We start from the raw sequence: 126,543 nt of genomic DNA, 5'->3' as shown, positions 1-126,543 counted from the left end.
AGAGCTTCTCTTTAACTCCATAATCCAATGTCCAGCCATCTCCTAAATATCTCACAGGCTCCACCAACTCAGCTTATCTAAAAATCTAACTCATCGATGATACCTGCCCCAACCCACTCTTCCTTCAGTTGAATGTACCTTCTACCTCTCGAATCCATCTGCCTCCCTGCATCTCCACTTCTACAAGGACACACCGGTGATTATAAGACTGTTGCAACTGCCTTATGTGCAGTTGCAGTTGCAGCTGTGCTGTCTTCAGAACGACTTCTTCAAAGGAGGCGATAGGTGTTAATCAAGGACTCATATTAATAAATGGCAAACTATAACATCTATCAGCATTATGAATAAAATGTCCTATTGCTATCTGAAGGAGTTGGGTTCTGAAAAAGAAAGCATAAGGAATAGACGGAAGAGTGTTGCAGGCAGAGGGAATAGCCTTGCAAAATTCACATATACACACACACACACACACACACACACCCCCCTTTTAAAAGCTTTCACTTACCCTCAATCTTGTTTAGAAATTATCTCGATCTAATAATCATTCCATTAAGAAGCTCTTTACTAATTGGCTGATAGAAGGAAAGAGCTGACATTTTCATTATCAGACACCTTAAGGCTTTTGTTGTTTATATGTTTTTAATTTTAATACTCTCACATTGTATGAGATAAATGTCATTATTGCCCCCATTTTATTTATTTATTTATTTGTTTATTTATTTTTGGCTGAGTTGGGTCTTTGTTGCTGTACGTGGGCTTTCTGTAGTTGTGGCCAGCGGGGGCTACTCTTTGTTGTGGTGCGCGGGCTTCTCATTGCAGTGGCTTCCCTTGTTGCAGAGCACCGGCTGTAAGTGTACAGGCTTCAGTAGTTGTGGCATGTGGGCTCAGTAGTTGTGGCTCGTGGGCTCTAGAGCACAGGCTCAGTAGTTGTGGTGCACGGGCTTAGCTGCTCCACAGCTTGTGGGATCTTCCCGGACCAGGGCTCGAACCCGTGTCCCCTGCATTGGCAGGAAGATTCTTAACCACTGCACCACCAGGGAAGCCCTATGTCTTCATTCTTAAATCTACCAATAATGGCTTGTTGGTAATTCCATTTATTATCACCACAATCTCCAATACAGCATGTTTGTTTATTTGATTGATTGATTACCTATCCCCTTGTATCTCTATACCCCACCCCCCTTCTCTACCTTCCCATACACAACCATTTACATGAAATATATATACAAAATATTAACTAAATATGTTGATACAATATGTATTGCTGTTTTATGTGCATGTATTTGAATGTACGTAAATGGTAATATACATCTCATTGTTTCTGTGCTGTATCTCATCCTATTTTAAGGATCTCATTCATGTGTACATTGAATCCATTGCTTTTTGTTGCTGCCTGATACCCCACTGAACACCCAGACTGTTCCCAGCTCTCTAACACCACAGAATTACTGCAATAACCATTATGGACTTGTGCGAGAAATTCTTGGGGAAATAGACCCAGGGGTGGATATTGCTGAGAAAGAGCATGTGTGTATACATAATCCAGCTAATCAGTGCCCAGCTGATCTCCACGATGAGGGCACCAGTCTGAGGGGTGGGTTCAGGAGCAGAAGGCCCCGTGTGACTCATGGCTTCTCTACTTGTTAGCTGTGTGACCCAAGAATGCTACATAACATCTCTTAGCCCCATTTTCTCATTTATAAAGCATGAACAATTTACAGTGCCTAGCTCATAAAGTTACTGTGAGAATTAAAGGAAGTAATGACAAAGTGCTTACCACAGTATGTGGTATGTGGTCATCATTTTCTTCCTACCCAGTAAGAGATTTCTGACTTTCCAGGAGACCCTGAATCGTCACACTGGAAGGTCAGTAAAGCCCATCCTCCTAACTGCACAGAGGAAGAATGGAGAGATCAAGTTTCATGCCGGAGGAGGTTGCATGTTATCAGAGGAGGGAACTGAATGCAGCTTTCCGGGTCCCCAGGCCAGTGCTCCTTCCCCTGTACCAGAATGTCCACAGTGGTGCTGGGATTCCCCTCGGGCAAAAATGAGTAATAACTAGAAAATGAAACCTGCCCTGCGTTGGCATCTGCTCACACCTGGTACTCTATGGAACTGATGTACTTCCACTCAGTATGTCACGAGCTCCTGGGAATTCTTTCCAGTTGTGGTGGTGGATTTGTACTCACTTCCTCTCACACACTGTCTGAGAGCCACACTGATCTGCAGCCCTGGAGCCTGGAGGAGGTGCCTGCATCACGTGGTGTCAGCCCATTCTCAAACCCAGCAAAACCAGTGTTGTTCCTGATAATTTTGTAAGGTAGGGAACAGCCATGGAGGTACACCACTGAGACAGTCCTTCTAGAAGGAACCAGCTATCTGTCTGGAAGGAGTGCAGTTGGCTGACAGCCTCCAGCTGCAGTGCTTTCAAGCATCTGTCTCAGCTCTGGATCCCAGTCAACAATCATACAAAAAACCCTAACCGATGACTGAGCACAGTGGAAGAACCAGGACGTGGCCATTTCTTCACCATGTGGGATGCCTATGATGGGCAACCTTTGCCCCAGAGCTCTCCATGGGGTTGGCCAAGACTTTGTCAGGTTTGCAGCGCAGTCTGAGGCTCTCCTTGTCCAATCCTGCTTCCTCACCCTGTTACCTTTCTCAGGTTTTACCCTCCAATAAAGAAAATACTACACATATTCACACAGTTGTCCTCATTACCGTGTGAAACTCTGACTCTAGGAACTGCATTGCTGGGCTCTTCAATGATGCCTTATGCATGAATTCATGGCTTTTGAACTGTGCACTGAGGCAAAGGCAGCATCTTCATCAACCAAAAACCACAGGGATATTTAAAACAATTGCAAGTACTAGCCTATGTTGCCTATTGTGTAATGTAATCCAATGTTTGCCAGATAGTAAACATTTATTCTACACAAGCTCATTCTGCTTGGATGAGTTTCCTTTGTTGTTCTATCAATATATTAAATTTTTTAATATATGTCTTTTCTGGGAATGAAGAAACTGAAGATCAAAGAAGGTGTCAGTGTGTCAACATAAATCACTTTAATGTAACCTTCAGATTTTGTTTAAAGTGCCAGAAATGTAACGTATTATCACAAGCTCATTTCACATAATTCTTAATCTATAAATATAAATGGAAATGGGTTTTAAGCAATGGGCCTTAACCAGAGGCGATTTTGCCTCCCAAGGGACTTCTGGCAATATCTGGAGAGGTTTTTGGTTATCACAACCAGGCAGGGGTTGGGAGCCACTACTGGTTTCTAGTGGAGAGGACAGGAATGCTGCTAAATATCCTGCAATGTAGAAGTCAGCACCCATAACAAAGAATTATATGGCCCAAAATGTTGAGAAACCTTGGTTTAAAATTATAGACTTCCGGGTAAGATGGCGGAAGAGTAAGACGCGGAGATCAACTTCCTCCCCACGGATACACCAGAAATACAGCTACACGTGGAACAACTCCTACAGAACACCTACTGAACGCTGGCAGAAGACCCCAGACCTCCCAAAAGGCAAGAAACTCCCCACATACCTGGGTAGGGCAAAGCGGAGAGATTCCCGCACAGAGGATCGGTGCCGAGCGGCACTCACCAGCCCGAGAGGCATGTCTGCTCACCCGCCGGGGCGCGCAGCGCTGGAAGCTGAGGCTCGGGCTTCGGTCAGAGAGCAGGGAGAGGACTGGGGCTGGCGGCGAGAACTCAGCCTGAAGGGGGCTAATGTGCCACAGCTAGCCGGGAGGGAGTCCGGGAAAACTCTGGAGCTGCCGAAGAGGCAAGAGACTTTTTCTTCCCTCTTGGTTTCCTGGTGCGCGAGGAGAGGGGATTAAGAGCGCTGCTTAAAGGAGCCCTACAGACGGGCGCGAGTCGCGGCTGAAGGCGCGGAGCCCAGTTACGGGCGTGGGACGCTGGGGCTGCTGCTGCCGCCGCCAAGAAGCCTGTGTGCGAGCGCAGGTCACTGTCCACACCGCCATTCCGGGAGCCTGTGCAGCCCGCCACTGCCGGGGTCCCGGGATCCAGGGACGGCTTCCCTGGGAGAATGCACGGCGCGCCTCGGGCTGGTGCAACGTCACGCAGAACTCTGCCGCTGCAGGCTCGCCCCGCACTCCGTGCCCCTCCCTCCCCCCCGGCCTGAGTGAGCCAGAGTCCCCGAAGAGGCTGCTCCTTTAACCCTGTCCTGTCTGAGCGAAGAACAGACGCCCTCTGGCGACCTACACGCAGAGGCGGGGCCAAATCCAAAGCTGAGACCCGGGAGCTGTGAGAACAAAGAAGAGAAAGGGAAACCTCGCCCAGCAGCCTCAGAAGCAGCGGATTAAAGCTCCACAATCAACTTGATGTACCCTGCATCTGTGGAATACATGAATAGACAACACATCATCCCAAATTGAGGAGCCAGGAGTCAGTGCTGTGCCTCTGAGGTGGGAGAGCCAACTTCAGGACACTGGTCCACAAGAGACCTCCCAGCTCCACATAATATCAAACGGCGAAAATCTTCCAGAGATCTCCATCTCAACACCAGCACCCAGCTTCACTCAACGACCAGCAAGCTACAGTGCTGGACACCCTATGCCAAACAACTAGCAAGACAGGAACACAATGCCACCCGTTAGCAGAGAGGTGGCCTAAAATCATAAAAAGTCCGCAGACACCCCAAAACACACCACCAGACGTGGACCTGCCCACCAGAAAGACAAGATCCAGCCTCATCCACCAGAACACAGGCACTAGTCCCCTCCACCAGGAAGCCTACACAACCCACTAACCCAACCTTAGCCACTGGGGACAGACACCAAAAACAACGGGAACTACGAACCTGCAGCCTGCAAAAAGGAGACCCCAAACACAGTAACATAAGCAAAATGAGAAGACAGAAAAACACACAGCAGGAGAAGGAGCAAGATAAAACCCCACCAGACCTAACAAATGAAGAGGTAATAGGCAGTCTACCTGAAAAAGAATTCAGATTAATGATGGTAAAGATGATCCAAGATTCTATTTCCAAGATCCAAAATCTTGGAAATAGAATAGACAAAATGCAAGAAACAGTTAACAAGGACCTAGAAGAACTAAAGATGAATCAAGCATCGATTAAAAACACAATAAATGAAATAAAAAATACTCTAGATGGGATCAATAGCAGAATAACTGAGGCAGAAGAACGGGTAAGTGAGGTGGAAGATAAAATAGTGGAAATAACTGCTGCAGAACAAAATAAAGAAAAAAGAATGAAAAGAATAGAGGACAGTCTCAGAGACCTCTGGGACAACATTAAACGCACCAACATTCGAATTATAGGGGTCCCAGAAGAAGAAGAGAAAAAGAAAGGGACGGAGAAAATATTTGAAGAGATTATAGTTGAAAACTTCCCTAATATGGGAAAGGAAATAGTTAATCAAGTCCAGGAGGCACAGAGAGTCCCATAGAGAATAAATCCAAGGAGAAATACGCCAAGACACATATTAATCAAACTGTCAAAAAGTAAACACAAAGAAATCATATTAAAAGCAGCAAGGGAAAAACAACAAATAACACACAAGGGAATCCCCATCAGGATAACAGCTGATCTCTCAGCAGAAACTCTACAAGCCAGAAGGGAGTGGCAGGACATAATTAAAGTGATGAAGGAGAAAAACCTGCAACCAAGATTACTCTACCCAGCAAGGATCTCATTCGGATTTGATGGAGAAATTAAAACGTTTACAGACAAGCAAAAGCTGAGAGAGTTCAGCACCACCAAACCAGCTTTACAACAAATGCTAAAGGAACTTCTCTAGGCAAGAAACACAACAGAAGGAAAAGACCTACAATAACGAACCCAAAACAATTAAGAAAATGGGAATAGGAACATACATATCGATAATTACCTTAAATGTAAATACACTAAATGCTCCCACCAAAAGACACAGATGGGCTGAATGGATACAAAAACAAGACCCATATATATGCTGTCTACAAGAGACCCACTTCAGACCTAGAGACACATACAGACTGAAAGTAAGGGGATGGAAAAAGATATTCCATGCAAATGGAAACCAAAAGAAAGCTGGAGTAGCAATTCTCATATCAGACAAAATAGACTTTAAAATAAAGACTACTAGAAGAGACAAAGAAGGACACTACATAATGATCAAGGGATCGATCCAAGAAGAAGATCTAACAATTGTAAATATTTATGCACCCAACACAGGAGCACCTCAATACATAAGGCAAATACTAACAGCCATAAAAGGAGAAATCGACAGTAACACAATCATAGTAGGGGACTTTAACACCCCACTTTCACCAATGGACAGATCATCCAAAATGAAAATCAATAAGGAAACACAAGCTTTAAATGATACATTAAACAAGATGGACTTAATTGATATTTATAGGACATTCCATCCAAAAACAACAGAATACACATTTTTCTCAAGTGCTCATGGAACATTCTCCAGGATAGATCATATCTTGGGTCACAAATCAAGCCTTGGTAAATTTAAGAAAATTGAAATTGTATCAAGTATCTTTTCCGACCACAATGCTATAAGACTAGATATCAATTACAGGAAAAGAGCTGTAAAAAATACAAACACATGGAGGCTAAACAATACACTACTTAATAACGAAGGGATCACTGAAGAAATCAAAGAGGAAATTAAAAAATACCTAGAAACAAATGACAATGGAGACACGACGACCCAAAACCTATGGGATGCAGCAAAAGCAGTTCTAAGAGGGAAGTTTATAGCAATACAATCCCACCTTAAGAAACAGGAAACATCTCGAATAAACAACCTAACCTTGCACCTAAAGCAATTAGAGAAAGAAGAACAAAAACATCCCAAAGTTAGCAGAAGGAAAGAAATCCTAAAGATCAGATCAGAAATAAATGAAAAACAAATGAAGGAAACGATAGCAAAGATCAATAAAACTAAAAGCTGGTTCTTTGAGAAGATAAACAAAATTGATAAACCATTAGCCAGACTCATCAAGAAAAAAAGGGAGAAGACTCAAATCAATAGAATTAGAAATGAAAAAGGAGAAGTAACAACGGACACTGCAGAAATACAAAAGATCATGAGAGATTACTACAAGCAACTCTATGCCAATAAAATGGACAACCTGGAAGAAATGGACAAATTCTTAGAAAGGCACAACCTGCCAAGACTGAATCAGGAAGAAATAGAAAATATGAACAGACCAATCACAAGCACTGAAATTGAAACTGTGATAAAAAATCTTCCAACAAAGAAAAGCCCAGGACCAGATGGCTTCACAGGTGAATTCTATCAAGCATTTAGAGAAGAGCTAACACCTATCCTTCTCAAACTCTTCCAAATTATAGCAGAGGGAGGAACACTCCCAAACTCATTCTACGAGGCCACCATCACCTTGATACCACAACCAGACAAGGATGTCACAAAGAAAGAAAACTACAGGCCAATATCACTGATGAACATAGATGCAAAAATCCTCAACAAAATACTAGCAAACAGAATCCAACAGTACATTGAAAGGATCATACACCATGATCAAGTGGGGTTTATTCCAGGAATGCAAGGATTCTTCAGTATATGCAAATCAATCAATGTGATACACCATATTAACACATTGAAGGAGAAAAACCATATGATCATCTCAATAGATGCAGAGAAAGCTTTCGACAAAATTCAACACCCATTTATGATAAAAACCCTGCAGAAAGTAGGCATAGAGGGAACTTTCCTCAACATAATAAAGGCCATATATGACAAACCCACAGCCAGCATCGTCCTCAATGGTGAAAAACTGAAACCATTTCCACTAAGATCAGGAACAAGACAAGGTTGCCCACTCTCACCACTCTTATTCAACCTAGTTTTGGAAGTTTTAGCCACAGCAATCAGAGAAGAAAAGGAAATAAAAGGAATCCAAATTGGAAAAGAAGAAGTAAAGCTGTCACTGTTTGCAGATGACATGATACTATACATAGAGAATCCTAAAGATGCTACCAGAAAACTACTAGAGCTAATCAATGAATTTGGTAAAGTAGCAGGATACAAAATTAATGCACAGAAATCTCTGGCATTCCTATATACTAATGATGAAAAATCTGAAAGTGAAATCAAGGAAACACTCCCATTTACCATTGCAACAAAAAGAAGAAAATATCTAGGAATAAACCTACCTAAGGAGACAAAAGACCTGTATGCAGAAAATTATAAGACACTGATGAAAGAAATTAAAGATGATACAAATAGATGGAGCGATGTACCATGTTCTTGGATTGGAAGAATCAACATTGTGAAAATGACTCTACTACCCAAAGCAATCTACAGATTCAATGCAATCCCTATCGAACAACCACTGGCATTTTTCACAGAACTAGAACAAAAAATTTCACAATTTGTATGGAAACACAAAAGACCCCGAATAGCCAAAGCAATCTTGAGAACGAAAAACGGAGCTGGAGGAATCAGGCTCCCTGACTTCAGACTATACTACAAAGCTACAGTAATCAAGACAGTATGGTACTGGCACAAAAACAGAAAAATAGATCAATGGAACAGGATAGAAAGCCCAGAGATAAACCCACGGACATATGGTCACCTTATCTTTGATAAAGGAGGCAGGAATGTACAGTGGAGAAAGGACAGCCTCTTCAATAAGTGGTGCTGGGAAAATTGGATAGGGACATGTAAAAGTATGAGATTAGATCACTCCCTAACACCATACACAAAAATAAGCTCAAAATGGATTAAAGACCTAAATGTAAGGCCAGACACTATCAAACTCTTAGAGGAAAACATAGGCAGAACACTCTATGACATAAATCACAGCAAGATCCTTTTTGACCCACCTCCTAGAGAAATGGAAATAAAGACAAAAATAAACACATGGGACCTAATGAAACTTAAAAGCTTTTGCAAAGCAAAGGAAACCATAAACAAGACCAAAAGACAACCCTCAGAATGGGAGAAAATATTTGCAAATGAAGCAACTGACAAAGGATTAATCTCCAAAATTTATAAGCAGCTCATGCAGCTCAATAATAAAAAAACAAACAACCCAATCCAAAAATGGGCAGAAGATCTAAATAGACATTTCTCCACAGAAGATATACAGACTGCCAACAAACACATGAAAGGATGCTCAACATCTTTACTCATTAGAGAAATGCAAATCAAAACTACAATGAGATATCATCTCACACCAGTCAGAATGGCCATCATCAAAAAATCTACAAACAATAAATGCTGGAGAGGGTGTGGAAAAAAGGGAACCCTCTTGCACTGCTGGTGGGAATGTGAATTGGTACAGCCACTATGGAGAACGGTATGGAGGTTCCTTAAAAAACTACAAATAGAACTACCATATGACCCAGCAATCCCACTACTGGGCATATACCCTGAGAAAACCATAATTCAAAAAGAGACATGTACCAAAATGTTCATAGCAGCCCTATTTACAATAGCCCAGAGATGGAAACAACCTAAGTGTCCAACATTGGATGAATGGGTAAAGAAGATGTGGCACATATATACAATGGAATATTACTCAGCCATAAAAAGAAACGAAATTGAGCTATTTGTAATGAGGTGGATGGACCTAGAGTCTGTCATACAGAGTGAAGTAAGTCAGAAAGAGAAAGACAAATACTGTATGCTGACACATATATATGGAATTTAAGGGAAAAAAATGTCATGAAGAACATAGGGGTAAGACAGGAATAAAGACACAGACCTACCAGAGAATGGACTTGAGGATATGGGGAGGGGGAAGGGTAAGCTGTGACAAAGTGAAAGAGCGGCATGGACATATATACACTACCAAACGTAAGGTAGATAGCTAGTGGGAAGCAGCCGCATAGCACAGGGAGATCAACTCGGTGCTTTGTGACCGCCTGGAGGGGTGGGATAGGGAGGGTGGGAGGGAGACGCAAAAGGGAGGGGATATGGGAACATATGTATATGTATAACTGATTAAATTTGTTATAAAGCAAAAAATAAATAACTAAATGAAAGAAAGAAAATAAATAAATAAATAAAATTATAGAAAAAGTGTTCAATGTCCTGATTGTTTTTTTGAAAGCAAAATATTCTTCCCATAATCACACAGTGATTTTCTTCTTCGTTGTACTAAACAATGTCTCTCTATTTCCTTAGAAAAAGTAATCTGGAACACTGAATAAAATAAATAGCTAGAGGTCACTTGTCCCTTATACAAGGAAGTGGTGTTTTCAAGCATATTATCCAAATATCTTATGAGAGAGACATGCAGGAAATACATTAGAGATCACCCGAGCTCTATAACTGTCACCAAATTCTTAGAGTTTTTCCATTCATTCATAATTCCTTCTGTTACATTGGTGAAGTTTTTCAGGTTAGAGCATACTCTACTTTTGAGCATTCATTGACCATCTTATTAGTCAATGTATAACACACATCGTTTGATTTTTTTAACATATTAAGTTCACTTGAAATATCCTGGTCGTATTAGGTAAAGCCCAGTATTTAGGAGAACACCTATTTCTATTAACGTATGTAGCTATGTGGTTAAAAAAACAAAACAAAACAAAAAACCCTGCACGTTTAGAATAACAAATTTAAACTGGCCATTTGAAAGCCAAGAACATAGTATTAAGTTTAGACAGTACCAGTACATAAATTAATGCCTTAATTTTCTCATGGGGAAAGAATTTAAAAAAAAAACAAAAACAAAAAACACCTAATTTGGGGCTTTATTTGATGGTCAAAGTGCGCCCCCTCCCGAACAGAAAGGAGAAATAACGTTGATTTCCATTTAAAGTTACAGGGCTCTTGAATTGCATTACACTACAAGCATCTCTTTCTAGCTCATCTAAAAAGCTGAGTGTAAACCCTACATTTTATTTGACTCAAAAAAATGTGAGGATGAATTGTGGCTTGCGCATTAGAAAGGCTCCATTGTGAAATATCACCCAGAAAATCTCTAAACTGTATTAGCAGTACGAAAATGACAGCTACCATTTATTCTAAACATAACTCAGCTTTAACAAGTTATATGTATTTTTCTATCTAGTCTCCTCGCTTTAATGATACGTGATTCTCTAACAGGAAGAGTCAATTATCCTTTCAGACAGTGGTCACAAACAATCCTAGAAATTTAAGTTCTCAAAAGTGACGGTAGGGCTGCGCCCTGGTGGCTCAGTGGTTGAAAGTCCGCCTGCCGATGCAGGGGACACGGGTTCCTGCCCCGGTCCGGGAAGATCCCACATGCCGCGGAGCGGCTGGGCCCGTGAGCCATGGCCGCTGAGCCTGCGCGTCCGGAGTCTGTGCTCCGCAAAGGGAGAGGCCACGACAGTGAGAGGCCCGCGTAACGCAAAGAAAGAAAGAAAGAAAAAAATAGTGGCGGTAAATTGCCAGCAGACAAAAAATAATTTGAATTAATTAAACGGGGATCAAGGAGTCTAAGAGTAAGAAAAGTTCTTCACCTCTCAACGTTACCCTCCTGACCCAGAACCCCGTTGTTCATAAATATCCTCCTACTTTGCAGATGCCAAGATGCTGGTCGGAATAGTGCTCACCCCCAGGGCATCATTCACCTAAAGCATATCTTTGTAGCTCCACTAAATGCCTGTCAAACGTTGCCGGGTGCACTTGTGTGTGTGTGTCTGTCTGTCTCTGAGTGTGTTAGTGCGTGAATGTGTAAGCGTCAGCGCCCGCGCGCGCCTTGGTCTCGGCCGCGCTAATGTTGAACACCGGCCGGAGGCTCCGGGAAGCAGGTGCCGCGGGACAGGCGCTCTTACCTGGGCTCTGGCGAGGAGGCAGCCGCCGATCAGCAGCCACCCCCAGAGGTGGGGCCTGGCCATACCCAAGCCAGCCCGAGCGAGGAACAGGGACACTCTTCCCGAAGCCCGGGGAAAGCTTCACACTCGCAACTTGGCCGGCGCGAGGCAAACTTGTGGCCGGGAGCGCGGCGCAGCTGGGGTGTCGGTCTCGAGGCCACTAGTCGGGGATGCCCGGGGCCAGGCTGTCCGAGCCCCGTACGTTTCGGTCTCCGTCCTGCCGCACGGAGGCTCGCGCCTTGGTTGCTACTTCCGGGGAGAGCTGCTCGAGTCCCGGCCTTGACTCGCGGCCCCAGCGCCCAGTGGATCCGTGCGCGTCCCGAGTGGCTGCAGGGGCGGCGGGGAGGCGCTCGCGCTCCTCTTCCGAGTCTCTCTGTCCCGCAGCCCGGGGGACCCGAGGGCGACAGATCCAGAGCGCTGCTGCCGCCACCCTCGACTCACATCATCTCTTCCTCCCTCCACTCTGTCCCAGGTTCCAACGCCCTGTCTCTAGGGACGCCCTGGGTCGTCGGGGAGTGTCCGAAAGTTCCCTCCTGTCCAGACGCGCGCTGACCACTAGCCACCGCGACCTGGACAGCGTGGTTAAAGGTTTCCGAGGCCAGGAGCATTCTCCATCCAGGGCTCTGGGCTCAGCAGTCTCTACAGCGCTGAAGTTCTCTGATTGCCTTTCTCCTAACCACTGTAATAATACTGTGCGTGCGTGCGTCTGTTTGTGAGTGAAAGAGAGAGAGAGAGAGAGAGAGAGAGAGAGAGAGAGAGAGAGAGAGAGAAAGAGAGATTTTGCTCCAGCAGAAATCTCTGGGTCGAAACATTTGGGGATCGCTTTATATTTTGGATCCATGCATTAAAAAAAGACAACTATTTAATATTCTTTTCCAGTTTTGTGTGTGTGAACGCCTTCGTTTGACACAAAGTCTTTTTCTTTATTTTTCTTACAGGCATAATCATCAAGGTGCCAGAGACCTTGCTTCACAGACATTAAGTTGAAGAATATACAGTCTCCGAGGATCTGATACAGTTGGGAAGGAATGAGTCCCATAGATGAAACACAAAAATTCCCTCACCTCCTCTTCACAGTGAGGATTTGACATTTGTCACCATTGGCTTTCATTTGAGTGCCAAAGTGAAAACTGGGTTTGTTTTTAAAACAGATAACTAATGACTGGCCAGGTCTAAAACACTAGAAATAGATGACTTTTATTTCTAATTCTGTGTCTCTGAAAAAGTTCACTCCTATCTCTATTTTTATTGTTTATAGTACAGATATTTATTATAAACAATTTCATGCGCTTTTTGAAAGTAGCAAGATCTAAATAAGGGGTCCTCAACCCCGGGGCTGCGGACCGATAGGGGTCAGCGGCCTGTTAGGAACCTGGCGGCACAGCAGGAGGTGAGCAGCCGGTGAGTGATGGAAGCTTCATCTGCCGCTCCCCATTGCTCGCATTATATGCATTTCCTTTCATTTCAATAGTGCTTTAAACAGGAAATACAAATAAATGTATCTTCTCTGTTCACTTTTCTTGGAAACTCAACGGAAAAGATATATTTAAAAATTCTTAGTCACATTTTTTATTATAATACATATTCGAAGAGAAAATTTTGCAAATGCATAAAGTCACAAGGAGGAAAATAAAATCCAACCAAATTTCTTTACCTAATCTTTTGTCTACTCATAATTAGTTTGAATTAAGATTGGCCTTGTACTGTACATACCATTTTTTAATAGATCTTTACTGGAGTATAATTGTTTCACAATACTGTGTTAGTTTCTGTTGAACAACAAAACGAATCAGCCATATGCATACACGTCACCATATCTCCTCCCTCTTGCGTCTGCCTCCCACCCGCCCTATCCCACCCCTCTAGGTGGTCACAAAGCACCGAGCTGATCTCCCTGTGCTATGAGGCTGCTTCCCACTAGCTATCTGTTTTACCTCTGGTAGTGTATATGTGTCAATGCCACTCTCTCACTTTGTCCCAGTTTACCCTTCCCCCTTCCCGTGTCCTCAAGTCCATTCTCTACGTCTGCGTCTTTATACCTGTCCTGCCCCTAGGTTCTTCAGAACCTTTTTTTTTTTAGATTCCATATATATGTGTTAGCATACGGTATTTGTTTTTCTCTTTCTGACTTACTTCACTCTCTCTGACAGACTCTAGGTCCATCCACCTCACTACAAATAACTCAATTTCGTTTCTTTTTATGGCTGAGTAATATTCCATTGTATATATGTGCTACATCTTCTTTATCCATTCATCTGTCGATGGACATTTAGGTTGGTTCCATGTCCTGGCTATTGTAAACAGTGCTGCAGTGAACACTGTGGTACATGACTCTTTCTGAATTACAGGTTTCTCAGGGTATACGCCCAGTAGTGGGATTGCTGGGTCATATGGTAATGCTATTTTTAGTTTTTTAAGGAACCTCCATACTGTCCTCCATAGTCGCTGTGTCAATTTACATTCCCACCAACAGTGCAAGAGGGTTCCCTTTTCTCCACACCCTCTCCAGCATTTATTGTTTGTAGATTTTTTGATAATGGCCATTCTGACTGGTGTGAGGTGATACCTCATTGTAGATTTGATTTGCATTTCTCTAATGATTAGTGATGTTGAGCATCCTTTCATGTGTTTTTTTGGTAATCTGTATATCTTCTTTGGAGAAATGTCTATTTAGATCTTCTGCCCAATTTTGGATTGGGTTGTTTGTTTTTCTGATATTGAGCTGCATGAGCTGCTTGTATATTTTGGAGACTAATCCCTTGTCAGTTGCTTCATTTGCAAATATTTTCTCCTATTCTGAGGGTTGTCTTTTCATCTTGTTTATGGTTTCCTTTGCTGTGCAAAAGCTTTGAAGTTTCATTAGGTCCCATATGTTTATCTCTGTTTTTATTTCCATTTCTCTAGGAGGTGGGTCAAAAAGGATCTTGCTGTGATTTATGTCATAGAGTGTTCTGCCTATGTTTTCCTCTAAGAGTTTTATAGTGTCCGGCCTTACATTTAGGTTTTTAATCCATTTTGAGTTTATTTTCGTGTATGGTGTTAGGGAGTGTTCTAATTTCATTCTTTTACATGTAGCTGTCCAGTTTTCCCAGCACCACTTACTGAAGAGGCTGTCTTTTCTCCATTGTATATTCTTGCCTCCTTTATCAAATATAAGGTGACCATATGTGTGTGCGTTTATCTCTGGGCTTTATATCCTGTTCCATTTATCTATATTTCTGTTTTTGTGCCAGTACCATACTGTCTTGATTACTGTGCCTTTGTGGTATAGTTTGAAGTCAGGGAGCCTGATTCCTCCAACTTTGTTTTGCATTCTCAAGATTGCTTTGGCTATTTAAGGTCTTTTGTGTTTCCATAAGAATTATAAAAATTTTTGTTCTAATTCTATGAAGAATGCCATTGGTAGCTTGATAGGGATTGCATTGAATCTGTAGATGGCTTTGGGTAGTATAGTCATTTTCAAAGTATCGATTCTTCCAATCCAGGAACATGGTATATTTATCCATCTGTTTATGTCATCTTTGATTTCTTTCATCAGTGTTTTATAGTTTTCTGAGTACAAGTCTTTCGCCTCCTTAAGCAAGTTTATTCCTAGGTAATGTATTCTTTTTGTTGCAGTGGTAAATGGGAGTGTTTTCTTAATTTCTCTTTCTGATTTTTCATTGTAGATGTATAGGAATGCCAGAGATTTCTGTGCATTAATTTTGTATCCTGCAACCTTACCAAATTCATTGATTAGTTCTAGTAGCTTTCTGGTGGCATCTTTAGGATTTTCTATATAGTATCATGTCATTGGCAGTGACAGTTTTACTTCTTATTTTCCAATTTGTATTCCTTTTATATCTTTTTCTTCTCTGATTGCTGTGGCTAGGACTTCCAAAACTATGTTGAATAAGAGTGGATAGAGTGGGCACCCTTGTCTTGTTCCTGATCTCAGTGGAAATCCTTTAGGTTTTTCACCATTAAGTATGATGCTTGCTGTGGGTTTGTCATATATGACCTTTATTATGTTGAGGTAAGTTCCCTCTCTGCCCATTTTCTGGAGAGCTTTTATCATGAACGGGTGCTCAATTTTGTCAAAAGCTTTTCTGCATCTATTGAGATGATCATATGGTTTTTATTCCTTAATTTGTTAATGTGGTGTATCACACTGATTGATTTGTGTATATTGAAGAATCTTTGCATCCCTGAGATAAACCCTGCTTGAACATGGTGTATGATCCATTTAATGTGCTGTTGGATTCTGTCTGCTAGTATTTTGTTCAGGATTTTTGCATCTATGTTCATCAATGATATTGGTCTATATTTTCTTTTTCTGTGATATCTTTTTCTGGTTTTGACATCAGGGTGATGGTGGCTTCATAGAATGAATTTGGGAGTGTTTCTCCCTCTGCAATTTTTTGGAAGAGTTTGAGAAGTATGGGTGTTAGCTCTTCTCTAAATGTTTGATAGAATTCACCTGTGAAGCATCTGGTCCTGGACTTCTGTTTGTTGGAAGATTTTAAATTATGGTTTCAATTTCATCAGTTGTGTTAGGTCTGTTTATATTTTCTAATTCTTCCTGGTTCAGGAAGAATTGTACCTTTCCAAGAAAATTGTACCTTTCCAAGAATTTCTCCATTTCTTCGTGGTTGTCTATTTTATTGGTATATAGTTGTTTGTAGTAGTCTCTTATAATCCTTTGTATTTCTGAAGTGTCAGTTGTGATTTCTCCTTTTCCATTTCTAATTTTATTGATTTGAGTCCTCTCCCTTTTTTTCTTGATGAGTCTGGCTAAGGGTTTATGAATTGTGTTTACCTTCTGAAAGAACCAACTTTTAGTTTTGTTGATCTCTGTTATTGTTTTCTTCATTTCTATTTCATTTATTTCTGCTCTGATCTTTATGATTTCTGCTCTGATCTTTATGATTTCTTTCCTTCTACTGACTTTGGGTTTTCTTTGTTCTTCTTTCTCTAGCTGTGTTAAGTTAAGGTTAGATTGCTTATTTGAGATTTTTCTTGTTTCTTGAGGTGAGATTGAATTGCTATAAACTTCCCTCTTAGAACTGCTTTTGCTGCATCCCATAGGTTTTAGGTCATTGTGTTTTCATTGTCATTTTTTTCTATATTTTTTTTATTTCTTCTTTGATTTCTTCAGTTATCTCTTGGCTAAAATTTTCTGAGTCTTGATTTGTGACCCAAGATGTGATCTATCCTGGATAGTGTTCCAGGAGCACTTGAGAAGAAAGTGTATTCTGCCACTTTTGGGTGAAATGTTCTATAAATATCAATTAAATCTATCTGGTCTATTGTGCCATTTAAAACTTGTGCTTCCTTACTTATTTTCTGTTTGGATGATCTGTCCATTGATGTAAGTGGGGTGTTAAAGTCTCCTACTATTATTGTGTTACTGTCGATTTCTCCTTTCATGGTTGTTAGCATTTGCCTTACGTATTGAGGTGCTCCTCTTTTGGGTGCAATAAACATATATAATTTTTGTATCTTCTTCTTGGATTGATCCTTTGATTATCATGTAGTGTTCCTCCTTATCTCTTGTAACAGTCTTTATGTTAAAGTCTATTTTATCTGATATGAGTATTGCTACTCCAGCTTTCTTTTGATTTCCATTTTCATGGAATACCTTTTTCCATCCCTTCACTTTCAGTCTGTATGTGTCCCTAAGTCTGAAGAGGGTCTCTTGTAGACAGCATATATATGGGTCTTGTTTTTGTATCCATTCAGCCAGTCTGTGTCTTTTGGTTGGGTCATTTAATCCATTTACATTTAAGGTTATTAACGATATGTATATTCCTATTACCATTTTCTTAATTGTTTTGGGTTTGTTTTTGTGGGCCTTTTTCATCTCTTGTGTTTCCCACCTAGAGAAGTTTCTTTAGCATTTGTTGTAAAGCTGGTTTGGTGGTGCTGAATTCTCTTAGCTTTTGCTTGTCTGAAAAGCTTTTGAGTTCCCCATCGAATCTGAATGATCCTTGCTAGGTACAGTAATCTTGATTGTAGGTTTTTTCTCTCTCATCATTTTAAGTATATCCTGCCACTCCCTTCTGGTCTGCAGAGTTTCAGCTGAAAAATCAGCAGGTAACCTTATGGGGATTCCTTTGTATGTTATTTTTTAGTTTTCCCTTGCTTCTTTTAATATTTTTTCTTTGAATTTAATTTTTGTTAGTTTGATTAATATGTATCTTGGTGTGTTTTTCCTAGGGTTTATCCTGTATTGGACTCTCTGTGCTTCCTGGACTTAGGTGACTATTTCCTTTCCCATGTTAGGGAATTTTCAACTATAATCTCTTCAAGTATTTTCTTAGACCCTTTCTTTTTCTCTTCTTCCTGTGGGACCCCTATAACTTGAATGTTGGTGCATTTAGTGTTGTTCCAGCGGTCTCTGAGATTGTCTTCAATTCGTTTCATTCTTTATTCTGCTCCTCAGCAGTTATTTCCACCATTTTATCTTCCACCTCACTTATTCATTCTTCTGCCTCAGTTATACTGTTATTGATTCCATCTAGTGTATTTTTCATTTCTGTTATTGTGTTGTTCATCTCTGTTTGTTTGTTCTTTAGTTCTTCTAGATCTTTGTTAAACATTTCTTGTATTTTCTCAATCTGTGCCTCTATTCTATTTCCATGATTCTGGATCATCTTTACTATCATTACTCTGTATTTTTTTCAGGTAAATTGCCTATTTCCTCTTCATTTATTTGGTCTTGTAGGTTACCTTACTCCTTCATCTGTGACATATTTTTACCCTGTCTCATTTTTTTTTTTTTTTATGAGTGGGATTTTCTTCCTGCCTTACTGGTTGTTTGGCTTGAGGCTTCCAACACTGGAGTTTGTAGACTGTTGGGTAGAGTTGGCTCTTGGTGCTGAGATGAGGAACTCCATTAGACCTCACTCCAATGCATATTCCCTGGGGTCTGAGGTTCTCTGTCTAAGGCTCCAGCAGTTCAGACTCAGAGCTCCCACCACAGGAGCTTCAGCCCGACCCCCAGCCCATGAACCAAGTTCCTGCAGCTACATGGGGCTGCAAAAAAAAAAAAAAAGAGAGAGAGAGAACAATAACAAAGTAAAAAATAAAATTAGACTAGGAAACTAACATGTGTTAGAAAGAATATAAAAATAAAAATATAGATGAATCAACAAATGGAAGGTACATCAGTACCACAATAGTAAAAAAGAGGAGGAGGGAAAAGGAAAAAAACGGCGGGGGAGGCCTCAGCTGTGGAGGGCAGTGCCTAAGTAAGGGCATGTTTTGGGTGGTGGGAGGGCCTATGCTTAGGACCCACAGAGCTGGAAAATGCCCTGGGGGCTGGGGGGAGGGGTATTTAGGCTCAAGGAACAGAAGGGGCCCAGGCATGCCCCCCAACCCTGGTCTCAAAAGACAGGGGACCTCACCTGGGAGCCCAGCAGGCTTCCTGGGCTCAAGTGGGCAGGGAAAATGCCCTCCACTCCTCTCCTGCTCCTCCCAGAGGGCACCTCCCACCTACCCCTCCTGATCTCCCTGGCCTCCCTCCTATACCCCCAGGACCAATGCTGCCAGGGAGGAGGGGTGGCCTTGGAGGGCAGGGGACTGGCCTGGGAGCTCAGCAGGCTCCCCGTGCTGGAGTGGGCAGGGCAAACGCCCTCTGCTCCTCTCCAGCTTTTCCTAGAGAGTCCCTCCCACCTGCCTCTCCTGATATCCCCAGCCTCAGTGGCGCCAATCCTGTCTGACCTCTACTTCTCCTCCCCCTTCTGTCGCCCCACATCCTACCTGTTCAATTTGGGGTTCCTCCCATCTCCTTGGGCATCAGAGTCCCCCACCAGCAGCCAGGAGGTGCCCTAGTTGTGGGGAGATGCTAACTCCGCATCTTTCCACACCGCTATCTTGAATCCCTGTACATAACATTTTTTAAAGCATGAAAAACAGACTCAATAAGAATGTTCAGTTGGGTGGCTTTTGTTATTTAATTTTCTATACTTTCTGTGTATTATATGATAAAGCATTCTGGAAACAAAAAGTTATTAAATATTCTAGAAACAAAAAAACAACTGGGATGACTATCCTTGAACATGTATTTTTATGCAAATCATTGAATATTGTCTTAAATTTTTAAATCAAAACTTTTGTAAAAAGAAATGCTCAAATTTAAGGCTTATTGTAGATATTTATAAACTGAACTTGTTTATAGTCATTGTGAAGCATTTCCTTACTCTTGCTTTCACTTGTATCATTTTTTTAGAATCTTGTCTGTTTCGCAAAGATGACACCTCCTTATTTTTTTCTATATAAATTTATTTATTTATTTATTTTTGTCTGTGTTGGGTCTTTGTTGCTGCATGCGGGCTTTCTCTAGTTGCAGTGAGTGGGGGCTGCTGTTTGTTGCGGTGCACAGGCTTCTCATTTTTGTGGCTTCTCTTGTTGCGGAGCATGGGCTCTAGGTGCATGGGCTTCAGTAGTTGTGGCACGCAGGCTCAGTAGTTGTGGTTCATGGGCTCTAGAGTGCAGGCTCAGTAGTTGTGGCACATGGGCTTAGTTGCACCACAGCATGTGAGATCTCCCCGACCAGGGCTCGAACCCATGTCCCCTGCATTGGTAGGTGGATTCTTAACCACTGCACCACCAGGGAATTCCTGAAGTGTCCTTATTGTTTTAATTTCATTTTTTAGTTTATTAATAAGGTTGACTATTGCATACATTTATTGGCCAATTGTGTCACTTCTTTTCAAAACTTATTCTTGCCTCTTGAGGGAAGAAATGAAGTGGCACACAGCTTGAAGGCAGAAAGCCTGGGTTTGAATTCTATCTCTGCCACTTCCTAGCTGCATAACCCTGGGGAAATTACATAATGTCCTTTTTCTTAATCTCCTCAATTGTAAAATGGAGAAAATAAGAGTACCTCCCTCAAAAGTTTGTTAGAAAAGTTAAGTGAGTTAACAAACATAAGCACTAAGAACATATCTGGTTCAGTGGAAATGCTCAATAAATGTTAGCTATTGTAATTAGTATTGTTTTATTTACTATTATTATTATTAATGATTTTAGTCTTGTGACCATAGTGTGTGAATGGGCAAAGGACTGTGGTGAGTTTGAGTGATTCTTATTTATGTAGAAAAGTATTATCTCTATTTAGAATATTAAGTCTTTTTCTGTTATAAATACCAAAATATCTTTTCAATTTTGTTTCTGGCTTAATTTAAAACGTCTTAATCAGTGCAGAAGTTTTTTTTTAACTTTTATGGATCTAAATCTATCAATCTTTTATAGTTTCTTTCTTAGTTTTTAAGCCAAGAAAGAAATTGCATTCTAAAAATTAGAACATCTTTTCATCAGATATTTTCCTAACTGTTTTTTTTACTATTTCGCAAGTTCACATTTAACATTTTAAAGTACTGACTTTTTAAAAATGGTGATTTAACCATTTTCCCAAGTACCTAACCAGTTAACACAGCATCATTTATTAAAGAGTCCATCCATTTAATGAGGAAGGTATTTTGAAGAAAGGTGGAGAATGAACTTTGCTGATGGCTCTAAAATTACAACTTCGGCTCCACATAAGGCCACTATGCTAGAAGACATTTAGAAATTATAGCAAGGTTTGATAGAGCATCTGTCCATTTTATCCAGGGTGGAATCCCATTCATCAAATCCAGATGTCAAAAGCCCCTACCAAACAGTTGGCAATGTTTTTTCTGAGTATCTGACTGTTAGATTTGGAGAGCTGTAAGACATTAGCCCTCTGAAGGCCCAGTCTTGAAGGCTTTCTGGCTGGAACTCAGGAAGCAGGGAGATAGCAGCAGGAAAAAGCCCGGCCATTTAAACACAGTTATTGGTCAGTTACCCCAGAAGAGAAAATGTGCTCCACAAGGAAAGGGCTTCTGTCTGGACCCCAGAATGATGTTCAGTGGTTCATATGCAAGTGGTTTCCTGTGTGTTTCATCTGGGAAGGTTGTTATTAGTAATAACCACTCGCCTTACAATGTTTGTGTGAGAATTAAACGAGATAATGACAACGTCAAAGAAAGTTTTACCAGTTGCACAGAATTACACAAATGATAGTAAGTTTGGTATTTACAGAATACTTTCATGTACACTGTCACACTCAACTTGTAATTGTTAATATGCAAAGCCTATTATAAAATACTTAGTAATTAATTGGTAGCTTAAGAGAAAATAATGAAAAGGAAGCAACAGCAAATCTTAAAATTTTCCTACTGAGAATTAAAGAAAACAACTAATTAATTCAGAGCCTACCTTAGTCAAGATAAAGCCAAAGAAAATTAAGAATTTGAACACTTATGTGCCTGGCACCATTCCACTTCCTCTCTGTTTTCTTTTAATTTCTTTTAATTTTATTGACGTATAGTTGATTTACAGTGTTGTGTTAATTTCTGCTGTACAGTAAAGTGACTTAGTTATATATAGGTATTCTTTTTCATATTTTTTTCCATTATGGTTTATCACAGGGTATTTAATATAGTTCCTTGTGCTGTACAGTAAGACCTTGTTGTTTATCTGTCCTATATATAGTAGTTTGCATCTGCTAATCCAAAACTCCCAGTCCTTCCCTCCCCAACACCCTCCCCCTTGGCAACAACAAGTCTGTTCTCTATACCTGTGAGTCTGTTTTTGCTTCATAGATATGTTGATTTATGTCATATTTTAGATTCCACAGATAAGAGATATCAGAATGGCCATCATTAAAGTCTACAAATAACAAATGCTGGAGAGAGTGTGGAGAAAAGAGAACCCTCTTACACTGTTCGTGGGAATATAAATTTGTGCAGCCACTATGGAAAAACAGTATGGATTTTTCTCAAAAAACTAAGAATAGAGTTGCTATATGATCCAGCAATCCTACTGCTGCGTATATATCCAGACAAAACCCTAATTTGAAAAGATATATGCACCCCTATGTTCATAGCAGCACTATTTACAATAGCCAAGACATAGAAACAACCTAAATGTTCATTGACAGAGGAGTGGATAAAGAAGATGTGGTACGGGCTTCCCTGGTGGCACAGTGGTTGAGAGTCCACCTGCCGATGCAGGGGACATGGGTTCATGCCCCAGTCCAGGAAGATCCCACATGCCGCAGAGCGGCTGGGCCCATGAGCCATGGCCAGTGAGCCTGCACATCCAGAGCCTGTGCCACAAGGGGAGAGGCCACAGCAGTGAGAGGCCCACATACCATAAAAAAAAAGAAGAGGTAGTACATATATATAATGGAATATTACTCAGCCATCAAAAAGAATGAAATAATGCCCTTTGCAGCAACATGCGTGGACCTAGAGATTATCATACTAAGCAAAGTAAGCCAGAAAGAGACAGACAAATACCACTTCCACTCTGTTAAATCTACATTTGCCCTGGCTTGTTAAATACCCAATATTTTTCTTTCATTTCTTGAATAATTAGATGAGAATGTCTTTCCCAATAGCTAACTAACGGCTCAACTCAACCTTCCCTCCAAGACTTCTGCCCTCTGTTCCCTCTTTGTATTCTCTATCTATAGAGGTTTTAAAACTTGTCTCCAAAATTCTTTGAAACTCTTCGCTTCTTGGGGGGAGTGGGGGATGGTCTCTGTCTCCTCCCCTTGATTCTGTGACTGCTCAACCTATAAAATACAGTGGAAGTAAACCCTAGCTTTAAGAAACTGGCAGCTTCCACTTCTAAGGACTCAATTCACTCATGGAATTTAGCCTCCATGCTCTGTGGAAGTCCAAGAAGCCCACAGAGAAACTCACATGGAGACAACTAAGGATCTTAGCTCTCAACCCTAACTGATATTCCAGGCAACAACCAATGCCAAGGCAGCCATATGAGTGAGCCATGTTAGAAATGGATCCTCTAGCCCAAGCTGAGCTTCCTCAGCTAATGCTGTGGGGAGCAGAGATGAGCCCTGCCCAAGTTACAGATTTCTAAGCTAATGAATGGTTATAGTTACTTTAAGTCATTACGTTTTGGGTTGGCAGGTTATGCCGTAGTCATAACCGAACACTACCATGCCACCTAACTGCTACTCCTGTGGCCTTGCGAGCTCACCTACCAAAGTTTATATGGAAGGCAAAAGACCCAGAATAGCCTACACAATATTGAAGGAGGAAAAAAGCTGGAGGACTGATGCTATCTGACTTTAAAACTTACTAAAAAGCTATAGTAATCAAGACAGTGTGGTAATGGTGAAAGAACAGGCAAATATATCAACGGAACAGAATAGAGAGCCAAGAAACAGACCCACGTAAATACAGTCAACTGATCTTTGACAAAGGAGTAAAGGCAATACAATAGAGCAGAGACAGTGTCTTCAACAAATGATGCTGAAACAATGAGACATCCACACACAGAAAAAAATGAATCTAGACACAGGCTTTACACCCTTTACAAAAATTAACCCAAAATGGATTACAGGCCTAAATGTAAAATGCAAAACTATAGAACTCCTAGAAGATAACATACGAGAAAACCTGATGACCTTGGGTATGGTGATATATTTTTAGATATAACACCAAACATCCATGAAAGAAATAATTGGTAAGCTGGACTTTATTAAAATTTAAAAACTCTTCTCTGCAAAAGGCAATATCAAGAAAATTAGAAGAGGGAAAAAATATTTCAAAAGACACATTTGATGCAGGACTGTTATTCAAAATATACAAAGAAGTCTTAAAACTCAGCAATAAAGAACAAACAACCCAATTTAAAAATGGACCTTGACAGTTACCTCACAATGGCAAATAAGCATATACGAGATGCTCCACAGCGTCATTGAGGAAATGCAAATTAAAGGAACAATGAGATGCCACTACATACCTCTAGAATGGCCAAAATCTGGAACACAAAATTGAAGCCATGCATGTGTGGGGGTAGGAGGTATAAGAGAAATCTCCATACCTTTTTCTCAAGTTTGTTGTATACCTAAAACTACTCTTTAAAAAATTAAATCTTGAAAAAAATCTTATCTAGCTGATGGCATAGGATATGAGAATAATTTGGTTCCATTGTTAGTTCAGTTGTGACCAGAATTCAATCCTGACCAAGTGTTGACTGGACAGGTGACTTCCTCTATCCTTTTAACTTTATTTTTGCCTTTCCAAAATCTACTGGCTTTCTCAGAGTTGACTCATTCTTCTGTCCAGAATTTATAAGAACTATGATTCTTCTTGAGAAATTACACAGAATATTGGAATTTGAAAAACCTTTCAACTTCTTCCCAATACTTAAATTGTCCCTACAAATCTAAAGATATATTTCCTCAATAAGATTAATTCAAGTGATGAAAATCTTACTAATTCAGTAGGTAGTGAGATTTACACAGAAAACAACTGATTGGACTAGCCAATACCATGGATTAAATGGCTACAGCTGGCTGACTATAACAATAACTCATATTTTATAGTGTTGTATAAAATTTTTACAAACTTTACAAATTCCCTTCAAAAATTCATACCTTGCAAAAATATTTGTGTCAGCAAAATATCCTGGTCCTTCAAACAAGCAAATAGTTAGGTAAACTAAGGGACCCATTTTAATGATGGTACCCATTTAGATGAGGAAACTGCAACTCGAAAGAAGCTAAGTGACTTGCAGAAGAATACACAGCAGCAAGTAAGAACTTAAACTTTGGTCTTCTGTTTTCACATTTATCACTTTTCCTACTACCCTATCCTACCTTTATATGACGCAACATTTGCATTCATATAGAACTTCACAGATCTACTAAGTGCCTTCTCCTTCATTTTCTCATTTCTCCCACAAAGATAATTTCCTAGTAGAATCACATTTTTAAAGATATTCTTCTTAAACTGCAGGATTAGTCACATCTCAGACAGTATGACATATTTCTGACTGATTTATTTTGAGTCTTTCAACACAGGGAGCCATATGCTCCCAAGAATGTACCAAATAACACTAACAAGAGAAATTTAACCTAGATAAGAAAAGGAATGATCCTTTAACTTGGGGATGGATTAGGAAAGAACATTGAAAATTTCAAACTAGTTATTCCTCTATTTCTTTTTTTAAAAAAGGTGCAAGAACCCTTGAAAAAGATAATTTGGCTAAGAATTTTAAGACTTAGGGAGCATAACAGTTTGTTAGCAGTTTATACTCAGTACTTTCTAGACACAGAAGCTCACTGTAAGAAGTAAGTGTTGATAAAAACAAAGAAGGAGAACATATTGTTTGTGTCCTAAAGAATTTATATGACAAAGCAAAATATCAACATAGACAAAATAAGGTATTATAAAAGTAGCTACAGGCTGTGGAGTGAGGGAATTATCACTCTGAGGTTTAAAAGGCTGAGGTTACTTTAAAGGTTCTAGGAGGTGGGAAGATATGCAAAGCTCCTTAGGTGATATGATGGGTGGAGAAGGTGTTTTATGTGTTTTGTGTGGCATGAGCTTACCAAGAAGCTGGATGTACTACATATTATATATTATAATTTTCTAATCTGTATAAGAAACCACAAAGAAAACTGCCCTGATGGTAAGAATTGGAAGGTGAGAAGCAGCAGGGGCTGGGAGTCCCTCCTTCTGGGCTAAGATATGGAATGTGGAATGGCATGGCAGCCAGTCATACACCACTGGAAAGTTGAGGCATGAAAATGTCTTTATAGGAAAAGCATTCTGTTTGCTCCGTGTAGAGCAGTGAGGAGTAGCCAGGGTATTGTGTAAGAGGTCCACGTGCAATAATAACAACACACCAAGCACTGTCTTAAGTACTAGAGCTTCAGACAGAACAATCTCGTCCTGTCTCTGATGTGGTCCCAAGAGGGAGCAGCGGACGCAGTGGAAGCCCACTGCACTCTGTGTGGGTGAGAGAAGATTTCTAGGGGAAACATGGGAACTGAGCGGCTACATGTGAGTCAACACAGGGGAGGGACGCTGAAGAGGACATTCAAGGCAGGGAGCAAAGTCTGCTCAAAGGGAAGGAGATCGGGGAGAGTGTGATGGAACATCAGTGTGAGAAGGAAGGGGAGGTGCAGCTGCAAGTCCTGAGGATGAAAATGAGAAGCAGGAAAATACAGAAGAAAGGGCAGAGCTGAGAGAAAACTTGAAAGAAAATATTAACAGGACTTGGTCACCGACTGGCACTGGAAGATAAAAGGGATGATGGGGTTTTAAAAAGTTCCAAGTTTTGCAAGTCTTGGGAACGTAAAGAATGGGAATAGTGTTGGCTGCAATGGAAAGGCAGGAAGGGTACTGTTTTGAGAGGGAAGAGAAGCTAATCTTGACTTTCCTCGTATTAAATTTCAGGTAATATTAGAACATAGAGGTGGCAGGTGGGGAAGAATTTGGGGATTGAAGAGAACGTGAAATTGGAGAGTGGGGCTAAGATGAGCGCTAGAGCCAGATCTAGGAACCGTCCAGATACAGGTGGAAGCCGAGACCACCTGTGCAGGAATTACTTGAAGAAACTCAAAGTAATGAGAATATAAATTATTTTCTCATAGAACCTGTACACACACATCTAATATATAGAGTATAGCATAATCCTGTTTTATGCCTCCTTCAGACGTTTGGAGTATAATTAACAAATGAGCAGGATGTTGGTAAACTAGCTCTACTGACTCTCATGTATCAATATCCAGTTGGTTTCTAATATGGAACTATGAGGTCAACACTTGTCAAACATTTATTAAGATGCACTATGAAATGTGCGTTTATTCTCCCCACAAAACTTTTTTGCTTGTACGGAAAAGTTCAAGAGATACAAATACCTGTGTAGACGTCAAATATCTTTTGATAAAATACTATCTTGATTAGTTGAATTATAACACACATACACTGTATTTCCAATAAGACATAAATAGGCTTTAGAAATTAAAGAAACTTAATCGAGCCGTTATATATTGAACTCTAGCTGACCTGATTTGAAAAATGTTTAAAGTTAAGTTATTGTCTCATTTTTTCAGATATAATAATTTTCCCTAAATTAAAATAAATCAATGGGATCTGTATAAAAAGTTATAGATAATGTAATAAACCTAATACCAAAGTAACCACTAACATAAGTTATTCTGAACCATCCGTTAGTGACCTGGGTAATGCTATTTTTACTAGGTCTCCCCTGCTATGCGGTTGCTTCCCACTAGCTATCTACTTTACATTTGGTAGTGTATATATGTCCATGCCACTCACAGTTTTTTAGAATCAGGAAAAAATCTTTCTTCAAGGATCTTAAAATTTTGCTCATTGATAGCCTGCAATAAAACATCAGTGTTTGGCGCACTGTGTTAGAGGTAATAGCAGAGCCAGTTTAACCGTGATTCACGACTTCCCCTTCTGGGTCATGTACAGCCTAGACTTGGCAAGAAGGTGCTATTCCAGGTCTACATACCCACAGCAACCTGCAAACTGACAGGAGCTAAATCCTACTTGTACGCTAGAAATTAAAAGGTGCCTTTCATTATCAGTCCTCCAGTGCTTCTGTTATCTTTTGACATTTATAAGTGTTAATAAACTGCCATGGTTTCTGCAAATACAACTGGCAGTAATCCACAATTGATTGAGTTAATTAAGCAGAACAGTTGTCAAGAGCTAAAAATAATGTGAAGGAAGAATTTTAATGAAACAGTGCATAATGCTATAGAGCTGCACAAAAGAGTGTAGACAGTTTATTTGCAAATTTTCCCTAATAAACCACGTGTGTGTGTGTGTGCTTGTTTTTAATGTATCATTCTATAAAGTATAACATATTCCTAACATTCAGCATAATGGAAAATAAATTTTTAGAAATTCAGCCTTTTCCAATAGTTTGACTGTATAATACTTTCTGATGTTTAAATTCTGATATAATGAAAGCATCTTCTCATGATGAATGCCCATTTATTATTAATCATAATCTTTTTAAAATTTATTTATTTAGTTAGTTATTTTTGGCTGCATTGGGTCTTCATTGCTATGTGCAGGCTTTCTCTAGCTGCGGCAAGTGGGGGACTACTCTTCATTGCAGTGTACCTGCTTCTCATTGTGGTGACTTCTCTTGTTGCAGAGCACAGGCTCTAAGTGTGTGAGCTTCAGTAGTTGTGGCACGCAGGCTCAGTAGTTGTGGCTCCAGGGCTCTAGAGCGCATGCTCAGTAGTTGTGCCACACAGGCTTAGTTGCTCCACGGCATGTGGGATCTTCCCGGACCAGGGCTCAAACCCATGTCCCCTGCATTGGCAGGTGGATTCTTAACCACTGCGCCACCAGGGAAGTCCATAATCATAATCTTTTGATTCTAAGATGAAGGGGGCAAAGATGTTGATGCTAAGGTTACTTTATTCAATTCAACATATTCATTAAATGTTCAAATATTCTTTTTTTTTTTTTTTTTTGGCTGTACGCAGGCCTTGTTGTGGCCTCCCCCATTGTGGAGCACAGGCTCTGGACGCGCAGGCTCAGTGGCCATGGCTCACGGGCCCAGCCGCTCCACAGCATGTGGGATCTTCCCGGACCGGGGCACGAACCTGTGTCCCCTGCATCGGCAGGCGGATTCCCAACCACTGCGCCACCAGGGAAGCCCTCAAATATTCTTTCATTGCTTTCTTATTATGTGTGTGCTATGCTGCAAGGAACCTGGGCTACAGGATATTCATTGCTTACATCCATGAGTTCTTACCAGGTATTAGACCCTGGGTGAGTAGAATGATAACCAAGAAGAAGCAGAGTTTCAGGGATTTGGGCAGTGAATTGGTGTGTGTCGTATCCTAATAGTTTGGCCATCATCTTTGACAGTTTTCTTTCTAAAGTCATGTTTATTTCACCACTTCTACTTTGTCTATTCCAGAGCAGTTACTCTTACTTGATATTTCAAATCACACAATCCGTAAACATGTATTTCATGCAAAGATAGAGGATTTCAGGAGTTACAATAGCTAGATGCCAACACAGTAGGTAGATAGATAAATATGACCTAACAGTTTACCCCAAGTCTTTTTTTTTTTTTTTTTTTTTTTTGCTGTACGTGGGCCTCTCACTGTTGTGGCGTCTCCTGTTGCAGAGCACAGCCTCCGGACGCTCAGGCTCAGCGGCCATGGCTTACGGGCCCAGCCGCTCCACGGCATGTGGGATCTTCCCAGACCGGGGCACGAACGCACGTCCCCTGTATCGGCAGGCGGACTCAACCACTACGCCACCAGGGAAGCCCTACCCCAAGTCTTGATGGAATGGGACCCATGAGTGGACACAACAGAAGAAAAAGATTTCATGGCAGTGTTGAGGGATGGCATGAAATGTTACCCAAGATGAGACCTTCCTGAAAGTATGTGTGAAATTCTAACTTTAGTGGTGTTAGGTCCAATGCAATTGGTCTTAAGCTGTTGCAAGTTCATCCTGACTTCATCTACTACTATATAGCCTATCTCCCCAAGGGCTTTGTGAACTGGCTTTGAGTGCGAGAGCCCTGCACCCAAATCCAGGTTCTGTCAGTGCCAGAATCATCTGTGATCCTAGAATAAGTTATTTAATCCTTAAGCACCAGTTTCCTGCTTTTTGTAAAGCAAAGCAGAGGAGAACGATACCTATATCAGAGATTTGTGGCAATGATGGAATCCGTGACTGAGACGGATGTGGTCACTCCCCTTCAGAGAACAGTCAAGTAAAAAGATTACAATACCTCGAAGTATACTAGTATGATGGTAGAATAAAAAAGCAAAATCTCCCAATGTCATTTTGACTCAGTCATTTTCATTATGGAAAATGATCTAATTGCAAAGAACAGAGTCACACTTTTAAAAGGGGATAAAATTCTAATATGATTAAGTGGCTCTCATTTCTGAAGCCCCTGGCATTTTTCCTATAGGAATCAAAGCAGTGGAGTCAGGAGCTCCAGCGATTGGGAAGGCAGGGACAGAGAATGTACTGGAGGGAGACTTTTAGGAGGGTGCATAGTGTTGTAAGTCAGGAATTGCCTGTTGGATTAACGTTTTAACTTAAAATTCTACCAATTATTAATTAGGTTTTAAATATAGAATATAAATTCTTGAAATTTTTACCTTACCTGTTATGGGCTGAATGTTTGTGTACCCCCAAAATTCATATGTTGAAGTCCTAACCCCCAATGTGATGGTATTTGGAGGTGGAGTTTGGAGCTCTCTTTCTGCTATGTGAGGGTACTGCAGGAGCCCTAACCTTGAACTTCCCAGCCTCCAGAACTGTGAGAAATAAACGTCTGTTATGTAAGCAACCCAGCCTATGGTATTTTGTTACAGCAGCCTGAACTAAAACATTATACAAATAAATTGTTGTGCTTCTTAGCAGGTTCTCTTTTTCTGTGACTCTCTCTGCTTGTCTCTCTCTACCTCTCTCACTAATTATTGATTGATGGCAGTTTGCCAAGTGCTCAGAGCTTCACAAGTATCAATTTATTTAAGCCTCACAACTCATTATTGTATTGATGTAGATACAGTCCAGATGTATATATAATATAGATGTAATTATCCAGCTGTCTGTATCTATGTCAATACTGTATCTACAGCCATCTGTAGCATCTGGGTGTATCTACATTTAAATCCATGGATCACAACACAGACACAATGTGTTACGCATACACAATGTATACACACATTCATGTGAGTTATATGAGCACAACTCATCAGGGATTAACCTGTGATGTCCAGAAGATGAATATGATGAAGGATATAAGTCTAAATCTCACTTTCTCTTAAATAAGGTAACCGGGACACCGTCTTTGCCAGATATATGAAACAAATGAAAGATTTGATGATTCAGATCTTTTCAAGGATTCTGTATTTGAAGAGACATAGTAAAATCAAGAGTGGAGAACAGTACATAGTAAAATCAAGAGTGGAGAACAGTAATCTAGCTACTTAAAATGATTACTAACAGAACATGGTAGAAATGAATGCCCAGATATCTGGGTCTCTGAGTCAGTGTAGGCGTGGTGAGTTTTTTCATATGTGTGTTTCAGGAGGGAAGAGCTGCTTGGTTTAATATGAAAAAAACTTATTTTTCTTACAGAAGAACTTTTTTCTCAGTTTAACTCTATTGTCCTGGTAGTTGGTAATTTTGGCAGTAAGTTATCTGTCAAATTTGTTTCTTTATCTTCTGGGTCTAGGTCTTCATAGGTCTTTTACTATGAAGTTGGGAGAAGTCACATCAAGGCTGAAAGCCTGATTCCATTTCAAATCCAGAGCCCTACAAATAAATTTGACCCTGGAGATTGATTGGTAATATGTGGTTGAAAATTAGAGAATGATCCACTGCAAAAAAGACTACAGCCCAGGAGAGAATTGCAGTGTTTCCCGATCTTTACATTACTCTGACACCTCTCAACCTCACCAGGGTTTCTTCCAGTGACCACAGAGCTTTATGTAGCAAAGCCTAGAAGTGGAAATGCTGGGTCAAAACATAAAAATATTTTTAAAGTTTCTATTATGTGCATCAATTTGTGCTCCCAAAATATGTGTTGATTTGCAACCCTATCCATAAAATTTACACAACAATTTTAAAAGTATTAATTTGAGAAGCAAAATCGCATTTTAGCTTACATTTCTTTGAATATTAGTGAGGGAACATTTTTGACGTGTTTATTAACCACTTTTACTGCTTGTTTTTTAAATGACCTGTTCATGTCCTTTACCTAACAAGCCATCTGAAAATAATCATAGCACATGTCCAAATAAAGAACATGGTTTCTTGGAACAGATTGTTTCTCTGTATTTTTTAAAGAAAGGTACTAAATGAAAACATTATTATCACTATCAGGTTAACAATTGTAACTTGGAGAATGACAAGTATACATAAAATTTCTCTATCCAATATTTTAAAGGAAAGGCTTTTATTTCTTTTCTAAGAAGGGAGTGCAGGATGGGATGATTCCCTGAGTCTGAGCACAAAATTGATAGTGAACTGTTTTCACTGTGGATCATTCCCACCATCCCTCACACCCAGACTTTAAGTTCAGCTATTAGCAATCGACATGTTCCCCATTCATTACTTCAACCAAATGTTGTATTTCTAGATTGTTTTCCTGGGACCGTTTACAGTCTAGAAGAAATTTAGATAAAGAAGCCAAAAATAACCACATTTTTCTATGCTGCACAATATGGCCAGAATATATGAAATTTTAGAGAGTCGTTAGTGTTGTCACTGAATATTGTCTGAGTTTCACAAGGACATTTCAACATTTAAGCAATTCTACCTTTTGCAACAATTCTACCAGGAAGTTTAAGGAATTCCTTACATCTTCTAAAGTGCCTTGGGGTCCATGACAATGTTATTATTTCTCCTTGGCCATATATATCGCTCCCCTTGTAAACCTCTGCCTTGTAGCTATACAAGAGCAGTTAAGCAGAGATGCCCGATTGTTGGAGGAGGTCATCAAGAGGACATGACCGACACCTGACATATAATCTGCACCTGGACAATCGGAGGCTCCCCACCCTCTCCCCTGTCCTTGGAATGTACATTCTGCCCACCATTCCCATAGCCGGAGCCATTTTCAAGGATGCAACCTTGAGAGAGCAATGTGTTATTGAGACCATCTGGACACTGAACTCAGATAAAACCTCTATATCAACTTTTAAGATTCTGGCAGGCAGGTGCAGAGATCTACTTCTTGTGGCCGCCCAAGACAAGCTTCATATGTAAGTTCCTTTGCTAATTAAACCGGCCACCTACCAATCTTTGGTCTCTCGTTGCCCTCCATGTCCAGGGGCCAGTTTCAGATTTCACCCAGGGAGCACCTAAGGTTCTGAAGCAACACAGATACACCCTTACTTCATATCCATGATCTTTAAAAAAATTTCTGCCCAAAGTTTAAGAATCAATTGGTATATGCTGTACAAATAATAAAAGGAAAATCATCCTTGCTGTATATCCAAATTACACTTAACAAGAAAGAAAAATATTTAGCACCTTACAATCTCTAACTACTTCCCCTGGAGTAGTTTTCTCACTGATGAATTTCTAGAGAACATAGCAGTGTGACTGTCAAACAGTCTTGGCCCAGAAATTGAGGGTTTGGGCCAGCCCTAGATCTACCCATTAGTGTGAAAAAGAAAGTAAACTGGTTAGTGCCCAGGTGCAGTTCTTAGGCAGACTAGACTAATCATAATGATAAATCAGAGCCCCAGGTCTCCCAAGGGGACAGTAATGGGAAGTCAGAGCAAGGAACTTAGAGTGGAATCAATGCTGAAGGCCCAGCTTTATGATCCAGGGCACACTAACAGCACAGAATGAACCTCAGAGAATAACAGAGCAGACTGGTCAATGCTGGGCTGATAAACCCCAGGATGAGTTGGCAGCTGGGGGTGACCTGTATGGCCAACCAGAGATCCATAAGTACAGAGTAATATCAAAATTTCCTTGAAATAGCTTAAGTTCTTCCTGCCTCTGTCTGATGGTTCAGTAACTAGAGCAGAAAAGGGCCTAAAGCCTGAAGACTGCCTCTAAAGGTGAGGGGTTCAGGAGATCAGACTCAACAGTGATATGGGATGGGCAGTTTTCCAAGCCAAGTTTCCCATGTATCTGCTCCATCCACACTCTCCGTGTATTACCTGGACAATTCCTACATTGATGGGGAAGCTTTTTGATTCTCTAAGCTGGTGGATATATAGCATCCAAAGAGCTAGCCTATTTCTTAATTTAAAAATCAAGTATGGTAAAACCATTTTGGAAAACAGTTGGGCATTTTCTTATCATCTTAAACATATGCTTATCATAGAACCTAGCAATTCTACGACTATGTATTTAGTTAATAAGGTAGCTACTATCACCCCCATTTTATAAACAAGCTTCCATGAAGGGTAAGTGATTTGCCCAAAGTCACAGAGTTAATGAGTGATGGGAGCTGAAATTGATATTTAGGGGCATGTCCCCTCTACCAAACCTGGCATTCCATTATACATGGCACCTCCTCAAAAAAAAAAAAAGAAAGAAAGAAAGAAAGATTTTTATTCCAAGTTTGGTTTAGGAAAAATGTAGTCAAAAAATGAAACACTTTTTAAAAAATAACTCATTATTAAGAAAACTATTTTTCTGAATATTTCCATCATAGTGATTTTAATAATACCATTCACATGTTTCTTGTTTTATTAAAATATATGAATATTTAGGGCTTTCCTGGTGGCGCAGTGGTTGAGAGTCTGCCTGCCGATGCAGGGGACACGGGTTTGTGCCCCGGTTCGGGAAGATCCCACAGGCCGTGGGACGGCTGGGCCCGTGAGCCATGGCCGCTGAGCCTGTGCGTCCAGAGCCTGTGCTCCACAACGGGAGAGGCCACGGCAGTGAGAGGCCCACATACCACACCAAATATATATATATATATAGAGAGAGAGAGAGAGAATATTTAATATGTCCAATCAATTGTTTATGGTGCTGACTTCATAAAAATGGGGCCTGTAGGATTATTACTAAAAATAGTTTGCTAGAGTTTTTATGGAAATCAATTTCTCATTTCAAGGCTGATTTGGGAAAGAATGAAACATGCCCACTTGGTTAAATGTCATGAGTTCAACAAGACTATTATTTTCCTGGAAAACAATTTTACATTCATTTCCAATTTGTTTACTAGCATAGAATATAGGTCTGTAGAACTTATCTTTAGTAATTTCTCTATTCTCTGGATATAAACATAAACCTGATTAGAGAATAAAGAAATTACTAAAGATACGTTCTATGGATCTATAATATTATGCAGCAAACAAAATGGAAATGAATATAAAATTTGTTTTTCTGGGGAAAAAACAAAACGATTATACACTTTGATTAATATACATAGGCCAGAATTTTACCTCTAATGTAAGATGGAACCACACAGGGCTTGTGAGGGCTGGCAGTGTATCAGAATAAAATAATGACTGCACCAAAAAAACTTTTTTATATCCTTTGTAGTAACAACTAGTTAGACTCCAAAGAGCATAGCTGAGAGGTACTGTAAGGTACCTCTGAGAGCTGTAAGGTACTGCTGGCAATACTCCTGTTTGAGAGGAAGTAGCTATTATTGAATTTTATTGAAACAGAAATAATTTTTCACCAGAATAAAGGTTATTCTTTATATGTGAGTTATTATTTTCAGTAAGTGAAGATCTGCCAGTGAAATGAGTCATAAAAGAAAACTAACAAACAAACAAAGAAAAACTCCAAAATTTATAGAATCATAGGTCAGGCTCTGTTTAGAACTTCCATGATCTTAATTTAGCAATAAGTGCTTGCCTGTGAATTCAGGCTTAAATTAAATTCATAGGAGCCTAATACAAATCCAGCAACAATCCTTAAATAATTTGGCTACTTTCTTGCCTTCCTGTATTTTTCCACGTCCTTATGAAATTCTTGAGCTTTCATGAAGAGGCCATTATATTTCCTGCATGTATACTTATAGTTTTTTACTAGTTATAACATTTATTCATATGAAAGGTCTGGGTTAATCATTTAAAAATATTTGTTAAATGCTTTTAAAAATACAGAGCGGTAGGAACTGGGAGAAAACCCATATTGTCAGGTGCCCTGTAAATTCAGTGCCACCTGGAAACTCTTGAATGGCCCACTGAGTTGGCTTGATAACTTAATTAAATTAAACCAAAACAGATCTGAATTCTGTTAAGAGCTCAAGCCAGTCTTAGGCACTAAGGAAGGATACCAGCGCTGCCTATGAGACCAAACATGTCTGAATAACAGTTTTTCCCCCATTTGAGTCTGAATTCCTGGTTTTATGTGTACAGACAGCCCATTTAAAAAAAAGGGGGGGGGGAAGCACATGTTCTCAAGACCCTGAGGAAAGGGGAGGCATTAGGTGCTGAAGACAATCATCTGTCAAATGTACCTTAGACACTTGAAAGAGGCATTTTCCATTACAGGGGTGGGAATGGGAGCACATAATAAGGAAAGATGGAAGGGGGACTGGGAACCGCAGAGAATAGAGCTCGTATATGTGAATATGGCCAAGGCATGTGCTAAATATTATGAATGAAGAAATAAAATGCTATGTCATTGAGTGGAACCTAGATTTTAGTTGATTCAGATTTCTTTTTTCTTATTCTTACTTAATTGCCTGTGTGGGCTGGGGAGCAAGTCCAAAAATAATAGCGAAACCCTGTGGGTCCTCTTACGAATCAATTTACAGATTGTAAATGAGCTTCTGCTGATCAATTCTTGTGGTAACATGAAATTTCGACTTCAGAAAAGGACAAATTTTACAATCATATTTAATCTTCAATCAAACAAAACCTATCTGATGAAAATCACATATTTGGAGTGCTAATTTTATTTGTATGTACAAAATATGTTAAAATATAACAGCAGATATTTGGATTTAAATAAGAACTAGTCTAAAATAATATGGATAATAAAATTTCTTCTCAAGCTTGCCTGGTTGGTTTTCTTTTTAGAAAATGTCTAAAATGTTTCTTTTTAGAAAATGTCTAATTTTTTAGAAAATTTCTTTTTCTTTTTAGAGTGCTCATTTACATTAAAAAGCATAGTATTTCAAGTTATGCCATTTAACACTATATTATTTTGGCAAAAATGCAAGCATTACTGACTAAAAAACATAAAACAACATGGTGAATTTGTCATGCTGCTACAATGTGTGATAAGGCAATGGAGGTATTAATAATTCCTTTTAGAATTATTAGCACCTAATAATTAGGCGTTAGACTCTCACAGCTGTAAGGAGCCGGCTACTCCCAGGTCACCCAACAGGGATTTGTTACATATGCGCAGGAAAAAAGTGGGAAACCCTCGGACCTCTTTGGGCTTCATGGAGAGATAGAAAAGTCATTCTTATTCACGAGGAAGTGTCAACTCTCACAACTCAAAGGTGTGTGGGAGACATGAACGTCTAGTTATCCCATCAGAAGCCAGCTCTCTCTAACTCCTTCTACGGAGCCCACAACACTCACGACTCAGCTTCCCTCTTAGTTTCTCCCTCTGACGTCCCATCCCGGCTGACACACACAGTCCCAGGTTCTACTGCCTTCCCCGGGACATCAAAACGACCAAGAGAGAGAATTTGGCTGGATCCATTAGGCACTATCCAACATGGAGCATCTCTATTGGACTGAGTCCTCAAATAAGATCACCTCATTGGCTGGTGGGCTCTATGCTTCTAACCTATGTGGCGAGTTGCTTTGGGCGTAAAGAAGGGTTCGATCCATCAGTAAGGGTCATGAAAACCAAGTCACATGACAAAAAACTGAAGAAACTACAGCTAAAAATAGTAGCACTCTGTCCCTAGAGTGCCGTGGCCTTGTCTCCAGTTCAACTATGCAAAGAACTGTTACCGAGGACACAAAAGTGAGTAAGGAGAGGTCCCTGCCTTCCTAGAGCAGTTTCAAACTATTAATATGTTTTTAGGGTGGGATTTCATGTTGATCATTTTCCCTGTGAATTAGAGTATACATACACGCAAGAATTTGGGGAAATGTTGCAAAATCAAACAAGAATTGAGAACCAAAATAACATGAAGCAAAATAGCCATGGGTTGATTTATTCCAGGGAAACCCTCTATTCACTCAGTGGTTTATTACCACCAGGATAGAGCGTAAAGTGTTGCTGATATAGTATGAAGAATAGCACATGCCATGTTGCTGAGAAGTAGCAGACAAAAATCCCACTCCTCTGGCAGCCAGACTGAATGTGCCAGATAGCATCTTCCCACCTTGGATTAAGGCAGTGAGTATCCACCTTCCAACATAACCAAAGAGCTTGGATTTCTCAGTTATCTCATGCAGTTTCTCCAGTGTCACCGATAATTATATTCACTTCTTATGGACAGAAGGAAAGCACAATCCTCTTAAAGTAAGACAAATCCTTGTCATTTCCACCTCTGAGCATTTATAGATGAACACAGAAAAGAAACAACAGGAGCCCTGTGCAGTAGAGATAAGATCAGTCAAAATGTAGAATTTACTAAAGGAATCATTTCCAGAATGCTGAGGTGTACACTTCTGGAAGCAGCTTGAACTGCATTCCCCTAAGGAGTAGCTCTTCAGTGATATCATGTTGTCGTTTGGCCCTTTAAGTGATATTACTGGAGGGGATGATGACTGTCAGTCTGGGGGGCTGCAGCTGCCAGGGTTTTTCCTGGATGAAGTGGCAAGTTAGCAGCAGAAATGACAATCAAATTCTATGTGGAAAAATCTAGAAGAAGCTACCAAGTTCTGCTGCCAATAAGCTAAAGGGCAATTAATTATATCTAGACATTCTTGAGCAATCTCGATGTGCGGCAGCACTTTCAAGATGAGAAGCTAAAAAGCAAAGATGGTGGCAACACCAGGAGTCTGGCTCAGGTGTTGTATCTCCCTGGAGTGTGCTCTGTCCAGGAGATGACATATATCTGTGGATAGGGTCACAAATATGCTCAAGGCATATTTTCCCATACTGAGCTAATTAAAAATTTCTCTTCCTAAAAAAAAAAAATTTCTCTTCCTGGTATGCTATTGTCTATTCTAATTTGTTGCAGAAACAGGACTTCAATTAGGAGAAGAGACTGGATTTTTAAAAAAAACATTTTTAAAACAGTAATGAATAGAGAACTACCTTTTACTTTGGACAGAGAAAACATTGTATCAATGATCCAACACAGCATTTAGATAAAATCGTTATAAAATTTCATCTGACTTGACCTTCTGCTTCTGGGCAAGGTGAGGTAATAGGGACCAGATTTACCCTCCTGCTTGAAACAATCAAGAAAACCAGGCAAAATATACAAAACAGCAGCTTTTGAGACAGCAGCAGATATTAGCCAATAAAGGACAGTAATCCTGGAGAGAGAGGTAACAAGTCAGGTGAGCCCTGTTTGTCCCCAGTTATGCCTGGAAGGATCCCGTTCTACTCCCTGGGGTCGGGAGACAGAGCTGAGAATCCAGGGAGACCAAGACCCTGAGTTTGAAGGGCAGAATACTAGAGAGGAGAGAGCTGCAGAGAGAGAGAGCCTCAGAGATCTGCAGAGGATGGGTATCCAGCAGGGCACTGATCTGACATACATGAAGAAACTACCCAAGGCCAGGGAGAGAGCCATCAGAAATGGCTCTGCAGTCATCCCTCATTATCTGTGAGGAATTGGTTCCCGGCCCCCCACAGATACCAAAAGCCACAGTTGCTCAAGTCCCTTGCAGTTGGCCATCCATATCCACAGATGCAGAACCCAACTGTGTATCTTCATTTCACTTGCTTAGCTTCAAAATGTAGAGCAATTTGTTCTTTGGATTGGGGAAAGAAAAAATATTTTAATAGGACAGTAAGAACAAAAAAGACCTTCTAACTTAATCTCACTAAAATCAACATCTCTAAGGTAGGGCTCTTCCTATCCACTGTGGAATCACTCATTTTGTTGTTTTTGTTTTGTTTGTTGGTTACAGAAGAATAGCAAAGATAGTATAGTTTCCATCTACTCCTATTTCTGTACCCTGTTTCTCCTGTACCCTGTTTCTCCTACTATTGATGTCTTACATTTAGTAAAGTACAATTGTCACAATTAATGAATCAATGTTGAAACATTATTATTAATTCAAGTCCACATTTTATTGAGATTTCTCTAGTTTTTCCTAACACCCTTTTTCTGATAGTCACTCATTTTTACAGCCTTGACTCTACTATTTCAGGGATGCATGGACAACAAATGTATCAAGCACGTGCTCTGTCAAATGAAAAGCTTTTAGTGTTACCATCATCTGAAAAAAGAATTACACTCAGGGCTTCCCTGGTGGCGCAGTGGTTGAGAGTCTGCCTGCCAATACAGGGGACACGGGTTCGTGCCCCGGTCCGGGAAGATCCCACATGCCGGGGAGCAGCTGGGCCCGTGAGCCATTGCTGCTGAGTCTGCGCGTCTGGAGCCTGTGCTCTGCAATGGGAGAGGCCACAGCAGTGGAAGGCCCACATACCACACACAAAAAAAAAAATTATACTCAGTAAAAAATATTAAACTATTTCCAACTTAAACCTCCATATGAAAACTATATATTCTAAGATTTAACGCACTCTTGTAAAAGAATAACTTAGGACTCTGGCAAAGATTTGGGGGACTTGGGTTCCCCGAGTCCCACTGGTCCCTCTAACGGCTTCATACTGCTCTGCCAAGCAGATCTGTAAATCTTAAGATCAAGTAGTGATACTTCAGAGCCCTCCACTGGCCACTGCTCACTACTGCAACCTCGTTTTGGTCCATTCTTGACCCTAGCAATCTCCCTGAAAATATCTTCCTCCACCAACGTGAGCGAGGTCAGCTTTTATGGCACCTTGCTAAAAGCCACATAAGTGCAAACAATGTCTTAAAGGTGAAAATTTATACAGTTAAAAGTTTACACCCCGCCACACATATTGTGGCAAATTTGAAAAATTTTTGAGTAACAGTCAGCAAACAACAACCAATCAGGGCCAAATTCAAGACACCTAACTCCAAAGATGCATTAAAGGACACTGACTACAGTAAAATTATCTTTTCATAAATTTTATTTTCAATTTAACAAATCAGGAGAAGATATAAAGTTTAAAAAATTTCTTAATTAAAAAAATTTTTAACTTCTTTCAGTAAGGTGAAGACATCAGAAGAAATTCCTAGGGCAGCAACTGGTGATTTGCTCATATATCTCACTCATGACTATCAGTTTCAAATCACTTTACTTTGATCTCTGCCTCATCCTTCTTCTCTTTTGTTTTGGCCTAAGACATCAGTATACATGTTCTGGAACAAAAATTTTCTTCGGGGGCATAAATTGTTAACAAGAATGAAATCATACCAAGTATCTTTACCAACCACAATGGAATGAAATGACAAATCAATAACAGTAGGAAAACTAGAAATTTCACAAATATGTGAAAATTAAACAACACATTCTTGACCAACCAAAAGATCAAAGAAGAAATCACAAGAGATTAGAAAAAAATCTCAAGATAAGTGAAAATGTAAACACAACATACCAAAACTTAAGGGATGCAGTGAAAGAAGAACTAAGAGGGAAGTTCACAGGTGTAAATATGTACATTAAAAAAGAAAGATCTCAAATCAATAACCTAACTTTATACCTCAAGGAACTAGAAAAAGGAGAACAAACTAAACCCAAAGTTAGCAGATGGAATGAAATAATAAAGATTAGAGCAGAGATAAACAAAATAGAGAATAGAAACACAATAGGAAAAAATATCCAAGAAACTAACAGTTGGTTTTTTGGAAAGATCAACAAAATTAACAATCCCTTAGCTAGATTAACTAAGAAAAAAAAAGACTCAAATGAGTAAAATCACAAATGAAAGATGGAACATTACAACTGATGCCACAGAAATAAAAAGGATCATAAGAGAATACTACAAACAACTATAGGCCAACAAATTGGATAACCTGGAAGAAATGGATAAATTCCTAGAAACATACAACCTACCAAGACTGAATCATGAAGAAATAGAAAGTCTGAACAGACCTATAACTAGTAAGTAATTGAAAACCTCCCAACAAAGAAAAATCAGGACCAGATGGCTTAACTGGTGAATTCTACCAAACGTTTAAAGAATAATTAATGCCAATCCCACCAAAAAATTGAAGAGATGGAAATACTCCCAAACTCATTTTATGAAGGCAGCATTACCCTGATCTCAAAGCCAGAGAAAGACACTACAAGAAAAGAAAATTATAGGCCAATATTCCTAACATATAGATGCAAAAATCCACAGCAAGGGCTTCCCTGGTGGCACAGTGGTTGAGAGTCCACCTGCCGATGCAGGGGACATGGGTTCGTGGCCCGGTCCGGAAGGGTCCCACATGCCGTGGAGCAGCTAGGCCCGTGAGCCATGGCCGCTGAGCCTGCGTGTCCGGAGCCTGTGCTCTGCAACGGGAGAGGCCACAACAGTGAGAGGCCCGCATACCGCAAAAAAAAAAAAAAAAATTCCACAACAAAATACTAGCAAACTGAATTCAACAGCATATTAAAAGGATCAGACAACCATGATGAAGTGGGATTTATCCCTGGGATGCAAGGATGGTTCAACATATGAAAATCAATCAGTGTAATATACCACATTAACTGAAGGACAAAAAACACTTGATCATCTCAATCAATGCAGAAAAAGCACCTGACAATAGTGAATACAGCTTCATGATAAAAATACTCAATAAACTGGGAGTACATGAAAACTATTTCAACGTAATAAAGGTCATATATGAAAAGTCCACAGCTAACATCAGTCTCAATGGTGAAAACAGAGCTTTTGCTCTAAAGACAGGAACAAGGCAAGAATACCCACACTTGTCACTTCCATTCAAAATAGTATTAGAAGTCCTAGCCAGAACAATTAGGCAAGAAAACGAAAGGCACAAAAATTGAAAAGAAAGAAGTAAAATGATCTGTTTGCAAATGAAATGTATACAAAAAACCTTAAAGAGTACACACAAAAAGCTTAGAAGTAATAAATTCAGCAAAGTTGCAGATACAGAATCAACACAGAAAAATCAGTTGTGTTTCTATACACTAATAATGAACAATCCAAAAAGAAAATTAACAAAACAATTCAATTTATAATAGCATCAAAAAGAATAAAATACTTAGGAATAAACCTAACCAAAAGGTGAAAGACTTGTACTCTGAAAACTACAAAACATTGCTGAAAGAAATTAAAGAGCAAAAATGGAAAAGCATCTTGTGTTCATGAATTGGAAAATTTAATATTGTTAATATGTCCATATTACTCAACACAATCTACAGACTAAACACAGTCCCTATCAAAATGCCAAAGGCATTTTTTGCAGAGATAGAAAAATTCACCCTAAAACACCTCTAGAATCTCAAAGGACCCAAAATAGCCAAAACAATTTTGGAAAAGAAAAATGAAGTTGGAGAGAGATCTCACACGTCCTTATTTTAAAACATACTACAAAGCTATAATAATCAAAATAACATGGTACTGGCATAAAGATAGATACATAGACCAATGGGATAGAATAGAGAGTTCAGAAATAAACCCTTGTTTATACAGTCAAATGATCTTTGATAAGGACCACTCGATTGGGAAAGGACAGTATCTTTACCAAATGGTGTTAGGAAAACTGGATATCCAAGTGCCAAAGAATGAAGTTGGACCCTTGGTTTACACCACATACAAAAATTAGCTAAAGACCTAAATGTAAGACCTAAAACTATAAAATTCCTAGAAGAAAACAGGGGAAAAGTTTCAAGATATGAGATTTGGCATGATTTCTGGATATGACACCAAAAGCACAGGCAACAAAAATAAAAGTAGACCAATGGCACTACATCAAACTTAAAAACGTTTGTGCATCAGAGGATACAATCAATAGAATCAAAAGGCAACCAATGGGGCTTCCCTGGTGGCGCAGTGGTTGAGAGTCCACCTGCCGATGCAGGGGACACGGGTTCATGCCCCAGTCTGGGAAGATCCCACATGCCGCGGAGCAGCTAGGCCCATGAGCCATGGCTGCTGAGCTTGCGCATCCGGAACCTGTGCTCCGCAACGGGAGAGGCCACAACATTGAGAGGCCTGTGTACCGGAAAAAAAAAAAAAGGCAACCAATGGAATGAGAGAAAATATCAGCAAATCATATACCTGATAAGGTGTTAATATCAAGAATATATAAAGAACTCCTACAATTCAACAACAAAAAAATCAAGTAACCCGATTAAAAAGTGGCCAAAACATTTGGACATTTCTCCAAAGATAATACTTAAATGACCAAAAAGCATATGAAAATACACTCAACATCACTAGACATCAGAGAAATGCAAATCAATACCACAATATTATGTCACGCTCATCAGGATGCCTACCATCAAAATAAATAAATAAATAGATAAGCATTAGAGAGGATGTGGAGAAATTGGAACACTTGTGCACTGTTGATGGGATTGTAAAATAGTGCTACTGTGGGAAACAGTATGAAGTTTCCTCAAAACGTTAAAAAATAGAACCACCATATGATCCAGTAATCCCACTTCTCTGTATTTACCCAAAAGAATTTTTAAAGGAATTTGAAGACATATTTGCACTACCATGTTCATAGAAGCATTATTCATAATAGCCAGGATGTGGAAGTAATCTAAATGTCCATTGATGAATAAAAGAAAATGTAGCAACGTACACACAATGGAATACATTTCAACCTTTAAAAAAAGTAAGGAAATGCTACAACATGGATGAACGTTGAGGACATTATGCTAAGTGACAAAAGCCAGTTACAAAAAGACAAATACTGCATGATTTCACTTATAAGGACAAATCTAAAGTAGTCAAATTCATGGTAATGGAAAGTAGACTGTGGTGGTTACCACGAGCTCGGGTGAGGGGGAAAAAAGAGTTAATGGGTATACTTTCAGTGTTTGCCAGAAGAAAAAGTTCTGGAGATGTATTGTGCAATGTAACACTTCTGAAGTACATGCTTAAAAACAATTAAGATGATAATTTTTAATTTCTTTTCTGTAATTAAAAAAAATAGGTTTAGGGACTTCCCTGGTGGCACAGTGGTTAAGAATCCACCTGCCAATGCAGGGGACGTTCAAGCCCTGGTTCAGGAGATCCCACATGCCACGGAGCAACTAAGCCCGTGCGCCACAACTACTGAGCCCGCATGCCACAACTACTGAGCCCGTGCACCTAGAGCCCACGATCCGCAACGAGAAGCCACCGCAATGAGAAGCCTGAGCAGCCCACCTGCCGCAACTAGAGAAAGCCCGCGTGCAGCAACGAAGACCCAACACAGCCAAAAATAAATAAATAAAATTTAAAAAATAGTCTCTTTTAGCGTTAACCCAGGAATTTTATAAGTAATTAATTTCTGACACAAGAGACGTCAAGATAGTGGGGACAGAAAACTGGTACTATATACGCCTTTTCCACCACTGTTGGGGGTTGAGAGGGAGCAGAGACAGGCCGCCTGGGCATCCCTGGGCACAGAGGCCATCCCCTCTGTCCAGCGGTTCTCACTTTCGCCCTGTGAGTCTGGGCACGGTGAGTGGGAGTCACTGTGCTTACAGCTGCGGGTTGCAGCACATTGGATCCACTTCAGGGATCCTGTGAAGGGTGGGAACAACTAATAGTGAAGGCTGCCCTGCAGGTGGACTCAGCCATTCCCCGATGGGCAAGGCCAAGCTTTCTAGAGCGCCCCATAAGGAAAGCAGAAACACAGAATTGAAGAGAGGCGGGAGGACAGAAAAGGCCAGGCCCATACTGAGCAAAGTGAACCCAAGGATTTAGCACCCGCTTTCTGAGACCTAAAGAGGAAGGTTATTTACTGGAGAAAGACTTCACTTCTCCTGTCGGAAGGGGGAGAGAATGAACAGAAGACAACACTGCTGGGCCAGGGGCACCAACTCCATCTCCTCTTAATTTCCTCAAGCAGATTCAAAACCAAGTGAAGTTGATTCTCAGTTTATTGTAAGTCCTCTTTTTACAGTATAAGTCTCCAAAAGGTCAAGGCAGTTTTATCTCATAAATAACATGTCAATCATATAAAACAGCTAGAACCAAAGTAGAGAAATATATACAATATAATACATTAAGTATTTTCAATATTGTTAATTGAATTTTTCATATTAAATTAAAAGAGGCTATTCTGATTTACAATGTCATTTCTCTAGTTAAAATTAAACCTGTCAAAGACGTAATATACATTTTTTACAAAACAAGCAGAGCAGCATTAATAAAACTGCTCATGATTGTAATTTTTATTTTTCTAAAATACAACTGCACCCGTGTTACAAAAACAAACAAAAAAGGCATTGCACTAGATGGTTTGAATACTGCTTAAGTCAGTATGTTAACACTTGAGGAATAATGAATGGCCTGATCTATTTCACCACCAGGCTCATTCGCAAGGGTTTTCACTCTGCCAGCTAAGCAAACTTTCTATACAGGTAGATTACTTTCCTCAGCAGTTTTATACAAGCCCACGACACTAATGGGTAAAAAGCCAAGGAGAAGCTGATGCCACAAAAAACAATACAACCCTACTATTTACAATACCCAATAAAGGCCAAAGCTAGAAAACCACTCACTGCTGGATCAAGGAAAAAATTATAAGTAGGACATTCTGTAGGAAAATTTGAATATCTATAAATTTAAAATATTCAATAGACTACAAAAGGGCTTGCAACAGCTTATTCCCCTTATTTTTCTTAGGCTTGGGTAAGAAAAAAGCGAATTTTTTAATTTTTAAATAAAGTTTTGATGGCATCAAAACACTTCACATTTATAAATAAGATTTTTATACAATGCAACATGTTCACATAGCTTTCTTGTGCTATCAATTATTCTCAGAATTCATGTTTTTATTCTAAAGAAGAAAGTATTAAGATTTCTTCCTCGTTCTTAACTTATCATCATCAAGGTTCTCCAGGCCTCAAGAGGGAATTCAAGAGAGGTAAACAGCCATTCAGTGCCTGACACTGAGTACACAGTATTTGAAAAGCCTTATGTATCTGGTAGTGGCCTAAACAAGAGCAGCAAGAGGCCGGATACCTAGTTCTACCACTCAAAACAAATTAAACTGTATATGTCCCCTTCATTAAGACAGTTTTAAAAGGACAGATCACCCTTGCAAGGCAACAAATATTGTTTCAGATTATATCATATTGGAATTTTTTTTAGCCACAAAATTACCTAAGCAGCAGCAGTACTTTAAAAAAAAATCGGTTCTTCAAGTCATGGGCAAGGAAAACAAAATCAACATGACACATTATTGTCAAGAGCTATTCCAATGGAGCATTCAAGCTATACACGTGGTACTGAGACTGAAACAACGTGATCACAGCTGCGGGAAGACATCTGCCCCTGGAAGTGCTCCTGACTGGGGTGAGGGAAATGGACAGGATAAATAACCCTAAGTCTCCTGACAGAGAAAATAAACAGATGAAAAATATGTTTGTATTCAATATGAGATGCAAAATCCATGTTCCTGACACATGAGAAGTGAATAATGTTCCACATCTTTCAGCCCTGTACAACTCCTTTACTGGCCTTTGATGTCAAAACTAAAATCGTCATTGTTCTGTACGTTTTCAAAAGGCACATCACATGTTAAAAAAGAAAAAAGTGCTTATCATCAGATCAGCAGTGAGTCCTTGGTCAGTTTGTTTCTAGTACAGAACAAACCATGTTTCTAATAAGCACCAATCACCAAACTAATGCTTTTGTTTTCTCGAGCAAACTTTCCAAAATGTTCCTATTTTACATACTTTGTCTCTGTAATTGGAATGTAACCAGATTTCTTTCTTATGTGAAAGTTGCAATAGAAACGTGCTACTATAGGAAGCCTGAAAAGAGTGGAATCCTTAAAACTTTACAAACCCCAAATTATCCTTATTACGGGAAAGAAACCAAGAGAAAATATTCGGGGTTGTGTTATTTCCTCAAAGACAGTTTAGTATACTTCTGATCACTTTTTAAATAAACAAAAACTCTAGTAAACAATAAGTTTCTCACTAAGAATATCTTAACTGTTAACATTTCTCAAGGGTCAGAACTGGCCTAGAAACTGGTACAGAAAGTTAGAAAACAGGGATGTCCATACTGGAAACTTCTTAATTTTATAGATGCCACATAAATTGCTAGTTATATTGAAAAGGATACTTTACCTTTATAAAAAATAAAGCAAGTGCTTCCCTCACCCAATTTATTGGATCAGGCCTAATTTATTTTTATATTAAAAAAAAAACCCTTCATTAATAATTATCCCTTTGGGGATTTAGTCACTGTAGACTAATTTACTAATGTTTCCCTGAAAGTGGGAGAAAAACCTAGAGTGTGAGCATGTGTAGACAAGTGCAGTTCAGCATATTACTTGAACAAAAGCTGTAAACAAGCTTAAAAAAACAGCTCCAGAAAAAAGGCTTAAAGTTAATGGCTGTAGCCTCCTGTCACCCACAGACAAGTAGAGACAGAACTTGAAAAATATCAAACACACTTGAAAACAGGGCAAGATACAGAACATGACAGGATTCTCAATTTAAGTCAAATTCCTCAGTAAAACAAGAATAGATTGCATCAATCTGTTTGTTTAACTGGCCACTAATAAAATAATTCAGAATTTTTTTAAGGTTTCAGAAATTCTGATAAGAGATAACATTAAATTGTTACAAAAGAAACACAAAACAAATTCACCAGCTCTACAAATGCTTTCTAGGTAAAGAATCTGTCCAATATGATGCTGGGAGAGTCATAATCTATGAGACACTGTTTTCTCAACAGGATTGTTAGCAAATATGACAACCCATTTTTTCACCCTATCTCATCTCTTAACCATACATTTGTCCTCAGCCCTTTGAAATGTGCCTAGATTTCAGCTTAAGTGAACAAAATGTTCATGCAATGTCCCAGCCTATGGATAGCTCATTTGTAGGTATCAAAAACCAAAGTGCAAATCCATGGAGTTTTAACCCTTCAGGCCTCCACAGCTGCAGAACTGAAAGGGCTTTCCATACAGTGGTGAATGTGATGAAGGAATAAAATATGTAGCTTATTTTTGGTCCTTGGTTCCAGGCCCCTTTTCTTCCTGGTCCATTTCAAAATATGTGCTTTGTTTCAGCAGTTCAGACCCAAGCCTGTCCAGTGGTCTGGTACCATCAGGAAATACTTGTCCATTGCTTCACAAAATCTGGTCCTATACAACTCTGGAGAGACCACCGTTGGCATTTTACCTAGGATTATTAAAGAGAAGAGGGAAAAGGAAGCTGTTACATAATTGATAAGACAACTGACTTCAACGGCTATGTTCTTTCACGTAAACAGACATAAAATGCCATGGTCTGTAAACAAACACACCACGGCGGGCTCAGAAAGGAGGGAGGGTGTTCACTGTGCCACATGACATGGGACAGGTCGTTCTTGGCAGGAGTTTTTTTTTTTTTTTTTTTTAAAAGACGCTCTTGCTTAGAGATGAGAGATGTCTAAAAGCACAAATGGCGCTGGCAGCTCTCAGAGAACTTAGAGGATTTCAAGTGTTAATTCAGGACAACCTCCTGTTCAGAACTTCTGGCCTTTTTAACTTATCATTTTGAGAACCTCTGGCATCTTAACACAAATTTAAAACCCCATATTTCGCCACCTAAACAATTCCCATTATTATTTGATCACCTTGGAAATGATGATAAAATCAAAGATAACCACTTATGTTTTAGATTTTTTTTTTAAGTATCCATTTAGTATATGTTAACTGATGAGGAAGATAATGAGAACAGTTTAAAGAGTAAACAGAACAAAAATTCTGCTCACCTTGTCCTCCTAAAATTCCTGTTGATTTCACAACCATCTCAAGCTTTTTGTCCCATGTAAATGTTCGGATATAATCTGTTGCAGGGGGCGAGATTAGCAGTAAAGGTTCTCTTAATAAATATAAGCAGATGACAACCATAATTACCATTACTATTACTTCTACAATAGTTACTGAGTGCTGGCAATACTGCAGGTGCGGACAATATGCCAGGGACTGTCCTAAGGGTTTTTACCATATTAATTCATTTAATCCTCATAAAAACCTCATAGGGCTTCATCTTCAAGTGACTATTTTTTTTTTTTTTTTTTTTGCGATACGCGGGCCTCTCACTGTTGTGGCCTCTCCCGTTGCGGAGCACAGGCTCCGGATGCGCAGGTTCAGCGGCCATGGCTCATGGGCCCAGCCGCTCCACGGCATGTGGGACCTTCCCGGACCGGGGCACAAACCCGTGTCCCCTGCATCAGCAGGTGGACTCTCAACCACTGCACCAGCAGGGAAGACCTCAAGTGACTTTTGAATACAGATATTTTTGGTAAAAATAATGAAAATGGAAATGAGTAACCTGAATAAAAGGTACCAGAACAGAAAAACTATTATTTTTAAAATTTCAAATGAAAGTTTGTGAAATTATTCAATAAACTATTACTAGACCAGATAGTCTTCAAATTTTACTCTGGCTTCAATCATGAACTATACATAAGGCATACTCATCAACTTACCTATAATTCCAACTACCAGCTCATTGCTGGTATCATCTCGCCCAACCAGCAAAGAATAATCTATAATGAGGTGGCTAGAAAGGAAGTGGGAGTCGCTACGGATTGAGGCTCTCAGCACAGCTTTGGAATGAGAACGGATATACAGAGGGTTGTCTCGAACCATCTTTAAGAGATTTTCATCCAGCAGGACTACATCACAACTCTCTTTCCCGGTATCGGTTTTTACATTTCGATTCCTAAGTGAACCCTTCAAATCAAAAACCTAGCAGAAAGAAAACTCTCTGTCATTTATGTGTGAGTTGTTACAAATGGTTAATTAAGTTAAAAAGGCAGAAAGCTTCCTTGTAGCCACTACTGTTATAAACACTTTAAAATTTAATTTTAAAACCTAATTAACTTATATAAGTCACTAAATGCATACACTGTAATTGTATAATACATAAAACACATGGTGATGTAATTGTATCATATGAAATTAATAGCTAGGTACTCATTTATTGAAATATTTCAGAAATATACTGACCCATTTAATCAACTCTAAGAAACATTAACAAGTAACTCCAAAAATATATTGTTGAATCATAAAGCAGTTTAAAAAACAGATGCAAACATTCAGAGGAAACTTTAAGTATTGATACCAAAACTGCAATTACTTAGGACACTGTAGAAGCAACAGCATATCTCTAGGAATTTCTGGGCATTAGGAAAAGCAACGCACTCAAAGGTCAGGGCCTTGGGTACTAGACCAGTGTGACCTGAAGTGTTATTCGACAGACCACTGCTAGACAGGCTTTCCTGGCTCATGATGACAGAGAGGCTAGTGCCAGAATGTAAATCAATTACATCATTAAACCCACAATTTAGTATAGCAGATGCTTCTGCCATAGCAAGACATTCTCGATGAAGAAAGCAGTGCATTAAATTACATTCTATTGATTAGTACAAGCTCTTATCTCACCACGGACTGGAAACGGTTCAAGGACCAGCACATTGACGAGTACTATTCTAGAATCTAGACCAACCTGAGTTCTAGGCATAGCTGTGTGACTTTGATAAAGTACTCAATGTCTCTGAGCCTCAGTTTCTTCATGTTTAAAACTGTTATGTTGCATCTGCCTTCTTTTTCTATAATTCTGTGTTTCTAGGATGTTGGATATGTTAAATTTTAGGATCAGTCCACAATATTCCTCTTTATTCCTTCCTACAGGGTTCAATAACTCAAAAGTTAAATTTTGCCTAGTAACTAAAGTTTAATATTTACTATCAAATATCATGTTACTCTCTGATTCATTATGTTCAGGAACCAGAAATACAAAGGGTAAATGCTAGCTAAATGCTCTGCATAGTCCAGTATCCTTACCTGTGCCATCTTTCTCCCATAGAAAAGATTTTCCATGACAAGGAGATCTAGCTTCTTCTCAGTGTTGTTCTGGGAATTCTTATAACCAATTCTGTAAACTCCAAGAATCTTGGCCAATGCAGTGGGCCTCTAATCAAGAAAAAAGGAAACTCTTATCAAAAAGGACTACTTATGAATATTATGCTTAGTGAAATAAGTCAGTGAAAGATAAATACTGTATGATATCACTTATATGTGGAATCTAAAAGTAATACAAATGAATGTACATGCAAAACAGAAACAGACTTAGATATAGAAAACAAGCTTGTGGTTACCAAAAGGGAAAGGGAATGGGGGAGGGACAAATTTTTTGAATGAGATTAATAAACTACTCTGTATCAAACAGATAAGCAATAAGGATATATTATTTACACAGGGAATTATAGCCATTATCTTGTAACAACTTACAATGAAGTATAATCTGCAAAAATACCAAATCACTATGCTGTACACTTGAAACTGATATTGTAAATCAACTATACTTCAATTTTTCAAAAGGATTATTTATAATTTAATACCAATATCTGGATTATTCATGTATCACCCAAACATGATTTTCTATTAATATGATCAGTCAGAGGACCTTAAAACAACTCAAACCTTTGAATCTATGCAGCAAGTAAAGCAGCAATGCCAACAAAATTATTAGATCTTTAACATTCTCCCAAAGGGTAATCGTTTTCAATTTCTCAAACTCACAAATTTTATTATGACATAATTTCTCCAATAATAGGCAATAAACCCATAAATGGAAAAAAAAATCTATGTGACTCTTTCATACTCACGGGAGGGTCACTGCTTCATGACAAGTGGGTAATCTCTGTCTATATATATATGTAGGAAAAAGAGTTTGAAATCCCTGCATTCTACCACGCCTCAATAGCATAGCAGAGATCTAGTCATGTTCTGTTCACATATTACCACGGAGAAAACTGCCATTAGGACTCTCAGGATGTGAAAAAGCCCAGTAAACTTACAGATCAAGGTTTGGGTTTCTACCTTTTGTTGAACGGCATTTGTAATATAATTGAAGTAGTGTGGTGCAAAGTCAAGGAAAGACTGGACTTCCAGACGAGGCATTTGCTTCAAAATGAATCTATCATCTAAAAGGCAAACATTTCATGTTTATTCAATTGCAGTATTTACTGAGGTATTCCAAAATAAATCATTCTAAAAATCCCAAATGATTTGTTTGCTTCACATTTTTAAGGGATATTTTCTGACACCACTGACAAGATTTTTATCAGAACACAGTTCTCAAGTAATTGAAGGTTCGGAAGGGCTTCTGAGGATTTATATAGTCAAGAAACCTCTACTTTCGACAGTACCACACCTGAAGTCATAGCTAAATGATCTATTTTTTTTTAACTACCAAGTAAAATGTTATAAATTCCTTCGTTGAATCCAATAAGTAACAGTTATGAAAGTTCTTATCTAGCACATGTTTCCTGATGCATTTTCTCAAATAATTTTGCTTTCAGTGAGTATGAAAAATGGAATGTGAAATAAAAATGGTCATGATCTTCTGTAAAACTTTGTAGGTTAAGAACTTGGCCTTCTGGTTTTCAGGTCAAATGTTTCTATTTTTATCTTTCTCTCATGAGCTCTGAGGTACCTTTTGAGTCTTCTAGAAGTTCTCTGTTATTATTTACATTTGGAAACCTCAGGACTAGAAAGAATTTAGTAAGGATTTGATCAATATTTGTCTCTCATTACACACCATACACCATATATTCTTTTAAATATGCTTCTTTCATCCTCTCAAGCATAAAAAGAAAAACATGTTTGCAAAAAGACAGTATCGTATTACCTCAGTTCAAGGGATTCATAAATTATCCGACGGAAAAAGATGGATACCGCTCAATTAGAAAATGATTAAAAAGACTTACCTTCAGTCGCGTAAAAGGCAGCTCCTGATTTGCCTCCTCGGGCCTGCCACGGAGAAGAGTGAGAAAGGGAACGAATGAAATCTTCTTCGCTGCTGCCCAGAATCACTTCTCGCATCTTATGAAACTCTCCCGCATAGTAGAGCCGACAGTAAAACTTGGCGTTGGCATCGGAAAATTCTATAAACAGAAGTGTTTTTTTAAAAAAAAAAGCTCCTCTGGATCAGAAATACCTTTTCCTTTTCCTTCTTGCTCACTCCCCACCCCCACCAAATGCAATCATTTACGTTTCTCCACGATAGCATTTTTCACATTAAGTCTACTACATCCCTGTTTATCACAATTCAGTTAAAGTTATCTTCAGGAAGGATTAAAGAGCATCTTATGACCACCCTTCATATTTCTAGAAAACTCAAACAGAAAATAAGACCCATTTCTAATTTTATGCTGGTTACTGTATTTTCATCATTGTACTTTTACATCTTAAATGTTTCTATAGTGTTATAATGCTGAATAATAAATTTTTGGCACTCACATGTACACACACAATTCTAGATGCCTTATTAAGGCTCTGTGGCTCCAGATTACACAAAAAGTAATTATTTAAACATCAGACATTGCATTAAATTATAATTTATAAACTAAATTATAATTTTAATTAAATTTATAAATTTCCTTCTAAATTAAATAATGTATATTTTATAAACTAAATTTAGACTAAACAAATGTTCATCAGTACACAGACTTAATATTCATTTCAAGAAGTAGAATATTTATCTAGTGAGAAGCTGGAAGCTTCAAATAATGGAGTTTGCTCAATTATAGTCCTGGTCCCCAAACCAAAGGTATTTATCTCATACTTACGGAGCTCCACATGAGGATTTGTGAGTTGTTTCTTCTGTGTATCTCCTCCATCTACTTCATCTAAAAGATTTAACATCATTAGTAAAGCCAAAGTTTTAGATAGTTATCAGGTCATTTTGTCTGTTCTTTTCCCCCTGATATAATACTAAAAACAAGTCAATTCATGATATCCTAGTCAAGTCACTCTCAAGCAAGCATCATGTATACAATTAACTGTATAAATTACAATAAAAATCTATGTACCTTTTGAAAGATCAGTTTTTAGATTAAAAATCAGAGAATTCAGATTGAAGAATAATTTTTCTTATAGTTAAGTAATCTCTATGATAGCAATAAAATAACTCAGCTCTAACATCACAACTTTCTGTGGCTTCTTTACCAGAGTTTATGACCAGTTTTCCCTGTGTATGGAATAATGCTTCCCCAATAGTCTGAGATGCTTTCTTTATCATATACTAAGATATATGTACAATATAGAAAATATACTAGTCTCTACTTCAGAGCTATTTTTTTTATTTGACTGATTTGTCTGGCAAACCTACTGCCAGATCCACTCTAATTATTGCAGAGTTGTGATACATTTTAATATCTAGAAGAACAAGTCATCCACTAAGTTTCACATTTCAAAATTATTTTTTTCAAAGCACCAATGCCTTCCAAGGATCACAGCCCAATAGCAGCCTATAGAATACTTAACGCATATCTTAATTACTGATGAAAACTTACCATGCAGTTCCTATTTTTTAAACTAATAATTCATGATCTAACCCAGGGGTTGCCAAACTATTCCTGTAAAGGGCCAGGTGGTAAGTATTTTACTCAGTTGCAACTACTCCACTTGCCAATATAATGCAAAAACAGCCAGACAGTAAGTAAATGAAAGGGTGTGCCTGTGTTCCAACACAACTTTATTAACAAAGACAGGTCAGCATAGTTTGCCAACTCCTGGTCTAATAACCCTGTATTCAAACACAATCAGGTAGATATATTTTTTAAATATCCAAATGAAGGTGGGTATCAACAGCTTCCACTTTACAGAGACTGGAAAAGAAAGGAAACGTCTGAGGGGGCAGTGGGATGAAAACATTTGAATATATACTGTGAGCTACATAGTGAGACAGACATTTTACATGTAAAATGTCACTTAGTCCTCAGTAAACCCAGTAAACCTTGGAAGACACTGCTTTTCCAGTTTACGAGTACAGAAAGTAAGGATTTCTGATTCCACCACACAGTAAGTGACAGCAATGACATCTGAAACCAGTTGGATCCTCCAAGCACCATGCTTTTCCCACTCTACCCCCACCAAGGTGTGAGAAGAGAGGGAATGCCCTGGTCTCAGCAATAGAAGCATCTACTTCAAGCTATAAGGAACATAACCAACTAAAATAAGTAAATTGAAACCTAGAATAAGCACATTTGGTCTCCTTTAACACACCTTGAGGCTCAATGCCTTGATTCTCCGTTCCCTCCTTGCCCGTCTGCCCAACCTGGTAGTAAGCACTATCTGCTCCACGTAAGGTCTCTCTCTTCTGGGAAGAGAGATCAGGGCTTTTCCCTGCTGTCCCTCGGAAGAAGGACAACATTCCAGAAGCCTTTTTGGCTAAAAATAAGAGGTAACATATTAAGTACAGGTCACTGCAGGTAGAAAAATAAAAATTTTCAACTCATTCCTTTGTTAGCAGTAACCATTATATGAGAGTAATAAATATGAGTAACACTGATAGTTTTATTTGCACAGATTATTATTCCACATGTTTTATGGGATCTTTAGGGGGCAGTCAAGCACTCTTATTGTCAGAAACATAAAAGAAGAGCAATGTTCAGATAGCTATATACCAAAATGTGAGAAATTATACAGAAGGCCTTTTAAAAATATCTTTCCAAGGCTGTCAGAATATCTTAAGCAACAAGATTAAGTTAGGGCTGGGTTCTTACAGTATCACAGTATAGTTAATTCAACTAATACAAAACAGTATTCCAAGCTACAATGCGTCAAAGTTAAAGGTTTTTATATCATGTGTCTTCCTACATTTCAACAGAGCAAAACATACAATTTTAGTTTTAGCATTTTTCAAAAATAAGTAGTACAGGATGACCAAAAATATCACTAAAGCTTGCTCTATACTTTTATTCTTAGTTTTGAGCTTCATCATATCACTAATACATATGATCCTAATCTTGTACATTTACCATTAACAAAACCCACATCAAATGTCGATCATGAAGTGCTTACTTAGGGCAGCAGACACCATTATGGCCTCCTTAATATCCAATCCCACTTTGTTCCTTGCTAACAGAACTCCAGTTTTGTTTGAGGCAGCAATGTGTAGAGTCCCAGGAAATGAATCATGATTTATGTAAGCCAACCAGGACAATGCTGCTTACCACTTTCTCAGTCTCCTTTGCAGGAAAGGGTGGCCATGAGACTCACTTCTAACCAATGAGATTGAAGGGGGAAGGGAATTTCCCAATAAAAGAGAACAGTTGCACCTTGTACCTCCCTTCCTTCTGCCTCAAATGCAGAGATTAAATGGGACATTTTTGACCATAAGTAAAACTTAAGAGAATCAAAGAGAAACTACCCCTATGTTGTCATGACAATGCTGAGTAGCTGAACCAATGCTAGCAACTGTCTACCTGCAGTTGCTATCTTAGAAAAATAAACTGTCATTCAAGACCCAATAGTCACTTGAGTTTTCTGCTACTTGTAGTGAATATTCCTGACGGACAAAGTCAAAGAGATCCAAGTTCAAATCCCAGCTCCCCATTACTTGTGTAACCTTCAGCAAATTGCATTATCTAAGTCTTAACTTACTTTCTGAAAAATGGAGATATGTCAAATAACTCTTATGGGGTTATTATGGGAATTAAAGGAGACAATACATGAAAAGTTCTTTTCACAATGCCAACAATGCTACAAAAACAAACAAACATGCAAAAACTGCTGTTATATTTCTTCAGTTATATGCTTTAAACTGAAAGCCCTAGCCAGGAAGGCAGATTCCGCTTCTTTTTGCATAGACCTATGAGTTTCTAGGAGTTTCAAATTCAATAAACTTAAGGTAAGAATCAAAGAAAAGTGAAATATGTACAAAAGAAGATATACAAAAAATTTTACATCCATACTGTATTTCAAAGACCAGAAGTAATATATCCTTGCCAGATGGCATTTCTTATTTAATGAGTTTTCTTCTTCAAACCACAATTACAAACAAAACTAGGAATTACTTCTCCATTTGTAATCTTACTTGGTTGTGGTTCTACTTCTGCTGTACGGTTTGTCTGTCCTCCACTGATCTCAGGTAATCTAATAGGGCTGCTACTCTTTGGTCTGCTGTCTAAAGTACTAAAATGAAAAACAAAAGAAAAGTTGGTTTTATATGATTCAGACACAAAATAGCAAGTACTCTAATTCCTGTATTAATCTACCCCCCACCTAACCCCACCCACAATATCAGAAATCTGATTCATAATTTATATAAACACAGGGTTAGCATGGAAGAAAAAGGCTTGAAATGTCTACTGGGCTTAAGAAAAAGCAAAATGATAAAGCTATAAAAGCGTATGGAAAAATATATGAAAGTATAGGCCCTTATAATATTTTTCACAAGTCTATCAGAGCTATATTAGCATCCATAAGTCCAACAATTATGACAAGTTCTGTCTCAAATGTCTAAAATACTGAACACACTTAAAGAACTGGTTTGGTGGGAGGCTGTTTTATTTTTTAACTGTTAAGATCTTTAATTATTATGGAAAATTCATAAATACTTTACTAATTTCAGAGGTACTATTTTTTAAATGAAAATGATAAAGAGAACTTAAAATGTTAAAAGCTTAAATCTGTAATACACAATGAACTTCTATGACAAATTATCAGAAAATTGTATCCTAAGAGACTTAAGGTCTTTTGCTATACCTGAATTTTGTTCTATCAACTACTGGCTAAAGGATGAGTGCCACTGACTATATTCTAGAAACTTTTATATTGACAATAAGCTAAAATAAAATTGGAGGAGGAGCACCTAGAAAATGATGACGTAGCTCAATGAAAATAGATTTTACTCAATCGCAGATCACCTGTTTGTTGAAAGCCCTTCTTCAGCACTGTTCCGCAGGGTCACTTTGGACAATTCCTCTAAGGCATTCCGGTATTCTTTACAACTTAGGGTAGAAATAGGTTGAAAATGTTAAACATTATGGTCTTCTTTTAAAGTAAATCATATGCTTTAGAATAAGCTTTGCATTGTAGAAACACAATCATTGTAAGCATCCATAATTAAACAAACACGAGTTAACTAACAAGTTATCAAGTACAAGCTTCATGACGAAGGTCAATGTCTTCGCAAGAAATAATACAAAATATGACCCAACACACCAACCAGGCTCAATATCCTAAACTATGATTGTCAAGGCCTCCACACTAACATTTAGATCAAATGCCTTCAGGGGTTGAACAGCTAACTGAAAAACATGAAACTTCGCTGTTTAGTATAATAGGAAAGGAACTTAGAGTACTTTTCAACTTAAAGGTACTGAACTTTAAGAAAAAGCATATTTTTTTAGTTTGCATTGGCCAAAAACATCCAACTCTTGGACTAGCAGTCTGGAAGCCCTGATTTAGATAAATCAGATGTTAGGGAACAAGGGAAGCATCTTAGCATGTATTATTTTTCCAAGACATTAGAAAAAGGTGACCTCAACTAGAAAACTTGCTTCCTCATAGTACAAAATATATGTTTTTCTTGGCTGACTTTCTTGCCTTTCTTATCTATTAATGTAGTATGTCTAACCAATAAAAGGAGAAGCAAATACTATCTTCATAAACGTCAAAAGGCAAAGATAAAAAATTTATCATATGGAATCTTCTAAAGGAAAAAAATTCCTCATTATCCAAATAGTAACTCTAAACTACATAAATGCTGAAGCCTATAAATCTATCTTGTTTACCCCTGTATACCCAGTACCTAGTATACCACACACTGCAGACATTCAAATATTTGTTGATAAATGGACAACTTGTAACCAATATTAAAAATAAAATTTTAATTTCCATGTCTTCCAAGAGGAAAAAAAAAGTTTTTTATTAAACATCTTAGATTCTACTTAAACTAGGTTCTACCACTGCCAAGGTACCATTAAGGTTAAAAAGCTTTATTCTTTTAGACATGATATATAAGTATTTTTAAAGAGGGGTCCTTCTTTAAGACACATGATAACTGTGGGCATGTAAATGGGTTAAGGCATAGAAGCAGCATTACTCTAAGTAAGGAAACTTTACCTGCTATGTGTGGGAAGCAGGAAGGAAATGAATGAAGAATACAAAAGAGACATTCAGATGATATAAGGCAGATATGTTCCAAGTATTATGTCAATAAATAAAGCAAAGGAAAGGATACAATGGATTCATATTATAATACAGAGAATGGTTAAAGGATATTAAGGATTAGTAAATAACTTGCCTAGTTAATTTAATTATTAGGAGCTTAAGAATCATCCTGTTATTATTTGGGTAAAGAGTACATTATCAGATACAAAAAGAATAAGCTGTCACACCCAAAGAATATATTCTTTTACTTATATTTAATATTTTACATTTACTTATATTTTGCTCTACTCTGTGTAAAAGAACTCAAAATACAGTGATTAATAAATATACATAAAATATAAAGATACAACCATAGGTGAAAAAGCCCCATGAATAATACCTGAGAGCAAAAGCAATGATGGAGCTGGGCTCCTTCTCACAGACGGCAATGGGCACTCGTTCATGTTCATACATTAAGTAGTGTTTATCTGGGTCACTGTTCAAAATTTTTAAATATATAAATCAGAACAAAATTAGCAGAAAATCACATATACAAACCATTAGCACTATTACAAGTAAATCTCAGGACAATTTTAAGTTAACTAAATAATGCACAATTACAAGAATATAATTAAGCCAAAATGTATGCAGAACTTGAACAAACACCCAAGGAAAATACATCAACAGAAAGTTTTTGAAGACAACTGAAAATTATCAGAATTGTTTTTCAAATCAGAGCGTTCTGGAATCATCACCCCAAACAAAGCTTTCCACACTGGCAGTGTAGAAAGCCAGCCTATGTTTTTCCCCACTCTGAGTGAGTCCAGTACAAACAAGATCACATGAAAACTTGTATAGCCATTGCAATTCATCATCACTATTAAAAAAGCATCATGTCCCAGTAGATTACTGGGTCAGTAATATCCTCATATACAATCAGCAATATGTTTTTATGATTATGAGATCAATAGATGTAGCAGTATACCTTAATAACATATATATATATATATATAAGCAATTCTTTTCAGAATCAGTACTCTTAAGCATTAAGTAATATTAGTTAATGCTTTTTTTGGGGTGGGGCGGTTGCGGGCCTCTCACTGCTGTGGCCTCTCCCGTTGCGGAGCACAGGCTCCGAACGCACAGGCTCAGCGGCCATGGCTCACGGGACCAGCTGCTCCGCGGCATGTGGGATCTTCCCAGACCGGGGCACGAACCCGTGTCCCCTGCATCGTCAGGCGGACTCTCAACCACTGCGCCACCAGGGAAGCCCAGTTAACGCTTTTTTAATCCACTCATTTACTATATAATGATTACATGTTCTACAAATTATAACAAAAGACATCTCTTTTACTATGATGAAGTATAATTTTGGATTGAGAAATATATACAGTTAAATAAACATATTTAAATATGTAGAGAGTGTATCTATAGAGAGATTTTTTAAATGAAGTAAAAATAAAACCACCCAACAGCCACTGGCTTTTATAATACTTACAAAGGAAACGGAATAGGGTTATAGCTGTTCCCTGGAAGCAAATTTGCAAAGATGGCTTTCATGGTTGATTTTTCCTTCACCTGGCTGTCTGCGGATCCCAGCAAATGTCCATCAAATACATCTAGAATGAAAAATATTCTACTTTTATGTTAATATTCAGAAAGAGTAAAAGAAAGTATAAAGCGTTAACTATATTTCATTTCCTTTTTGGAACAGACATGTGCACACCGTAATTACCAATTATGGTGTAAAATTTTTGATCTAGGAATAATGACTATCAAACAGGAAGCAATAGTGAAGCATACATAGCACTGACCCCAAGTGGCTCATTTTTTTTTTTACATTTCAACATGTTTGAAGTTGAGATCATCCTGCAACCGATGGCCTCTTACCATCACAGGGCCAGGCGGCAGCCATGACGTAATTACTGGCCGAGCATGCGTGAACTCAGTCACAGCTGTTCCTGTTGCCACTTCAACTCAGTTATGCACACTGTGGCTATTACATCTGAGTTTAATTGCAATTTAAAAGATATTTCTAAAGTTTACGCTACAATTAAGTAGTTGGTGCTTAAACAGAAAGCAAGGAAAGAAAAAAGATATAAATTTGTTATTAGTGAAACAAATATTTTTTGTTAGACAAATGGCTGCAATTTCTCTTTCTTTCTTACAAGGCAAAAATCACGTGCTTTAATGAGACTTAAGAAAGTAATACCCCCAGAAAGTAGATGAAGCTGAATAACATTTTGTTACTGAGATATTTACATGTCAAGCAGTGCAACTGAAGAAGGGATATAGTAAAAAGCTACATCTGAAAGAGCCCTTTCAATAGTAAAAACTTTAAATCCTAAGGGCTAAGAAAGCATTGTGTCACAGCACTCAGAGTGTTTGTCTCTATTGGATGAAGTGCAGTAAAAGTGACTTGACCTGTACCTTCGGAACTGCTGGTGGTATCAAGTTCTGGGGGCCCTCCCACGGCCTGCTCTGGCACGCCTTCGGGAGGAGTGGGCAGCTGGAGGTGGGGGGAACTGGTGGAGCTCTGACTGGACAGGGTAGCTAAGAAGCGGTCCTCTAAAGAAAAACAGAGTGCAAATGAGTCACTTTAAAACATTATGTCCATTTCTATCTAACAGCAATGTTTTTAAAATGCCAACTCCTATTTCTGCTTCATAAACCAAAGAATTTTAGCTTCTTAAAAGTTACATAGGGGCTTCCCTGGTGGCGCAGTGGTTGAGAGTCCGCCTGCCGATGCAGGGGACACGGGTTCGTGCCCCGGTCTGGGAGGATCCCACATGCCGCGGAGCGGCTGGGCCCGTGAGCCATGGCTGTTGAGCCCACGCGTCCGGAGCCTGTGCTCCGCAACGGGAGAGGCCATGACAGTGAGAGGCCCGCATACCGCAAAAAAATAAATAAATAAATAAAATAAAATAAAGTTACATAGGCTATTTCAGTGCGTATTTTAGAAATGGATACAAAAATCCAGACAGGTTATATGACTTGACCCCAATCAGATCTTAGTGACAGCACTGTGACTGGTAACCAACCAATTCCGGCTCCTATGCCATATTCTTTGCACTAGACCATAATGCCTACCTAAATATTAGTTCATTCAATTTAACAGAGAATGCAATTATGACACTACTGGGGGGAAAAATCACGTGCTTATTCTCAGGGGGGAAATTCAGTTACTTATGATAGAAAAATGCCAAGAATTCTGAGTTGAGCTCTTGTTCTACAAAGATAGTCTAAGTAAATTTCCCTACCAATTTTCTAGGATAGCACCTAGAAAAGTTATTCTATGAAAATACTGAGGAAAAATTAAGTCTGGAAAAGATTTTAGTGATATAAAAATATAAATTAAACTTTATAAGATTTTTTTCCATGAAACTTGGCAGTTGACTTTATAACAATCAAGACAGAAATTCAGTTTCCTTTTGTCTTTTTGTTCTTTCCCTAAAAGCAATCTTCTCTATTTATCATGTATTTCTATATCCTAACTTATCTTATGCAATGTACTTTATGATAATCTTAAACTTAGAATGCTACAAACGTTTTACAGGAAGGAAAAAAAAGTCTATGTCCAATTGCATCAGAAAAAAATTCTCAATATTTAGTAGTTAAAAACAACTTATAGACTAAGAAATGTCTTAAATTCAATGACAGGTGATCACCAGACTCAAGGACCAACCTTTTTCCCCATTTTGAAGTCCTGGAGAAGCATTCCGTGGAGATGCATCCATTGCACTTATCTGTAGAGAACAAAATACTTTGTTCTTAAGGAAACATTAAATTTAAAAATTTAAATTTAAAAAAAAATTTTTTTAACCCAATGAATCTTAACCATTTTGGCCTCAAGACCCTTTCAACCTCTTAAGAATCATTAAGACACTCAGATAGCTTTTGTTTATGTGGGTTATATCTTCCAATTTTTCCTTATTAGAAAATTGAAACTGAAAAAGTTATAGAACATGCATTTATCAATTCATTTAAAAATAACAATAATAAACCCATTACATATTAACATAAAAATACTTTAATTAAAAATAGATTTTTTTAAAAAATTGTTAAGAGTGGCATTGTTTTATACTTTTACAATTACTTTAATGCCTAGCTTAACAGAAGACAGTTAAATTCCTCTCTGACTTCTGCATTTAACCTGTTGAGCTATATTATTATGATTGAAGTATATAAAGAAAATCTAGCCTCACACAGATATACAGTTGAAAAAGCGAAGGCTTCCCCGGTGGCGCAGTGGTTAAGAATCGTCCTGCCAATGCAGGGGACATGGGTTCGATCCCTGGTCCGGGAAGATCCCACATGCTGCGGAGCAACTAAGCCCATGAGCCACAACTACTGAGCCCGTGTGCCACAACTACTGAAGCCTGCACGCCCAAAGCCCATGCTCTGCAACGAGAAGCCACAGCAATGAGAAGCCCATGCACCACAGCAAGGAGTAGCCCCTGCTCGCCACAACTAGAGAAAGCCCGTGCACAGCAACGAAGACCCAACACGGCTGTAAATTAATTAATTAATTAATTAATTAATTAAAAAAGAAAAAGAGAAACCTTGTGGAGCCCTTGAAAGGGTCTTGGACCCCCAGGATCCTTGAACCATACTTTGAGAATACTGTTCTAAACAATAGCTCACAGACCCATTAAAGCATCTAGGAACTACTTATGATTATCCATTAAGCCTAGTAATCTTTGATTACCCACTGGACTTTCACAAGTCCCAACATCCATAGATAAGATACATTTTAAATGACTATCAGCCCTGTGTACAATTTCATTACAAAGTCATTTCTTAGATTGCTACTTAAAATGTTCTTTGATTTGTTCACCATACCAGAGAGACCTCCCTGGGCACCCTATGTAAAATAACTCACCATCACCTACTCCCCTAGCAATACTCTCCATTTCTTTTAATTTTTTTCTTCATAGCCTTGTTTCCATTTGTTTTTTAAATGTTTATTGGTTCATCTGTTTATTGTCAGTTTCATTAGACAAACGTTCCATAGGGACAATAACTATGGTCTTCATTCACAAACGTGAATTCCTTGCACTCAGAACAGTGCCTAAAAGCACTCAAGAACTATTTATCAAATGAATGAATACAAAGGCAGTGCTACAGATTTTCAAATCAACTTTCGATCTTTCAAAAAGATAATCATCTACTGACTGATTTTGTATTTTCAATTCTATGTCTCAATATTATAATTAGAGGTCTTACACCACTAGCTTCACTGTTTCATCAGTAGGCAAACAGAAAGGCCACTAGCAGTTTGTGATAGCCATTAATTGTCCTAAACTACTTGGCAAATACTAATAAATCATCTTCAGTAATTCTTATTCTTACTCTCACCTAAACTTTAAGGAAAAGTGATTCCTACACAGTTATTTATGAGACAAAAAGGAGGAATTCAGGTACACAGTGTTACTAAATAACACAAAGATCCAAGGCACTTGCCCATCATTCCATGAAAATACTCTGCTACAGGTACTACACACTTGCACAAAAAGATATTCTCTCAAAAGCCCTCATGATAACAGAATATTAAGCCCTTATAATATACTGACATTAATTCATCTGTTCATGGTTAGCATGGTAAGTAGAATTCTGTGATGGCCCCCAAGAACTCCACCCCCTGGCACACACACACACACACACACACACACACACAGTTATTCAACCAAACATTAATCCAGATACTGTTGTGAAGGGATTTTACCATGTATGTAAGGTTCCAAATCAGTTAACCTTAAACTACAGAGATTAACCAGGTAGGCCTGACTTAATCACATGTGTCCTTTAAATCTGTGTCCAGAGGTCAGACACAGCAGAAGAATTCAGAGATTTGAAACATGAAAAGGATTCAATCCACTGCTACAAGCTTTGAAGATGAACAGAGCCATGTGCAAGGAATCAGGCAGCCTCTAGGAGTTGAGAATCGCCTCTAATCAACTGCCAGCAACAAATGGGGGACCTCAGTCCTATAACCACTAGGAATTGAACTCTGCCAACAACCTAGATGAGCTTGGAAGAAGATCCTGAGCCTCAGGTAACAGCCCTGGCCAAAACCTTCATCTCAGTTCTGTGAGCAGAGAACCCAGCCACACTGTGCCAGAGTCCTGACACACTGAGATAATAAATTTATGTTTTAGGTCACTAAGTTTGGGGTAATGTGCCGCGCAGCAAGAGAAAACTAATACAGTTAGGAAAGGTTAATTAAATCAACATGTAGAACCTGGTACAGACCCCTTAAGAAAAGTTTCTCACTTAAGCACAGAGATAAGAACACCCAAAACTCATAGTAAAGTAAATTAGGACTCTTTTATACACTCAGCACATCCACACCTTCTCCTTTATAGCACTTACTGCCTCTGTGCTACTATCCTCAGTGATGCCAGCAGACAGTAGCTTTTGATAAATGTTTCCAATAAATGAATTATAATGTATTTTATTTCAGGCTAAGATAAAAAAAAATAATCAAGGTCACATCACCAAGAAACCTCATAACTTCAAAACTAAAAAATCCTACTATTATTAATAAAGTCTATATTAAGCTACCACTTTATTTTTTTTTTTGGCTGCATTGGGTCTTCGTTGCTGCATGTGGGCTTTTCTAGTTGCAACGAGCGGGGGCTACTCTTCGTTGTGGTGCGCGGGCTTCTCATTGCGGTGGCTTCTCTTGTTGTGGAGCACGGGCTCTAGGTGTGTGGGCTTCAGTAGTTGTGGCTCACGGGCTCTAGAGCATAGGCTCAGTAGTTGTGGCGCACGGGCTTAGTTGCTCCGTGGCATGTGGGATCTTCGCGGACCAGGGATCGAACCCGTGTCCCCTGCGTTGGCAGGTGGATTCTTAACTACTGCACCACCAGGGAAGTCCCTAAACTACCACTTCTAAGTGTCATAAGAGAAATTAATTATATCTATATCAATATATATATAGGCTCAAAGACAAAACTACATTTCATTACCTTGCTTTCTTCCCCTTGCCTCAGTCTTCCAGGACTTGGAGGAACTGAAGGCCGCTTTCTACCCTTTTCTTGCTGGAAAAGGTCCTGCAACCTATAGTTAATGAAAAAAAGGAAAAGAGAAAAGAAGAATATGATGTTCCTTCTAATATCCTGAATAATGTTTACACATATTCTCTTTATATCTTTGAAACCAGAAGAATTAGATTTTCCTATTTTGAATGCAATAGATTTTAAAGCTGTACATAACTAAGACTAAATTTTTGTTTTCTTTCTAATCAATTACTCACTTGTTACTGATATGACTATAGTTATAAAAGAATAGCAAGTTATAATGAGACAATACAACATAACGTAGAAAACACAGGTGTTAAAGACCAACAGACCTGGGCTCAAAGCCGAGCTCTGACAATTAACAGCCATAGAACTTAGGCAAATCCCTTAGTCTCGTGGAGCCACAGTTTCCTCTGCAAAATGGAATCAGCATATATACACTGTAGGACTCAAAATCAAATAGAAGAGTGCATGTCCATCTACTGCCTTATTTAGTGCCTAGCATGGTCCAAGTGCTCAATAAATGCTATAATAATCTAACTGAACGTTTCAATAAGCATTAAAGGGAAATATTTCCCCAAATAAATATTTAAATAAAGGTATAAGATACACAAAATAATAGAGTTGAAAGTCATGACCTAAAACCCAATAATCACTCCATGACATACTAATACAGATAAATTAGATTCATTAAGCACACACACTGTATTTGAAACAGCAATGAAGGCTATTCTCATCTTTGTTTTTTTTATCTTCACAACCTACACCTTAAAGGATGAAAGAGGTGAAGGGTGGTAGTGGCAATAAAAATAAAGCTCCTACAACCTGAGAGTAAAAGGAAACGTCCAAATTAATAAGGACATCTACATCAAAAACATGATAGCAGAGAAAATTTTGCAATAATATAAAAGAAACACCCGACTGCAAAGTCACACCTGTTATTCCAAGCCTGCAGCACTTCGCAAAGGCTTTGTTTCTTGGCGATGAGTGACTCAAAGACCGACTGCAGTTGCTGAGGGGTCTCCACAGAGGAAGACAGGAGCCGTGCTTGCATCTTCTCAGTCCAGCTCTTGAACTCGCTTTCTTCCATCTACGAGGAACAGAAACCACTCCAGCAATCTGAGACACACCCCAAAAGGAACCTCGAACAAGTTCACAGCTAACATTTGGGTTTCTGTCAGAAAAATGAATTACCTCTTTTTGTGCAAAGATATCTTCCATTTTCTCCTCTCTTGTTTTGCTAAATGTATCAGTTTTCAAAGATGCGAGTCTTTCATCCACAGCAATATATACCTGTGAAACTCTAACAATATAAACATAAACAATATTAAAACACTTTAGAAAAGTCAGAATCAAATTGTCTAATCTCACACAAGTAGAAAAAAGATGTACACACAAAACTTTAACTAGGTCTTATCTAATTAAGAATCACATACACTTTTGCAGAACAAAAAAGGACGTATATCAAAATTTTAATAGTTGTTATGCCTGAGAGCGTTTGACTTCTTTGTTAATACTTTTATGAACTGTCTACACTTTTCCTTTTTTACATCAGGCATATATAACATACAATTAGAAAAATAGGTTATCTCTGTTTTCAAAGAAAGCTAAATGAACAAACATGATATTTAAAATAGTTTAGATTTCAGGCAGTACTAAACAAAAACAGATGACCAAAGAAAATAAAACTTACTTTTGAAAGAAATCCTTCAGATCCTGAAGGAGGGACACTTTTAGTGGGACCTGACGTTTAATGAATATTTTGGGAAGTGGAACACATACTTCAAGAAGCCGAATGGGAGAATAACTGAGAGGAAAAAATACAAGTAATAGTAGAAAAGTGAAAAATCTTTTAATATTTTGAGTTGAGGTGTATCATGACAGTCAACTAAGTCCTATGAGGTGCAAGAGATCATAAAGTTTCTATGAAATGGCATTTTTAAAACAATCAAAAATACTGAAGGCAACTTTCAGCCATTACAAATACCCTCCCCAGTTTTAAAAAGATTCTGTTTTATTTTTCCTCTGCATTGTGATGTCATCTTTTATCCCCCGAGGGCATCCTCATGTGCTTTAAAAACAAATGACTGGGATATAAACCTCCATGAATGAGGAGAGGGACTCCTTCCTACAATTAACTTAGACACAGGTATTCACTACCTTCTCAGTTCCCAAGGATTCTTTGTGAGTTTCCTTTCCACCTGAAGTTCACGATGTCTAGTAAATGCTATATCCCACCTAGGCCCTAGGTTCATGGTTAATAGCTCTTGCTTAAAAAAGGAAATAGGGTTCAATTAAAAGGATTTCCTATTTGTGTGCCTATTTATGCCTATTATGTGTCAGATGCTGTTTTAGGTGCTGAGATACAGCATGGAGTAAGGGCCAAAATTCTTGCTCTCGGGATTCAGGAATAAGACGACTTGGGCAATAAACAAAAACAAATACTTAAAACATATCTTACACCAGACAGTAGGTGTTACAGGGCAAAATAAAGCAGGAAAGGGAAGCAAGGAGTGCCAAGGGTGAGAGGGAGTCAGGGCAGGTGAAATCTGAACAAAGACCTGCAGGAAATAAGGAAAAGTAAGCAGGTATCTGGGAGCAGGCAGCTCAGAGACAGACGAGCAAGTGCAGGGCTCCCAGGCAGAAGCCTACCTGACATAGCTGAGGTCCAGCCAGGAGGCCAGTGAGGCTGAAGTACGGTGAGCGAGGCGGGAGTAGTAGGGGGTGAGAAGCCAGAGCATGTAGGGGCTCACAGGCTCATAAATGGACTCTGGCCTTCACTCAGTGAAACAGACACCCACTGGAGGCTCTAGAGCACATGAGTGGCCTGAGTTGATTTTCATATAACAGGACCACTCTGACTGCTGTGTTGAGAACAGGCTGCAGCGGGTAAGGCCAAAAGGAAACTGACTGAGGTTAGTGCAATAATCTAGTAAAAGACAACAGAGGTTCAGTCCAGAGTGGTAGTGGTGGAGGTGGTGAGACATGTTCTGGGTATATTCTGAAGGCAGAGCCCGAAGGCTTTCTCAAATCATTTAAGAACAAGTGTAAACACCCATTCTTTGAACTAGTGATTTTAGCTCTATCTGGAATATCCGATTACCCTTATGCTAAGTAATGTCTTAGCAAAAATTCTGATAAGCTCTCAGATGCAAAAACAATGGTTAAGAGTAACACCTGCAGTAGCAAGAATCATGGATCATGACTTGCTAGCTCTATTTGTCAGCTATAAGCTCTCTAAGTTAGGGTGATAATAATACATATTTCTTAAAGGATTAAATAAAATAATAACACTGAAAGCTCTTCACAGAGTATGGCCCTCTGCCTTTGCAAGAGTGGGACTGGGGAACAACACACACCAAAAATTAATTCAATCTAGTAATACTGGAAATGTTACAAAGCCTTCCAGGGAGTATGTGATTGTGACAAGGTCGCTCAGACTTCTTACCTGAAAGATGCCACCATCTGGTTATAGGAGAAATACTGGTGATAATCATGGTGGATGGAGTGACCACACGGCTCAGCATTGGCTCTACGGGTGTACTGGTGCCCATAAAACCTAAGTTCAAGGTATTTTGCAAATGACATGGACCAGGACTCATTGGAAAGAGCAACAACTGGTGTTACCTGAAATTCAGCATAAATTGTTATCTAATCACATATTGAGAATCTCTTTTTTAAAAAACAATGTATTTTCTTCTCTAGTACAAATCTAGTATATTCTGACTGCAGAAAACTAGAAGAAGAAAAAAATGCTTTGAGGTGGGTGGAGTTAGGGATGGCTGGGGAAAACTGTCTTGCCAGTAATCCCACTACCACCATCAATATGCTAGTATGTTTGCTTTCTTTCTATACATGAATACATATATGCTTAGCTGGGATGTTTATAAATAAAAACTGTTCCCTATAATTAGCTTCATAACCTTTTTTTATTAGCAATATATCATATTTTCCCACATAGAATATTCTTGTACAATTTGATTTTTAATGGCTGCAGAGTATCCCATAATATGGAATTATTTAACCATTCCCTATTGATGTGCATTTAAGACATTACAAGTTTTTCACTGTTTTGATGAACTTCCCTGTTTGTGTGTGTGTGTGTATATATATATATATACACACTTATAAATATCCATAATTATTATTTCCTTGGAATAAATTAATGAAAATGGAAATTGGTAGGTCAAAGGGCATGGATATTTATATGGTCTTTGATACTTTCTGCCACATTGTGTAAACCAGTACACCTGTTCTGGGAGACAATCTGCAACAGTATCTGAGAATATCAATTTCCCTACTTTCTTACCAATCTCAGGAATTATAAATCTTTGAAATGTAACTTCTTTAAAAAATAAATAAATAAAAACACATTCCACTTATTTTATTTATTTATATTTATTTATACTTCTTTATTACTAATGAGTAAAATGTATTTGCACATGTCTACTGGCCATTTGTATTAAATTGCTTTGTCACATCCTTTGCCCATTTTTCTATTATCATGGCTTACAGAAATTTAATAGTAAGTATACTAATATTTGGTCATATATAACTTTTTTGGACACCTAAAAGTTTCCATTTCTGTGTAACAAAAACTGTTTACCTTTTCCTTCCTAACATAACCCCAAAAGCAGAAGTTTTTGTTTTAAAATATAAAGTGCATACACCAAACATGCAAGATATAAAGATCGAATTTAAGTTATTCATTTAGTTCACTGGTCAATCTACAGAAGTTCACATATTCTACAACAAAATATTGCCAGCTGTCTAACAGCAACTAAATGCCTAGAAGAACAAGTATAAAAAGGCCAATCATTGCAAGAAATGATCTCATGGCTCTATGTTCCTACCGAAGAAGGCACTACCTTTGACTTTGCCCTCCTCAACCTCTGATACTGAAATGGGTTGCGCTATTATTTTATCTATAATTCCCATATGTGCTTCCAAACATACACTCCAAAATAAGCCAATTAAAGTAACAATGAAGTTAAATTTGGCATATGCTCACTGTTAACAATTTGAATAAAAAGTATATATTAAAAACATAATATTGGCACCAAATATTCCCTCCAGAGTTAGAACAACACACAGAAGAAATAAAACACATGGTTCTTTCCTCAAGAATGTATATGAAAACTAGCAGAGATCAATTAAGCATGATCTCTCATCTGTATGTCTTAAGATAGAAATGTTGACATAGACTTCAACTTACACAAGCATTCTAGCATACTGTAATCACTGTAAGTCTGTCTCCCCCACTAGAGGACAGGAGCCTTACCTTTTTCTTCCTTCTTTCCTAGGGCCTAGCACAGTACCTGGCACCTAGGTGGTGCTCAATACGTGTTTACTGAATGAATAAACAAACATAATGGAGAACTGTCAAGATAAAATCTCCATCTATTTTACTGGACATGGTACCTATGTTTTATATAATGACTGATAAATCCTAAAATGGAATCTTTAGGAAACAAACATTAAAGGGAACATACAGCACTAGAAGGTAAAATAAATAAGAGCCCAAAGACAAATACTAAATCCAAAAAAATAGAGGCCACCCTCCCCCCCAAAAAAGAACTATATAAATACAGAAATAAAAGATACTATGTGATATATTATAGCAACAGGGTACACTTACCTGTTTGCAGATTCTGCACCAGGAATAGGTGAGAATTGTATGCTGATATCCAGGTACTGGAGAATCCAACTCCTTCAGGATTATCTGCACACAGCCTTGGCCATGGACAAAGCGTCGAATGTGATGCACCATGGGGGTATCACAGAACATGCTAGGACACTGATAGGAAGGCCTTTGACAAAAAGAAAGTCCTCACGTTAACCACAAAACCGAGGAGCAGTGTACAGTGAATCCTGGCTAATCAGGACCACTGCAGAGAAAGTGCAGCATCCTCTCAAGAGTAAGGATGACTGGTGGATGATCTGCTCAGGGTACCACTCATCCTGCTCAAAGCCTGCAGCTGAACATCCTGCCTTCAACCACATCACAGTGACAGGTTCCACTTGTTAAGCACCTTCTATTTGCCAAGTATTTCTAAAACATCATCTCATTTTACCTATTAAAATTCCTGACATTTGTGGAGTTTGTTAATACCTATAAAGGGGGCTGGTAAAGATTAAACTACTTGTTCTTTGTCATATTAAGTGGCAGGTGATAGCTCTAAGACTTAAACTGAGGTCCTTAGCTTCTCTTGCCTCTCATTTGAATCACTGTAAAAACAGACATCCTAAAAAATGTCTGTGGGATTGCAGGGCAATTAGGTGGGCAAAGATCTGAGGAATGAACTGGAGAAGACATGCCGGGTTGAAATATGAAAGGATTACTTCTCTGTATAGTAAACCCTGGCATGTGGCATGAACAGGAAGGTCACACAACAGTGCTCCAACTCATGTTTATATTTAGGTTGAAATTCTGGGCATCAAAAAAGCATAAATGGAACATAAGGAGAAAATTGGTTCTTACCGGAAACAGTATCTCTCTAAAAATATTCCTAATGTAAGATCATTTTTTCCATAAAATTCCATTGTTACAATCCTAAAAGAAAAGATTTCTTAGAAACATATCATATGAATTACCACCCAGCAAAAGATATTTCATGAGACTCCAAACTGATACCTGTTAGATCTGCTTATAATACAGTATTAAAACAGGTACTATTCTTTTGTTGTTACAGAACAGGTTTTACCTCATCTGATAAAACAGGTGTGTACTAGCCACACTACAGCATCGTATCCATTCCCAGTCCATTAGTATCCTATGAAACTATTTAATCAGGATGCACAAACTGTAATATTAAATGAGTAAAACTGATTGGAGTTAGGAAGAAGTAGAAGTTTCCTCTACAAAGCCTTAAGCCCAGTCAGTATAAAATGGGACTCCTGTCTCTGCTCTCTAGTCCACACCATCGCTGAGCACAAAGAGCAGCAGCTCACACTCCTCCAGGAAAGCCAATTCTTAACTTTATACCCAACTTATAAATGCCCACAAATAAGAGAGTTCAGCTATACATAACCTGTCGAAACCCACATCTTATATCAAGCCTTGACCTAAACTCCCAGAGAAAATTTCCATGGGCTCACCCAGCCCCAAGTCAGACCGCTAGAGCTCTACTGATGCTGGAAGAATCCCTGATCTCACTGGTAGAAATAAGTGTTTCTGGTGTCCAAAATTAAAATATGCAACACATTTTGTCATGGAAAGTACTCCAAAAACAAGCAGTTATGTTCTTTAGTACTTTTAAAACTAAACTATGTAATAACTAGGCTTTTGTGACTATCACTGGAAATAAATTATAACATTATAAAATGCGTTTCTATCAATCTACTTAGAATTAAGTTTTAGAATAAAACTTAAGACAAAAGACTGATGGCTTTTATGAAAACGATGCCTAAAGAAAACCTGCCTGAGACCTACTTGAGAATGGACTTGAGGATATGGGGAGGGGGAAGGGTGGGCTGTGACAAGGCGAAAGAGAGGCATGGACGTGTATACACTACCAAACGTCAGGTAGATAGATAGTGGGAAGCAGCCGCAGAGCACAGGGAGATCAGCTCGGTGCTTTGTGACCGCCTGGAGGGGTGGGATGGGGAGGGTGGGAGGGAGGGAGATGCATGAGGGAAGGGATGTGGGAACAGATGTATATGTATGACTGATTCACTTTGTTATAAAGCAGAAACTAATTAAAAAAATAAATAAATAAACTTAAAAAAAAATGGAAAAAAAAAAAAAAAAAAAAAAAAAAAAAAAAAAAAAGAAAACCTGCCTGATTGGTACATGTTATCAAAATGCTTAAAACTAGCTTCTATGTATCAACTTTCTCACTTTTATAACTACAAATTTCTCTTCCATCCCTCACATCCGTTTTCACGCTCACTAAAGGTACTTTCATTTACTTCTACCTATGAACAAATACAAATTTCATAAGTAAATCAAAAGTTCCAAAGTTCCATCAATTCACATATGACCAGCAGCATGCCATACACCTAAAAACAGAGCCTAATGGCTGAATTTTTTTCAGACTTGCTGGAATTCTATCCTCAAGTACAACAGTGGGGGGGTGCAGGGGGGTGGGCAAGGAATCCTACCACGGACTAACACAGGCACTGGGAGCATTGCTGGACTGGGCAGAAGAGCTGCTGAAGAGCACGCACAGCCTCTGGTGGTTGGCAGGATTCAGACAGTCCACCTGGAAGAGAAGGAACATCCAGATGAGCACCCGCAAGTCATAACACACTCCAACCCCAAGGCCCGCCTCCGACATCCAACACACTCCACTCGATTTGTAAAGCCTCTGTCATCGCTACAGGGGTTTCAGTGAAGATTCAAAACTACAAGACACTAAATATAAGGAAGAGCAGTTAGTTTTTGAGGTAAAACAATCCAAAAGGTTTAAGTGAAATGTAAAAATATCAATAGATGTCTAAATAGCTTGTTTTCTTAAATACTCCTATTTTTACAAAACTACATTAAATTATCTTGGAAGTAAATAGTTAATTAAATATGAAACAGTCTGAATTGATAGCTGGATATAACATCAACCTGAGATACCCAGAAATCTAAATCCTGAGGTACTTATTTATCTGTACTTTATACCTGTTTTTGATCATTACAAAGGTAACACCTGTCTCTGCTGAAATTCAGACAGTACAGAGGTATATGAAGAAGTTCAGGAAGTACTTAAAGCCTCTCCTCCTTTGATGCTGCACCACCTCCCAAAATGACAAATCTGACTGTATGGTTAAAAGCCATGTACTTTCTCTAGCTCATACACATAAACACACAAAAACACCCACATAAGTATACACAGGTGATTTTGGTTTTTTACAAAAATGGTTTGATGCTACATATATTAAAACACAATTTGCTTTTTTTTGTTTGTTTGTTTTTTGCAGTATGTGGGTCTCTCACTGCCGTGGCCTCTCCCGTTGCGGAGCACAGGCTCCGGACGCACAGGCCCAGCGGCCATGGCTCACGGGCCCAGCCGCTCCACGGCACGCGGGATCTTCCCAGACCGGGGCACGAACCCGTTTCCCCTGCATCGGCAGGCGGACTCTCAACCACTGCGCCACCAGGGAAGCCCCACAATTTGCTTTTTAACACTAGAAAATATATCATGGGTTCTCTCTGGGTCATTAAACGAGATCCAACTCATCCTTTTAACAGCAAACAATTAGAAATAATGCTTCAGTAAACACCCTTGTACATATATTATAATAAAATATAAGCATCCTTATACCAAATGCTTACTTATCTGCAGGAATAAGTTATAAAAGATGGGAATCCTAAATCAAATATATATATGTACTCATGTAAATTTAAAAGACCTCCCTATCACTTTTAATAAGTTTACATAAATGTATATAAACATAAATTTATTTAGTTTATTATAAGTATTTTTCCATACCTCATTAACCACGGCTCTTATCACGTTCTTTTTTGCCAATTTCATGTATTAAAAACGGTGTACCATTATTAATCATTCCCAGACTTGTGAAAGTGAACATCTTTTTGTTTTATTAAAAAACTGTATTTCCTCATCTAGAGACAGATTTGTTCATTAGTTTTATTACCACCATTATCAATAATATATCCATGAATAAATCTTCCTTATTTTTTTAAAACACATCCATTTCCTACAATAAACTTCCAACCCTTACTGTCCTGCTCACTGCCATTAAAAGGATCAAGGACGCATCACACTAAACCCAAGTCATCATGCCAGAAATTTTAAGCAGCTCCACGCTGCCCCCCTACCTCAGAGCTCCTCCTAGTTTACTGTGAGCTTAGCCTAAAACCCTCAAAATCCAGTTTCATTACATTACACTCCTATTTCATACATTTTAAAGAAACACATAAGCCGAAAGACCTAGACAAAAAATAAAAAGCATAGAGGAAATATTTAATAAATCTGCAATTTGTCATATGTGATTATTTTTACCCTGCCATAGCAGAGATTTTCAACACTTTTTTTTTAAAGACGTGTATGTTAAGTAGATTTATTTATTTATTTGGCCGCACCTCAAGGCGTGTGAGATCTTAAGTTACCCGACCAGGGATCGAACCTGCGCCCCCTGCAGTGGGAGCGCGAAGTCTTAACCACTGGACGGCCAGGAAAGTCCCCAACACATTTTAAATTTACACAAGCACACAGAATGGTCTTGCTCACCTTTGTTGACCACACTGCATCACTTGTAATCAACCCTTTCTCTTCGTCACCTTCACTTTTGCTTCCGGATTTGCCACTTGAAGTACCCGATGCATCCTTAGAATAAGCGAAAGGGTCTGCATTTTTTTGCTGAATTCTTCCTCCTCTGGCCCGATAATCGGCCAGCATTCTCCCCAGGCTCTGGCTATCACCCAGGTGCTCGGCAATTCTGGTGCTCACTAGCTCGTGTGAGGGCAGGACTTGAATAGACTTGGCCTGAACACTTCCATTCATGCCCTGAAGGCCAGAGAGATCCCTGAGCATCTGTTTCTTCCGCCTGCTCTCCATTTCTTTGAACTCTTTATTGAGGAGAGGAGACCAGTAAACCTGCTCTGCAAAGTAATCTCGGGTAGAGCATCTCATCCCCTTTTCAGTTAAAAGGAAGGGCTCCCGGAATGTGATGACTGGGGAGATACAGAGGATCACATCTTTCAATTCCTGTTTAAAGGTCAAAGAATAAGTCTTTCGTTTATCTTCAGAGGAGGTAACTTCCTCTGTAATATACAGGCCAGTGTCATCCTGTAGAGGGTCTCTAAAGGCTCTCATCTGGCTTTTGGGATCCTGTAGCTCCTCTGTTTGCTGCAAAGCCTCGGGCTGCTCACTGCCTATGGCATCCTGCTGATCATCTATATGGAGAGGCAGCAATGATTCCGGTACCGATGGAAAGAGAGCACAGGGGGCACCTGCTGGGCAAGCTGCCGGGGCATGCTCTTGATGCTTCGAAGAGGCAACATCCTGTGGCACACTTTTAGTTTCCTGATCACCCTTCTCAAACAGAATCCTTGATTCGAGCAAACTGCTATCATCAGAGGGCAGAAAGTCCGGAGGGAAGTCAGGCTCCCGGGGGAGGGGACTTCCGCTGAATGGCTCTTGTGCAGCCCCTTCATCCTCCTGTCCCTCAATCAGAGAATGGAAGGAGGGGTTTGGTGTTAATGTAGGAGGCATAGCAAATTCATCCATGAGGAAGGAGATTTCTAGTTGAGAATGATAAGCTACACAGATCATAAATATTAGGATCTCCTTAACTCGAGCCAGCTCATAATCAGAGCCTCCTCTAAGCTTGATTGTACAGCCCAAGTGCTGTGGACAGCCTTCAAAAACCATCAGTGTTTTGGTTTGTTCTACAAATAAACAAACACAAGGTTAGGAAGGCTTAGGTGGCAATCCAGAAGTCCAGACAGAATTCACCATCTTAACATCTACCAGAGAAAAACCCTCAAGTAAAACCACAGTTGCCTGTCCTCATTTAACCACTGCTAATAGCTATTTCCTACTAAGTCAACCTTGTAGTACTGATGAATTTACTCATGTCCTCAGGTCCCCAATTCCAGGTAAATCTATACTAGAGATCACTCACCATTAGGCAACTGAAACATCTGCATGTAAAATTTGTGACAGGTGCCCAGGTGAGGTTTTGTAAGCAGCTGGTCCATCGACATCACCAAATCACCTTGGGTCATCCGACTGATTCGTTCTAAAACTTGCTAGAACACAGAACAACATTATATTACAAAATTAGACAGAGAAGAATAAAATTCTTAGAAAATTTAATATGAAAAAATAATAGGAACATATGAAAATGCCCTCACAATGAATTTCCTTGATTTTAATCATTAAATGACTTTTACTGACTCTAGATTAGTCTACACTTAGAAATCAATGTGCCTACTAAAATAAACCATACTCATATTAATGACATTATCAAAAGACATTTAAGCATCATGCACTGACAAAAGGTACTGATTCAGGGGCGGAGGGTGGGAAACTTCCAGAACTGACCTCTGTTCTGAAGAGGGTAACTTTTCAAGGGAGAGAACATTTTCTGCTACAAAATGAAGTCTCCACAAATACTACTTATTAACTAATGTCTATCACACCTTTGGTCTTGTAGAACCTATGATGAGCATTATATAACTCGTATGAGTGCTATATGAAATCGTACTTTCTTCCAGCCTGAGATCCTCCAGTCTTATAAATAATGAAATCACTGCCATGCCTGTCCTACTTGCAATATATATGGCACAGCAAAGAAATAAATAATTAAAGATCCCTGCATATCTACCATACATGCATATAAATTTACAAGCCGTGATTATTTTTAAATGATATAAAAATAGAAAAATAAGAACACTCACTGATTTTACATTAATGACCAAAGTAATGCCATGTTCCAGTAACATATCCTGGGCAATTCGAGATACTGTTTTCTCAACTAAAACCAATGTGGGCCGAACATCAACTATTCGCTGAACGTAGTTCTTCAAGAATTCCCTTTCCTAAGTAAAATAAATCAAAAATATTATGTGTGATACAACTCAAGATCTAGACATGTAAAAATATCAGGATAGTTTGACTATTACTATCAAACTCAGCCGAAGTTTTCTTTGCCCACAAACCACTACTAATAAATATTTCCTACTAAGTAAACACTGTAGTACTGATGTGTTACTCATTTCTCAGGTCCCCAATCTCAGGTGAAACTATGCTAAAGATCACTTACCACTGCTATAAGCAAATTAACTCAAACACAACCAAGAATATTTTTCATCATTCTAATCTGCTGATTATGCTGAAAAGAGTTTCAGGAGAAATTTCCTTCTCCAACTCACTAACTTTACTTCGAAGGATTTTGAATTCTTAGTAACCTATGACATAAAAGCCAAGAATCCAATTAGCTAGCTCTCAAAGGTTATACATTAATTAATTAATTAAAAACCCTAACCCTAAATGAAAGGAATTTCTAAACGTTTTTAACATAGTTATGAATTCCCCCTTTTACATTCTGAAACTAACCAGAATATTTCTTCTTTGGGGTATCTGAATAAATAACTCTCTAACAGATGCTATTTCAGCTACTTCCTAATTTCAATCTCCGAACAGGTAATATTCTACCAGAACAGCTATAGTTAAAAATTAAAACATTTTTAATACAATTTCATGACAAAGGCTTACTTTCAAAGCAAATGAATATTGTAAATAACAACCAGAGTTAAAACAATATAATTCATTAATTGTTTCATAAGATTTCTGGGCTCAGAGAGGTGACAATGGAATGTGGGAGCACGTCTGTCACTTCTGCTCCCTATGCCCAGTGCTTTCTGAGTAAGACTGTATTCATGGTCAGTGCCACCAGCAATGGACGAGCCTATTCCCTGCAATGAACCTGCCCTGTTAGATGGAGTATATTTCTTCTCACCCTTCTCTGTTTTACTGATAGAAATTGTACATTTTCAAATTCTCCCATTATTAACAAAATGGAACTTTTTTCCTTGAAACATGTTAATTTCCTTCTCTGCTTACTAAATTGTTATTTAATGACATTTTAAATGATTTTACTTGTGCAGCTCCAATAAAGAATAACTAAAATAGGGCTTCCCTGGTGGCTCAGTGGTTGAGAGTCCGCCTGCCGATGCAGGGGACACGGGTTCGTGCCCCGGTCCGGGAAGATCCCACATGCCGCGGAGCGGCTACGCCTGTGAGCCATGGCCACTGAGCCTGTGCGTCCGGAGCCTGTGCTCCGCAACAGGAGAGGCCACAACAGTGAGGGGCCCGCATACCGCAAAAAAAAAAATAATAAATAAATAAAATAAGTTGATTTTTTTTTTTTAAGTTTCTGGCCTCTGATACAGGGATAGCAAATACATTTCCTCTCAGTTCCAGCTCCAGTCAACTATTATGATTATACATGAAGCACCATGCTAAAAAGGGGTCCTGGGAGAGGCTCAGCAAGGAAAGAGTATCAGAAGGTAGGCCAGGAACACAATGGAGCAGTGGCAGACCAACAGATCTTAAGGGCTGACCTTGTGAAGACAGTATGGCACCACAGGCTAATTATCTCTTTGGCCACTGTTTCTCATCCTCCTTTTTCTAACTATTTACCTTTCAGCTTCTTCTTTGATTGGTTATTCCACAATGAGTGGACCAAAAAAAAAGGATTAAAAAAAAGTCATATCAATTGATACTTTCTATCAATTCAAACTAAAAACTTTAATAGGTCAGAACTTAAAGATATACTAAACTATGTTTTATAGCACTGATGAACCAGATGTTTTAAATTATATGAATTAAATGTTTACTAATATACATTGCCCAGAGCATACTTCTCTAACATAAAGATTTTAGTCTGTTAACCTGGTCGTAAGGATGGAGTTAAAATAAAGCAGATAGGGCTTCCCTGGTGACGCAGTGGTTGAGAGTCCGCCTGCTGATGCAGGGGACACAGGTTCGTGCCCCGGTCTGGGAAGATCCCACAAGCCGCAGAGCGGCTAGGCCCGTGAGCCATGGCCGCTGAGCCTGCGCGTCCGGAGCCTGTGCTCCGCAACGGGAGAGGCCACAGCAGTGAGAGGCCCGCGTACCGCAAAAAATAAATAAATAAATAAAGCAGATAAATTTAAGTATAACTTTTTTGTAACTAAATATCTATGGATTCTGATTACTAGTTCATCAACTCCAAGACATAAAATTTTACACATTTTAACATCTCTGCAATTAGGATGCATCTTGCAATCCATGTGGTTGTGATCTTTCACTGACATCTTCAGTGAGATCAAGAAAAGTCCCAGCATCACAGTACCTTAGATTCCACGAATGATAATTGTGTTTCCCCTTTTCCCTTATTTCAGTTGTCACTGAAAAGTCATAGTAAATTAAGAGCTAGAAGGAATGGTATAAATCTAGCTGAAACCCCTCACTTTTAATGATACATAGCTGAATTCCAAAAAGGAAACAGTCCCAGTTAACAGAGTTCCTTAAGCAACAGAGCAGAGTTTCATGACCCGTGGTGCCTTTCACCACAATTAAGTTTTTTCTGTTGTTGTCTATGAATTCAGAACAAAAGTGATTGCTCTTATCACTCTTGAGAAAATGTACCTATCATCTATGAATTTTCAACCAATGTTTTTCCTAAATGTTTCTGGAACTGAATGTAAGTGTTTCTGCTATAATAGGAATACACATTCCTGAAAACTCCGCATTTTGAACAACTACAAATTAATTAATAGCATTTATGGGAGAAAAGAGGTTGGGGCAGACAACTTTTAAAACCTATGTAACTGCATATTCAGAGCACTAACAAGAATAAAAATTAGTACCTTGACAGAGAACTTGGACAGCCCAGACAGGCAGCTCAGTGTAGCTGGAGGTGGCCTCAAGGGAAATTTAAAATGTACAAAAGCAAGTGCAACAGTACAACTGGAAATGGAACTCTGAATAGTGAACGCCTAAGAGCCATCCAGGACCAGGGGTTGCATCTCTCTAGGGAGAGAATTCTTCAAACAGGAGCTCACTTCTAATTTCTTAAAATAGAGCTAAAAGGGTTCCTGCCTTTATAGGAGCTGAGCTGAGGCTGATTTTCTTTCTAGCTGAGGGTTATAATCCTACCGCAGTTATTCTGGACCTCCTCACTTAAGCAAAACCAGACAGAAACTGACACAACTTCCATAGGATGTTATTCCCTTTTACCAACTGTGTGTAAGCTACTTAGTGTTCTAGAAACACGTGTTTTAGTAGAACAGACTGTATTAAAAAATCAGGTATTATTATTGGGAACCTGATTAAGTTAGAGAAATCCTTAAAGTAAATCCATGACCCAGGTGGGAAGGAAAAACAGGATTTGGATTGTCACTTTTTCTTCATATATTCCCAAAAAGACATGTGTTGCCTTTTAACACTTTGAAACTAAAAATAGTGACAGAGGTTTTGGTAAGCTTCTAAAGTGTGATACATAAAAACATCTTTTATAATAAAATTTTTAAATGAAACAACAGCAATTAAGTTTGTCTGTCAAATTTAACCAGCTGGAATGCGTTATAAGAGCTGGCAAGCATCATAGTACACAAACATCCCTCCAGATTACTGTTTCAGTAAGTTCTTACCTGAAGCACAATAGGATCAATGCAAGTAAATTTAGTTTCTTCTCTGTAGAGATACTCAATGGAACACTTCAACAGAAGAATTTTGGGGTTTTTAATAGAAGAATTCATCTAAAAAATAAATGAACAGTTTGTTAAAACTTTGAAGTTTGCACCTTATAGTCCTTTAATCACAACTTTAAATTCACACTGTTCATAATTCCTCTTAAATAGATGATCTCATTATATTCATATTAAAATACTCTCATTTAGTTCTTTTGTGGTATTCTCTTACTTTTTTTCAAAGCAAATTATTAGTTTAGGGCTATGCAAAATTCTTCAAAAATTGGCTTCTTTTCTACTAATGCTATTTTACCTAATCTTCTATACTCTTAACTATATTTTTTTAAACTTTTTTTTTTTTTAATTTCTAATGTTGCAAGAAAAGCTATCCAGCCCTGGGTAGGGCAGAGAGGGGCTTAAAGACAGTCTACTCCACAAACTCCCACAAATCAGCAACTCTGAAGGCAGAATTTAACTTTTCTGAAATTCAAGAAGGGTAGATGAGGGAGAAAAGATTTAAAACACCTGCTGAATATATTTTTAATGGAATAAATTTCCAAGCAGTCGTAAATTTGCAAGCCAAATTGGGTAATAAGAAGTTAAAACAGAAAACCTTTAAAGCATATCCTGAAGCAGTGACTCAAACAATATATCCTAACCACGCAACTAAAGCCACAAGCAGAACAACCAGGTCCTGCAATCGAAGTTTTCGACTGACCAAGCTTATCAGGGCCAAACCAGTAAATGGTTCTGAAAACAGTGATTCATCAACTGGGAAACTACATTCAGGGCTCTTTTAGCAACTACAAATTAAAGACTACCTCTAAATATGGTCAGTGGAGCAAGACAGTCATTCGTGCATATGTGTCTACCACATACACATAACAGTTTTTAATTCCGGAGATGAGCACAACATACATACCTCTGAATTCAACAAAGACCATTTAATTTGATTTAAAGTACTACTTTGGGGACTTCCCTGGTGGTCCAGTGGTAAAGAATCCACCTTGCAATACAGGGGACTTGATCCCTGGTCAGGAAACTAAGATCCCACATGCCGCAGGGCAACTAAGCCCGCGTGCCACAACTACTGAGTTTGCCACCAGAACTACTGAGTTTGTCGCCTCAACTAGAGCCCGCGTGCTGCAAACTACAAGAGCCCATGTGCTCTGGAGCCCACGCACCACAACTAGAGAAGAGAAAACCCGCATGACACAACAAAGATCCCGTGTGCTGCAACTAAGACCTGACACCGCCAAAAATTTTTTAAAAAACTTTTTTAAAAAAAAATAAATAAAATAAATAAATCTTTAAAAAAATAAAGTACTACTTTGATGGCATAAAATGTTTTAATAAGACTATGTAGACACATGAACTCTGGATCATTGCTATAATATCAAATCCAAACATACTTTTATTTCTCTTTGGTCACTAACAACTTTCAGGAGGCTTAATGACTTACAAAAAAAAATTATTAGACTCTGCTTAGAAAAGAGTGAAAACAGGACTGCAGTTTCTCCATCTAGTTGTTCAGGCTTGAGATCTGCCTGAGCTCTCACTGTAACCAAATCAGTATCCTCAGAGGTGGGGCCAGGGTGTCTCTATGTTTAATAAGTTCCCTTAGTGATTCTGAAGCACAGCTAGGTTTGAGAACACTGTTACAGGTCAATGGTTTCTCAAAATGTGAGAACCAATAAACGACACTGGAAACTCCCAGAGTGCCTCCATTAAAAGCAGTCCCAGCCGAATGTGAATTGGTGCAGCCACTATGCAAAACAGTATGGAGGTTCCTTAAAAAACTAAAAACAGAGTTACCACATGATCCGCAATCCCACTCCTGAGGATACATCCAGAGAAAACTCTAATTTGAAAAGATACATGCACACCAATGTTCAGTGCAGCACCATTTACAATAGCCAAGACACGGAAGCAACCTAAACGTCTATTGACAGATGAATGGATAAAGAAAATGTGGTACATATATACACAATGGAATACTACTCAGCCATAAAAAGGAATGAAATAATGCCATTTGCAACAACAAGGATGGATCTAGAGATTACCATACTAAGTGAAGTCAGACAGAGAAAGACAAGTATTACATAATATCACTTGTATGTGGAATCTAAAATATGACACAAATGAACTTATATACAAAACAGAAACAGACTCACAGACATAGAAAACAAACTTATGGTTACCAAAGGGGAAAGTAGTGCAGGGAGGGATAAATTGGGAGTTTGGGAATGGTAGATGCAAGCCACTGTGTATAAAATAAATAAACAACAAGGTCCTACTGTACAGCACAGGGAACTATATTCAATGTCCTGTAATAAACTATAATGGAAAAGAATATGAAAAAATATATATATGTGTATAAAAAACTGAATCACTTTGCTGTACACTGGAAACTAACATAACATTGTAAATTAACTATACTTCCTTAAAAAAAAATGTTTAAGTAGTCCCACCCTTCCCCTACCCACCCCCCAATTCCCACCCCCCTAAACCTACTGAATGAGAATTTCCAGGGTTTGGACTTAGGGATCTACCTTTTTAACAAGGTCCACAGGTGATCCTGATGCACACTACACTTTGCTAATCAGTAGCCTTCAGAATAAAGTGAGATACAAAGCCCCTGCCTGCTTCCTCCAGCCCCATCTCCTGCCATTTCCCATCTCGCACATTAGGATCTCAGAGTTTCCTTAGTCCACCAGGTTATTTCACCCTACTCTCTGTGCTAGTGCTAGAAAGAGCCTCAGGGTTGAAGGTAGAGATAAAAGGGGAGACGGATAACAGAATTCCAGTGATAATTCTGAGCTCAGCCCTATGAGGAAGAACAAAGTTGTCAGATGGCAGGCCTCTGGAAGGACTCCAGTCTGTTAGAGAATCCTGTCACCCTGAGATGCAGTGGGGTGAAGGGAGAAATGATACCAGTGTCCTGTCAGCCTGCTGGTTGGGAAGCCTTCTTCTGTCTGATGAGTCCCCACTGTACAAGTACCAATCATCATCAGCTCTGGGAGACTCTCCCTCAACCCCCCAATATGTCACCCCTATGGGAGACACTGCTAGTTACCCCTCAATGTCCAATCTCCTTTTCTTCCACGATTAAGGTACCCCCAGCTTGTTAGCTTGGCACATAGTCATAGTTTGCTGAACTTCACTGTTGAACTGAATCACATTACCTTTTTATGGGCAATATTCTTGGTACAAACAAACCCATTGACAACCACAGAATCAAACTTCTTTCCACCTGGGATCTAATGAAACAATTAAGAAAACAATAAAATTCAAGGATACATCCTTAGAATCCAGTCAAATGAATTCTATTATTTATTATTTATTTCCAAATAAGTACAAAAAGTTCCAGGATGCATTTCTTCCTTTCAACCAATAATTAATGGCCTCTTAGCATGATCATCAACACTCTAACATACTACCTGGTACTTGATGCCAGATGTCAATTAAGACCACTATTAAGTTACATATCATAGGCAAAAAATACAGGCAAAACTCCACTACTCTCTAAATAAAGCAATTACCCACTGCTTTTACTCAGAACAGTGACAGTAATCTGTGGGAAGAGGACTTCTCATAGATGACACATCAAGAAGAGGAAGCAAGAAAGTTTGAGTTCCCAACTCATTGCAAGCCCAACTTACCCCCCACCCCCGTTCACCCCTCACTTTCTAACAGTGGCTTCTATGACCCTTAAGTGCACTGCTAACAAATAGAGCAGGCAGAAAAAACTTCCCCCTCCTCACCTAGCACCCCTCCTGGTAATGACCCTTTCAGATTACCATTAAGAGACAAATTACTATCAGGCCATCTCATCAATTCCTAGCATTAGGAAAGCATTAGCAGAGCTCACTTTTTTGATGTGGACAAACTGACGGACATCCATGTCATCATCCCGGTTCTTGACATCAGGTCGGACTGTCTGAACAACCTGGCAGACTAGTGATACAATGATGTCCCTCCAAGATGGTGACAATGACTCACTGTGGAGCAACTGCTGGAGTAGTGCCATCATGTGGTTGTGATTAGCTGAGCTACAAAAATGTTACAGGAAAGAAGTCTGCATAGTTAATACTGCCAGAGACAACAGTTTTGAAGATACAACACAGTCTACAAAGAAATAAGCACACTAATTATGGCTCACAGATGAGATCTTCTTGGTCAATTTTATTTTCTGCATATCTGCACCTTAATGATTTTTCACATAAAGAAAATCTGTGAATATCCTCAACTAAGATGACCCATTTAATTTGATTAAACTTTAACACATAAATGACAATGGGGACAGACAAGCACAATTTAGGACACTTTTTGTTTTATAAGAAATTTCACCAGAACAGGCTTTATTTCCTAAGTAATGTTAGTATTTTTGACTTTCTAAGGAAGAACTATGCACATGCCTATCAAGTCACTGAAGATTATAAAAATGGAGAATTAAAATTAAAAAGCTCACTGCCTTACAGCAACCTCTCCATGGCTTGTTTCTCTCCATTCTCCTCCCTCAGCAGCTCCAGGTTGTTATGATGCCAACCCAAAGGTGTGAAAGGCAGCTCTTTGGATTTTTCCTCAACTCGACGGTTAAATAAGGATTCTAAGTGTAAAATAAGAAATTATACTTCATTGTCACGTTTTATACCATCTACTCATAGATTTAGAAATTGCCAACTTAACGTTTTTACATTTTTTAAGGTAGCCAATTCAATTGTTGGTGTAAAAAAAGCAAGGACATGTTTAAATTCATAAATTAAAAAATGAACTCTGAGTTAGATCATCAATATTCTCAACAGACAAAATCAGAGACAGAAGTGTGAAAAGTAAATTTACATAAGCAACCAGGACTCTCAAGAAAATAATTATAAATACGGCTTCTGAAAAGCAAATGAGATTTTTTTACAGTCTTTTTATTTATTTGGGGACATTAACAAAACGAGGTGGTTTATTTTTCCTATAAAACCACAAACTGAAAACTGCATTCAATAGAAGTCGGAATGCAAGCAGAACACGTGATAGTGTGGGTGCTGAACTTTAAAGAGAAAAGCTCAGCCCTGATACGTCTGAACCAGTACATGACAGTATAGAAAAGTCTACTCAGACAATCCTTTTAGTGTTTCTTTTTCAATACAGGAACAAAAGGCTTTCTTTTTAATTGGCAAAACTTTTACAAGTCAGACCTAAAAATTAACTGTAAAGAAATTAAAACATGGTAAATAACAATTTATGTAAAATTTTGTCAATGGATCAAGACCAAAAAATAATAGATAATACTACATGCTTTGCAAAAAAAGATGCTCACTAAATGTTGAAAAATGTGATTCAATAAATGGAAAGAAAAGAGGTGAGAAATGCTTACAAAAATTGTCAAATCTTTCCCCTCTTAAAGCAAACTAAACAAACAAAAAAACTTTCAACTACACATTCCAGCAGCTTACACAGTAAAGCAAGTGTCCATGACAAGTGAAGTACAAAAACGGCACATTTCAATTATTTAAAGCCCTGGTCTATAAACATCTAGCTGAACCAGATGCTTGGAGGTGAATTTAGAAACACTGCTAAGTTATGACACCAGCTGCAAGTGGCTGCCCTTGTACCAGCTTGCCCTACCTTCTCTCTTTTATGTGAAACCCTCCCATTATCTGAGGCCTAAGCTGTAGAGTGTTATGGACCAATTAAGTAAGTGTGTCTTCACTCCACAGCAAGCTAAGTAGGGTCACGGTTAGAAAAGGCTGGTACTTCCTCTTGTCCCCAGGGAAATGATCAGCAGAATTAGTTCTTTATCTTTTTATCTCTTCTGTCCACTTGTCTTCCCAACTCCCCAGGGCAAGCAGCATCCTCAATTGGATGAGATCTGCCTGTAGGCTTTTTGATAAGCTTGAAAAAATCACTGATGATATGTATATCAATACTTAATACTATACTCATGATATAGGGAAGCATAAGCTATTCATGCCTTTAAATGAATGAAATTCAAAATCTATTTAAAAGCTTTTAAACAACTACTTTTCAGATCAGAGACCTTCTTTCAAACCAAGTCCAAGTTTATATTTTTGGTTCTCAACAGTCTCAAAGTTACTACACATATTAAAACCTGTGTTCCCATGATACTAAAATAATCAAATACATTGTCAGTACCTAGTCTGCACCTATCAATGTGCTAAGCCCCAAGTATATCCCCATGAACAAAAGAGACCATCCCATGTATAGCTTTTGATAAAATTACCTTTGATGAAGGCATCACTTATTGAGAGCTGTTGTCCTCCATTGTCAGAAATCAAATACTCTGCATAGCAGGGAGAGAGCAGAGAGAGGAGGAAGGAAAGGAGAAGCTTACGACTACAACATGCCAGCATAATTATACAAAAAACACACCCCCACACAAAGTATTACCCATACTAAACCCATCAGTACACAGCCAAGTCACGAAAACTTTGGGCTAAAATAATGCTTTATAACTTGTTCTGCACACTTCATACTAAACTTGATAGACTTAAATTAATAACTCAACAGAACCTTGAAACAGTAATGACAGATAATATTTAACAGATCATTTTTCCCTTATCAAAACTGAACTGGTTTATGAAAACTGAGATCGTCAGTAATTTTCATGACAAGCCTAAAAAGTTACTCTTTTTCTCATGTACAACTGTATTATTTAACAAACAATGAGTTCAGATAGAGAAGCCACCTCATAATACAATATAAGGTGGGGTTTTTTAAATTTCAGAATATAAGCTATAAAATAAATTAATACAAAACTGACAATGGCAGGGAATAAAGACATAAAACCTAAGGATTTATATTAGTTTTTAGAGTTTTAATTTTCAAAACTTCTAACCAAATAGTTGCTGAAAGATAACTTCTGAACACACTGTGAATGTGTTCTTTTAGAACTTTTAGAATAGTAAATATTTTTCTTATAAGTGAAACTTACTCTTTACTTCCCCATGACCTTTTCTCTAGGTTTGTGACCAAGCACAGCTCAAATGAGGTTCTTTCTACCGTGCAAATTTAACCACAATGCATTTTAAGCCCTTTAAGGTAAAGGTGCTCCACAAAATTCTTTGCAGGTAGAATTTATAAACAAATGGGCTTCAAAAGTCAATGTGTCTATAAGCCAATATGCTCATCCTTCAAACAAGAAAGTGGAGAAAAAAATTTAGAAAGTTCAAGTGTGCCATGTCAAATACAATAAAATCAAGTATTATATGGACCAGTGAAAACAGATGTTATACTTTATTCCTATACCTCCCGCAAAGAAATTAATAATGTCTACCCCTATTTGTTCAACTAATGTAGAGGCTTTACAAGCTTTACTCTTCATACTAAAGGATATTTATTTACATGTGTGTATATATATATATATATATATATATATATATATATATAATTCCAGAAGTGATGGATTTTCCCCAATTATGAAAAAATTTCAAACATACAGAAAATCCTGTATACCCTCCACCTAGACTGAACAATTGTTAATGATTTGCCATATCTGATTTCTCTCTATATGTGTGCTTTTTTTCCAGACCATTTGAAATTACACGTATCATGACATTTTACCACTAATACTTCAGCATGCATCTCTTAAAAATAAGGGCATTCTCCTCTATAGCCGTAGTATTTACACACTTAAGAAAACTAACAATTTCTTAATATCATTGAGTTAGTCCATATTCAAATTTATCTAACTGTTCCCAAAATGCTTTAATAAATGTTTTTTTACCCCTCAAACCTGGATCCATTAAGGTTCATACATTACATTCTCTTTATTCTCTTTTAGTCTAAAGTAGACTTCCTACCTTTTTTTTTTTTTCATGATATTGAACTTTGAAAGAACCCAGGCCAAATGTCCTGGTGAACATCCCACATTCTGGATTTGATGGATTGTTTCCTCATGGTGCTGTTTAAATTGCTCTTATACCCCCTGTTTCCCTATAAATGGGAAGTTAGGTCTACAGGTTTGCGGAAGCCACAATTTTGACTTTCTTCTCTAGGTTCTACTTGCTAACTTTAAAAGAATGGTTCAGAATCCTGCGTCCAACACAGAAGAAAATATATTTTAATTGCATAACTCTCCAAGAGCAATAATGAAAAAGTAATCAAACCAGAAGATCGCACTGTCTCAGTTTTACAAGTTTCTGAAAATGAGGGGTTTGCTTATGTAACATAAAAAACATGACCAGTTTTTTTTTAAGTATAGCTATTTCAATCAATTTTATGAATTCAAATTTCCTCAGCCTTAAAAGCTAGCAGATGATCCCAAAGAAAAGATTTAATAAGTATTACCTTTAACTTTAATGGAAAGATAAAAAGCACCCATTCTCATTTTTATTTAAGAGAAATAAAAACCAGAAGCAGAGGAAGTCTTTCACTTCCCTAACTAGGTCACTCTGACGACCTTTATTTCCTGGTAACCGGTGTTCCTTGTAATTACAGTGAAGAAAAAAATAATTTATTGTATCTCAACTTCACAAGAAAAATAGAAAAAAGAATAATTCCTGTTAGTATGCTAAAAACTAACAAGAGAGAACTGTGAAAGCCAGAAATGTTTATTAAGGGATTTATAAAGTCCTCAAATTACAGGCTCTCAAGGTTGCAAATGATCTAAGAGGTCAATCTAATAATTACCTTCTTTCTGGGGTAGGTGGGTGTGTGAGAGAGTGAGTGAGTGAGTAAGTGTGTGAGTGTGTGTGGGTGGGTGGGTGGGTGTGTGGGTGTGTGTACACATATACAATGTAATATTACTCAGCCACAAGAAAGAATAAAATCTTGCTATTTCTGAAAACATGGGTGGAACTAGAGGGTATTATGTTAGGTGAAATGAGTCAGAGAAAGACAAATTCTGTATGATTTCACTTATTTGTGCAATCTAAAAAACAAAACAAATGAACAAACAGAACAGAAAAGAAACAGAGTTATAGATACAGAGGACAAACAGGGGTTGCCAGAGGGGAGGGGGGGTGGAAGGAGAAAAGAAATAGGTAAGGAAGATTAGGGGTACAAACTTTCAGTTGCAAAATAACTAAGTCATGGGTGTAAAATATACAGGGTGGGGCATATAGTCGATAACTATGTAATATCTTTGTATGGTGACATACTGTAACTAGACTTAACTGGTGATCATTTCAAAATGTATAGAAATATGCAATCACTATGATGTGTAACAGTTGGAGGTCAAAAACAGTTGGAGGTTTGTTCAAAAACAAACTCAGAAAAAGAGATCAGATTGGTAGTTACTAGAGGAAGGGGGTGGGGGAGGGGAAATCAGACGAAGGCAGTCGAAAGGTAGAAACTTCCAGTACTAGGGACGGATATACAACACAATAAATACAATTAACACTGCCGTATGTCATATATGAAAGTTGTTAAGAGAGTAAATTCTAAGAGTTCTCATCACAAAGAAAAGAATTTTTTCTATTTCTTTAATTTTCTATCTATGTGAGATGATGGATGTTCACTAAACTTATGCTGCACACGTTAAACTTATACAGTGCTTTATGTCAATTATATCTCAGTAAAACTAGAAGGGAAAAAAAACAACAATGAGGCATTCTCTAACTCTTCATTATTTTGGACTTCACTTCCTCTTAACAGTGAGTGTTCTTTCCTGGTTAAGATTATCTTGACAGAGGTTAAAAAAAAAAAAAAGTTCAATTAATATTGTATCAACTTCCCCAAATAACTGACCTAATTTTTCTTTCTTTGCATCACAATTTTAAAAATCTTTCCCAAGATATCCTTGGCATTTCCTCCAATCTTCAGTGCAGTCTGGACTTCTGCTATCCTGTCACTTTTCTAAAAGCACTGGCCCCTCTTTCAGACTGATCCTCATATGAAGGTTTCCTCTCATAATTTTTCTAGAAAAAAATTTTTAAAGGTTGAGACCAGAAAGTTGCCAGAGGAGTCATGACGGGTTTTTTCAACTGCAGGTGCTGCCCCTTTAATTTTCCTTATAAATGCAGTTTGAGGTTGTACTGTAAAAACGTCATTATCGGAGCCTTCTATTCCCATTCTTCCCCCAACATTATGAAGTTAGGTTTCCTCAAGCAAGTGCCTGACTGTGCTCAGCACTCCACCTTTTGCTATTATTAGTTGCATGATGACAGGTCACTTTCTTCATGATTTTCAAAAGTTCCTTAACTTTCCAAGAGGTGAAATCACCAGCAAGTCAAAAATGTATTTCACACTCTTCTTTCAGCACAATGAAATTGCCAACAGAAGTGTCCAGAGAACAGATACCCTCCATCATGACAGACCATCCCACCTCTGAACCACATCTGTCATTTATATTACAAAAATCCAATATCCTCCATGTGACCACAGTCTACAGTTAATTCTCCCACAAGTGCCACGCCTGCTTCACTGTCCTTTCATACTCACCCAAATGACTGCCATCATTTTTCCAATTTCTGCTTTGAGGATTCCCATAAAGATGTGTATCTTACTTGTGCTCAATGCTAGTCAGGTCTCCTCTTTTCTCACACCCTCTGTAAGTTTCTATTCTTAAGTAAGATATACCTTTTTATTACTATAACCCTTAAATGCCATTTTACCACATCTTGATGATAGTGGCTAATATCGACAATTATAAGAAATCTGTTGTAGAAATGTGAATTTGTTTCCAATTATTTTAGCATAGATGTTTACATTCAAAAGCTTCTCTCTTCTGATAATATTCTGAGGCTCAAAGTAGGCAGCAGCAAAGAATTAGGCAGGAATTTCAGATCTAAGTAAGGAGACAATTCAAATTTAGAGCACTAAATATTAAAAATTCAAACTACAGGTGAAATCATGGAATAAATTGCTTCATCTGTAGAATAATGATTTTTCAGTTACTGTAACATAATGAAATGCCACGGTTACTTATTACTTATGTTTTTTTCTTTTTTTTGGCCGCACAGCATGCGGGACCTTAGTTCTCTGACCAGGGATCGAATCCATGCCGCTTGCAGTGAAGTGCGGAGTCCTAACCACTGGACCGCCAAGGAATTCCCAATTATGTATTTTTTATTTATTTACCTTTACTAATGCCACTTTAGAGCTAAAATTTTAATTGCCTTTTAATTATATCCAACAAAGTAAACATCATCATCCATTTTTAAGGAAAGCATTTCATTTCTATGTACTGCTATGTTAGTTTTAGTAATGGTTTACCTTATTTTTCCTTTTATACCGAATGTCTTTTGAATTATTATTCTTCAGTAGACTAAAGCCTCAAATAAGACAGCTAAAAGAATGAATTTGTTTTGTATTAAAGAAGAAACCTTTTTTATAAATATAGCATATGCACAATAAGCATTTTAAATTAGAGTAGAAAGATGTTTTGGAATGTGTGAATGTTTTTCACCAATCTAGTTCAAGCATCTGGAAAGGTTTAGTGGAATACTATGCTACTGGATAATAGCATAAGCAAATAAGCTTTAAAATATTAAATGAAGAAAGAGAAATGAATAGAGCAGAACATCCATGTTATAAATGCAAAGAAATGCCACCTTGGAAGTTGCACATTATGCTAAGGGAAAAGCAGTCAGATGTAGTTCCTTTTAAAGACTACAAGCTTTAAACTGGGTGTGGTGGTAATGAGGTAGAAAACAAGAAATAAAAGGAACCAGAACCAACCAAAAAAAAAAAAAAAAAACATGTGGGGGAAGAGGTGTGGGGAAAATGAGAAGGGGTGGACCAAAACCCACACCAAATCCCCTCAGCCATAGGGCTCAGAGGAAGCCAGAAGGCCAAGCTGGCTTGAGATCTCTCCAGCCTGTGTTTGGATTGCAGATGGTGACTACCTCCTACCTTTTTGGTCAGCAGGGTGAGGGGGCACATGTGGGTACTTGGAGGGCTTCTTGATATGGAAGTTCACGTTGTCCAGCTCCACGTTCAGGCTGATAGAAGCGGCTGAGTCACTGTCCACTGTGGACTGGAAACTGCTTACTGATGTGCGCTTGCTAGGACTGGCAGAATCTTTTAGTGTTGGGGAGGGGAAAGAAATATAGGGAGAGGAGGGGAGTAAAAATGGGTTTCATCAGGGTATTGGAGGAAAGGAGAAAAATGGTTTTTTTAATATACAAGCCCAATGTGCAATACCAAAATGGATACAGTATTTTCATGTACTTCTGTGTAGACTTAATAAAATTTGAGCAAGTTAAATAGAAAATGAATGTTTAAAATGAAGAAATATGTTGGAGGTTCTGCAGAGAGAAGGTCTGATATCATAGTGAAGAGGTGAGAAAGTTGTCTACTGCAATATTAGCTCAGAGTTATTTTTAAGCTGCTGCAAACTAAAGACTACAGCGAAATCTGAAAACACCAGTAGCCTAACAAGTTGGTTTCTTAAGAAAATACTGTATCTAGGACAAGGATTGCTATCAGATGTTGTTACATTTAGTTGGAGCCATAAATCTTAAAAGTAGGACTGCTTCAACTACATAAACAAAACACTCATTTTATCATACATACACAGTAATGATTCATAAAAACTAAAATGTCAGAAAGTGAAACTCACTGGTCAAATTATCGTCACCTTCTTCAGCTATCTGCTCTGTGTCGCTGTCATCAAACTTTATGTCTTTAAACCAGGATGGCTCAGAGTGTCCTTCCACAGAGTTCACTGAGTCACTGTCCGGAGAAGGGGTCTCGGAAAATTCTGTACTCTGAAAGGGTCAAGACAAGATCCAAGCAATTGACCCTCAATGGCAACAATGTTGAGGCTGTCACACTACAAACAAATTCTAGCCCAATATTTGTACAAGGCTAACCACTAAATAAATTTATGTAAAAATAAGCAAATTAATAGAAGCTAAGTTGTAAACCAGCATCATGCTGGCAACTCCACCCTTACAATTATAATATTTATGAATCAGTAAGCTTAAAGGCAGCATATTATGAACAAAACATAATATACAGATTTTATAGTGTTTCATTTCATCTTTTATTCCTGAGAGTAAAGACAGCTTAGAATTTATCCTAACCCTGTGCCAACATCCTGGAAAACAACTGTTAGATTTTAACACATAACACCACACTAGTGTTCTGGGTCATTTGTCCTTCCTAACCATTGATTTTTCAATTTTAGTTCACAAAGGTGTTACTGAATATTATTTATATCAAATTAACATAAACCAAAAGTGAAAGTATACCTTTTTTAAAAGTTCTATCTTTAAGTAATTTCCAATTTCCTAATTAAAGTAAAATAAAAACAAAACAGAAAAGAGAATATTCACCGTTTTACCATTACTGTACAGTTGAATACTGCTATAGAGTCAAAATCTATTGCAATGGTACCATTAAGTTTTTTCAATTGTTTTACTATATATACTCCCTCTTAGTCCTAAAAATACAGACACAGTAAAACTGAAAACCACTGAAGATAAATGACAAGCAACTACAATATCACAAAGCCAAGCTTAAAGAGAAGCCACACCAACTGAACAGTGTTTGATTCCAATGGGTTTTTTAATCACCACTACCTATCAAGTAAAAATGTTTAACTTTCCTCAAATAGCAGGGAAAACACGTTAGAAAAGTGTATCTTTGGGTAATTCAACTAGTTTTTATTCCCACTGATGAAGAAGACTTGGCAACAAAGCTCACTATACTCTCATTAGCGGTACCACTGAACACTACCTGCAGCGGTCTGTACAGCGCATACTCATCCCTGAAGAGCTGGTCGTGATGACTGACACAATCCAGCCAACGTCCATCCACCATTGCCTGTCCAATTGCTATAGCTTGTGCCCTGAATCAAGACCAAGAAAAAAGAAAACTTTTAAAAGTCAGTCAGAATAATTTTACAAGTACAAGATGAGACACAAACCGAATTTTTTTTCCATTCTAATCAGAGTTGGAATTTCAAATGGTCCTTGGATAGGTGAGGGATAAAACAAGAGAGACTTGAAGCTAAATTAAAAGATCTTCCCATGTACCATAGTAAAAGAGAACCAGTCCCAAGAAAACCTAATTTCAATTACACAAACATTTACAAGTACTCAGTGCATGCATACCCCTGTACTTACTAGGAGTAAAAAGTGTTGAGAATAGCATGGCTCCTGTCCTCAAGGAGCTTACAGTCTTTGATGAGAAGACAATACCAAATATTATAAATATAGATATAAAATGTATATCTATATATATACATGAAATAGACACTTATTAACACGTTACATTTTTTTTTTTTTTTCTTTTTGCGGTATGCGGGCCTCTCACTGTTGTGGCCTCTCCCGTTGCGGAGCACAGGCTCCGGATGCGCAGGCCCAGCGGCCATGGCTCACGGGCCCAGCCGCTCCGCGGCATATGGGATCCTCCCAGACCGGGGCACGAACCCGTATCCCCTGCATCGGCAGGCGGACTCTCAACCACTGCGCCACCAGGGAGGCCCAACACGTTACATTTATATGGCAATGTACCAAACACATTAGCCCATATTATTTCATTCTCACAGCTTCTTCATAGGATCACATATTGTCCTCATATTAGAGCTGAGAGGTCAAGTCTCTAAGAGATTGAATAACTTGACGAAGGGCACAAAACTAGAAAGAGATACAACCCAAACTGGAACCCAGGGCTTCACTGCTGTTTCTTCTCTTCCTACATACTTGTTTCTTCTAAGCAAGCAGAAAAGCCAGGTGATGCATTACCCTGAAAGGCAACAAGACCTGTCTGTCTCTTTCTCACAAATGATTTGTGAGGCAGGCTAGGACACTCCGGGTGTGGTTAATGGACCCAATTCTCAAGACAGGTTGAAAGTTCAGATAAGGGAGCAGTAGCAGGAGAATCTACTGTGGCCTTAGGATCTAGCTGCATTCCCCAATCCCAATCCCGCTTAACTAGAGAGCTCTGGGCTTTGGGAATTAACTGCACATTTCTGCTTTTAATAAATAAGGTGAACTGTGACCCCATTTGGCTCCTCGCATCTATTCTCTACTCATTACAACTCAGAAGGGAGGAGGGTTGAGAATTAGCACCCCAAACACCAAATGCAGAAAACAAGCAGCATCCCACTCACAAAGAAATTTGCTCCCTTTATATCTACATGATATGTCATTAAAAATAAATTCATAAATAATATCAAAAAGTCTTTCTTAAGCTCCATTACCTCGTAGTAATGTGTCCATTTCGGATTAACCAGTTGACTAACTCCTTTCCTACAATGCAGTTGGGATGAGTTCTCAGCCAGTAGCGGTGATCCTGAAACTCCATTCCGCTACTGTGATGGCAGATTTTTTTCCACAGGTCTTTTAACTGAACACTGTCCTGAAATCACATTATGAGGAAGTAATTACTCCTGAGAAGGATGCTATATACCTTTTCAGACTGCTTCTTGTGATTTTTAGATGCATAAAAGGAAACTCAATTCAGATTTTTTTGTCATAGCTAAGTTACATGCTTTAATAGAAATGACACATGCATGGGGAACAGCTTGAACTCAGCTCATCTAATTGCAAACACAACTTTTTCTCTTGAGAAAAAAAAACTATCCCAAATAATTTTTTTTCAGTCAATGGCACATACTATCAGTCTCCTGATTATCTAAACACAGAATGTCACACCCCTCTTTGGAGACAGAACAAAAGAGAAGGCGGGAACAGTGAATCACATTAATCTAAAGTAACTTTCTGTAGCTTTTATCCCACCAGATTCTTACCATTCTCACATATACCCAACTGCCAGGTGAATTTCCTAGAGAAAGGCCATCAGGGAACTACTCCCTGCTCAAAAAAACCTCAACACTGTTCAGCACCTACAGGTTCAAATCTAAAACTTATAGAGACTGAATTCACCACCTTCCACCAAGTAGCCCCAAATAACTTTCCATTCTCATTGCCCACAGAATTGAACTAAATATCCCTCCCAACATCTCCCAATTAATAGACCTCACTTCAGTCCACAAAAAATGCCATGCTTATTCTCATCTCTATACCTTCTGAATTATAAACCTGAGGACAGAAGCCATATCTTCCATTTCTTTGAGTCACTCTTATGACTGAACACAGTATTTTACAAAGATAAATTCAATAAACAACTGATTACTACCTACTTAAACATATAATATTAAATGTATGAAAAGTATTCCATGTGTATAAGAAACATGTTCCAAAGTTTAAACAGCGATCTGGGACCTAACTCAAAGTTAAGCTCTAGTATTATGTAGGCATCTGAATTCTGATTCTGCCAGATGAAAGCAGTCAAGGAAATATTAATGTAGCATATGAGCACGGAGTGCTTGACCAATTTCAGGTCATCCTAATAAAAAATCAAATTATTTCCTCTATTTAATTTATATGATGACTGGCTATTTCATTTGTATTTGTCTTTTTAAAAAAATTAGTGAGATAAACATTCTCTATACTCAAAAGTTGCAATGGGTCAAAGATACTAGACCGGTACCAGAAGAATTTTGCGTTCATCCTCAGTGGTCTCTGTCCTAACATATGTTCGGTTAGCCTGGGGACTGACAGATGTCTCATATGATGGTACCATGGGAGACCCAGATCGATCCAGTGACAGATTAGTAATGCTGGCTGATCTGGAAATAAAAACTGAAAGTTAAAACACAGTTGTAAGTTCTTCATAAATAAACAGGATTACAATGAAAGTTCATTTTTAAATAAATGGTTACTTGCCAATGTTAAGGGCACTTTTAAAAGTAGTTATGATGGTTATGTATGATACTATCATTGGGGAAGCTGGGACAATAGTATCCAGAAATTCTCTGCACTATTATTTCCAACTTCTATGTTAGTCTGTCATTACTTCAAATTAAGTTTAAAAGAAAGTCATTATGGACCTAAGTGTCCATCGACAGATGAATGGATAAAGAAGACGTGACACATATATACAATGGAATATTATTCAGCCATAAAAAGAAACGAAATTGAGTTATTTGTAGTGAGGTGGATGGACCTAGAGTCTGTCATACGGAGTGAAGTAAGTCAGAAAGAGAAAAACAAATACCAGATGCTAACACATATATATGGAATCTTAAAAAAAAAAAAAAGGTTCTGAAGAACCTAGGGGCAGGACAGGAATAAAGACACAGACATAGAGGATGGACTTGAGGACACGAGGAGGGGGAAGGGTAAGCTGGGACAAAGGGAGAGAGTGGCATGGACATATATACACTACCAAATGTAAATAGATAGCTAGTGGGAAGGAGCTGCATAGCACAGGGAGATCAGCTCAGTGCTTTGTGACCACCTAGAGGGGTGGGATAAGGAGGGTGGGAGGGAGACGCAAGAGGGAGGAGACATGGGGATATATGTATATGTACAGCTGATGCACTTTGTTATAAAGCAGAAACTAACACACCATTGTAAAGCAATTATATCCCAATAAAGATGCTTTTAAAAAAGTCATTATGAAAAGACTACAGAAAAAAATTATAGATGTAGTTCATACAGCAGTAATATCTCAAAGGAAATAAATACAAACTCTTCTTAAAATGCTGAAAATTAGGGTGTTTTCTTTTTTTTTAATTGACGAATACAAAGCATCAGTCTAAATGCAGAAAAAATCTTGCAGGTCAGGCATGGGAAATTATGGCCCACAATCCAAAAAGTTTTTGCATAACCACTGAACTAACGAGTTTTTTTTTAGTCGAACATCTATAATATTCTGATGACAAGAAACACACTAATTTTGAACCCCAACTCAGCAAAATCATCCCACGAAAAAGAATTCCTTTCTTCTCATTAGTAGACCTATGTTAAAAATATTGTCCTCAATTATTATTATATTTTGAATTTGATCAATAGAAAAGGTAGTGAAAATTTATTTCCTCTCTTGGTATATAAGTACTTACAAAATATCCTTTTTTTTTTTTTAACACAGGAAAAAATTGTACTTCTAAAGTTTACAGTCAGTCATTAGGTAAGTGTAATATCAGTAAGTTACCAGATAAGTGACTTGCAAATGAAATATCAATAGCAGCAAGCAAGCTTTTACTCATAAATTTTAACTAGAAATTTAGTTAGCTTCTACACAGAAAAAATGAAACCCAATTTTAGCTTCTATATAAAGGATAAAAGGCAGAAGCATCTACAATGTGTTCAAGTCCCTCTCAGGATGTATTTTCCGTCATTTGGTCTCACAGAATCCTACTGAATAGGTACAACTAGATCCATTCTACAGATAAAGAAATCAAGAGTCAGAGATTAAGGAATTTGTCTAACTCAGCTAATAAATAACAGGACTGACATTCAAACCAGGTCTCAATTGAATGTTCTCCTAGCATAAAGATACTCATAAAATAATTTAAGAAATTATTCACAGGTCTGTAACAGGTTTAGGCAAAAAATCATTCTTAATAAGAAACCCTGATATCAAATAAATATAACCTATAAACAAGATTTTTTAAATAATCAGTTCTTCATGGGGTTTCTTTCCTCTTTTTTTTTCTTCTTCATGACTTGGCATATTCTTTTAGTGAAAAGTTGCCACTATGTCTTATTCAACCAATTAAAGTCTCTTGTCCAATATGTGCTTTATCCATGCATTCTTCTTCTCTAAAAGTCCATCATCCCTACACATATTCTGATATAGTGGCAACGAAAGTAAAAAAAAATTAGTCAATTTTGTTGTCAAATATTCAAATAAGTAGCTTAGTGGTAAGAATACTAGCTAAAATTTTATTTAGAGACAGTACTCACTGACTAAATTACATCTTTCCTAAAGACATATATCAATATTAGCACTAATTCAAAACACACAGAGATATACTGTAAACTAGCACAGTTATCTCTACATTTGTATATGTGCCAACAGGAATCTTGGAATTTGTCCCATCTTTTAAAAAACTGCCTTGACTTCACATTCTTCTAGTGCATTCCCCTGTTTCAGTATAACAAAACTCGTCTCCAATTCTTCTTCCACTCTCGCCAGAACCCCGAACAACCCACTGAAATTGCCTATACCAATGTTATTGTTAAATCCCATAATCAGTTTTTACTCCTCATCTCATCTGATGTATCAGCAGGATAACTCCCTCTTCCCTGAAATACAATACTTTCTTCACTTGGCTACTAAGACAACACACTCTCCTGACTCCCTTTCACCTTATCACTAGTCTCTCCTTCTCAGTCTCCTTTTCTGGTTTCTCTTCATTTCCCCAGTCTCAGTCCCTGGTCCTTACTTCCTCACTTTCCACACTCACTCTTTTGATGATCTCCACACAGGTTCATGGTTTTAAATACCATCCACATGAAAACAACACCCAAGTTTATATCTCCGACTTGTACCTCTCTCCTGAACTCTAGATGTATACATCCAACTATTTGATATCTCAGTAGGTGAGTGGATAAATATAACTGTGGTACTTCCAGACAATGGAATATTCTTCAATGCTAATAAGAAATGAGTTATCGAGCCATAAAAACACAAGAAAGAAACTAAAATGCATATTACTAAGTGAAAGGAATCAATCTGATAAGATTATATACTGTATGACTCCAACTATATAACATTCTGGAAAAGGCAAAACTATGAAGACAGTAAAAAGATCAGTGGTTGCCATGGGTTGAGGCAGGGAGGGAGGGATCAATAATAAGCGGAGCACAGAGGATTTTTAAAACACTGAAACTATTCTGTACTTTCCTATAATGGTGAATATATGTCATTATATATTTGTTTAAACCCACAAAACGTACAACACCAAGAGTGAACCCTAACGTAAGCTACAGACTTGGGTGATAATGCTGTGTCATTGTAGGTTCGTCAGCGTTAACAACATGCCTCTCTAGTGTGAGATGGTTATAGTGAGGTAGGCTGTGGGGAGCAGGGGGATATGGGAACTCTGTACTTTCCGGTCAATCCTGTTGTGAACCTAAAACTGCTCTACAAAGTGACGTTTATAAATTTTTTTTTAAGTAAAGGATGATGATGTCTGCAACTTACTCTCAAATAGTCTAGAAAAAAAAGTAACAAAGCAAATGGGCAAAATGTAAATTAGTGAACCTTAATGAAGAATATATGAAAACTTATTTAACTCTATTACTTGCAACTTTTTTGCAAGTATAAAATATTTTCAAAATAAGTAAAAAATGAAACTCACCAACGGCTTCCCATCTCACTCATTAAATGACAAAGTCCTTACAATGAATTGTGAGAAGGTTCTACTCCTGGCACACAGGACTCTTTGTTATTCCCTGCCAGGCATGTTCCCTCTCAGGAATTAGTGATTCCCCGTTTGTTTGGTAAATTCTTCTACAAAATTTCCACATGACTTACTCCCTCACTTCCTCAAGTCTTTGCTTAAACATCACCATCTCTGTGAGGTCTTCACTGACCACACTATTCAAAATTCCAACCTTGGGACTTCCCTGGTGGTCCAGTGGTTAAGATGTCACCTTCCAATGCCGGGGCGGGGGGTGGAGCGGGCAGGGGAAGCGGGGGGGTGAGGTTGACCCCTGGTTGAGGAGCTAAGATCCCACACACCTCGCCACCAAAACTCGGAAACATAAAACAGAAGCAATATTGTAACAAGTTCAAAGACTTTAAAAATGGTCCACATCAAAAAAAAATCTAAAAAAAAAACCACCAAAATTCCAACCTCCTCCCCTATTCCTTATGCTTTCATAAGCTTTAAATTTTTGTTTATTTGATTCACTGTTATACAAGCACCTAGTTCATAGGTACTTATTAATTACTTGTTGAAAGAATAAATTGAAAGTATGTTAAACCATGGTGAGTCAGATATCTAGTTCTTCAGGTTTATAACCACTTACCAATTGACTTTGTAATGACAGTATTTTTGGCAGGGAGGTGTAGATGTTAGTAACACTCTATTAAGTTGAAAAGGAGAAGGAAGTGTGCAGGTATAGAACAGTTATGGGCTATCACTTCAAGGAATTTGGCTAAGAAAATAAATTGAGACTACAGACAACTAGAGGTAAAACACAAAGGAGGGGTTTTGTTTGTTTGTTTGTTTGTTCTTCATAGGTAAGACATGAGTTTGTTTAAATGCAGACAGTAAGGAGTCAGCAGAGAGAAGTGAAAGATAAGGAACACGAATAGCGTAACTAATAAAAACTAGTAAGGCGGGCTTCCCTGGTGGCGCAGTGGTTGAGAGTCCGCCTCCCGATGCAGGGGACACGGGTTCGTGCCCCTATCCCGGAAGATCCCACATGCCGCGCAGCGGCTGGGCCCGCGAGCCATGGCCGCGGAGCCTGTGTGTCCGGAGCCTGTGCTCCGCAACGGGAGAGGCCACAGCAGTGAGAGGCCCGCGTACAGCAAAAAAAAAAAAAAAAAAAAAAAAAAAACTAGTAAGGGATGAGAACCAGAACACAAGTGGAGAACCAGAAGTCAAGAGAAAAAGGATGAGCTGCAACTGTGATCAAGTTGGTAAGTGATGTTAAGAGTTGAGGACATCCTCGTGTTATCTCCCCTCTTTGCTGTGTAACTGAAAGAAAGGTCACCTGTTAAACGTGAAGAAAGAAGGAATGAAGGTTCCGAGATCTGAAGCCAATAGAGAAGAGTAGAAAACGGCCACTGAGAGAATGCAAGTGACAGCTAACTAGCAAAAAGGAAACGACAGTTTAGCTCAGCTTTTAGAGCTAAGAAAGTGTGTAACAATCGATCCCCTCCATTTTATGTCTGTTCTACTCATTACTATAAAAAAGAAAAACCAGGGACTTCCTTGATGGCACAGTGGTTGGGAACCCACCTGCCAAAGCAGGAGACACGGGTTCGAGCCCTGGTCCGGGAGGATCCCACATGCCGCGGTGCAGCTAAGCCCGTGCGCCACAACTACTGAGCCTGTGCTCCAGGGTCCGCGAGCCGCAATCACTGAAGCCCACGTGCCTAGAGCCCCGGCTCCGCGACAAGAGAAACCACCACAATGAGAAGCCCGTACACTGCAACGAAAAGTAGCCCCCGCTCGCCGCAACTAGAGAAAGCCTGCACGCAGCAATGAAGACCTAATGCAGCCAAAAATACATACATAAATAAATAAATAAATAAATAAATAAATAAATAAATTTATTTAAAAAAAGAAAAAAGAAAGAAAAACCAGACACAGAACAGTGTTTTCATTTGGCAGTTTACCTATTTCGAGCAGGAGATTTCCCAGCGTCCTCTTGAACAGATACAAGTCTTGTTGAAAGAGCAGTATTTGAGGAGTCTGGATGAATCAAACTATAAAGAAAATTAAGAAAATACTGAGATGATTTAAGAGAGTTATAGGCAAATCCAATTTCAATAAAATGCTTATCATTTAAAAGCAGGTTGTTTTTCTGCAATAATGAGCTTATGGGTCATTTTTGTTTTTCTTCTTTTAGTTGAAGTGGAAATAGGATGGGTTTTGTCTTAAGGATATCAAATACCAAAAGAGCGAGCAATAAAGAGAGTTTATTAAGTATAATGGGTGTCAATAAAATAATAAAATTGGCTGGATGAGTGACTTGTAGAACTCCTTCTCACATCACATATACAAAATTGAAGTGCTCTGAGGGGGGCCGGAATCCTGAGTTCAAATATTTTATTCTCAGTCCCCATAACTAGGTGGAATGGCACTGCAGTCACACAAACCTAGGTCGAAGTGCAGGCTCTACCTCTTACTAGTTGTGTGACCTTGGGCACGTTACTTAATCTCGCTGAACTTCAGCACCCACATCTGTCAAAAGGAGAAAGTAGTGCCTACCACAGAGAAATGATGGCTAAAAGAGAATGAACATTAAACTATTAGCACAGAACCTAAAGTTATTCTGCCTTTGACATCTATCCGGCATCTCCCAGGAAGCTTTCAACCCTGGTTTGTTTTATTAAATCACACTTGCCAATTCTGGGCTCACACAACAGGGCCAGGCATCCACATGGCATTGCTTACTGAAGTAAGCAATGAAGAATCCCTCTCCTTTCTTTCTTGTTCATTAAATGCAGAGTCAATCTTTAAAACTTATAAAATATATGTAAGGTATAAAGAATCATGATGCCACAAACACCAATGCACCCATGGAGCAATTTAAGAAAAAGAACATTACCACCGACTTTGAAGTGCTTGTTCCCCTGACCCAATCCCATTCCCTTCCCTGCCCTCAATGAAACTACAGTTGTAAATTTTATATTTATCATTCTCCTCCTTTTCTTTATAAGTTTACCATGTTTGTATCCCTAGATAGTGTATTCATTTGTATATTTTTGAACTTTCTATAAATAATCACTGGCTATATCATATGTGACTTTCTTTTCTCCTCCACATTAAATCTCCGAGATTCATACATGTTGAATGTAGGTATAATTCATTCATTTTTTACTTTTGTCTAAATTCATTGGTTACCTATTAATTCCTCACTCCATTAAGAGGTAACTGAGAAAATAACAGAAAGATGCTAGTTAAAATTTCAAGCACTCTGACATGGCCATATTTGGTATGACGCATGGGAAAATTATTTAGCTAACGAAAAACAACCAGAAGCTGATGAATCTAGGATTCTAATTCAAACAGTTCCAGGTAAAGAAAGAGTAACATCCTCCACAACCAGACAGTGTAGCATATTTAGACATATGAAAAAAGATGAAATGTTCCTCAGGAAGGGAAAAAATCTAATTTCATTTGCAAATATTATGAACACAAATCTTATGAGCATCCTCCTTCTCAAAGAAGGCTACATTAGAAATTACTAATGGAAATAACTTCTGTTGTTTATTCAACAAATATTATCAGGATCATATATAGGCCATACACTGTTCTTGGTGCCAGGTGTAGAAGAGCAAACAAGAAAAAGTCTCTCCTCCTCTTGTGGAGCTAACATTCTAATTAGTCAACATTATCACTATCCATAAACATCTTCTGTGAGCCTTCCTAAGGCAAGCTGAGAAAAAAGGAGAAAAAGGTGTATTTTCAGCAAACAATTCAAAGAGGTTAAATGTTAACTTAAAGCACCCTTAGGTCACAAGACTATCAGTATTTATCAAATATAAATAAAATTACATGTAAGTGACAGTACCTTTGCCAGGCAAAATCATCCTCTAAAAATATGTTGCGGCTGGCTTTTCTACTCCCTACAGGTGTTCGGGGTTCACTCGGATCAAGGACAGACACAGAGGAAGCAGAATCTGAAAGAGCGTTCAAGTCTTCACCAATGGAATTACTGTCTGTGGAATGAGCATAACTTAAGGCTATTTTTCTACAGTATGTACAGGCTCGGAGGTCCCCTAGGAGGAAAAAAAAAGAAAATTAAGTAAAAGATAACCCTTGGGTTACTAGTTAATCTAATAACAGGAACCATCCTCAAGTAAAGACTACCAAAAAAGACATCTTTTAAAAGTGAAGTAACTTTGTTAGCTCTGTTATCTATTTTAAAAACCATCATTATGCAAAATCCATCCAGGTATCCAAATTACCTCAAATATTTATAACAAGAAAATAAGACTCAAGGTACTAGAAAACTCTGCTAAAAGAATATTCTTCAAGGTTCTAAAGTGAAGTAGGGGATCTATCAGAGACAGGAGGTTCAAGAAAAAAAAATTTTTTAATTGAGTACATAAACCAACACAAATAGAAGTAACACTTTTTCCCTAAATAACAAGTAAGGAGGAAAATGTTATTTAGCTATCTATATGAAGCCATGAAGAGTGGCCTCCACAAGGGGGCAAAGTTTTAAAAACAAACTAACAAAATTGGCTTACAAGCAATATGAAATATAGGGGGGGGAAGTATAAAGGAAATTCTTATAGTGAAAGTAAGGGTGGAAATGAAATATTCTTGGGAAGACAAACAATAAGGCTATTTAATAATTTTAAATGCATTTTTTTTCAGGATGCAGTCCTGCCCAAATGTAAGTTTTCATTTCTACCCTCTTTTTCTGTAACAATTTTTTGTGTGATTCTATAGCAATTTAGTGTACTAAAAAAGGAGGCATGGTAATTAAACTTTACTAATAACATGTTACGTAACAATTCTACCTTAATTCTTTTTACCATTAACATTAGAGAACTGAAGTGACATGAACAAAAGACTTCTGAAAGTCAACTGTACTATGTTTTTACCATAATTACTACCAAGTACAATAAAGGATCTTTTATTTTTCATTTTAAGACAACTATTACATAGTACTCAGCTTTATTAAATTATGCATGTATTTTAAGCAAAATTAAATATCACTTGTTGTGTTACTCATTTCTAACACCATGATTCAACAGATGAATCTAAAGAACGATATCTCCAATCAAGAGCCCCCCAAAAAAAATTGAATTCCAGTCCAGGATAAATGAGAATGCTAGGACATACTACCACCGGCTGATCAAAGCAGAACTGTAGTAAGGAGATGAAATTACTTCCTGCAGAAAGGTCCTTAAGTTGCCATAACAAAGGCTTGGTTCTTACACTGTAAAGGAAATCTCCCTTCAGCGTTCAGCTCTTAGAATGAAAATGATCAGATCAATAAAGGGAGCCAACCCAGACCAGAAAAGTTTTCATTTCCTGAAGAATCCTCACCAGCAAGGGCCTACTGAACGCATGCCTAAATTAAAGGATGTGGTAAAAAGGTTGATGAGACACAGCCCTGCCATCAAAGAACTCAGTCCACTGGGGACAAGAGACACATATAATCAGAAAGTTGCATGGCAGATACAGAGATAGCACTGCTACACCGCTATAACTTAACATTCATTGATCTGTTTCTATGTGCCTAAGTATTCTAGATATTTATTCGCAGCCTGGATATATAATTGTGTCCAGAATTCATTGTCCCATCTGCAATGGTTAATTTTATGTGTCAACTTGGCAAGACTGATTATTTGGTCCAACAATAGTCTAGTTGTTACTGTGAAGGTTTTTTTTTTAAGATATGATTAATATTTACCATCTGTTGACTTTAACCAGATTACCCTCCATAATATGGATGGATCTCATCCAATCATTTGAAGGCCTTATGATCAAAGACTGAGGATTCTTAAAAAAAGAAAAAAATTCTGTCTCAAGTCTTATTTATTTATTTATTTTTGGCTGCGTTGGGTCTTCACTGCGCGCGGGCTTTCTCTAGTTGCTGCGAGAGGGGGCTACTCTTCGTTGCAGCGCGCGGGCTTCTCGTTGCAGTGGCTTCTCTTGTTGCGGAGCACGGGCTCTAGGCGCGCAGGCTTCAGTAGTTGTGGCTCGCAGGCTCTAGAGCATAGGCTCAGTAGTTGTGGCGCACGGGCTTAGTTGCTCCATGGCATGTGGGACCTTCCCGGACCAGGGATCAAACCCGTGTCCCCTGAATTGGCAGGCGGATTCTTAACCACTGCGCCCCAGGGAAGCCTTGTCTCGAGTCTTTAAGACAGAAATTCTGCTTGAGTTTCCAGCCCGCTGGCCTATCCTAAGAATTTCAGACCTGCCAGCTCCCTTAACCACTTGAGCCAATTCCTTAAAATAAATCTTTCTTTCTATATAAATGTGTGTGTGCTGGGGGGGTGGGGGTGGGGAAGGGCGTAAATACCCTATTAGTTCTGTTTCTCTGGAGAACCCTAATACAAATTTTGGTACCAAGAGAAGTTCTAGAGCAACAAAATCTTAAGGTTGAATTTTCTGAATTGGTTTTTGGGTTTCTGGAATTGGTTCTCTAATTAGATTTAAAGGCAATAAGGACTCTATTCCCAGTAGTAAAGAGAATGCTGATAGTCCACGGTGTGATGGGGCAACAGAGTCACATAAAGTATCACCTATGTATACTCCTAATCAAATACTTCTAAGAGGCAAAGACCTGATTTACCATGTACTGCACATCTTAGAACATTTTTGTCAAACTAATGAGTATGAGATTAGCTGCTCCTAATTGCACTGGACAAAAAGGGAAAAGAATGACATCAGGAATTCAGATTCCCAGCTCAAGAACTGTACAATGTACCTGAAAGTGTCTATGTCTTTCCTGAAAGAAACCATATACAGCTGCAGAGCTGAGATTGCTGAAAATCAAACCAAGAGTCTCATCATGCAAGTAACTGAACCACAACACACACTGAATCACTTACCCTTACAGTGTGTCTATTAAAGTTAGCGCATTGATTAGAAAGGAATGAGATCCTGAAAACTGGAAGGGGAGATTTGCGGAAGCTGGGAACACTGAACTGCCAACTTCTACTTAGTCTTCTTTGCGAGTAGAAGTAGCATTTCAACCCTGTCTGAGATTAACCCTGCTTTGCCTGAGAAATTCACAACAGCCTCCCATGAGTTAGCTGCCTTGCAAGACCCTGCTTATTCTCCTCAGGACCCACTCCCACTACCCTCTTTGCTTCTAGGCCTATAATAAGACTCAGGTCCCCTGAAAGGAGAGTTATAAAGTGTGACCCATGAGGAAGTACACTACACTCCAAAAGAACTACATGATTTTTCCAATTTAGACAAAAAGAAACCCAGGGAATACGTGTGGGAATGGCTACCAAGGGTATAGAATAATACTGGAAAGAACATAAAGTCAGATCAAACTGGATCTACTGATATGGACCCACTAAGCAGAGATTCTGGATTTAATTATAGCTCAAGGTGTTCAAAGGGGCTCTGACAGTCTGGTTAATTGGTTGGTTGGCTAAAACATGGACCAAAAGTGTCCTATACTAAATGAAGTTGCAATGCCAGAATTACCCTGGAATGCTATAAAGGAAGGTATCCAAAACCTTAGGGAGACTGTTAAGAGCAGATTTACCAAGTAAGATCTGCTCACTTGCCCCAGGAGGATCCAGGGGGCATACCTTTCACCATGACTATGAGAAAAAAAATTTGTGAGGGGAGCCCCAGCATCCCTGGAGAGCTTTGCAGTCACCCATTATAGTGGGAACTGCTGGTGCTGAACTGGGAAATCTAAATGCACTGGTGACCACTGGATCCCAGGTTGGCAGGGGCAGAGTGGTGGCACTTAATCGCCAAAGACAAGGTAGGCATGTTACTAGAACAGATATCAGAGTCAAAGCTGTAAGCAGAATAGTGTAACATATACAGAGATCTATGACACATCTGATCATGGTGTTCCTGAAAGTCAATGGTCAGTCTTCTAAATTCTTACTGGATTTGTATAAGAAAAGGAGTTCTAGATCAAGTGAACAAAACTCAAACTTAAATCAAAAAGAGTCATGACCCCTCAACCCATTCTCAGACTTAAGCCATTTACAGACCCAGAATTCCTTGAATGAAGGGAGGCTGGGTCACCTTGAGGAAGGACCCCACTACACTGCCAAAAAATGTAGACTGTTTATCTTCCTAAAAGGCTTCCCCAAAGGACCTATAGCCTTTCACCAGAGTGACAGTGCATTGAGAAAAAGGTAATAGTCAAACTTTTAGATGACTGGACTTTGGCGCTGAATTAACACTAATTCCAAGAGGCTCAAAATGTTACTATGGTTTCAAGTCAGAGCAGAGGCTTACAGAGGTCAGGTGATCAACAGAGTTCCAGCTTCGGTCCATCTTACAGTGGGTTCAGTGAGTCCCCGAACCCATTTGTGGTTATCCCTCAGTTCTAGAATATATAACTGGAATAGACATACTCAGCAAATGACAAATCCCTACATTTGTTCCTGACCTGTGGAATGAGGGCTATTACAGTAGTTCTGGCCTCCAGAACTGTGAGACAACAAATTTCTGTTTGTCCTAAGCCACTCAGTTTGTGGTATTTTGTTAAGAAAGCCCTAGGGAATCCATACACCAACCATATTAACAAGACAGGATTTTATCCTATAGGTAATGAGAGCTCTGAAAGGGTTTTACGCAAGGGAATTTGACATGATCAAATTAGCATTTAACAGGATACTGACTAGAGTATGAAAAACGAATTCGAGATAGGGAAAAACTAAAGGTAAAAAAATCTTCTAAAGGCTGCAGCCATAATCTGGATGAAAGATAACTGGGGTCTGAACTCTGAAGCAGTTTAGGTGAAAAAAAAATCTTTTTTTTTTAAGTGAGTAAGGCCAAAAGGAAGATCTACATGATAATACAAATAACATGAGAGAGATACTAAGAGTGTTCTCGGACTTCCCTGGTAGTTCAGTGGCTAAGACTCCACGCTGCCAATGCAGGGGGCCTGGGTTCAATCCCTGGTCAGGGAATTAGATCCCACATGCCGCAACTAAGAGTTCACATGCCATAGCTAAAGATCCCACATGCTGCAACTAAAAGATTCCCGCATGCTGCAACTAAAGACCTGGAGTAGCCAAAATAAATAAATAAATATTTTTTAAATTTTATACACACACACACACACACACACACACACACACACATACACACATATACTTTAACAAAAAAGAGGTGTTCTCTTTCTGGTAACTTCTGCCCACCTTCCACTTCCACTCCCTAATCACTACACACACCGTTTAGTTTTTTTCTGCTTCAACAAATAATTTTAAATCTCTATATTACTAAAATTTAGGGAAGAATATGAGTAAATGCAATTTGCTAAAGCACAGTGTCATATAACTCAAGGAATATCTGTATTTTGTAAAATAAAAACTCTCATAATAATACAAATTAGTGATCACTCCAACCAACTTGTCTCATAAAACATTAACCTGGTGGCGCAGTGGTTAAGAATCCGCCTGCCAATGCAGGAGACACGGGTTCAAGCCCTGGCCCAGGAAGATCCCACATGCCGCGGAGCAACTAAGCCCGTGCGCCACAACTACTGAGCCTGCGCTCTAGAGCCCACGAGCCACAACTACTGAGCCCACGTGCCTAGGGCCCGTGCTCCGCAACAAGAGAAGCCACGACAATGAGAAGCCTGCACAATGCAACGAACAGTAGCCCCCCGTCACTGCAACTAGAGAAAGCCCGTGCACAGCAACGAAGACCCAACACAGCCAAAAATAAATAAATAAGTAAATAAATTTTTTTAAAAATTTTAAAAAAACAAAAACAACAACAAAAAAAACATTAACAGTCCCATGGTTTTTTGGTAGCATCTATGATATACTGTCTTTTACTCACGTTATTTATGAATATCCCCATCTACTTTATTATTTGCCTATAAGGTCCTTAAAAGCAAAGCCATGTCTCCCTCATGTTTGTGTACCCCATAACTCACACATGATGTCCAAAATAAAAAAATGACTTAACATGGGTCCTGTATTATAACTATTTTATTGTTATGACCTTTAAAAATTGTAAACTTGTCAATACAGCTCATTTACCTGTATAACCCATAAATTTTCCAGGGATTTCTTGATTGCAGCAACGACTGCAGAAAATCTGCCCACACAGTCGGCAGTGGTGTCTGCGTCTAAAAGTGGTAAATTTCTCATTACAGTCATAGCACTCTTTACACTGGCTATCTGGCATCCAGTATTGCTTCAGGTCACTATCCTGTAACAATAAAAATGTGTGAAGGCTTCTTGAAACTACTGATTATTAAAATGCAATGGCAAATGCAATGCTAATCAAAATCCTAGAAAATTTCTTTTGCAGAAATTAACAAGCTATTTCTAAAATTCATATGGGAATGCAAAAGGTCAAAATGACCAAGACAATCTTGAAGCAGAATAAACTGAAGGACGTATAATGTCAGCCATTAAGATTTATTCCAAAGCTACAGTGGTTTTAGACAGAGTATTAGTGGAAGGAAAAAACGGAGCTGTAGAAGAAAAAGGAGGGCCCTGGACATATATGGACTCACCCTCACACATATAAATGGATTTCTGACAAGATCTGTAATGCAGTCAGTAAAGGGTGGTCTTTAAAAAAAAAATGGTGCTGGGACTTCCCCGGTGGTCCAGTGGTTAAGACTCTGAGCTTCCACTGCAGGGGGCACGGGTTCGATCCGTGGTCCAGGAACTAAGATCCCGCATGCCGTGTGGCGCAGCCAATAAATAAATAAATAGATAAATTTTAAAAAATGGTACTGGGTCCAACTGGACATCCATGGGGGAAAAGTAAATCTTGATCCATATACTTCACACAAATAATAAAGCTTCTTAAAGAAACCATGGGAGAATATTTACTACCCCGGGCTAGAAAAACATTTCTTAAACAGAACACAAAAAGCACAATCCATAAATGAAAAAAATTGATAAAGTAAAATTAGGAACTTATGAGTAAAAAATATGGTGTCCACAGGTGAAGTTAGTATTAACTGAACTTTCTTTCAAGTGGCATTGTACCATTTTTAGTGAGTACCACATGGTCCCCATGTAAGTGCTTAGTAAGTAATCTTCTAAAGTCTCTAGACAGTACCTGGCTCTTCCCCTCCATGATTTCCTTGAGGCGTTTTAATACTGTGCTGAGGCTTCGGAGCTGAACAGCTGTACGAGGGTCATGACCTCCAAAGGCAGGTTCTGCCTTCCTTCTGGTATCTGAGTGAGATTTGCAAAACAAAGAGCAAAAAAAAACTACCTTAATTGTCTCTAGTATCAATGCAAAGTACCTCTTATTTTTAGTATATATCAATACTTAGGTTCTCCCAGCCAGTGACACAGACTGAGAGTTAAAACTAGTCTTTATAAGGGTAAGAGGCTGTTGAAAGTGTTTATTACCATGTGAAACACTGCTTCACAAGCAAATGAGGGCTACCTGAGACACTGTCTGAGACCACTGATGATTTTAAGGCCTGGATGGGAGCATCGCTTAACATGGCCCAAAATTCATTAATGATTTCTTGGGTCCTTCGGTCCTGTTAGAAATACCTGCGAGAAATTTAACAGAAGGAAAAGCAATCCCTGTGTGTTATCCTAGCCCAGTCTCTACAGTCAAACAGGTCAGCGACAGGGTTGAACAGTTCAGTTCAGTCTGCAGACCACAAACCCAAAGGCTCGTGAAGTAGATCATCAGAAGGAATTTAATAGCCAACCCCACAGAGTCTGACAGACTTCAGAACATCCAGGACGGTAATTTATCCACAAACTTCCCTTCACCGATGTCCAAGCAGACTTCTCTTCCCCAAAGAATTGCTAGAATCCCAATGCAACCCTTCCCTGCCACCTCCCTACTCCTACAGTTCCAAACTAGACGGGATCACTTGCTCTTGAAACTGCAATACTGAAGCCAGTCCTGTCAATAACAAAACACGCCCACGTTCCAGCTTTGTGTCCACCAAAGCTGTCATGTATCATTTCCTTATTTTAGAGCAAGATTACAACTGAAGTTTCTACCTATTCCTGGCTCCAGCAGTTATTAAACCTAAAGATGAAGTAGAGGTGGCTTGACAAAAAGGATGAACATCCTTATTAGCTTAATCTCATTACCCTAATAACTTATGGTAAAGCAAGATGGAAAATAGCCCTCTCTAAATCCTTCCCAAACTCACTTGTTTGCTAGATTAGATTTAGATGTTCTTTGTTTTGGTTGAGTAGAAAAGAAAAAATTACAAAAAAATGTGAAGTTGGTATCTAAATCTAAATTGACGAAGAACTTTCCAAGATATTAATTACGGAAATAATTATCTAAACAGCACCTATGTTAGAAAACTTTGAAAACTTTATCTTTCTATAAATAATATCTTAATTTCAGCAGATACCTCAGATGTGTTATTACTAGAATAAAAATGTATGTGTATTAGAATGACCAAATTGTTCTTGAGTCTCTGTGATAAACCAACTCTCCATGATTTATGAATTGAAAAAGGAGACAGATGAAGCTGTTAGAACAGTAAGGCTGTGCTCCCATGCACAGGCAACAATTAATTGTGAAGCCCCGTGCATTTAGCCACTTAGGAGTATGAGAAAGTAAAAACAGCATCATCCACAGAAAAAGCAGGAGCAAGACTGTTCTGGAACCAACAGATGATGGTTTCATCATGGATGAAGGTGAATGAAACATGAGAGGAAATCTGGTCTAGCATTCTGCCCTCAAGCAAATCATCTTAGTTGCTTCTCTTGTAAAATGAATATTAGAAAATTAAATAACTTCCCAAGGTCACAGAGCTAGTAGATTGTGGAATCACAGCCCTTTAGTAGGAAAAGATTGGTAAAACAGTTCCAGGCTTGTGAAACTCAAATGCCTCTAGCAGCTAAGGCAGAATCAAAGAATCAAGTGGACTTGATAAAAGACAGTAAGGAATGGTGGGGATTGCAGCAAACTAGACATTACAAGCTCCACCTAGTGATATTTAAATTCAAGTTTATCAAAACACCAAGGCAAGGTTTGGTAGGCTGTCAGTTTGTAACCCCTAAATGGTTAGATTCTAGTCCAACTCCTCAACTTTATAAACAAAGAAATCCTATGCTTGACTCAGTATAGGATTTAGTCAAAAGAGCTCCCTTAACAAAAATAGGAGTGTTGCCACGGGCCAGGTTCAAGAGCTAAGGAGAGTTTAAGGCTAAAAGTGGGGATGGTCTCTTCCTTCCATCCATTTGGAGTAAAGAGCTCATTTCTCTCTCTCCCCCTTCCTACCTTCTGATTCTTCCTTCCAAACAGCTGATATGACCCAGGCTGAGTCCCTTTGCCCTGGGAAACCTACAGAGGTGATACTGCCAGCTCCGCTCCAGTCCTTAGCGTGAAACTCTTCTTCTGCTTGGTTTCTCCTTCTCCTCTGACCCACCAGAAGAAGGTTCTGAGTCAAGTCTCAACTAGCAATAAAATATCCTTCTGCTAACAACCATTACCTGTGCCTGCCTACTTTTCACTTGAAGACCTCATGGGGAAGACTGGCCAGACAAGGCAGCATCTGACATTCACAGACACCTGATTTCCAATGCTACATCCCTTTCCCTCTCTTATGCCACCTCTCATTGCCTTTCTCCTGTCACCTTGAGTTGGGCAAACCACTGCACTGAGTTTAATAATCTAACAGAAATAAAACATAAAACAACTCACTTTATCTAGTCTGTGGATTCAGGCTGATCCCAGTACAGCATGAAAATGAAGGACATGACCACGTAGCAGACCAGGATGGAGAACAAACAGGCAAGAGGAGCTCAGCTTATCCAGCCACACTGACAGCTTGCACCCCGACAAGGACAGAAGGCCAAGAGCAAGTGGCAGCCCACTAATGGAACTGAGAGACTTCTACAGCCAGAGGCATGCACATCACATAACACTGGCCACCCCGAGAATAGATGCAGCAGTCAGTCACAAAGCTGAAACTAACCTGTGTTCTCCTGGGGGTGTCGCAAACTGTCCTCTGCTGAAACCCAAGCACGCAATTAATCAAAAAACAGTCAAAGAAAGCTCTGCCTTGCCTAAAGTTTAATAAAATGTTTAAGAACTCTCGTTTAGGTATCAACAGTTATCCAGGTTAACAGTTTCATTAATTCTCAAGAGTACCTGACTATTCCAAATAGCAAAAAAGTTAAGTCAGTAAACAACCTGCAAAACACAATGACTGTGGGAAAAGTCTAATACACAGAGAGGAATGAAATGAGAATAGTGTCATACCTATCACTGAAGATCGCCGCTGGAGCTCCTCATTAAGCTGTTTTTTATAAGGTGTAGGTGATCTCACAGATTGTGTCCTTGAAGGGAGCTGAGGGCTGGTCCAACTTCCACTCAGAGACGGTTGCTCTCCCTGACCCCCTTCTCCTCTCTCTGCAGCAAACAAAAGCTTGGAATTATTGGAAAAACTAAGACTCAGAGTTCAGCAAAGAGAAGGAAATAGATGCGAATTTTTTAGGAAAGAATGTGTACTTGTATTACATGCCTAAGTAAAACTTAGGGTTTTCTTAAAGAAAAAAGAGAGAGAAATTCAAAGAAGGTGGCAAAATTACATCCTTGGTATATGTGACCTTCAGTTTGTTTCACTTTTTTTTTTTTTTTTTTTAATATTTATTTATTTGGCTGAGCCGGGTCTTAGTTGCAGCATGTGGGATCTAGTTCCCTGACCAGGAATTGAACTTGGGCCCCCTGCACTGGGATCACAGAGTCTTAACCACTGGACCACCAGGGGAGTCCCTGTTTTACTTTTCATTAGAAACTTATTGAGCATATTTAAGGAAACAGAATGCAAGCTCCACACGAAGGCAGTGATTTTTTTGTTGTTCTGCTTTATTTATGGGATAGATCCCTTGTACTATTAAAATAGTGCCCAGTGGATAGTAGGTGCTCAATAAACATATGCTAAATAAAAAGACTACTGTCATTTAATGGCTAAATGTAACGTATCCTAGACAGGATCCTGGAACAGAAAATAGACATTAGGTATAAACTGAAGAAATATGAATAAAATACTTACTTCAGTTACTAATAATGTATCAATAATAGTTCATTAATTATAATAAACATACTCTACCAATATAAGATCTTAATAACACAGGAAACTGGGTGTAAGGGTATATGAAAACTTCCTGTATTATTTTCCTAATTTTTCCATAAATCCAAAACTATTCTAAAAAATAAGATTGTTGCGGTTTCTTTAAAAAAAAAAAGATTATTGTCTTCCAAATGGACTAACAGGTTTTACAGAGCTTTAAACATGAGTGTTAATAAAAGTCAGTTAATACTATTAAAATTTCTACTGAGTTAATTAAACTATTAACCCCCAAATCCATTACAACTAGAGGGATTACTTTCTAACACATTTCAAACAATACAAACAAATATAAAGCAAAAGATGTAGGTCATGTTTTTTTTTTTAATTCTTCTAACAAGTAAAAAATATATTACTTAAAAAGAGCTCATTTTAAAAATATCTTTTCATTTGGTGTCATTAAATGTATACCTTAACAGGTCAACAACAAGCCTGCTGACAGCTTTCAATTTTTGAAAAATATGAACCCTTCCTCCCATGTGCTGGTCCTTTAGTTTCATTGCTTTAATTAAAATCTTTTGGCTATTAACCCCTAAAAGAGAAAAGTCCATTCTATGAACTTAAGAAAACTGAGATATATTAAGAAAGGAGAAAAAAAATGCTAACTTCTCTTTAAAAAGAGACCTCCTTTTAACATTTAGTTTTCAATTCTGATCTTCAGTTGCCAATAATTAATAAGATTAAAGTGAAAATTCTAGCTTTCTCTTCTTATGCAGTTAACCCCAGTGACCTATGATTATAAAGCTACCTCCTTGATAATATTTCACTTTCTTGCAAAGACACAGCATGAAAGGTGAACAAGAGAATTTCAGAGAATCAAGATGGTAGGGTCTCTGATCTTTAAGAATAAGTCTTACCTTTGTTAAATCGAAAGAGATTTACAAAAGAACTATACGCTGATCTAAAAGGAGGTTCGTCCTGATCAGGAGTCAAAGGTTTAAAGTGTGTGAGGTGAGAAGGACTAGTAGGAGATCGAGGCAAATCATCAGCAGAGTCCAATGTAGGGGATGTCTTATCATCTGTGGCCATTTCATGAGTCTAATAAACAAAAGAAATAAGCAAAAGTAAGTTCCTCAGGAAGCCCGAAGGTTGATTCCAAACAGCATCCAAATATCTAGAAATCTGACTTCAAAAATTCAGACCTAAAAAAACCAACGAGTAAATAAATCTAGTTCAGCATACACTCCCAATTAAGACTTGAAAACACTGAAGTCTAGATCATAAGGAAGAGTCTCAATTATCTACAACTAGGAACATATAGTCAATCTCATTTTCAAAATTACTATTCAAATACAGAAAAATACCAAAATTATTAAAAGTTTGAAGGCAAAGCATAAATGTGAGCAGGCAAAAGGAAAAAAGAGGATTTTCACATGATTTATACAGTTTTCATTTTAAGATGTTTTTTGAAAAAATAGCTTTTTAAAGGGGAAAACTGGTTTTACACAAGCATACAAATTCCTCAAAGTTTTATTTTACTTATTTCAATGTTTTCTTTCAAAAAATATAAAAAATGAATATTTCCAAGAACAGGAAATGAAATAGTCATCCCTTAACGACATTTCTGTATAACCTCAAAAGTTACCTCAAACTATGCCTCATCACCTACAAGAACTATCCAAATCAACAAGCTGATTGATCCCCATCATTATGTCTTCCTAGGCACAGGAGCCTGGTTTTTCTCCTTTTAAGCCTAAATTCATATAGGCATTAAAATGAAGATCTTAAAGAGCTTTTTTTTTTAATAACCAAAAATTATAATTCAACCAAAGCTGTAAAGCTAACCACATCACCAGATGCAGGTAACAGAAAAGCACTGATGTCTATTTTCTGCCATATTGATTAATACTTCAAAGAGAAGACCATGAATTATGCATAACTCATTAAAATGCTATAGCTTGTCATCTAATTTATATTTACAAGGAGGACACTACACTCTTACAGAATGCTTTTTTCACTTTCAAAATCCTATCTACCATCTCATTTCATTTTTATAAAAGCCTGAAAGATACAGAGCTGGGCTTATTACTACATTTTACCTCTGAAGCAACCAACGTACACTGAACCTAAAACAACTTTCTCGAGGGTCACGTAGCTAGTCAGTGGTAGAGCTGTAACTGGATGCCAAGTTTTACCCCAGAATTACTCTTTATTTTTTCCTGAGGGCAGCATTTTATTTAATTATTTCTTCTTTTAATTAAAGAGATATTTCGAGTTTGCATTGGTTTTGAAGGCAGACACTCTTGGTTTCAAATTCTGACTCTGAAGTATCTTAGCTGAGTAAATGTGGGTAAGAGCCCTGTGAGATATGTATTACCATCTTCATTTTACATAGTGGAAACTGAGGCTTAATGTGATTAAGTGGGACAGTATATGGGAAGCACTTTTAGCAGAGTGCTTGCCCATGAAAGGCACAGAATTAGTCTTTAGAGCAAAATTATCTTGTAGCTCTTCCCAGACTTTCAATTCTGGTCTACCTGAATTCTAACTACTCAGGACACTGCCAAATTAAAACTTTAATTGATTATTACTTAAACAAAGCAAAAATAAAACCGCTGATGAGAATCCTGGCAACAAATGTTTATCGGAATGGAGGGAGGGGGAAGAAAAAAAGGAAGGAGAAGAGGAAGGGGCAGAGGAAGAAGAGGAGGAAGAGGGGGAGGGGGGGGAGAGGAGGAAGAAGGAAAGAGGGAAAGGACACGTCTTTCTAAAGTGTCTCGCCAACCCATATTCCAGCATAAAGGATTGGGAAGTCAGCTGCTGACTGATCAAGTGTAAACTCAAAAAGGTAAAAAGAGGAAAAAAAAAAAAAAAAAAAAGAGGGTCCTGGAGAGAAAGAATAATGTGATAGCAGTAACGACCTGAAGGCCTCAGAGAACATCCTACATTCTACTTTGTTGCAAGTAACATGAGAAGGAGAGTTAGCAACCTTCCTAGAGCCTTAGCATCACACCTAAGGGTCACCCATGTAGAAACTTTTATTAGGTTTTGAAGGTGTGAGGATAAAAATTACCAAGAAAACACTCACCAGTGTAGTTTCTAAAACAATACAATCACACAGCGTTAATATTAATAACCACATAATAATACCAGGACCCTGAAAAAACTACCTTACAACTCTTATTCTGTGGTAGCTTAATAACTAACTGTCGGTGATATAAACTAGGATTCTTTCCTATCTGAGAGGTAATTAGAAGCACTCACTTACTCATTCAAAGACCTCTCGTATATCACCAGCACTTTGCCTCTTCTCATTTGAATGCGACTAGTATATGCAGACCCACTCAGCACTATCAAAAGCCTTGTCAGGAACTGAAATTTAGAAAATAAGCCTGCTCTAAATTTAGAAAATAAGCCAGCCAAACCAAAATTTTAGCAAACAGAAAAATGCAAGTATCAGTTCAGTCATTTCTAAGTACAGTGGGGTTTTTTTTTAAATACTCAAAATATGTCTAACAATGCAGGACAGCTGAATACTAGAAATGCTAGTTTCCATCTACAAAGATTTTTTTGTTCAATTTTTGATCGACGTACCAACAGATGGAGGTTTTCCAAAGGAAAACCATATGATCCATATTATTCTTCCCAGAAAGAAGAAAAAGAGAGGACACAGGAAAGTCGTCTTGCTCTGCAAAAGAAACTTAACCTGCCCTTCTTTGTCACAAACTAGAATCTATCCGAAAGAAACTAAGAACTTTTTTGTAAGAATCCTGATAGTGGGAGTGCCAAAACACAAGATTCAAATAAATCAGAAATAAGACACTACAATATACCAAGAGACCACCTCTACTGTCAATATCGGAGTAGTTTTACAAAAGGATGCACTGAATCAGTACGGGATAATATAATAAATACACTCACCAGATAAACAGGAATAACTTGACTAATACAGAATTCCAGCATTTCTCATATTTCTTGAATGCCTTAACAGTGACTTCTACATAGAACATAAGACCCCTAATTCCTAAAAATATTCCACTCTCATCCTTTTGTTGGGAACGTTCTAAACAAGGGGAAAATACTAACTGGGAAATCAAGTCTTCTCCTCAAGAGACTTTGAAACATAGGTACAAATGGAATAGCCTCAAAGAGCAGAGGCAAGCATTTAAGGAGGTATATACGTATTTGAAACCCCACTACCGGTACCGTTTCTGTAGATGAGCAACTTTCTTGTCCAGTCTACGCATACACCTCTGAAACACAGGCTCAGAGCTTATCCATCAGAGGGAGGAGGAACTGGACTATGCATCTCCGAAATAAGTTCAAGTACACGGGACAAGAGAGGAACAAGAGAACTTCAAATGCTTCCAAGGAAACCTCTTCCAGAACAGCCCCACCCGGCTCCCTTCCCCACTCGCCAGACAAGGGGCAGCCGGGGAATCAAGGGAGCCGCCTGAATGTGGGCACAGGTTCTCTGCCCTTCCTTGCCCAGCCTCGGCCGCAGCCGCGGTTGCGAAGCCCCAGCTCTCACCTTCACTTCAGACTTCCCCTCCGCTCCGGCCCCAATCCTTCCTAAACCCGCCTTCTTCCCCACTCTCAGGCCCAGCCGGCCGCGCGCGAGCCCCCTCCCTTACCTGCGCCTCCCGCCGCGGCCCCGCCGGCCACCCTCCACCCCAGCCCCCGCTTCACCGGGCCCAAGCGCAGGAATGCAGCTTCAGAGCCCAGCGCCGCGGCTCTCAGGCAGCCGGCGGTTGCGGCAGGAAGCAAAGCTGCTTACATGGTTGCTGCGGCTTCTCTCGTCCGCCCCCCCCAGGCTCCGCCCTCTGTTCCTCCTCCCCTCCAATCCGTAACTCTCCCGGGCGCCGGCTCCGCCCTCCCTGCTCCGCCCGCACGACGTTCGGATCAGACGCTCAGGCAGAAGGAGTCCAGCCCAGATAGAGTCGTGCTCAACACCTTGACCGAGATTAGGCCGCCTCAGCCTTCCTAGAGGAAGCCACGGCGACTGCGCGCGTGAGCGTCAAGTGTGCCGGGTCACCGGATGGGTGCTGGCTGGACTGCGGTTACCGTATGTGTCCGATGATATGGGCACTCATAATATGTTACCGCGCTCAGCGTTCTTACAGACTGACATTCACTTGCGTAGCACTTGTGCCTAAAGCGAATACTGTTATCAGACTTGGGTGACTCCGCCAATAACTAACCAAGTGACCTTAAATTACCAATTTCTTTAGGCTCCAGGCCTCTTATCTGTAACACGCAGCTAATGATAGTACCCTTCACAGATAGGTTTTTGAAGATTAAGTAAAACATTGTACGTAAATGTTTGTAGACAGTTGGCACAATGTCTAATCCGGAATAAGTGATGTTAGCTCTATAGCTATTTTTTTGACTCAAGTTTTGTGTTGCAAAGACTGGTGCAAATAAAGTTACCAAGCCCCGAATTGCTCAGCCTGGCTAGCATTAGCCATCATTTTGTCCTGCTAGAGTGTTTTGCCATTAGCTGAAGAGAACATACCAAAACCTGCTGACAGGATTGCGGGACTTGTCAGGGGCAGTCAGAAAGGAAGTGAAACCCAAAGTCAGGTGCTGTTTTAATTAAATTCTGCAGACCCATTTCCCCCAAGAGTTTTGGCAAGTTCCCACCCATTTCTCCTTGAGCTGGGTCTTTTCAGCCACTGGAGAGTAGCATCGAAGCCTGAAGGCTGATAGCAGTATCAATGCCAGTCACCACCCTTAGCTGAGCCCCTCAGCAATCTTCCTAGGAGTCAGCAGTCAACTTCCTCTTCCATTCCTCACTACTGCTATTCCGCACCAACACCACCTGGACTATCATTCTCAGCAAGAGAATCTCATCTACCTGAGTGAAATAGCCGAGGTATTGGGTGCGATCCCTAACTACCTAACCACCCCGATCACATTTTCCTGCATTCACATCCACCCTGGCCTGACTCCTGCCCTCATTTCTGGGAGAAAAGAGCCTCTTCTGCTCAATCCTCCCAGCTCTCAATCCAGTCTCTCCTCTCTCCCCTGGGAGTGTCACCAAGTCCAAGCTCCAACTGCTGGCAGCGCGACAGGCCAATAAATCGAGAGACGAGGTGTTGAGGCAAGTGACTTATTCAGAAAGCCAGCAAACCAAGAAGATGGTGAACTAGTGCCCCCAAAGAACCACCTTGCCTGAGTTAGAATTCAGGCTTCTTTTGTACTAAAAGGGGAGGGAGTGAAGTCAAACATTTCCTGGTTCCAGTCAGCCTCCACAGGAGATGTGTTCATTTCTTCCTCCCTGCAGTCATCCAAAGGTCCGCCTGGTCAGGATGTTTCCTGTGAGCTAAAAAAGGTATTTTAGCTTAATGCTCATTACCTGGGAGGCAGGATTCCCAGAGATGGGCCATTATGTATAACTTAAGCTTACAGGCAACATTTCTTTAGTGATTAACTCATAATAGAGCACAAAGTGTCTTCCCTATTACAGAAGTTTGTGCCGTCTCTTCAACCTCTTTTTCCAATGACTCCTTCCTCCTTAACCCGTGAACGTGCTCAAGTCTATGCCTTCCAGAAACAAAAACAAAGACAAGCAAAAAAATTCCCCCCTCTTGTAGTTAGCCTGGTGATGTTAATATTTCATAAACATACAATAAAGTATAAATTAGACCAAGGGATCATATGAACAGAATAGATAGCCCAGTAAAGATCGCCCAGTGTACAGCAAAGTGATTCAGTTATACAGGTGTATACATTCTTTTTTATATTCTTTTCTAATTTGTTTTATCACAGGATATTGAATATAGCTCCCTGAGATATACAGTAGGACATGGCTGTTTATCCATTCTATACATGATAGTTTGCATGTGCTAACCCGAAATTCCCAATCCATTCCAACCCCACCCGCTCTCCCCCTTGGCAACCACAGGCCTGTTCTCTATGTCTGTGAGTCTGGAAGACTGATGTTCTAAATGAATCCTCACATGGCATCCAGTGGAAAAAGCCAAGCTAAATTCAAAAGAACCAGAACGTAAGCAGTGAGTTTCACATTCAAATTGCAAGCAGTAATTTAATTTCAGCCAAACATCGTTTGTTACGTTTAATTAATGTTGACAATGGTAATATATATATATATATATATATATATATTTTTTTTTTTTTTTGCGGTATGCGGTATTCTCACTGTTGTGGCCTCTCCCGTTGCGGAGCACAGGCTCCGGACTCGCAGGCCCAGCGGCCATGGCTCACGGGCCCAGCCACTCCGCGGCATATGGGATCTTCCCGGACCGGGGCACGAACCCGTGTCCCCTGCATTGGCAGGCGGACTCTCAACCACTGCGCCACCAGGGAAGCCAAGGGGGAGAGCGGGTGGGGTTGGAATGGATTGGGAATTTCGGGTTAGCACATGCAAACTATCATGTATAGAATGGATAAACAGCTAGGTCCTACTGTATATCTCAGGGAGCTATATTCAATATCCTGTGATAAAACAGATTAGAAAAGAATATAAAAAAGAATGTATACACCTGTATAACTGAATCACTTTGCCGTACACTGGGCGATCTTTACTGGGCTATCTATTCTCTTCATATGATCCCTTGGTCTAATTTATACTTTATTGTATGTTTATGAAACTATACTTTTTATAGTTTTGCTTCTAGTCATTTTGTCTATAAGGTTGTTATTTTATAGTTGTAGAGAGCTATCAGCACAAGGAGCATATATCTGTATATATTAATATAAGTCACTGCTCGGGATCTACAAAAAAACTTTTCAGTTGAAAAGTACTTCCTGCATTACTGACTTAGGAAACGCTGTTTTCGATTTTTAGAAAGGTAACGCTGTTACCTTTCCTCCCACATTGGCTTAGAGCCAAATTTGTAGCCCCCTTTCGGCACTGTTTAGGATTTGATGGAATACATTTTGTGATTAAACTCACAAAATGTACAATTTCCTGTATTTATTCTGTCTTTTCCTCACCTATATTCAATGTTCTTTGTCGTGCTATACTGTATGTATCTTGAAGGTTGCCCTAAATCCTTTCTGGAACAAGAATGAATATAAATAATTTTAGTAGTGGACAAGGGGTAATAACGTGAGCCTGATATAATATAGAGTAAACTTACAATCTCAGGTGATTTGGACTCTCAAATTAGAGATGAAAATACAAGAGCATATACCTCTATAATCAGTTCTATAGGAATAAATGGAA

General features: G+C 38.6%; 1 protein-coding gene across 10 annotated transcripts; it reads right to left on the bottom strand.

Annotated features, from left to right (window-relative positions):
• Nucleotides 1–46,084: 46,084 nt before the first annotated feature.
• PIKFYVE (phosphoinositide kinase, FYVE-type zinc finger containing) lies at nt 46,085–123,177 on the bottom strand (the record flags this gene model as incomplete). 10 transcript variants are annotated; one of them, XM_081243080.1, is made up of 43 exons in its annotated part: nt 123,130–123,177; nt 119,270–119,450; nt 117,545–117,694; nt 117,258–117,293; nt 114,407–114,525; nt 113,368–113,539; nt 107,223–107,430; nt 105,322–105,411; nt 99,670–99,808; nt 98,378–98,535; nt 96,910–97,021; nt 95,789–95,936; nt 95,080–95,247; nt 89,507–89,566; nt 87,751–87,880; nt 87,143–87,323; nt 86,457–86,531; nt 83,233–83,340; nt 79,495–79,635; nt 78,717–78,843; nt 77,321–78,480; nt 75,240–75,340; nt 73,618–73,689; nt 72,775–72,946; nt 70,585–70,763; nt 68,830–68,943; nt 68,331–68,439; nt 68,072–68,226; nt 67,086–67,176; nt 63,800–63,860; nt 62,545–62,682; nt 61,613–61,733; nt 60,515–60,610; nt 58,887–58,970; nt 58,055–58,152; nt 56,242–56,406; nt 54,804–54,863; nt 53,943–54,119; nt 53,053–53,156; nt 52,015–52,143; nt 50,655–50,916; nt 49,935–50,009; nt 46,085–49,360 (listed from the first exon to the last, which is right to left on the bottom strand). In XM_081243080.1, exons 2-43 carry the CDS (start codon nt 119,439–119,441, stop codon nt 49,245–49,247), a joined length of 6,333 nt encoding a protein of 2,110 aa, XP_081099206.1. In that variant the 5' UTR covers nt 119,442–119,450; nt 123,130–123,177. The 10 variants fall into 10 exon arrangements, with proteins under 10 accessions (XP_081099206.1, XP_081099211.1, XP_081099208.1 ...); XM_081243085.1 differs by having other exon boundaries at nt 117,258–117,290; XM_081243082.1 differs by lacking the exon at nt 123,130–123,177 and adding an exon at nt 122,987–123,101.
• Between the last annotated feature and the right edge of the window lie 3,366 nt (nt 123,178–126,543).

The sequence above is a fragment of the Mesoplodon bidens genome (genome assembly GCF_964165515.1).
Source record: "Mesoplodon bidens genome assembly, chromosome: 8".
NCBI classification, from domain to species: Eukaryota; Metazoa; Chordata; class Mammalia; order Artiodactyla; family Ziphiidae; genus Mesoplodon; species Mesoplodon bidens.
This window is presented reverse-complemented; position numbering and strand designations above follow the sequence as displayed.